At 39.7% G+C, this 144,179-nt stretch overlaps 3 protein-coding genes across 6 annotated transcripts; all 3 read right to left on the bottom strand.

Annotated features, from left to right (window-relative positions):
* Window positions 1-43,163: 43,163 nt before the first annotated feature.
* On the bottom strand, window positions 43,164-56,518 carry LOC117464676 (kinesin-like protein KIF23). 4 transcript variants are annotated; one of them, XM_034107242.1, is made up of 23 exons: window positions 56,442-56,518; window positions 55,120-55,186; window positions 54,679-54,807; window positions 54,143-54,248; window positions 53,759-53,895; window positions 53,535-53,647; window positions 53,246-53,416; window positions 52,439-52,551; window positions 51,937-52,058; window positions 51,657-51,759; window positions 51,451-51,530; window positions 51,199-51,318; window positions 50,042-50,201; window positions 49,732-49,893; window positions 49,392-49,558; window positions 49,085-49,258; window positions 47,933-48,124; window positions 47,364-47,720; window positions 45,809-46,042; window positions 45,545-45,633; window positions 44,088-44,148; window positions 43,825-43,865; window positions 43,164-43,695 (listed from the first exon to the last, which is right to left on the bottom strand). In XM_034107242.1, the coding sequence occupies exons 1-23, from the start codon at window positions 56,453-56,455 to the stop codon at window positions 43,680-43,682; spliced, it is 2,928 nt and encodes a 975-aa protein (XP_033963133.1). In that variant the 5' UTR covers window positions 56,456-56,518; the 3' UTR covers window positions 43,164-43,679. The 4 variants fall into 4 exon arrangements, with proteins under 4 accessions (XP_033963133.1, XP_033963141.1, XP_033963150.1 ...); XM_034107250.1 differs by lacking the exon at window positions 45,809-46,042; XM_034107259.1 differs by lacking the exon at window positions 47,364-47,720.
* Window positions 56,519-56,942: 424 nt separating this feature from the next.
* Window positions 56,943-63,709, bottom strand: paqr5b (progestin and adipoQ receptor family member Vb). The gene is made up of 8 exons (XM_034107516.1): window positions 63,597-63,709; window positions 62,817-62,944; window positions 60,869-61,074; window positions 60,622-60,748; window positions 59,755-59,799; window positions 59,150-59,240; window positions 58,270-58,414; window positions 56,943-57,915 (listed from the first exon to the last, which is right to left on the bottom strand). Exons 1-8 carry the CDS (start codon window positions 63,648-63,650, stop codon window positions 57,635-57,637), a joined length of 1,077 nt encoding a protein of 358 aa, XP_033963407.1. The 5' UTR covers window positions 63,651-63,709; the 3' UTR covers window positions 56,943-57,634.
* Window positions 63,710-83,343: 19,634 nt separating this feature from the next.
* glceb (glucuronic acid epimerase b) lies at window positions 83,344-142,108 on the bottom strand. The gene is made up of 6 exons (XM_034107440.2): window positions 141,945-142,108; window positions 112,119-112,224; window positions 101,157-101,686; window positions 94,236-94,481; window positions 84,752-85,044; window positions 83,344-84,185 (listed from the first exon to the last, which is right to left on the bottom strand). Exons 3-6 carry the CDS (start codon window positions 101,671-101,673, stop codon window positions 83,454-83,456), a joined length of 1,788 nt encoding a protein of 595 aa, XP_033963331.1. The 5' UTR covers window positions 101,674-101,686; window positions 112,119-112,224; window positions 141,945-142,108; the 3' UTR covers window positions 83,344-83,453.
* Between the last annotated feature and the right edge of the window lie 2,071 nt (window positions 142,109-144,179).

Below are 144,179 nucleotides of genomic sequence, written 5' to 3'. Positions count from 1 at the left end.
TTATTTAGGAGCCAAATCATTAATGGTTATGAACAGGACCTGTAAAATCCCATTTGTTGTTATTTCTTGTAATTGTAAAAGTAATTTATTTGATTGTTTTGTAAAAAAACAAAAAGCAAACAAATTGACAAGACAAACATGTCGCTGATGACGATGACCTAATGTTTTATTTATAAGAAAAATATATGCTAGAGGGGGTAGGACCAGAAAAGTTTTTTAAAGCTTCTTCTTGCCACTGTTGAACATGACAGAGACTATCTGAGTATTATTATTGTTTTTTTTTGTTATTATTTTTTTGTTGTACTTTGTTATAATTATTCATTTGAGTGAGAGAAAAAAAAGGAAAAAAAGAGTATGTTTTTGTTTCTGACATGTTCAATAAACTGACTAATAATTTTTTTTTTTTAAAAAGGAGTATGGTACAGCGAGATTTTTAATATATGTGTGAGAGCAGCAGTGGACAGGTACACAAAATCGGCTACTGGGCTGAGCATCTTTCATGGTTAGTACTGCCATCTCCTGGTGATAAATATTTGGTAATCACAATGTCAATAATGGGTTTTACCATCAGATGTACTGAAATGGAAGGTTTAACAAATATATAAAGGATTTGCTTGGGTAAGGTAATGTCATGTTGAATATACAATATTGAATAAAACAATTTAATCAACAAACACTTATGCCTGTGAAAGACTAGCACATGTTTCTTTGAATTTCTGAACGGCTAGAGATTCATTTTTTCTTTTTCTTTTTGTATTGACTTCAGGCAGACTTGTAAGCCCTCATTCAAGCCCCTCATGCACTTGTTCTTGTGACTGTACGGTGTTCTTTGTGGCCATCATTTTGTGTTTGATTTTCCTCAATTGTTTTTGAATAAACAGACTGTGGAAACACATATCCTGAACAGTAAATGATCCATCGCTATCTAAATAGTGGAGGTTGCAGATGAAGTAGCATGAAATTGTTTAGTTTTTGAAAAGTAGGAGATGAAAGCACGTAGGTGAACTGTCAGCTGATGTCAGATCCATCAAAGCTGTTGTAATGGAAGTCGCCAATTAGGCCTCTCAAAATTGCAACTTTTCATGTTCTTCATCAATAAATGCAATTGTTACATTGCAATGATGGTAAAACTACTGGCTGCGTTCTGAAGAGTGTACATGGGCTCTGTCCTTTGATCTAACCTCAGATTTCCCTTTCCAGTCCAAAAGAGATATCGGCTTGTTCAGGTGTTCTCCTGCAAAGTTCAGTCTTGCTTTCTTCTGGCTCATCTCACAGTGAGATCTCCGGGATTTTGTATTATGCAGCCCTCTTTCACCGAGTTGGCAACAGATTGTCTGGGTTTGAACGGACTTACCTTGCGCCTGAAGGTCAGCTTGAATCTGCTTGGCAGGTGACTGGAGGTGCTATCTCTGGTATTTGAGCAACATTTGATCCCTGGCCACATTCTGAGAACTAAACTTCTGTGCCATGGGCCATAAACATCACAAGAACATGTGGTGAGAACAAGAACACAGAGTTCTCTGGAGGTGAAGTCCTGATAATGTCTTCAATTGGTTAACATTATGTATTTTTTCTATTATATTGATGTACAGAGTAAGGCAAGGCAAGGCAAGTGTATTTATATAGCACCTTTCAGCACCAGGCAATTCAAGGTGCTTTACAAAAATGAAAGACATTCAGACAAAGGCATTTAAAAACAGTAAAAGATAATAAAACAAACATTAAAACAAAAACAAAAAATGAAAGACATTAAGAAAATGGCATTTAAAATCAGTCATTAAAAAGAAAAGCTAATCAAATAAACATTAAAAGATAAAAGTTACAGTGCAGTCTAAGATATGAATAGTTCAATTATTTCGGTTCTTGATTTTTTATTTATTCACAGAACCTCCCTTTGGAAGTCCGAACATTTCCGTCCAGATTGTTAATTTAGACTGATTGTTTTCACCATGTTATGCTCGCATGACATCCACAATCGGACCCTCAGGAGGGTGTACTAGCCCCCTACTCTGCTTTGCGTTCCATAACAAAGTCTTTAAGTGTTACCTGAACACCCCGTGTTACCAAAACACTATTTTTCACCCGTCGGTGCTGTGATACTTGTTCCTCAGTACAACTCACCTAAAAACTGATCGTAAACTCTGGCTACGATGGATATCCCAAATATCCTACTTTCGAGCAGTCCCTCTCATAAATGTCATGGAGAAATTAATTAAATTTAAATTTAAAACATTAAAAGAAAAAAATACATGGATAAAAGTTACAGTGCAGTCTAAGATATGAATAGTTCAATTAAAAGCAGCGACAAAAAGAAAAGTCTTCAGCCTGGATTTAAAAGTAGTAAGAGTTGCAGCGGACCTGCAGGTTTCAGGGAGTTTGTTCCAGATATTTGGAGCATAATAACTGAACGCTGCTTTACCATGTTTAGTTCTGACTCTGGGGACAGACAGCTGACCAGTCCCTGAAGACCTGAGAGATCTGGATGGTTCATAATTTAGCAGGAGGTCAGAAATGTATTTTGGGCCTAAACCATTCAGTGCTTTATAAACCAGCAGCAGTAATTTGAAATCTATTCTTTGACACACAGGAAGCCAGTGCAAAGACTTCAGAACTGGAGTGATGTGATCCCAAAAGTAGCACAAAAGTGGTCAAATAAGTGTTTTTGATATTTTGAATTGCAACTGATTATATAATAATACTGAATATATCGTTTTTAAGTGAAATATGATATTGACATGCAAGGATTCACATTGTTATCAGAGTGATTTGAAACGCTGTGTATAATGGTGCAAACTTGTGTCAAATATTTAAAGGAAAAAAAATGCTTTTAAAAGAAAATATTTGCTGAAGCTATCAGAAACCTTTGCATTGACTTCAAGGTGTTTGTGAAGGTGTTCCTCAAATACAAGCTGGTCAATACCAACTGTGTAACTGTCCAATATCAATCCCTCACGGAGGCAATTATCCCTCGATTTTGGTACACGGCTTGACAGTTAATATTTTATTGTTGGCGGAAGCCCTTTTATTTTTTTTTAAGACAAAGCCTCTGCAACACCTAACTGTTTTCATCACACCACTACCAATAAACGTTAGACAAATATTAGCTTTGGCAGGACATGACAGCCTCTCAGAACAGTGAAAGTCATTTGGCCATATTAAATGGTTTATAGATGTAACAACTAAAAGAGAACAAAGGCAATGGAAGAGAAGGGGAGGTGCTAGGGAGGGTGGAGTACACTGTTCATTGTTTAAGTGTGTTTTAGCAAATAAAGGTAATGCAGAGCAAACATGGATATTCAAAGACATAAGTTGGCAAACCTTCGATAAAATAAAATAGTCTGGACAGAAGGTTTTATTAAATAAAACACATCACAAAGTAACCAATACACATAGTATGAACTGCTGAAAATGTATAATAACCGGGTTTTTTTGCTTTCTTTTCTGAAAATATTGTCCTCCCCCAATTAATTGCTGACATTTCAAAAACACTTCACAAAAAAATAGGTCTACTGAGGCGCAGTTAGATGGTCGTACTTTGAAAAAAAACATCAAGGTTAGCTAGGTTCCTAAGGTAGAAAAGTGCTTCATTTATTTTATAGGGACATTTTTGGGTGTACTCAACAAAAAGGTACTCCTATGCAAAAAAAGGGAGTATTGCCCTCCATTATATGTGCACTCACTTTCAGGTTTTACGTTACATGCTACTCTAGCAGAGCTGATGGCTCATCTTAGGTTCCGACCGCTCAGGTTTACGCTCCAATGAACCCCAAGTTTTCAGTAAAATTACTTTTGAAACTCAGCTCTTGCCAAATATCATACATGTGGTGGACTCAGTGGTAAAATCCAAAAAAGGGTTTCCTCCTCAAAGACATTTTTGCATCTGTCTTAAGTGCTCCAGTGTTGGTGTTTTAAACTTGACAATGTGTTTCTAAGTGTCTGAAATACAACGGACGTCATTTCTGAGGCTTTCACTACAGTAATCACTATCATCATCTCTAGCAATGTATATTTTTTATACAACTTTAAATGTTAAGTAGCATCTGACATGAAAGCTATGCCATTGTCAATAGCTAATTACAGGGTTATTGTGTGATCTCTACTTAACACAATCAATGTGACAATGTCGGCTTTGTAAGAAAGAGCTTCTCTAAAATACCCTCCACAAAAAAAACTCAGTATGCTATTTTCATGTAACCAGTGTGAGCTCAGTTGAAAAGGAAAGCAATTATGTCTCTTTTGAAAAGCCACTTGGACAGCTCTTGTGGCAGCCTGTGAGTAGCCCCACTCATACATGACTCATTTCTACTCATTTTCATCCAGCGACTGAAAATGCACCACACTCTACTGCTCCTGCCAGCTTTGGTGCAATTATACTCGGGGCTCCTCCATACAGTTATCTTCTCCATCTGAGGTCAACTCAGGCTCCAATAACCACATTCTTTACAATCTAGCGTATGGAATCGTAGTATATTTCAACAGAAGAAAAAAACATTGTCAGCTGATGTCCATTGTTCAGTTCTTATTAAGGGTCAAGATTTCAACGTATAAAACTAAGATCTAGCCTGTTGAGAGAAAGTCCAACATCAAACATGCCATTACTTCTTTTATCCATGACAGACGTGTGAAAAACTGGCTAAATAAATAAGGTTTTAACATTAGCTTAATTGTGATGTTATACTTTATCTAGCATTCTGTTTATGCACAGATTTAAAGGCTAAAACATTGTATCTGACAAAATGATGGTTGGGCGGAAGCACACATTTGGAAGCACCACAGACACAATCATATGTAACTAAAAACGACAACATTTAAAGACCGTTAGGTTAATGGATAAACAATTCTCAATAGATGTGATTACTTTCATCAGGAAATATTAAAATGATAATACAATCATGTACTTCCTAAAAATAGAAATCATATGAAATGTGTGCAGGTATAGAAGCGTGTGTTTTTCTTCTTGTCTTACAGTAAATGCCACTGACAGTTAAGAGCAAAGGTGCAGAGGGCCTTTAAGTGCAGTTTCCAAGAGTCGAGTTAAACATTAATATCATATAACCATAAACCTAGCTGTCATGTATTTGGTGAGAACAGCTATGCAGTGCTATCTTGGCCAAATGACTTACAATCCTGTCCCACGCTGTAAGATATGCCTTGAAGATTGATAAGGATGAAGGTATTTTATAGGGATGTTAAAACAATGAACTGGAGGAAAAGCAAACAGTACAGGAGTCTGTGGTCGCCCCCAACCGACAGTTTCAGCCATAAAAACAGGTTTCTTGATAAAAAGGGGGATTACCAAGTAAACCTTAATCCTATAAAAGTAGTAACATCATCACAGAAGTAAAGCAAAGAAACACTATTGATACTGTCCCTGCTGTAGTTTTGTTTAAGTCACACCTACACACTTGTCTCAATTCTCCTTAATTTTAACTTGTCAAAGCTTTCCCAGTATCCTGACCTTGTACATATCAGATAGCTTTTATTTGCTAGACAACAACAGGGAACACGATTTGCCATTGTGAAATGATAAATAAGTGACTTATTCTATGATTACACAGATGTCGGCACATTTTATTAGCCATTTTCACAGACGTAAGCCACATCAAACACTCCTAAATGCAAACCCAGAGTACATTAGGTGGAGCTACAGCTATGCTTCTTGAAGATAAGAAAAAATGGTTGAAATGCAAATGTAGTCAAATCAAGTTTTATTTATATAGCACATTTATAAACAATTTTTGGTCGAGCCAAAGTGCTGTACATAAAATAAAAATAGCCTACAGTAGAGACACTTTACAGCAAATACAACAGCACAGATTGTTCAGAATATCAGTATGAGAAAAACGACACCCTCTGTCCTTAGACCCTCACATCGTACAAGGAAAAACTTCCAGAGAAAACCCCACAGTTTAAGGGGAAAAAATGGGAGAAACCTCAGGGAGAGCAACAGAGGAGGGATCCCTCTCCCAGGACGGACAGACGTGCAATAGATGCCGTGCAATAGATGCCGTGCAATAGATGATAGTCTTCTCATATAACTATTTTTTCTTTCTTTTACTCCTAGCTGCCCACAGTGGCCAGGGTCCCTCACATAGAGGGATTACTCTCACAGCCAGGGAGACCAAAGGACTGAACTCAAGCTTTAATATAATTTAAAAAAAATGCATCTCAAGGTCAACACCAACACTCACCTGAAACGAAAAAAAAATCTTTTTTTGCACTTTTTTTGCACATTTTTTACGTGTTGTTACATGTAACATGTGTGTGTGTCCGCATGTGTTTCACCTTTTTTATATACTTCTTCATTAATCAAACACACGATTTATCAAATACATGGTATATAAGAGAGCACAATACCATTGTAATTTAAAATAGATAGATAGAATCGGAGGGATGAAACCCTCTTTAATGGTCACACATGCAGAGCACACACAGTGAAATGTGTTCTCTGCTTTTAACCCATCCTAGTACTAGGAGCAGTGGGCAGCTATTGTACAGCGCCCTGGGAGCAATGGGAGTGAGGGGGGGTGTCCGGTGCCTTGCTCAAGGGCACCACGGCAGGGCCCAGGAGGTGGACTGGGACCTCTCTAAGTAGCAGTCCACACTCCATATTTAGGTCTGGTCGGGGACTTGAACCGGTGACCCTACGGCTCACAGTCCAAGCCCCTACGGACTGAGCCACTGCCGAAAATGATTGAAACACAAAACATCCTGTAAACTTTGTGGCCATAGCTGGTTTCTGGCTGCCAGTCTGGCATCCATTTCTTTTTGGCTCTTAAACATTGAGTTAAGTCACCTTTCTGGAAAAAAACATAACACTTGGTCGCTTCTTTTCCACAGAGCACCTTTTAATGAATATGGGACTCAATCACTGAAGAGTGGTTTTATTTTTGCATAAGCAGAGGGCTGAGAGTGCTGAGTGATATAACGTAGAAAAGGTAGAGGCTAGTGCTGAGTGCAGTGATGCGGATAGCTTATTTGCATTAATAATGTCAGTATATAAATAAAAAAAAAAAAATCAGGACATGATATATTTGAATTATTTTGTAGTGATGTATGGACACCACAACGGCATAGTAAAACGCTCATAGCCTAAAAGGAAAAAAGGAAACCGGGAGTTTTAAACACGGATGATAAATAGAGTGATAGAAAACCACACAAACTAGACTTTAATGAGTGAGGGTCGACAAAGATCAGTCTCAACTCTGTGATCACAGAGATGACACAGCCAGTAAAAGTCAGCCCAGGATTCACAGCGCCTTAGCAAAACCACTGACAGCTGCAGAGACCGAGAGCTCTGCCAGGAACACGAGGAAAACATTCATCCCACTTTGCCTGAGAGTGTTTATCCCTCAACAATGCCTTCCAATATTTCTGTGGATGCAAAAACCCAGAGCTTTCATTGTTCTTGGCAGGGACCCCCGTGTGCTGGTTGGTGTTGACGAGGAACCGGCTTAACGGCAATCACTTGCAAATGTATTTATCTTTTACAGCTCATGAATGCAACCGTGTTCTGCCAAGGCTAAAGCCAAGGAATGTGAGGCCTTTATTTAGAATTCCTTAAGAACAATTCATTTGATTTGCATCATATCTTTTCATGCTTTATTATGGGTACAACCCAGGTGACTCAATGCATTACAATGAGCTATTCTTATAGTTGGTGGGCTTTAAAGCCAAATAATCATTACCCAAATACAGAGCAATGGGATGACAAATGAGGCCTGTGTGAAACAAAGCCAGATTAGCACATTTCTCTCCTCTGACTAAATACAGGGAGCATCTTTCTGTGTGGATAAAGGGTAATGCCCTGTGTAATCTATTTATAGTATTTGTTTCTATTATGTTTCTGCTGTGGCACATGGTGTAGCCCTGCTCATCGCTAGCATTCCTGAATGGGATTTTGTAGTCAAATTCAAAAGTTATGGATATGGTATTAAGACTGTGTCACAAGCGGATGCACTTTTTGAGAGCAGCTTCTATTTCATAATGGGAGCAATACGGTGGCGTATAAACCACGGCACATTCAGTAATGTGGGGATTATGGCTACAGAAGGGTTTTGCATAAAACCAAGGAAGGTTTACTTTACCTTTCCTTGCTCTTAGCTTCAACTGCCTGTCTCACTAAAAAATACTAAAGAAGAATTCAAAAAACAAAAGTAAAAACAAACAAGTTATTTAAAGTCGGCATGCCAACCTGCTGACATGTAACAGTTTTAATGTTTACCATTGCAACCATCATAGATTATCGTCTGAGTATGCTAACATTAGCTAACTAGCACTTAAAGGTCACCTATTATGCAAAATCCACTTTTTCATGTTTTTTTGTACATAAACATGTGTCTCCTCTGTGTAAAGAGATTCTGAAAGTTTCAGGGAAAATCGTTATCTCTCTTTTTGTCCTGAGCAATTTATATAGAAACCTGTCTGAAAATGAGCTGATCAGATTGTGTCCACTTCATGATGTCGTAACGTTTTTTTGGCTTGTGTAACCATTAGCCAATCACCAACCGAGGTAACCCCCCCCCTCGGAGAAAAAACGGGGAAAAAACAAACAAAACGAATATCGAAATTGAAACTCGAATAGTACTCCAACGAACGAATATTCGGATATTCGGGTACAGCCCTACCTCCTAGAGCACCATTGTGTTATTTTTAACCAAATATCTCTCAGAGGGGAGTGGCTCCTTATTTTCACCTAAAGTAACAGACAGAGAATCAGCACTTTTTAAACAGGGCTGAAACAGAGGGGATTATGGGATGCTACAATGGGTGATCTGTTTGGTTATTGGAGCCAAACACTTCAGAGACATGTTTTGTATATATCCGAGACCTATAATATATTGATGAAAAACAGTATAATAGGGGACCTTTAACACAAAGCAGATCTGAGGCCAATGGGAATGTTGTTAGTCTTGCAGGTATATGTATTTGGTACCCGAACTAAAGTGTTGGACACATTTCAATTTGTATTACAATTCACAAGGGAGACATGAATGTCTGTATCCATTACAAATTTCAACCAGCTGTTGGCACAATATCTGGACCAAATTATACGGCAACCCATTTGTGATTGTCAAGATTTGTTGGACCAAAGCAGTGAACGGACCAACAGTTGGACCACCCAGTCACCGTCCCCAGAGGCACACAGCGTGGCTAAAACGTTTTGCTGTGAGGAAGCATTGTGATCCTTTCAACTCATCAGATAGTGTTCATACTAAATAAACCGCTGAGAAATACATTTTATCCACTATTGCTTTAAAAGGAGTGCTTTCTCTTAATTATACAAAACATGTAGCAGCTGAGTTAAAGAATCAAGTCCACAAATACACAAGCAAAACAATGAATATCCAGACCAACAAGCACTTCCTTCTCTGTGTAAATGATAATGCTCCAATTGCTGGAGCCCATCTGCATCCCCAAGTCCCCTCATTCCAACATATTAGCTCTCAGACAGTCGCAGCCGTGACATATTGAGATGTAGTGCAAGAACTGTGCTCTGGGCACCGAGCGATGTGCAGCTAATGCACTTTGCTAATGTATTATTTAGAAAATGGCCTTGCTAATTGAGTTTTAATGTCAGTGGCCGCTCTCCCACATGTGTTTGACCGAGCAAAGGGGAAAGTTTGGATGTTGATAGATTACCGCTGGCCGCTGGTGGCAGCTCCAAAGGTCATGGGCATTGCAGGGGCAACCGCAACAACCTCATCGGATTTAAAGCAACCCTTACTGCTTTATTCACACCTGTGTACAGTTTACTTGTGTTTTGAATGGTAGATATTAATTTTAAAAAGCTTGCAATTTGATATTTGAGTATCACAGTAAACACTAGGTTTCCTCAGAGATAGAATAGGCATAAAGTAAATGACAGTGAAAGCTTAAAATAAGATAATGCAGATATGCAAACCACCCAGAAAATGTTATTTGCTACTGCAACCACTCAAAATATGAAAAGCTCATTAAAAACATATCTAACACCACTGCAGGGATAGAACGGTTAAATGTTTGCGAGTTGTACTGAATCTAAGCTGGGAAACAGTACAAGGTTTGTAAGTTGGATTTTTGAATATGCTCCCTGAATAAACAAGGAGAAATTTGCATTTTAAACAGCAACACTTTCTGCGCCACAACTTTGTGGAAATCATTAGTTACACACTTCCTTGCAATTATTTTGCAAGTTCACCCCACAAGTTGTCTATGATAAGAAGGCACAGAGAATGGTCTAGTATTTATGAGAATCACTCACCCAGAGCACAAGATAAAGCAGAGCAATAACTTATTTCTAAAAATCCCAACCGGCTAATTAACATTGTGAATTCAACCAGAAAGTCAGTATTCCTCTGACTCGAGTAATTGCATTGATGTGTGAGCCACAATTTAACGGCTCAAATAGAGAGCTGCTTTGGCTCCTATAAAAGCGCTATTTCCTCAACTCAAAGACTGTAACAAGGTTTTTTTTCTGTGGCATAATCAAGTTTAGCTTTACCTGAGCTCATTTGATGATTTAATAGACTTAAATGAGTTTTCCTCCCAAGGTTAATTATGAAGCGCTGAATTAAATGTGCCACTATGCAATTGGTTATTTATCAAAATGTCTTCAGTTCTGCTCTGAGCTAATGTGATTAATGGATGGAACTGTATACCAGCCAAAGCGTGTTGTGTGCTCAAGCCTGCTGATGAGTTTGAAGGGTCACTGAAATGAACAGTGCTCGGCTCTAAAAACCAATGGATGCTAAGCATTTTTATCATTGGACAATGTTTTGTCATTGGACCATCAGCAAGATGTTTATTCATTTGTCGCATTTAATATCCTTTAGCTTTTTATTCTGAAAAAGACACTGGCCGAACACGGCTGTAGCATTATGTCCGAGTGCGGCATGTGCACACGAGTTTGTTTAGAAATTTGAATCTTAAATGTGACCTCACACTTATATTGGAAAGATGATTACATTCGTTTTGTAGCTCAAAATGTCATAATCAGTGCTGCTAGAGTCTGCATTTTTAACCAATTCAAAATGGGTCTGCTTTTCTCTTCCTTTGCCTGAACCCAAGGACTGTCTAAATTGAAAATGATTTAAAGAAAAATGCAATCATAGCAAAAGGTAACCAAGGGAATGGACTTCAATGGGAGTCAATGGTCAATAAGATATATTACGAGAAAAAACGTAAAAGCATAACCAAATGTATGAAGCAACAACACCTAAATGAAAAAGCCCCATTGCTTTCACTCTCTTCAATGACTCATCCTGTCCATCTCTTTTACCAACATCTTCCCTTACAGCCCGACGGTTATCTGTCCATCTCTCTGACAGGCTTTTTGACAGGAGTTTTATAACACCGCTAACATTGTGAAGCACTGCTCAAAAAAACCATCGTGGTGCAGAGAACAAGTGATTATATTATGTTGCAGCTCATCAACCACTACATGGTAAAAAAGCAGAGCACTTGATATCTCAGACAAGTGAGTTTAATGGCTGCCAGTGCTTGACCTTCTCCACAGGGCTTCCACGTTAGTTACTCTCCAGCAATTCCAAATTGAAGCAGAGACATAGAAACTAGCAAATATGTGTAGAGAGAAGAGAAAAGCACGTAAAAGAGAGGCAACACGAGAGACCCATCTCCTCCCTTAGGGTCTGTCTTCTGTCTCTCTGTATGCGTTTCTCAAAGTGATTGGAGTGTGACAGTGTGCTACAAAGTTCAGAGTTTGTGGGTACAAGGAGGGACTGCAGACCTCCCCACTCAGCGGGGTTGGTCTGACGGCTCCATCAACCGTAGCGGGCCCCTGCGATGAGGCTCTTTGCTATCAGGGGCTTGGGTGTTGCTGGAGATTGGTCTGTGATGCTCACGGTGACAGCGCATCAGAGCAGAGCAGCAGGTGAAAATAATCTATCTTCCACTATGTGATTTATGGATGTAATTCCTCTGGTTCGACACCAGTTGCAGGAGCATCCTTGGAGCAATCTGTGAGGGGTAATAGACTTTGCAGGAGGACCAGATGGATGAAAATGTAACAGCATATAGCTTCAGAGTCTTTTTTTTTTTGCATGACCCTTTAGCACAGCAAAGAAAAGAAAACGTATAGCTTTAGGCGTATTGAGGTTGGTCGATAATGAACAATGTGCTGTTTAGCCTGACTAAACAACAAATATGTCATCATCTGTTGAGAAGAATTTAAATTGAACCCCCATCTTCTTCTCATCGTCACAGTAACCGCCCCTGAACTACCTGCCATCACCCTCACCCTCCTTATGGCCACCCTGATGTTCATAAGTGAATCAATCGACAATTACAATTATGGAGAGTGACTGAGCTCATCCCTCAGATTCCAGCGGCCGCTCGTGAACATGCGGCAGGTTCTGTAAATGGAACAATTAAGATAATTGACTCTACAGGCCCCATTAACAAAGCCTGCTTTCAGTTCCGAGCTGCCATTAGATTAATTCTCATAATGGGGAATCCCTTGTTCCTCCACCATTGTTCTCCATTTTCCCTCTTCAGTCCAGGCGTCAGTCATCTCCTGTCAGCAAGGTTTCATACTGGACTAAGGTTACGATGATTTATTGAACTTCAAGAGTGAAGGACAGCAGATCAGTGTAAAGGTGACAGGAAGCGGTGCGTTGCTCTAGTCTAAGACATGTGTCTAGACTAAACTAAGATTTATTTTTAAATAACTGTGTGAATCTTAGTTGAATAGTTTTACCCACCATCCAAATACTATGAATGTTAAAGGTCTATGGAGTAGTCAGCCAACATACTAGAAAGATTAGTCAATAGACAGAAAAATAAATCGCCAACTATTTCAATAATAAATTAATTGTTTAAGCAATTTCTCATGCAAAAAGGGCCAAGAATGTAGTTTTCGGCTAGTTTTAATTTCAACCTACATGATAGGACTAGGGTTGCAAAGGGGCGGAAACTGTTCTGTACATTTCTGGAAAGTTTCCATGGGAAGTTAAGCTGGGGAATTTTGGAAATATTCGATACTAAATTATTTATTTTTTTAAGTAGAACAGAACACATTTTAATTATTTTATTGAACAATTATTTGTTTCATTGAAGAACGAAAACAGGAATGTTGAGTTAAATATTACTCATCCCCAACCCCACTCATTAAAAAATTTACAAAAATGCACCCCCCATCCAAAAATCCCCTCAAAGTCCCATTCAAAATGTTAAATTAAAAGATGTGGCTTCATTTTTCTTGTGCTTTGGGCTCAAAAGTGTGATCCAGTCTTCTCGAAATCATCTGTGCATGTGATGGAGGAATGCACAGTGCCTGTAGGGGGTGTGGTCTCAATAGCCATGCAGTAAGCAGTGTGCTATGGCATGGATATTCAAGTGTACTTGAATGGCATCCGTTTGTTTTAGTCAAGATTATGCTAAAATATACTTTCCACAACTATATTTAAGTTCCCTATGAAGAGCCAACCTTCAATTTTGAAAATTCCCATAAATTCCCGTTAATTCCCGTTAATTCCCATGGAAAGTTTCCATCTTTGAAAATTCCAGGAATTTGTCAACCCTAGATAGGACTCTCAACACCTTTCTCCCTTGTGTGTTTAAGTTGTATCCTTTATGAGAGGGAAAACAAACACTAGAACTGGCAGGAAGGAGATCTTGTCTGACCCAAACCCGTTGCCGTTCTGCTGCGACATTTAAAGACATTCCGTCATGCGACTCATTTAACTTATGGTAACCTGCCAAAAAAATTATATTAATAAAAAGTATTATCTGCATACAAGTATAAACAATGCTGACTTAATGCTGCTCTGCTCAATTTCTTAATTAAATGTGTCTTGTGAAATAGTGATAATACTGAAATCAAATTCCGCGATGTTAATTAACTAGCACTGTGGTTGCTTCAATTACTGAAACTATTCAGGTCAAAAACTATTTCCTATGCATCACATAACTTTATCATTATTAACTTAATTCATATTAATTTTAAACACTTGAATCCACATAAAGTGCACCTATAAACTTAAGAAATATTAAAATACTTGCAACTTTAAATTAATAAAAGGTGTTCATAATATTTTGTATGACTGGTGAGGAATGTTTCTAGCCGACCTAACAATTAAAAATTGATATTATTCAGTATGAGTTTAAATAATAATTCAACCGTAATGCAACAAACTGAATTGACCCAGTTCATCTTTAAGCATAAAGGCTATAATGTAATAACAGGGTGCAACGCATTTACAGCACTGCCCAACAAGCAAAACAGTGGCCGTTCTAGAACATTTTACATGAGGTGGCATGGGAGGGCGGACAGTACGTGGTATTTTATACTGTATACAGTATAACCTATTTATTGTTAATTCATGCCCTAACACAAGTGTTCTTAATGCACAAGAGAAACAAGGTGTTCAGACAAACAATCGGGTGCCCTTTGAGTCCCCCAAGCTTACTTCAACAATTTTAATTGAAAGGAAACTACAAAATGTATTTTAAAGCAATGAATTAATGGAACAGGTTGTTTTGCATTACAATGTAAAACTAAATATATATTTTTTTTTTTTTTTTTTTTAAATTGGTTATCTTAGTAGTAGACAACATACATACTTGCATGTCCTCACTAAGCATTATTACATATTAATTTAATATTAAACAAATCAAAATGGCCATTTATCCCAACATGTTGCTGCTAATATAATCATATGCTTGTCATCTTTAACTGATCAAAAAGAAATTCTGAAAAAATACTTGAATTATCTATGAAATTGCAATATTGAGACACGTCCCTCAGTTTGTTTCAACCCCGTCACGCCATACCATTTACCCTCCTATTAAAAATAATGGATCAGTCCATGTGACATCTGCATTGAGGGAATTACATCACAGAAGTCTTTTGAAGGAAAGATGGCAAAGAAAGGCAAATGTCAGTATCTTCTCTTACCTATATTTTAGTTTTTGTATTGTCAGATTAAGATTGACAAGCTCAACATTTCAACTCTGTTATATGAATTAATAATAGTAGATAATTGTTTATTACAAAATAGACAATAGTTTTGCAAAATATTACAATTTTGTAATGTCCTTAACTTCCATGTGGTGTCATATATTAGCTAAACAAGGTCTCATGGCTACTTTTTGTCAAAAACTTCAACCCTGTCACATTTTTTCAAGGAAATTCCTAGTAATTATTTATATGTTGTGCCTGAGGTGGGAAAATGTAAGTAGTCCACTACCAGATGTTATGATCAAACATTTTGGTTTCATTTTTCAACGTAAAGACTCAAAAGGCACCCGATTCAGAGAATACTCTGAATTCTGCTCACTGTAAGTAGGCCTACAGTAAAAGTACTTAGTTATAATTAAGTACACAAATGACATCACCCATCTCTTAAGAGAGCTAAAGGTGACATGTGCAGCAACACATTTCAATCAATATTTGTCAATACTAAGAGCCGCTAGATTGTGCTGCTGTAATGGAATATGTAAGCAAGGAGAATAAAAACATACCAAGTGGTCCAGCTGGAGTCTCATCTGCCTCCTGATCCCTGCCTCTGTCCCTCTTTCTGACACTTCATCTTTATTCCTCATACATTTCTTCTTCTTCACTAATGTCTTCATCTCCTCCTGCTCTGACCCTCATGGTCTCTTCATCTCTCTTTTCCTTTTCCTCTTTCTGTTCGTCCTGATCACTGATATTAATATATCAGTGTCTTTTTGTTGTTGTTGAATCACTCCAGCTACTCTGGCCTGCAAGAGTCTACTTGTGAAAAGCACTGGTACAAATGCTTGTATAACTTTACACGTTAGGGCCATGTAGCTAAGTAGCATATAATAACTATAACATAAGAAAGTATTTATGAAACGCACACAGGCAGCTGTGTTTAGATCCAGTTTGACGGTAAAGGATGTATCCTGGTTTAATTTATCTGGCCTCATTGCTGTGATGTGTAATTTACATTACATTGCATTTAGCTGATGCTTTTATCCAAAGCGACTTACAATAAGTGCGTTCGACCAACAAAATACAAACTTGAAGAAAACAGAATCATATAAGTACATCAGGCTTCATAGAGCAAAAACATTTCAAGTGCTACTCATCTGGCTATAGATAAGCCAGCCCTTTATTAGTATACAAGTGCTTTGTTAATAGTTCCATCGCTCGAAGTGGAGTCGAAAGAGATGAGTTTTCAGTCTGCGCCGGAAGGTGTGTAAGCTATCTGCTGTCCTGATGTCAATGGATGTACGTGGATTTAATAGTACCGCATAGTTAAGCAAATAAAGTGATCGATCTCCCAGCTAGCGCGGCCTGCGTAGTATTTTGTAACGTAACGTCCCAAACAGCGACCGTCTGTTAAACGCTATCGATTCAAACGGCAGCGTTTTATTAATATTTTGTTTCAAGTTCTCGTTTTTAGTAAAAACAAAACTAGTGGAAGGGGAAATGCTCCCAGGGGAAGCTGATCCACCTTCAGGTGCTGGGACAGCTCGTTCCCTCTCTGCAGCTGTGTGAGCCGCGGTCTGTGTGAACGCCGCTCCGCAGTTTAATGCAGGGCCGTAGCTACGTTTTTAACAGGCCTAAAATTATATTTAAAATGATTCACTTTTAATTAATGTACTGCTTGTTTCGTTGCTTGAGAAGCTTGTGGAAATAGTGTAGGTTTGTTTCTACAAGTACAGTTTTAGGGAAACAAAAGTTAGGGGGGCAGCTGCCCCCCCTTACCCCCCCCGTAAATCCACCCCTGAAGCAAAATAATGCAAGGATGTATCTATGTGGTGAGCCTGACCCACATCGTGTGTTGAATGTTGTGTTTTCAGTGCTCATGTTACAGAGAGTCAATCAAGGCCTGTGTGTGAAAGAGAGGTTATTATCTTAGTAATATGAACTGTGTGCATATTTGTGTGTATTTTACTGGGAGGGGAACTCATTATGTCATGCTAGTTCCTATACCTTTCTTTTGGTTCAGTGTGAGGCTGAGGGAAAGTGTTACGTTACAAACACTACACACTCTCAGACTGTATGAGTTTCTGTGTGAGGCCACCCACCATATCTGCGTGTTAGTCCTCCACCTTCCTATACCACCGCCTCTCAAGGTCTGGCACACATCCCTCTTATGTGGATGGAGCGTGGAAGTTAGGACTGAAGCCTCTGCTATTACATTTTCCTTTTCTTCTGATGTTATTCTACAGAACACCAGGCTCTCTTTTCTGCGGTCTGTGCCTGTCCAATTCATTCAAATATGTTATGCATTCCTCACCCGCACTGCAGGGCCAGCGGGACAGGTTGCACTGCCAAAGGCAAGGCGGCCCGGAAAGTGGTTGCACTTATTGGACACTGGTTTAGTGAAAATAAGGATGAAAAAAGCCATATAAGACCAATACCACAGTAGCAAATTGTGAAACATATTACTTGGCTGAAGGACAAATATCATTTTTTTCCTTCAGAGGAAACAAGAGTACACAGCTGCTTCACGTTTGTCCTATTTCTGACCATCTGCAGCAAGAGCCCCTTCATGATGTCTGTAACAGAAGACAAACCAAATACCTTCTGAGTCCACACAACCCTGATCCCTCCTGCAGTTGGAAAACAAATAAACATGGGCTCACGCAAGGCAGCCCTGGCAAATCCACTCAGGAATTTCAAATACTCCTGAATTTGTTTTCCATGAGATCTTTGGGGCAATCTTTGCTATCAAAGAGGTCAATTTTGCTTGGAAAGAGAAAAATATTAGGTAAATATTTTCAGGGAAACTGGTCATATTTGAAATGGAATTGCTTCCCTCACCCGCTGCCCTTCGTTGTACAAACACCTGCAGTGTACAAACGCAAACACACATCTTCGTTCTGAACACACACACACAGTTGCGCTTGAGATACAGATGCATAAACAAATGGCTTTAGTTCAGACACAGTCTAGTTTTGTTTGTCCCCTCTCGCCAGATGAACTGACACGCTTGTTTATTTTTCCCATGCCCACTTTTTCCAACAGCCCTCCCAACTGAGAAGGCCTGTGTGTGTCTGGCCAGGAAGACAAAAAAGGTAGGAAAATATCAACAAATGGTCATTAACATCAGAACAAAAACAAACAAACGCAGGAGAAAGGAGCTGCTAAGCAGGTCCAAGGCTTTCTTGCAGCAGAAATCCTTCTCATGTGGCTTCAGGCAGCCTGCCAGCCAAATCTAATATGGATTTATATACAAAGAAAGTGCTTAGTTTAACATAATGAATATTTAATCATGCATGGACCCTGTAAAGCAATTTTGCAGAAATAATTGAAAGCAGACTTTGTCTCCAGGCTCGGGGAAAAAAAAGCAACAGCTAAACTGTTGACCCAAAGGAGCCCAAAAATCTCACGCTGGATTAAATGTTTACACTGCTGGCATACACTCTGATAAATGAGGTTAGGAATATGGGGTGGAATCAGGGAGTGTTAAATCTGCTGATTCTGTCAGAGCGAGAGAACACAGGGACCTGGCTGTGCACGAAACACAAGCACTTGTTTGGCCGCGCCATCTTTCACCCCCAGCTGTCTTTATATCACCTTTATACACGGGAAGAACACTGAAATGATCTCATCTTGTCTCTCAAAAGCTTTGGACAAGGTTCAACACAGTTAAACGTAAAAAAAACAGTATGCATGATGTTCAGTAAACGACCAGTCAAAATCGAAGGATCCAATGTGTTTTTAAACGGAGCAGAATTAGAAATAGACAGTCTCCCACTTCAAGTATCTTGGAGTCATACTGGACTCAAACTTGATATTAAGAAAGTATCCAATACCATTAAATTCAACTTGCAACATTTTAAACAAAGTAGACCTTTCTTAACTGTCAATGCTGCAAAGTCATACCTCCACTGTATGATGCTATCCCACATTGAATAGCCTACTGTTTTACAAACTGGTGGTTTGCTTGTGCCACAAACCTGAAACCCATAGAACAGCTGTACAAGAGAGCTATCAAGGTGTTTGACAGAAAGCCTTATTCATACCACCACTGTACCATCCTGGGAAAACATACTTTCTTGAGTTTTGACAATTTTAGGTCTTTTAAAAGTATGTGCTTTATTTATAAATGTTTACATGGACTGGCCCCCCTCCCTAGGGGAATTTATCGACAGAAAACACACTGGACGCTGCACTAGGTCAGAAATCAGAGGTTCATTATTAGATGACTTAAAGGTAGGGTAGGTCATTTTGGAGAAACCAGCTCGAGTGCGCTAGAATTTGAAAAAAGAATCTGCCCCTTCCTTCAGAGTTCCTTACAGAGCCCCTCCTCCAACACACACGAACGCACACATGACCAATGAGGGCACGAGATAAGTTTGTGCACAAGATGGAAAGCTGACAGGCAGGTAGGCCATCCAATCATCTGACCCGGGCCGGGGCAGATAATTGGATTTGCTTTTTACAGCGCCACGGCTTCCACAGATGACATTTTTTTTATGCATTTATTGTCAAAGCATTTCATGTATTCATTGCTATCGGGATGTTAAGAGCATTCCATGGAATATAACAACAAGTGTTTCTGAAGTGAATTACCTACCCCACCATTAACAGCATTCTGTCTGTTATTTTAGACTTTTTGTATAGCTAGCACATACTTCCCATCATCTGTGCTGCCGTACAGTGAGACGAGAGAATTACGGTGACACGGTTACCGCTTTAAATCATTTATAAGCCAATCACTCCACCAGACAAGACAAATTAAACAAATGCAAATTGGAGAGCAAAGTGAAGACAAGATGAAATACAACTCCATCATATGAGCAGTATTACATCTTATGAAATAGTCTTCACCAGCATGACTTGTGCCATTCACTCCTGTTTAAATTATTAGCTCTCATAATAGTATTAACAAAGTGACTGTGACGATAACGCTCGCTGCACGGCCACAGGTCACAGAAAAACACAAGAAATAGCTTAACTCGGATTTAATAAAAATGGGGGGGGGCATAAGCGGATTTGAGGGAGTGTTCACTTATGCAAAATAAAACAGGTTATCAGGTCTATTTGGTGATTCCCTGGCACCTCTTAATAAATCAGCTTAAGGTGCGGTCTAACGGCTTCATGCGCCCTACAAATCTCTGCACTGCAATAACATGCGCCAGCGAGCACAGATTAATTTAATAACTCTTTAATATTCTCCATGAAAAAGAACAGGAGACCAGCGGGGCCGGAGCATATGGGGTGGGTGGTGCTGGGCTATCTATGGAATAGGATATTGCAGCAGCAACAGATTGAATATTACATAATGATGTCATTTATATTCCATTCGAAGTGCTAGCTTCCAGACTGGGGACTCCAACAGAGCAGGGGATCTGTGTGTGATAGAGAGGAGTATGAAGAGAAGCAGAAGTTTGTGGGGAGAGTCGGTGCAAATAAGGACGAAGGTGAACGTGTTGCACTGAAAAGACGGTGTGGTTGTATCTGAAGGTGCCTGACTGGAATGATTGAATCCTGAAAAATATATATTGTATGAGCAGCCATTTACAATTATAAAATGATACATCAATACAGGATGCCAATATACAACATTCCCCCAGATAAAATGATGTTCTGTCAGTCCCACTCTATGGCTCACATGTGAGGCCTAGTGAAAACTGAAATGTGCTTATTTAATTATTTACTATTTACTATGGTCTGGTATAAAAATAAGGCAACATCTCCTCTTGCATCCGTTAGTTGTATGTTTATGTGAGCAGTCTTCTCTCAGATTGTCTTATTTCAGTGTTCATTACCTGACAAGGCATCGAAAGTATTTCATATTTTTCTTGGCTCATTAAGATCTGTTGTTTTGGAGATACATGTTTTTTACAGCACACTAACAATATAGTTAGCATGGCATGATAACAACTCCCCGTAAGAAGACCCTACAGGAAAGTAATGGGTGATGTCTGCTTCCCATTTGGTGCTAAAGATGATAAATGTCTTCTAATCAGCAAAAGAAGGCAAATCAAAATGACACGTCTGGATCGGAAACAAGGGGTGAACTCATCAGATGGCAAATTGGTGCGAGGGGTGGAGGTGAAGCTTGGAGAGAATAAACAGAGCTTGCAGACATTGTAATGACAATTTGCTCCATTTGGCAGTAGCCCGCAGCAAAGATCTCCCATCTGTTTCCCATTGGAAGGGGGGGGCAACGGTTTGGAGGGGGGGGGGTGAAAAGGGAAGCGCAAGAATAAGCGGGCCACAGTGACATCTTACGGCAGCAGCTGATAACACAGGGGACAGTGTGTGCAGTTCAAGTTAAGAATAATTAACTGATTAACAAATTCCTTTGTGATATAGGAGAGCATTATTCATTAAGTTGCATTTTGTTTCATCTTTGTGTGTTTAAAAGGGCAATTACAGGAAATCGTGAATGCTAAGAGATCTATCTACAGGTATTTTAAGAGGAATTGGAAGTCAAATATATCTTTGTGAGAAAGATAGGCGTCAATCCCCTAATTTTTTGGGAAAACACACCACAAAGAGATTAGAAATGATCCAGATGTTTGTCTTTGCCTCACAACCTCTCCTTCGTTGGTCGCTCCTTTTCTGCAGACAGAAAGCAGGACACATCCTTCAACTTCACCTTCGGGCCGACATTAACCTCAAAACTCATTTTAAAAGACTAGAGAACAACACAAATCTGAATGACAGAGGTAGATTGAGTTTAAATGTGTACACATTTTGATGAAAAATATGTCGATGACTATGAATTTCATAAGGATTCAGACCTGTGCAGGTTTCACTTGACATATCACAATGCCAAAAAATCACTGACAATATGTGATAATAGCTTATATTATTAATAGTTCAATATTTCAATCATCTCAGGACACAGAATACTCTGAGCTGTCTCCTTGTTTTCGCCTTGAAAGAACATAGGAGTTGGCGGACAGTGACAAAAGATTTGTTTGCATATCAAATGACGGTCGTTTGTGCTGGAAGATTAAACACTAAGGTCAATGTTGAACCTGTAAAAGCACTCGACAGAGAATGGCATTACAGTTGTTATTAATGTGTGTGTTTAAACTGGGTACACACACTCATGTTCTGTGTGTGTATGTGAGAGTGTGTGTGAAAGAGTGTGTGCGTATTAAGGGGGTGTGAGAGGCTTTTAGCAAGATCAACAGGCAAAGCAGGTAAACAGGCTCAACAGTGTTTGGAGGATGTTATAGCTTTACCTCACACACAGACCCTGCATTTATCTTTCAAACTGTGAAATCCAGATATTAGGGGAGTTTCCCAGGGAACATAAAAAAATAGGCAAGAATATGAATGCGTCTGACATTAACTGCCTGCAGCCTCACTGTGTATAATATATAACGTTTTATTGTGATAAACAAGACTTATTTCGCTGCTGCGTCAGATTGTTTAAACATTGCCAGTTAGACAATGTTTGGGAAGCTAGACGTAATGAAGAACTACCAGACATTAAACTTGATTTGAACCTAATTCAGTGAATACTCAGCTTTTGAAAAAAAACACTTAAGGTCAGCTAAGTATTTAGGTAAGTAAGAAAAAGACGACAACAACAAGTATTACAGACTGTGACTTCTCATCCTGGAACAGTGTTTGAAAATGACATTGAATCATTAGCAACAGCAAGAAGTGCTCATATTCCCTACAATTTATGCTGATAGCGACTTAAGCATGATTATGTTAATGGTTATTTAGGCATCTCAAAGTGCAAGATTAAACTTGGGGTAACAGCATCTCAATAACTTGACTGAAACATTTTTACCCCACAGAGCATCGACAAGAACTTGAGCTCTCGTTTTTATTTTGGCCAGGGCTTTCGTTTTTTGACAGCTTATTCAACTCCAACAGTTACAGTTTCAGTTTGAAGAACGTTGAAGGAATGATTATCATCTTAGTTAAATATACAACAAATGTAAACAGCAGATGGTCTCTTTTTTTTTACAAAAAGCATCGTCTTCACCTAAACCTGATAGCGAGCTCTGGTCCGTAGATTAGATAGACACAAGCGGCAACTTCCATAAGATCTTTTCAGCAGTTTATAGTCTTAGACACTACACCCAGGTATTGTTTTTTAAAAACAGTCTATGGTTGTTTGTCCATTTCTTTACTACCTGCCTATTACCTCTGTGTGGTTAAAAAACATAGCACCTCCAGCCAGTTGATGTAATACACATAGAAATTATGTTGTTTTAGTAGTTTATGAATAAATATCATAAGGTTGAAGTTGCATTTGCTCTGGTTTATCACCTTTCTTTAAAAAAGTGTCCCATTGGTTAAATCCCATATCTGCAAAGTAGGGCTGCTCGATTATGGCAAAAATCATAACCTCGATTATTTGGGTCAATAATTGATATCACGATTATTAAAAACGATTATCCATTTGATTTGAAAACATCCATTTATTCAAAAAATATGTGAACAGTATGTTTTTAACAGTTGATTACCCTGAACTTTAAAAACTGAAAAACCAATAAAAAAATGTTTTAAAATAATAAATAATTGTTTTATTTCGATGATGTTGTTTTCATAATCGTTGCAAGCCAAAATCGTAATTGCGATTAAAATACGATTAATTGAGCAGCCCTAGCTCAAAGTGCAACATTATTTACAATTGCTACGCATTTTTTTTACGATCACACAAGTGATACAACTGTGTTGATTTTCACTTAAAGGCCCTGACACACCAAGCAGTCACCAGAGGACTAGCCGACGCTGAAGTCGGCTGTTGCCTGGCCGTGTTCTCCTGCGTTTTGGCCATGTGTCGCACGGGAACACACCGCACCGACTTCAGTGCGTGAGTGGCAATAACTCTCCTTACCAGCAGGCGGCGGTAGTGTGTATTCGTCATTCAAAAGAGGCAACAACCGGAAGACAGAGAAGAAGAAGAGTATCTTTTCTCCGTAATATCATACAGAGCTGGCCTCTCCTGGATCAAGGTGATGAGCAGGTCTTCGTTTGCATCATTCCAGATCGCCATGATGAGATGAAAATGAATAGCAGTCTGTGTGTGCCTTCTTAAATCGTTTGTTTACGTCCCTCACTTCCGCTTCGCTTCTCATGCACTGATTTGCTAGCTGAACAGCCAATCAGAGTGATTATTTGGTCCGACTGCCAGACCCGATGCATGGCCGATTCAACATGTTGAATCGGCCATGCATCGGGTCTGGCAGTCCAAATAAGGCGTGTCACGGTCGACGGTGCGGGACACACCAACCTGACTACGGCGCCGCGAATGCCCGACAGCCTCTGACGGCCTCTGACTCCCAAAATCGGGTTGGTGTGTCAGGGCCTTAACAACGTAAGGTAAGGCAATATATGGATAACTGAGGTGAGACCTGAACATTAAATGGGAAACAAGGGAACCCAGTATAGCTTATAACCACCAATGTTTACTCTGCACGCTCATGTTCACACATGTACACACACACAAACGGCTGCACAAACACGGTTTGTTGACTCGGCAGGAGACACAGGAGGTAGGTGGAAAGAAGGGGGGTGGATTTGGAAGGGGCCTAACATATATTTTCTAAGACAATGGTGGCACAGAGTGTAATTTGAAACAACTAGAGGGTTAAACCAAAACACTGGCATTAACTATATTTCTTCATATTTACAGACACTACTGTAAAAAGTCAAAGATGAAACATAACACCCTGGTCTAAATTACCCTTATCAATACAAAAGACACAATAGAGTACCAATCAGCAACAGCTACCTTGTTTAACCTCACCATTCTGTGCATGTGAGACAAAGCTAAAGCACAATACAGAATGATTAAGAAATGTTCAGGTCATAACTAACCTTGCATTAAACAATACAAGGGGTGCATTGGTGTGGGCATAATGATACAGGTACCAATGGGAAGAATACAAGTCCAGAAATGTGTTGCTTGGTTGCAAAGTAAACAGCAAATCAGGGCCTCAAAGTGAACCAGATGATGAGTTTACTTTAAAATGTTCTTGATGTAATTCAGTCATTGGGTAAAATAGTTGTGATCTCAATATTGAGCACAATAATCATTATTATGATTGTTGCCATACATAAGTAGCCCTAACAACTTGGTTCATGGACTGTCCCTAAAAGGTGGTAACATTGTTGTCCCTGCTTTTTTTATCACAGTTCTAATTCAGTGCATTTAAAAAGGCACATAGGACACTGGTGAATCTTCCTACCTTGTCTGCTGTCTTCAGTAGCCTCCTCAGATGGTCGGGAACAGGTGCCTCGGTCTCGGCCATGCTTTTTCAGAACATTGCTCACTTTGCCTGTGAGTAACAGATAAGAATGGCATTTAAATGTATAAAACAATACTGTGGCCTCAGCACTTCACGTCACAAAGTTGTCTATCATTACTATCCTAAAAGCTAGTAACCTGTTTCTTTCGTACATGTCATTCATATCTGTACATGTACTTAACTCGTACTATAAAACATAAGCTAACTAGCTAATTAGCCGTCAAAGACCAAGACAAATAATCAGGCCTATTTTTAATTATCTGACATAACCTAGAATGATTAACTTCACATTTAGGGCTCACCTTTTTTCTGACTTGAATGTGTCATCTGTTGCTTTTCTGTACTTATTAAATTCCTTCCTAATGTATATATTGTAGTGCCAGGAAAAGGGAGTCGGAGGCGGTGTATTAAGAACAGAGTTCTAATCTTTATTAGCCATTAATAACAGAGAGGTTATCACATCAACTGCTCTGCTTGACGAGCTAGCAGGAATGGAAGCTAACGCTACAGGTGTTCCAAGGGTCCGTTTGGCAACACAATACGAGAGGTGAATTATGTCCAATAACGTGTCACCACACAAGCCCCCCCAGAATTCACCTGTAAACAAAATCCGTATGGCGGGGAGGAACAATCTGCCTGCCCCCACGAGACCTGCGCACCGGAGTCGGTACAGCGACCTCCGCCCGTGCGGCCCCTGACAGAGGAGGGACCGGAACAACAGGTCCACACTCCCTGACAGGAATCAAAGCCGGGGGTCGGCCCCGTCTCGGCGGCCGAGCCAGCACCACCGGCCGGTCCACGTCTAAGTGAGCAGCCTTCACCCGGTCAACAGAGACGTGCTCAGCCTTACCGCCCATGTCGACCACCAGGTGTTTTTCACCGTGTTCCAAAACCCGGAAAGGTCCGTCGTAAGGGGGCTGCAGGGGGCCTCTGTGTGCGTCGTGACGAATGAAGACGTGCCCAACCGAGCGTAGCTCCGCGGGAACTCGAGACCCTGGCGCACCGTGCTGTGAAGTCGGGACTGGAGCGAAAGCCTCCGCCGCGTCACGCAGAAAAACTCGCTGGGCCGTGGCAGACCAGGGAGCTGATGCATTTGGGAGGAAATCCCCCGGAACTCTCAGCGGCTGACCGTAGACCATCTCCGCTGTAGAACACTGCAGATCTTCCTTAGGTGCAGTACTCAGGCCCAGCATCACCCAGGGCAGCTTGTCGACCCAGTTACCGTCCGTAAAGGCCGGCCTTGAGGGCCGCCTTCATGGAGCGGTGGAAGCGCTCGCATAGGCCGTTAGCCTGAGGGTGGTAAGCGGCAGAGGTGGGGACTCGAGTCACATGACTTGACTCGAGTCGCATATTTTTTGACTTGAGACTTGCTTGACTAACATTGATAAAAGACTTGACTTGACTTTGACTTGGTATTCATGACTTGAGACTTGACTTAAGCTTGAGACAGATGACTTGAAAGGACTTGAATTTTTAAAATTACATATTTGCGTTTGTTTTTGTATTGAGATATTACGTTTATTTTTTCCGAAACGTGATTGGGTGATTATAGCCCCGTGTGCGCAAACCTGGCAACCCACTAGACGGCAGTTAACATGGTGGCGGCTAGCGTTACTCCGAAAATTGTGAAGTTTGGATTCAAAGATTATGTTGTAGATGACGCCAAAAAGAAGAGGACAGCGGTATGCAGGGTCTGCAGCACAAAGTGCAGTGACACCACCACCACATCGAACTTAATTCGTCACTATAAAAAGACCCACAGAGAAAGGTACGTGCCTGTGTTGTGTTAGCTTAGCTAGGAAGCTAACGTTAAGTTTAAGCTACGTTAGCCTTGAGACTTGGTTTCAAATCGATTAAGCATTGCATAGAGAAGACAAAACGCCAACGGTAAATTAACATTAGAACCCTGATAGGGTGATACTGACAGGCTGTCAGGAGAGGGAGAGAGAGAGCGGAAAAGAGATGCCTCGTTTATTTCCCCTGTGTTATTATCAGAAGTGAATAATGTAGTTCATCTACTTTTAGTAGTTTGTTTAAATGTTTTAATTATGTTGTTTTTGTTTGTATAAGCACATCATTCTTGATTTATTGTAAAATGAATCTGAACTTTTTGATCTGTTATGATGATAAACGGAAGCAATTTCTAAATTAACCCAATTAAGTGAGTTTTAAATCGTCCTACTTAGTTTTTAAGGACATTATGAAGAGGAACAAATTAAATGATTTGAAAATGATATCTATGTAGGTGCTGACGCTGTTGGCGGTTCTAGTGTTAACAGAAATTTTAATTAAATATGTGTAATGGCAAATGCCATATATGATTTTCTTACCTGGAATTCTGCCTTTTTGAACAGACTTTTTTATTGAGTCCTAACTATATTGTCTGCAGTTCTAGGGTTAATATTAATCTAATATGATTGTCATCGGTCTAAATTAGATTTCAAATGAACGTATGTAATGAAGATCATAGTGTGTGTTAAATCAATTTTCTGTCTTTTCTGTTTACTGTCTACAGATATGAAGAGTACATTCAAACCAAAATGCCTGGTGATCCTAGCCAGCCTCCGATCTCCCAATTCATCGAATCAAGGACTGTGCCGCTATACAACTGCAACCACCCCCAGCAGAAAGCCATAACAAACTCAATATTGTCAGACCTCATTATGAATTGCAACATGCCATTGTCCATCATTGAACATCAAAGCTTTCATCACTTTTTGTCACTAGTGGACAACAGGTACTCTCCAGTGAGTCGAAGAACAATTACATCAAAGCTTGACGGTCTGGTGGCAGATAGGGAAATTAAGCTAAAAAATGAATTTAGAAAAGGCAGATAATGTGTCAGTGACTGTAGACATATGGTCAGACCGTAGGATGAGAGGCTTTCTTGGAGTCACAGCACACTGGATCGACCTCAACAATGACAATCTTCAGATGAGATCCCAGTTGCTTGCGTGCAACCGCTTCAAAGGTTCCCATAAAGGGGAAAGAATTTGTGAAGAGTTTGAGCAAATATGTGAACAGTACCAGATCAAGAAAAAAGTTGACCACATCATCTGTGACAACGCTGCTAATATGAAAAAAGCTTTCACTACATGTTTTCCAGAACAGGAAGATGAAGAAGATGACCTTGATGATTCTGACATATGGAATGACCTGACAGTGGAAGAGCAAGAGAGGGTTGAACATTCTTTGAGCACAAAAAGTGTGTTTTGCACACACTCTTCAACTGGTTATAGGAGATGGCCTTAAAGAGACAAAATTAATCAATGTAGCTCTCGCCAAAGCTTCCAGGTTGAGCTCTTTGCTGCATACAAGCACCACCTTCAAGGAGAAATTTGAGAAGGAGTTTGGGCAGCGTGGAATCCCTGCCTCTGTTACCACACGCTGGAATTCTACACTGAGGCAACTGAAATCAGTGCTCAACTGTGACCACCTGAGACTGTCTACAGCTCTTGAAGATGGGGGACACAAAGAGACAGTATTCACAGCTAGAGAGTGGAATCAGATTGGGGAACTAGTGGATGTTCTTCAGCCTTTTGGGGAAGCCACAGACCTCACACAAGGAGAAAAAATGGTGACCATAAGTGCTGTGGTACCCTCTATACTTTCTCATTAGAGAAGTGCGCTACTTGGGTGGCTTGATCCGTGGGCTGCAAGGATCACTCCAAAGAAGATTCAGAGGGATCTTTGTCAATGTGAGGATGGCAGATGAAGAGAGTGATGGTGCAACCTTACCCTTCTCTGACTGTATATTCCTAAAAGCTGCTCTGCTGGATCCCTCATGTGGCACCATGTGGTTGACCCATGATGTTTTGGTCACTGAAAACATCAAGGAGGCTGTGTCTATGATGATAAAAAGTACATTATATTTTTGGTGGTAATCTAACTTAATATCAAACCATAGATGAGATGAGTTATAAAATAAATTGACAGATTGCCAGGACATAGTTTCTTATGATAACCCACTTATGTGTTATGACTGTTGGTATGCAGTATTCAACCCCTGAATCCATTTTGTGACTACCTTTTTTTGCTTGTGTTTATCAGACTGGATTCTCAAAGAGGTGACCAAGACCACCCCGACCACACCAACCACCGATGAGCAGGACCAAATGACAATGGCAGAGCCAGACAGCCAGCCTGGGCTGTTCTCAGCATACCGCAAAAAACAGAAGAAAGACTCAAGTTCCAGTCCCCAAATTCAGCTGAACCACTATTTGGACATTTGTGATGGACAAAGTGGCCTTCAGTTTTGGGCCATGAACAGGCACACCCTCCCCTCTTTGTTCAAGGTGGCGGTTAAAGTTCTGGCAGTCCCTGCATCAACTGCACCTGTTGAACGTGTGTTCAGCCATGGCGGGGTGATAATGCGACCCCATCGCTCACAATTGAGTGACAAAGTGCTAACCAATTAAATTTTTTGCAAATGCAATGCAGCATTGTAAGTGGCTACTCACCTTGTGTTTCTAGGCAGCAAAATCGTTACCAGCTTGCTGCTTGTGAAATTCCACCTGATTTGGTTCAGGAATATTCACACTAGCTAGTATTTTTGCCACAAAGTCAAAGAGACATCCATGTTCCATAAACGTCAGGCATGCTTGAAAACTGTTATACTTGAATAGTTTGAATACGTTTCCATGGCTTGATGTAATGTTTAGTTATGTAAGTATTTAGTGGCATACTACAATAACAATACTTGAATAACCTTTCATGGTTTGATGTAGCTGTTTAGTATGACAGTAATGTTTACATTTTTGGATGTATATTTTAATTTATTTTTATACATTAGTTTTTATTTCATACACTATTCCGTTGTGAAAATAAGCTTTAACTTTAATGTTGGAAATAAAACTCAACTTTTCATAACCACTGATTTAAATACGGAAACTGGGCTTATTCATCAGAATTTCGTATGACTTGCTTGACCTGAGCAATGACTTGACTTGACTGACTCTCACCACAGTGACTTGGGACTTGCTTGATACTTGAAGGTCAAGACTTGAGACTTGCTCATGACTTGCACATGTAGGACTTACTCCCACCTCTGGTAAGCGGTAGTCCTGTGCAGCTTAACCCCCAAACCGCCTGCCACAGCGTTCCAGAGCTCGGACGTGAACTGAGAGCCCCTGTCTGAGGAAATGTCTGACGGGGTGCCAAAACGACACACCCACGTTGCAATGAAGGCCCGGGCAACATCTGCGGCTGATGTCGAAACGAGCAGAACCGCCCTCCGGCCAACTGGTCGTTCTGTCCACCATGGTGAGGAGGTAGGAAAACCCCTGAGAGGAAGGCAATGGACCAACCAGGTCAATGTTGACGTGATCAAACCTCCTCTCAGGCACCAGGAAACGCTCCAACGGGGCCTTCGTGTGGCGGTGCACCTTAGCGCGTTGACAAGCTACGCACTCCCTGGCCCAAGTCCTCACGTCCCTTTTCAGTCCATGCCAAACGAACTTCGCCGCTACCAAACGTACTAAAGGTTTAACGCCGGGGTGTGACAGGCCGTGCACTAGGGCTGTGGCGATACACTAATCTCACGATACGATACACGATATTCAGCCAACGATACGATATATATCACGATATTCAGCCAACGGTACGATTCGATATAATTCGATACACTTATATCATTTTCTGAAAGATTTTAAAAGGGACAGTGGGATTTTGGTGACATCTTGTGAGTGTTCCATTGACTTGGATTGAATTAATTCAACTGAAAACTGAAAGCATCAATTATACAATATATGGCTCTGACAGAGAGTCTCCAGCTTGCAAATGCTGGACAAAATGAATCAAAAGATGTGGTGAGAAAATTAGTTTCATTTATTGAAACAGTGCAAACTGTAGCTTACAAGCCTTTGAAACGTAAGTACATAAAGTGCAGTATCACAATGGACAATGGAGAATTAAAAGGTGCAGCAGGTGGCGGAACACGGGGGATTTGAATGGGACTTGTTAGAAATTAAAATCAATGTTTTGATGGCATAAAGTACCATAAACATACCGTCAGTTTAAATGCTGTTTTATACTGAAAAACCAGAAGTTGTTGTGCACAACCAGTTGTTGAGCTTTTATTCTGAAAATCCTTCATTTCCGGTTAGCATTTAGCATGTGGCTAATATACAATTTCCTATAGAGGTGAATTTAGTAGCGATATGACACGGAGTGTTGCACACCGAAACCTACTGATTTAAACACTACAACTATAGACGTCGAGATATTATTATTGCTGAATATTAGATGAAGGTACAGTTTATTTGAATACGTATGTTTACAGACGTGGGTAGCATGAGACAACATTCGGGACTACCGGAAATGATACCAGCCGTGAGTTATTTTTGGAGTATTGATTACAGCGTTTAAAATGTATTAAATGAAAAGTCATGAAAGAGATAAGGAGGAGAAAAGGCGTGTTTAGTTATATATTTAATGTGCAATGTCTGAATCCTCTGTAATGCGCAACAACGAACATTGGAGACGTGGAGGGCCGATCCCCAGCAGCGCCAACCGGCCCACAGGGAGGATTCAGCAGAGGATATTTAACAGCTGGAAAGGTGGAGCTCGCTCTCTTCCCTTCCCTCACGAGAGCCAGAACACAGCTGTTTTTCTGACTGAACCATCTTCTGCTTGTAACATTACCGCGCTTTTTATTAATTAAAGTATACATTTGAACATTCTCAGAGACTCAATTAGTCTCCTTTTTAAAGCTTCTCTCCTGGACGCGAGTATAACGAACACAGTTATCAGACTTAATGTATCGATACCCGCGGCTGAAATATCGATACTTTCTCGGAAAACTAAATATCGATATATATCGCAAGATCGATTAAATTGCACAGCCCTACCGTGCACAGCATCGAACACAGGACGCCTCCAGCTGGCAGGGACGATAGGCCGCGCCAGGCCCGTAGAGACGTCACACAGGAGAGTAATGCCCGCGTCGCCGAACACCACGTCCTCCAAGCGCAGCCCCGCGCTCTCCACCTTCAGAGCCTGGACGCCGGGATCTGTGACCTGGTCCGCCACCATGGGAGTATAGTCCAGGCCCAACTGGACGGCACCGATGACGACCCTGGAGAGGCAATCAGCAACCAGGTTCGACTTGCCAGCCACGTGCTTAATGTCCGTAGTGAACTCTGATATGTAGGACAGCTGCCGCTGCTGACTGCCGACCAAGGCTCCGCCACTTTTGACATGGCGAAGGTGAGCGGCTTGTGGTCGACAAACGCCGTAAATTCACGGCCTTCCAGCATGAATGGGAAGTGCCGCACGGCCAAATAAAGTCCGATGAGCTCACGGTCAAAGGCGCTGTATTTGCGTTCTCTAGGCGTCAGCTGGCAGCTGAAAAAGGCGAGCGGCTGCCAAGCGCCCTCCACCCACTGCTCGTGCACTGCGCCGACCGCGTAGTCCGACGCGTCCGTGGTGATGGAGATGGGAGCCGTAGATGATGGGTGTGCCAGCAAAGCCGCCTGAGGCGGTTGGCCGCCTGAGCCAACCGCCTGCTGTCCAGTCGATCTCCTGGACGGGGGTCTTGCCTTTCAACGCTTCAAACAGCGGCCGCATGATGTGTCAGATCCACTCGTGTCTTAGACGTGAACGCGCTCTCAGCTGGAGAGAGAAACCCTGGCTTGATTTACCGAGTTGATAACCAGCGTCGTAGGACCGCTTCGCGAGATCTCGTGTGTTAGTTTGTTGTTGTTAGTTTGTTACTCAAACATATCCAGGGTCTGTTGAACCGGCTTCGTAGTACAGGGCACAGGTGGCTAGCAGCGCTAAGGTCAAAGACACAGATATTATACATTATATTTGTATTTTACCAGGATGCAGTGACACAAATATTTACATTTACTATCTACAGCACCCGCCGCCCCTGACATCCCCCACTCCCCCCGTTGACAATTTACTAGCGGTACCGAAGTGGGCCGGTCGAGAGTCCCGGGATGATTTTTAGTCCCATTCCACCACTGGCTACATGACCGTGTGATCGCCCATATAGTAACTCGCGGGAGGCTTCTTTTATTTTATTTGTATTCATAATAATTTTTATTTTTCGTCAGAATGTATTATGGTGCATTATTTACGATTTTTTGTTCTCAAAAAACAGTGCATTGTGTGTAATACAACTGGGATTTTTATTAAATTAGTTAGTTTTTAAGGAAGGCCAGAGCTTCAGCTGTGTCAAATAGATTGTTCCCTTTAGTTAACGTTTTTTAAAAGAACATTATATTCCTATTTGATCATGTCCCCTTTATTGTATTACGGAGAGCAATGTGAGCGTCCATTCCCATTGGATAATGGAGGATTTTACACCCGGAAGTAAGTATACTCTTTACTGTCGATTGATGTTACAGTGATATCTGCACTACTCATCAACTCAAAAACACCAGATTATCCTTGTTGATTACACAACATTGATTGGTTTAAATTGTGTACAATGCTTTTGTATTTTTCCCCTTCGATTCGGAGAAACAAATATGTGTTCAGTTTAGGATGGCCGAAGACACTACACTACCCAGAATCCTCAGCTATCGTTTGGGACTCCACCATGTGCTTTGCTTGACAAACCCCGATTTGTCCTCAACCTCTGTGATTGGATGTTAGAGTGGCAGTGCGCGAAGTGTACGCTGAGCGACAAACAGCATTTTGAAATGGAATGAAACTCATCGACGCCACACTATTCAAAACAGGAATCGAACGTCTCCTACCCCCCCACCCCCCCCCCCTTAGGTCACAGGCTCCTCCAACAGTGCAACACAATAAAACAGATACACAGAAGAGTCTAAGAGTCTATACAAGGGATTGGAATATGATATATTAAACAAATCATTTCTAAGTAGCAGCCAGATTAATGCTATGGATGTTATTTCAAAGTTCAGATGTTTAATAGTTTTATGGCCTGTGGGATGAAACTGTCCCTGAGTCTGGTGGTTTTAGTCCGGATGTAAGATAAAATAAGATAAGATAAGATGGTACTTTATTGATCCCAATTTGGGACATTGTTTTTGTTGCAGCAGCATAAAAGACAAGGCATTTTACAATAAAAGAAAACCACAAATAAACAAGAATAGAAAAAAAAGAAAATAGAAAATATAGGCTACGTGTTGAAATAAAAAATATACATGTAGATATTATATATGCAAATATACATATTCAAAAATATATGACAATGGAATATGGAATATCAAATATTGAACAGATTATATATGTGTACAATGTACAGCGATGTTGTATTAGAGAAACTATGGAGCAGAGAGTTCTCTTCCAGCCAGAGGTGATTTATTGTACAGAGTTATGGCAGTGGGCAGGAATGTGTTCCTGTATCGGTCCTTGTGACAGCGGAGCTGCAGCAGTCTGTTGGAGAAGGAGCTCCGTTGACTGTCCAGCTGCAGGTGGAGAGGATGGGTGGGGTTATCCATCATGGACAACCAACACACTCTCACTCCCTAAGCGTCCAATAGCGACGTTTGGTCAGTGTCCGTGGCGTCCAATTGTGACGCTCCTAGGCTCCTTCAGCGTCATAAAGGGACGCAAATAGCTTTCAACTGATTGCAATGTATTCCCATCTGCATCGGGATTTGACGCTCATGGAAGCACGGCATTCGTTTATGTCGGCTGCCCTTAAAGGTAATGTGAGCGTCCATTCCCAGGAGTAAAGGATGGCAGAAGACACTACACTACCCAGAATCCCCAGCTATCGTTTGGACTACACCATGTGCTCTTGACAAACCCCGTGATAGTCCTCAAGCTCTGTGATTGGAGAGTGTGCTCCGAGGGTTAAGCCGATTCTCGAACAGCACTTGAAATGGGATGGAACCACGGCAGACTGTCCAAAACTGGATTTGAACGGGTCCACCGCGTCCCCCCTCCCCCACCCCGTCCCCAGAAATACACATGCTGGCTATACTGTTTCGCAACATGTTCTCTACTGGGAGTTGTAGTTTTAAAAGACGTTTTCGTATTTCCCATAATAAGAAGTTGCCAGTATTAAACTGTGTACATCCCTGGAGGTTTAGGGGACAGGAAACACTCACATTTAAAACATATAATTAATAAATGGGTGAAAATTGCTTGTGCCCATTATGGGCAGTATTACTATATATACCCACATGCCAGCTAAGGTCAGAAGAGCTTTATTTAACAGCTGGTCTTATGTTTGTGACCCCTCCTGTTAATTGATAACATTACATTACATTAATTGATAAGCCTGAAACATGCACTTGTCAAGGTTCAGAGGCACATTTTGCAAATATGGCAGTAGCCATCGATCAGCTTAAGATAAGATATACTTTATTGATCCCAAGTTGGAACATTTGCGTTACATCAGCATGTGTAACAGTTAAATATGCAGTTGTGTTTATTTGAAAATCATTTAGTATAATCACATAAATTCTGTGTTTTATATTCAACAATTCTGTGTTCTTTATTTATTGATTGTTCAATACCTGACAAGGCGGAGATGAAATATCTACATACATCTATAAGAGTATAATACATTATGTATAATATCAGTTACAATAAGTGCTTCAACATAGTTAACATTGCTGGAGGTATGCACAAATATTGATAGATGTCTTGTAATGCACTATTGAGGAACCTGCAACCCAAGTTTTTCATTCAGTGCAGAACTACACCACAGTTGTGTAGGCCTATATGATATGTCAATAAACCTTAGAAAATCTTGAAATCTTGAAAGGGATGTGCAAAGTAGTCATTACATACAGTCTTTAATTAACAATTAATAGAGAATAACGAGTAATGAATACTTTATAGGGATCGTATTAATATCTAATAATAAAAATATTGAAATTCAATAACATGCTTTAACCACCAGGTGTCCCTTTATATCAACTGTGCACCTTTATGGTGTAAATACAGCCTATCTACCAATTGGATCAAATATAAAAGTGAGCCGAATTAGTGTTGATACTGCAAGGAGACGCATTGTGTGAAAAGAAATGTAAGATGTTGTTTAATGGCTGATATATTTATGATCCACGTCACGTTTTCAGTTCCTCATGTTTGTTTTCTCATCAGGGCTCTATAAATACAGAACTACGGCAGATATGTAATATGTAATGCAGCCGAACCGTGTATTACAATGCCGTTATGTGATGACTTTCAAAGAGAAACGCAAGCACACTCGGAATAAGGTATTATTATTATTTCGGTCTGTTTCCGGTATTTGTTAATGACGATGTGCTGTGAGATGTGAGACTGGAATTGCACAGGGGGAAAATAACGTAGGCTATCTTTAGATGCGGATTTTGTTAAACTAATATGTTTAGGCTGTGGACCAACACTATACATTGACGGGGAAGGGGGTAGCAATAAAGATAACACCATTAAACAGTTACACAACATAACAGAAATAATATCGATAGCAGCGTCCCTAGCAACCACCTTGGTAACAATGAAAACGTCGCGATTTCCTGAAGTAATCTTCGTAATAACTAGCAAACTAAAGATCATGTACATCCACTGCACACATAATCTGAAATAACAACTCATATTTCTCGCATCAAATGACATCAAAACGCATTTTAATGGCCAAACTAACTTTAAAATAGGCATTTTACACCTAGAATAAAACGAAGTTCGGCCATGTTTTCTTTTTCTGCAGGGAGACATTTGAAGATCACGTGACATAGACGCCAGCCATAAACGGGGTTTGTCAAACAGAGCACATGGTGTAGGCCAAACGATAGCTGGGGATTCTGGGTAGTGTAGTGTCTTCTGCCATCCTTTACTCAGAAAACATATTTGTTTCTCCGAATCGAAGGGGAAAAATACAAAAGCATTGTACACAATTTAAACCAATCAATGTTGTGTAATTAACAAGGATAATCTGGTGTTTTTTAGTCGATGAGTAGTGCAGATATCACTGTAAAATCAATCGACAGTAAGAGGAGTACTTACTTCCGGGTGTAAAATTCTCCGTTATCCAATGGGAATGGATGCTCACATTGCCTTTAAGGGCAGCCGGCATAAACGAATGCCGTGCTTCCATGAGCGTCAAATCCCGACGCAGATGGGAATACATTGCAATCAGTTGAAAGCTATTTGCGTCCCTTTATGACGCTGAAGGAGCCTAGGAGCGTCACAATTGGACGCCACGGACACTGACCAAACGTCGCTATTGGACGCTTAGGGAGTGAGAGTGTGTTGGGACAACAGCCTGTTCAGTGTCCTCCTCTCCACCACAGCTTCAAAGGGGTCCAGCTTGATGCCGATGACAGACCCAGCTTTCCTGATCAGTTTATTGATCCTGCTGGTGTCACCGGCTCTGATGCTGCCCCCCCCCAGCAGACCGCAGCAAAGAAGAGTGCACTGGCCACAACAGACTAGAAGATCTCCAGCATCTTGCTGCACACGTGGAAGGATCTCAGCTTCCTCAGAACATAGAGTCTGCTCATCCCCTTCTTGTACACAGCGTCAGTATGAGGGCTTTCTTTAAGGTTAACCTGGTATTTTTACTCCACTACATTTATTTTAGTTACTTTACAGATTCTGATTAATGATGTGGAATATAAACAACCCTTAAAGCAGACTTTAGTTACACCTGAGTAAAATTCAGGGAAGGTGATTGTCAAGTGCCAACAATCAGGAGAGATATTTGATTGGAGGACTGGCTTATCTTAAGCCAGTTGAGTAGCACTTGAAATGTTTGGCTCTATGAAACCTGATGTACTTATATGATTCTGTTTTCTTCAAGCTTGTATTTTGTTGGTCGAACGCACTTATTGTAAGTCGCTTTGGATAAAAGCGTCAGCTAAATACAATGTAATGTAATGTAATGATTGTTGGTGCTTGAGAAGACTAAATATGTATCTGCAGATCCCTATAAAGTATATACATTACTCGTTATTCTCTACAAATTAATTAGTTAATTAAAAACTGTATATAATTGCTATTTTGGACATCCCTTTTCAAGATTTCAATATTACTCTAAACGTGTAATAACGTGCTTTAACCAGTAGGTGGTTTGGGTTAAAAAGCTGTCAAGTTAATATAAAATAATATCAAACAAATTATTACTACTAACATTATTGTGAAATTAAAACAGAACGGTAAAAGAATAGTTTCCGGTCTATTTTGAGGCCAGATCTCTGTAGATAAAGAAAGAACTACGACAGATGTGTACTATTTACAATGCATTCATGTGATGACTTTCAAAGAGTAAAGCAAGCACTGCTGAATAAAGTATGATTTATCTTTTACGAAACGTTTTTTTTCATATGGAATGCAGTTGGAGGTCAACCAATCACAGAGCTTGAGGCAACGCGGAACAATAGCTGAGGATTCTGGGTAGTGTAGTGTCTTCGGCCATCCTAAACTGAACAAATCTTTGTTTCTCCGAATCGAAGGGGAAAAATACAAAAGCATTGTACACAACTTAAACCAATCAATGTTGTGTAATCAACAAGGATAATCTGGTGTTTTTTAGTCGATGAGTAGTGCAGATATCACTGTAAAATCAATCGACAGTAAGGATAATACTTACTTCCGGGGTAAAATCCTCCGTTATCCAATGGGAATGGACGCTCGTAATACAATACAGGGGACGTGATCATTATCTTTTAAAAAATGTTAACTAAAGGGAACAATCTATTGGACACAGCTGAAGCTCTGGCCTTCCTTAAAAACTAACTAATTTAATACAAATCACAGTTGTATTACACACAATGCACTGTTTTTTTAGAACAAAAAATCGTAACTAATGCACCATAATACATTCTGACGAAAAATAAAAATTATTATGAATACAAATAAAATAAAAGAAGCCTCCCGTGAGTTACTACAAGCTATAAAGTAGATTTTAAAAACGTTTTATAGAATAAAAGCTCCCTGAAGGACGTTGTAGAAATGCGTGTGTGCACCACGACAAAGGAGCCTCATTCACTTTACATTGGGCTTGTTTGCGTGGTGCCGACACGCAAATGTAACAAAGTTCGTGACTCCACCACGCATTGTGGTGTTAAGGAGTCGTGGTGGAGTCACGCATTCTGGTGAGATCAGGTTGGTCCTGAACGGTGCAGCTGGAGCGCTGTGCCCGCAATGACGTTACACATAATTTGGCGGGACTTGAAGAATCCCCGAGAAGATCCAGAAAATTGTCAACATTGAAGGGAAGATTAATGGTTATCAAAGTACGGTTATCAAAGTAACGGTTTTCAAGGGGATAATATTTACTCAAATTGATGGGTTTGGATGATGGGGGAAACTCGTGTCACAGGCTCTTTAAGGAGAAGGGCCTTAATCGCCTCATATTTGGCATGATGTGGGGGGGCTGCGATGAATCCCACCAACCTGGACGACGCAGAGCTGCCCAGCGCTGCTACAACATGGTAGTATTTCAGGTCCCCGTCACGGACCTGTCGGCAGGCGAAGTGCGCCTCCACATGTGCGAACCATGCCTCCGCGGCGTGCTCCCAGAATTCCGGCAGCTTTACGGCCCGTCCACACAGCGGCGTGCGTTGACGCTTGCCGGCGGGCGTGTCTGACACTCGACCAACAACCAATCACATGATTCTCCCGCCCCTGACACACACGCAGCGGTTTGATTGGCTAGAGCTTGTACTGGCATATGATTCGATTGGCTGACGCCTCGCCGAGGCGTCAAAAGTTGAACATTGCTCAACTTTTGCAGCGAGACACGCCAGCTACGCTCCACGTCGCTTCCCACGATGCATTTCGGCTAAAAGTGACGTCACCCCATTCAAAGTGAATGGGGAAGCGTCAACGCACGCCGCTGTGTGGACGGGCCATAACGAACACATCGCGTTCAGCCATGCTCGTTAATTCCCGGAAACTTTCTCGGAAAAGTCGGGGTCACCAGTGTAGTGCCAGGAAAAGGGAGTCGGAGGTGGTGTGTTAAGAACAGAGTTCCAATCTTTATTAGCCATTAATAACAGAGAGGTTATCACATGAACTGCTCTGCTTGATGAGCTAGCAGGAATGGAAGCTAACGCTACAGGTGTTCCCACTAAAGGGTCCGTGTGGCAACACAATACGAGAGGTGAATTATGTCCAATAACGTGTCACCACAATATTTTTGTATTATTTAACTTCACTTCAAATAGAAATATTGTGATCTTATTCAAACGTCAAACTGCAAGGGGGGGGGGGGTTATATGGATCAGGGACTTCCACATTTAAAGGCCCCAATGTTTGATGATGTATTTAAATAAAACCTTCTCTTGCTAAACTAAACTTATGTTTAACTGTGGGGCTCACAAGTAAGTGAGTGGATCTCGAGCGTTCACCAAAATTAAAAAATTAAAACAAACAAACATGGCAAACAAAACAAACCTGTCAAAACATCATCTTAATACTGTATGTTATTTTCCAAATAAAATTAACCTTTTACACCACATCCTTTACTAAACAACATGCTTGTTTTTCCACTTTATTTTTTTACTTCAACACGTCTGTGTGTGTACACAATCTTACAAAACACACCACACACTGTGTATACACATCACACTTGTGTCACACCGTAAAAGCCTCAAACATCAAATGCAGTGTTTTGTAATCTCACACTTTCACACTCAGCAGTACACAAAAAGGTGACCGGTCTAATACAATGTACCAAAGCAAACACACAGCCATGGATAAGGAGGCCTGTTTAAGCAGCCATTAGCGGGTGTTTGAGTTAAAGAAGCCATTTAGTAAAGAAGTGCTGTCATGTGGTATTTGCTCCGACACTGCTTAAAGGCTGGCTACTTAAACAGAGGGGGAAGGAAGGGTCAATATTTTCACAGGCAAGCCTAGAGACACAAGGATTGATGAGTGGCTGATAGCTGTTTCCCACATTTGTACCACTTCCAACTGGTGCTCACACTGATACGGCCACGAGACAGGATGGACATCATGTGGTCAGCAAACATCAACATAGAGTGAAATTACCAAGTAATATTTGGCAATTTAAGATGACAGCTAATGCGTTAGCCTTTAGAAGTTTTTACACTGTTGTTTTAAATGCTCTGTAAACATACTGGGAAACAAGGGTCAATAGGTCTATTCATTAATTACTTGTCTATAGCTTTATTATGTATAAAAAGTACATAGCCGTCATCAGATGTAAGATATTGGAATACAACATATCTTTCTTTTAACAAACATGATAAAAAAAAGTATTTAATTTTACCAAATACTATGTTATCCATTCAGTATTTATCTTTGCACTAAAAGATTCCCCATTTTTGCACTATTGGTAAACAATTACAGACTCAGTTTTGAAATGTATATAGATATTGTAATTTGCCACATTTATATAAATATCCTTTTTACAAATTAATGTAAATGTGTAAAACATACTTGGCCAGTAGTGCACATTCTGATTATGAACACATTCGGTTACTTGACATAAAATATACAACATCCTCACCAATATGTAAGCAATAGAACATCTCAGTATTGCTGTAAAATAGTGTAAAAGCCATTTAATAACTGAATAAGACCCTAGTATTACAACATGTTCATGTGTTAAAAAATAATAACCAAACTATCAATAAGAACAGATGAGGTTATTATAGAAAATCTGAGGTGAGCAAACAATCTCCATGGTTTCATGCTGCGCAGGCTCTAAATGGAAAAAGAAAATGATCACATTTGATCAACCAGTTGCAGTAACCCATTGACTTCCATAGTCAAATTGCCAAGTGCACATTACCCATTAGCACGTACACTTTTCAGCTTCATTTGCTGTGAAGTGTAAATGCTGGAAATGTCAATCTTTGAGATACATTAAATACAGCCCATCACCCAGGCAGAAGAGCAGTTCAGTGACCCCGTCATCCTGGCTGTCCACGCATTCACTGTGAAATGATGCCAATGAGGCAGCAGAGCATTCTGGGTAGCACCAAGCTGTCTACTTATAATACATCCATGGTCTACAGTCAGTGGCAGCATTACACCTCCACACAGTCAAACTCATTTCATTAATGGGTCATTTCAGGTCTGGAAAGTAAGTTGTTGAAAGAGCTTCTTTTTCTTAAGGACTTTCAACAATTATGTTCTTCCTGAAGGTATTTAGTTCCACCTGCTGTTCACATTGTAAATTACATATTTCCTGTCCCCTCTACTGAACGAACAGTGAATTTAATATGCTTTACAAGTGAGAAATACAGCAGTGTTACTCTGGGTAAAGGCATCATCTAAATGACTTTACTTATGTGACGCGTCTGTGCCAAGTTATATTCAGATTACTTTTATTTCAAACAAATGTCAGACTGAAGTGTCCTTCTCTTACGAGTATTAATGAAGTAAAGCACATAAAACTCGCACAATTGAACCTCTGTGCCATTAAAACATAACCAAAGCAAAACAGAAATGTACAACAAAAAAAAAAAGGATAAAATAATTGGATTTGTTCTATAAGGTAGTTTTTTTTCAGAATTAGCACTTGTCATACAGAAGATGATAAACTGCTCCCAGAAGCTTATATCAATTTGTCTTTCATACATTTATACCCAACACTGACAACCTCAAAGCATTAGAAACATCTTAGTAGAATTGTACACAAGCGGAGAGTTCAGGTTCACAGGTTTTTAGCAGAGGCGAGAGAAAATAAACAGAGCTCCTGGTGTGTTTCTATCCGGTTGTGTAGTGAGAAGACATTTCTCACCTGTTGACGGGCCAAGACGCTGCGCAAACAGGAATAACATGTCAACCTGTCAGCAATGCCAACTGTGTGCTTAGCCAAAAGTGAGCCTTTGACTTCAGGCTGAGAGGGTCACTGTGGCTTTGACAGAAAGTCATGTGTTTGACCTGTAGCTCGTGGAGTTCACTCTCTCTAAATACAAGTTGTTGACAGTGACTCCCCTTTCCCCTTAAGATATATTAATTGGCATACTTTTAGGCACAACATGGACATAATTCATTACTTTATGCTATTAAATATCCTTATAATTTAAAACAGACAATAACAACAAACTAAATAAATAGCATTCATTTGCCTATTTTTTTCTCTTTTGTCATTTTGGATAAAGAAACCTTTCTGACAACACTTAGTGTTTCAATGCATTTTATTCCAGCAAACATGTTGCTGTGATGCACTGTTTCACAGAAGTAAAATATGTCAATACTTATTTACAGTTATTCAGAGATTGATTTCAGCCAAAGTTACTTAACATCTAATCTAAACAAAAAAAACTCTGTTCTATACTTGTTTTGTAATCGGCGATATGATCAGTGCAATATCCTATAAATGAAGAACCCTTGCAGTACATTTTAAAAAAATCGTTTTCTAAAGCTCAAATAATCTAGTCTTTGGGTAGAGGTACAAAAGCAGTGAAGGATTACAAAATTAACTCTTTAATGTATCCATATCTTTAAGAAGTAATAATTCTACATTCAAAACGAATCCAGCACATTACGATTGAATAAATAAATAGCACTAAAAAAATGTGTACTAAAAGAAGTCATAATAGAAAAATGTGGTGACTCAAAAAATGCATAGTTTCCACATGCAGGTCTATTCACTGTTCCCACCGTCAGGCAAAATCCTTCATATTTACAGCAGCTCAAGGCTTTCTGCGTCTGGACAAAAGGAAACAATAAGAGCACAAACCTCAATAACCTTCATTTAAAACCCAATGCAACAGCTGCACTCTTATATACCACTACATGATTAACAGTCCTTTGGCACAAACACACTTATTTGCTTACTTTTGATACCCAAGGTTTGAACTTGTGCTGGGCACTGGAGCCTAATGGGAGGGGAAAAGATGAAGAGTTGAAAAATAAAGATAACTGCACGGACATCAAATGATCCAATTTATATGAAATCAGGAATTCTCTTTGAAAAATAGTTAGCTACAGACCCTAATCATTGATACCCGAGTAGAATCATGTTGTAAATTGCACACATACAGTATAAAGTTTAACAGCAATATCATATTGATGTCTTGTGTGTTCAATTAAGATCTTACCCTGTTTTCTATGTCCTCCATATGAGCTGCTACATCTCCAGACCCCGAGTGCCTCTTGCGACTGAAACAAATCATTTGAGAATGATTGGCCAAACTTGAACTTTCTTTTACAAATGACTCACAATAGATGCAGGGTTTCCCACAGATCTGAAATATACTTTGGGGGGGGGGGGGGGGGGGGGAAATGGTTACTATTTTAAAAAATAAATGTATTTAGGAACCTATCCATGTGATTTTTAGTGGGGGTTGACCTCAAATCCTCTAGGGGGATCCAGGGGCATGCCCCCCCCCCCCCCGGTAATATATTTTATTTTGGAGTTAAATGCAACAATCTGGTGCATTTTGAGGGGAAAATAAAGAGACTAGATCTATGGAAACACCTATATTAAACAGAACTGTATACATTTCAATAATCATAAAATCATGGCCATAACCAATAACATACAATTTCCAATATGAAAAAAACACTGAAACTTGTTTATTCATTTATTTTTGGTTCATTTATAGTTGTGAGTGTGTCTGTGCTCCTGAATCAGCCTCTCCTGTCTCCCTCCTCTCCCCCCTGCTCCTCTTTGAGGCAGCAGCAAAGACTAGTTTTCTCTCACAAGTTTCAAAAGTGTATCTTACCTTTTTATTTATTTATTTATTCATGCATATTTTACTAATCACATTACATTTAGCTGACGCTTTTATCCAAAGCGACTTATAATGACCGATTACAGGGACATTCTCTCTGGAGTAACTAAGGGCTAAGTGCCTTACTCAAGGGTGGTGTTCCTGGCGGGATTTGAACTCACAGCCTTCCGATCTTCAGCCCACCTCACTATCCATTAGACCAATCACTACCCTCTGAAATGGAAATATGTGTTTCCATAAATGGTGACCACACCGTATGAGACCCACTGAGAACTTAGACTAAGTTAACTATCTAAACACTCGGAGAGTCCTTTACCCCACCTGAGCTGAGGTTATCCCGAGCTTGAATGACACAGAGACCAATCAAGGGCTTTGATTTATGATTTGTATGACAGTGGCCATGTCGGCAGGCCACATCATGTGGACAGCCAGTCACCCTGTGTGAGGCAGGCCACTTAACAAGCCAGAAGGAGGCGAGATCAGAGCAAGGGAGCGAGGGATCATTGTCCACAAGTTAATCGATCGCAGATGGCGTCGTGGTCAAAACATTATTACAAAAAAACAAAAACTAAATGGGTCGCGAAATATAGTTGGGCGGCCGTTAATATACCTGGGCGGCCCGCCCAAGTATAGTCTATGTGTGGGAAACCCTGAGATGTAGTCTTGGGAGGAGGAGCTTAAGCCAAAAAAGAATTTGTGTCCATGTCTTTTTTCAGTATGTTTAAGAGTAAAACTACACATAAATGGCCAGAATGTTTATCCTATAAATTTGTTTTTTACAGAAATATCTCAACCTGTAGTACTTTGGGCAAATACTGTACCTTGATGCCATTGCGCACTCTTGTCTTAGTGTCTCAATGTCAGTGAACTGCACAGCCTGTCCGCCTCCTCTGGTCTTAAAAACATTGCCCTGAGGAAGTTCAAAGTAACAAAAAAACTCACACAAAGGAGAATACACAACAAAACCCTTACTCACAATTAAGAGAAAACAGACCTGAATTTGAAATCTAAAACAATGTGATTAAGTCATGCAAGATATAAAATAATCTGTCAAAGTCTCAAATGAAGTACTTATGTAATTTTACCTTGATCAATTTGGTCTCGATCTCCCCGTCTGAGGCAAGCTCTTGATGTCTAAGCACATACTTTTGGCATTTAGACAGAGCTTTCTCGTTGGGGGTCGACACCTTGATTGAATTGGGTATGATTGGCTGCATGACAGTATCTAGGTCCAAATTAGAAGCAGGTTTGTGGTCTACCCATTTCTCCCCACCCGCAGAGTGTGAGCGCCTGTGTGTGGGACGAACTGGAGGGGCCGTCTGGTGATCCCAGAGTGAGAAAGACAAACCAGGAAGTTATTCACATGTGACACCAGGGACCATTACGGGGGTTAGTGGTGATTGTTGATCACGAGAAGGTGTTAGTGTTGAAAATAAATGTACTACTGAAAGGCCGAAAGGGACAGGTGCATGTACTAGAATTCTCCATAATATTTTTATTTTAGGGGGATACATATTTTCATATGATAATGTAGCACTTCTCGAATGACATCCCAAACAATGTTCTGGCCTTCCAGTAATACCAATTTTCATAAAGTAACTAAAACACACTGCAACCAAAGCAGCCCTGTAGAGTGGATAGGAATAAACATGCAAAGCGGCGCAAGAAAAAGTGTGATTTGCAGGTTGCGGATGTATCAAAAGCCCAAGTGATGTCTCGTTGTTGATAAATGGCATCTGGCATACTATAACATGAGCAGGTCAATAAGGAGCTCCGCTGTTATTTTGTAAGGCCCCCTTGTTGATGGAACTTTTTATTTCTATATGGTAATGGTGAAAGCTAGCCTGGCCCTGCTAATCAGATTAATCGAGTAAGACAAAATAAAAAAAATGTGCAGCAATTAAATAGACTGGAAACTAGGCCTAGATATGACAATAATTTAACAAATCAAAAGGAAATGTAAGGCTGTTTTTGTGCTTATTTTAGTGGAGAATGTCACTTTTTGTCCTTTTAATTAAGTGGTGCTACTGAAATACGTTAAAAAGAAAAACTGTGCGAGGGAAAAGCTTCTCTAGAGCGCAACAGAAAGAACTAGAAAAAAAATACTGCTGCTGCTACCACTGGGACTCCCAATGAAGGCAAGACGATTCACAAGCACGATGGCTAGGTCTGTCTTAACGTCGGGAGGAACACCAGCCGACACTGATGCAGCGCTCCCACTTTATGCATTTCTAAACAAGCAGACAACTACTGATAACACTACAACAAAGCAAGCCTTTAACTACATGCTGAACATCCTTACGGCCCGTCCACACAGCGGCGTGCGTTGACGCTTCCCCATTCACTTTGAATGGGGTGACGTCACTTTTAGCCGAAATGCATCGTGGGAAGCGACGTGGAGCGTAGCTGGCGTGGCTCGCTGCAAAAGTTGAGCAATGTTCAACTTTTGACGCCTCGGCGAGGCATAAATCATATGCCAGTACAAGCTCTAGCCAATCAAACCGCTGCTTGTGTGTCAGGGGCGGGAGATTCATGTGATTGGTTGTTGGTCGAGTTTCAGACACGCCCGCCGGCAAGCGTTAGCGCACGCCGCTGTGTGGACGGGCCGTCCGGTACATCTAGGCTCTAACACACACTAACCCTGGTGCCTGCCTCTAGGTCGAGCCCATACACGGTCGGGGCGGGGGCCTCAGTGTCTGCGGCCCAGCGCTGGCCCCTCCTGCGACCCACGCTGCTGGCGCCTTGGTATGGGCCGGGGGTCCGGCTGCTGCACTGGGGAGTCCCAAGCTGCCTAGCTTTGCAGCTTGAGTCTACGGGGAACTTGTGCTCCCAATCTGTGATGCAGGAGGCTACTGAGGGATAGACTGAGGAGGAGGAGGAGCAGGTGGAGGAGGAGAAGGTGGTGGTGGTGGTGGAGGAAAAGGAGGAGGTAGAGTGAGGGTCCTGAGCTGCCCTAACATTGGCTCTATTTTGGTGGGACGGAGTTTGGTTGAAGTCCTGAAAAGTGATGAGGGAATGGGGCCAAGCATTGTGGATGTTAGGAGCTCGAGAGGAACACAAATACAACAACAGAGTGACAAAGAAGAAGCTGCGGTGGACAGTAGAAATCTTGTTTAGATGATCACATGAATAATTAGTGGCATGCACATTTTCCACATTAAATCAAGTTTCATAAGAGACGTGGAGATGACCTGGAGTAAGTGACTCACTTGAAGGGGGGATGGCGAGGCGGACCTCATGTGATCTCTCTCCCTCGATGGCCGCTCAGGCTTCTCTGGGCGCTCAGATGGAAACCCACTGCCGCTGCTCTCCGTCACGATCGCCTTCAGCTGCTTCAACTTCTCATCCTTCACCCACAACTTGTTCTGCATCTCCAGCTGCTTGGCGTTCACTCGTCTCTCCTAAATTAGAAGAAGACGCCAGCAAACATAAAGAACAACGTGGAGGCAGCAGAGAGAGCATCGAGATGGCTCTGGCTTAAAAGGGGTGACGAGTGGGGCCAGTAGGAAATGCAACTTGAAGACAGGATGAGGTCTGATCAACCTCGGTCGGGTCGGCTGGAAGAGGGTGTCTGTTGCAAGACCCGAAACACCCAATGACTCCAGGAAGCAACCCTGATGATGTGTTCAAGTTTGAGCATCAGAAGATGTGTTTACTAACTGAAGAGTCATCAAATCATCTAATAATCTAGAGGAATTATGGCTCACATTTCTTGTTTCTTAAATGAAAGGATTGCATTTTTACCAAATTATTAGATTGTGTACTCGACTTTTTTACCTGATAAAAAAGTTTAGGGTGCAAACATACAATAAAGTGAGTATAAGTAATCCACTGTTTTGGGGATTTATTATTTTTCAAGCTTACTTTTATAAATACCTGTCAGTTTATATGTTTTACGTTCAGTTGTAAAAACATGCTTCTTGTATCAGTTCGTGGAGGGATATCAGGATCAGTGAATGAATGTTTTCCATTCATATTTGCATACCCAATATGGCAAAAAGTACTATAATCGCCCATTGGTTGTGTGTACATTGTAACTTTTAAGACCAGCTTAGGTGAATAATGTAAAGTGGTATGCCACAGTACCCGTTAGGTTTGTCCTTTGCTGTAAACTGTGCCGGCTAAGCTGTGGTTTGACTCGTGTATCGTACATCCCTCTACATTCAGTTTAACCATCAATCAATGTTTTGGTGTGGCCTCTATAACTTATTTGAGCAGTGACTGCCATTCTAGGCTGCCAATACACAGAAGGTGGACATCCTGGCATAAACATACATATAAATCCCATTTAAATACAAGTACTGTATGTGCAATGCTCCAACCTTAAAAATAGTAGGCTTGCTTTGAATAAATCCACTTACACACTCCTTCTCCCACTTGTGCTTGGTGTCTGTCACCATGCCCTGCATGCGCTGCTCCATGCGCTTCTTCTCCGTCAGCTCTCTGTGCAGCCGCTGCTCCCGTGTCTCCAGCTCCTGCTGAAGGGAGCGCTTGTCCTGCTCATACATGTTGGTTGTCTTCTGCAGGATATCGATCTGAAGAGGAGAAGAAGTGGGAGTAACAAATAAGTTCTACAAATCTTTCATTTTATAAGCATGTTAAAATGATGCAAAGCACATGTAGAACTAGGTAGAGAAGGTAAGAGAGGTTTTTAAGTTAAGAACACACCTTGTATTCCAGTGTTTTGGATTTTTTCTCTAATCGTTCCAGCTCAGACTTTTGACTGTTGATGACTTTTTCTTTCTCGCTCAGTTTGCTTCGTTGGTCGTGAACGATCGTCTCCTTTGAATTGATCTGACTGTCAAACTGCTGAAACATGGACTTCAGTGTAGTGGCTGTGGGAGAAAAATGATTGATGCAAACGGTTAATGTTTGATTTTCTTCAAGTTACAAATTGATCTTTAAATATCCACTCAATGACACAAAGACCCTGTGCCTAAAATCTGAAATAAAGTTGTTTCTGTAAAAACCAGACCAATTATTTGTAGTTTGGAGAATGGGCCTGTACCAGATTTGTTGAACTGCTCCATCATCATCTGACGGACACGATGTCTCCTCGCCAGGACTTCCATCAGGCGGGGCAGCGTCTGATCATCGGCCGGGTCCAGCAGCTCACAGCTAGGCAAGGCTGGGAGGCTTTCCATCATCTGATCCAGCAGAGCCGTGTCATCTACCGTGTGAATAACAACAAGCCATGGAAGACTTTGTGTTAGATTAGTTATCTGAAGTTAAAACAGATACATTTCTGAAATGCAAATCTATCATGTAAGTGTCCAGAGTTAAATGAGGACAGTATAAGAGATTTGAGGGGGGTTTACCTGAACTACCTGAACCTCCTCTCTCATCCATGCGACGTGTCATCTCATCTCTGAAGACCCGGTTTCTGTGTCTGCGCCCTGCAGTAAGGCCGCAGATTGGCCGGTCAACGGGCCGCGCCACCTCCACCTCCTGGGTCATCTCGGCAAAGCGCATCACCAGCTGCAGCACATACAATATACATCTATTAGAAAAACACTTCAAAAAGTCCTTAAAGCTCCTAGCCGTTTTTGGAGGTTTCAAAGTGCCAAAAGTAGTTTTTGAGCTAGCCTGTATTTTGTCAGGACACCATTGGTCAAAATAAAACCATTAAGTATATATTAACCTGTTAAGCCCGAAGGTCCCCGCCGACGGGGACCCTGATTTTTTTTATACACACTCACACAAATATTTTTAATATTTTTTTAAGAATATTTTTTTTTATTTACATTTTTTTAATTTTTAATGGAATGAATACCTATAGTGATTATTCAATGTAATACAATGATTTTTATAGTCTGGTATCTGAAAAAGGTCAAATGGCACTGATGGGCCCAAATGGGCCCAAATGTGCCCAAAGCTTATTCCGCCTGGACTTTATTTTCATAAACCTCTCTAAAAAGGTCAAATGTCACTTGTTTTGCCTCAATCTTGATACAGGGTACTTATTATATGTTATAATTTGGATTCCTAAAGCTTTTAGGCTACTAACCCATCATTCAAGGTTGGTCTTCACTATAAGTAATGGGTTTTCTTTAGGCGGAGACAGGAATTTACATTTTTTTGCTATGTTCCATCTGAATTTACTCTGACACAGAAACATCTATATTGATTCTGACACTTCTACATCCAACTCACAGATGTAACCTTGCTTTGATAACAAAAATTATTCATATAAACCTTTTAGAAGTGAAGTTACAGTCATTTGTTCTGGGAATGTCATTTTCGAGCCTGAAACCTGAAAAACAGGCTCGGGGTTTAACAGGTTAATAACCTTTAAATGAATTTGTAAAATGTTCCCCCGTGGTTTGACAGAAGTCAAGCAAGACACTGCGATTAGAAGCCAGCCTTTCAAAGGATAAGACATATTTGTTTTGAGAAAGCAAGTGAGATTAAAGAGAATCTGAAATTTGACAAATATTTACATTGAAGCCATTCTGCAACACAAATGGTTTCTCACCATAGTTTCGTCGTAGTCATCAGCCTTTGGGTTTACACACACAATCATCCTCACTTTTCCTTCGCCATCAAAGTAGTTTTTAAACAGATGTGTAACTTTAGAGTCCCTGTATGGCACCATCTGGAAGAAAATAAAGGCTCTGTGAAACTGCATTGACTGTAAAGTGACCAATATGAAACATTTAGAAGAATATCACACTAAAAAGAGATAAAACAGTTAAATCAAATTATACAATAATTAACAAACACCAACCTTGTTAGTTCCACACATCTGATTTTCACGCAGAACTTCCATACACGTGCGCAGGGTCATCAGAGACTGGTTGATATTACCTGAAAATGGGACATTACTAGAGATGATTCTGGCCAAACATTAACATACGATTTAATGGTGAAGATACACAGAAAGTGCCTCTGGTTGACTTCAGACAGAAGCCAATAGTTAAGAAATAAACCGACCTGCTTCTCGCAGGCGGCTTCCCTCTGCTCTGGTTCTGCTGTTCCGCTCACTGCCTGCCAGGTCCACCAGGCACAGCTGGCTCACATTCACCTGGTTTTTGTCCTGCAATGTAACAAAATGCGGTTTGCATCACCAAATAGCACCTGGATAGTGTGTATCACATGACTCTACTAATTTGGTCTGCTTTTTGTCACAGCCTGATTTGCTTAAATTAAAACCAGAAAGGCTCATTTGGCTTTAAATAAATAATAACCATGTAATATTGGAGCTGCAACACACCTGTAGTATGTGATCTCCATCAGCATCGAGTGGAGCCTGGGCCAGCTTCACTGTGAATACACTGTGGGAGCGACTGGATTCACGGTTGAGTTCAGTGTTGGCTATCCTCCTCTTCTTTTGTCCTGGAGACACAAAAGAGCATTATTAACAGTGACCGGAACAACAACACAGAAACAAGAGAAAAACAATAATTCCGTGATAAATCATCAGATTGAATCCTGTGTAAATCTATCATGACTTTCTGATTATGCGCATTGAACTGTCAAAACTGGCCTGCCTCATTGTATGCAATACAGACATTTAGTATAACTCTTTCATAATCAGTGTGTGAACAAATATTTATAGTTTCCATTATGAGAAGATACAAAAGTTAAGAATAAAAAACAGTTTGAAATAAGTTTGCGATCAGAATGTTCCTGCGCGTCGGGGGAAACCTCATGCAATAAAATACATCAAATAAAGTATATAAAGAACAAGTAATTATGACCACGCACGCACTCACCCGTCCAAAAGACTTCAAAAGCCTCTTCTGTGGATTTGACCTCGACCTCTGTGCAGCCAGCCACATACATGTTGTGATTCTGGTCCTCGCGGAGAATCTTGGATTGAGGTGCTCTGAAACAAGTTAATACAAATAGTCAACATACTGTAACTGTATGATGTGTCCTTTTAGTTGGACCGGCATCAAAAGCTCAAATGAAAAAACATGATGTTAGTGCTAATAACATAAAAACAAAATACAATCTCCGGGGGTCACATTCAGGGGTACACAGAGATTCATGCACATAAGCTTGGAGCCATTCAGGGATGTGTTCAGTTGTTACACTAAGAGCAACAGCAGGGAGTCCTTGAAGACACAAAAAGCTAGACAGCTACATTTATGCTATTTACAGGGATTTGGATTAATGGGGTGGAAATGCACTGACGACATATGGGACAGCAGCTACAGCCAAGTTAAAGTAATGGACTTTCACTGGCCACATACATGAACTCATTGTTCTGTACAGGAGTGCCTCCAGCGAACCACCTGACAAAAACAGGATTTTTTAAAGTGCATCGTGTCAACAGAAAAGTGTTTCAAATATTGGCTTATTCAGCAGATACATGGAGCACAGTCAAAGTGTCTATGATACACACACTCACAAATATTGGTGCACTACAACTAGAAAAACATCTTTAGATCACGTTAGCAGTGTTTCTTTGTGTGGGTTAAGTTGATGACAGTGCCAGATCATACATAATAACAAATAACTGTTGTTCAGACAGTCCTTTAAAAAAGCTCCCACCAATATGAAATGCTGCCTCTTACTTTGGTCTGATTGGGTCAAACGGAGCATCTTCGAGGAGATCATAGATATAGTTGTTGTAGATCTCGATGTAGGACACAAAAACGCTGTAACAGCAGTCTTCATCCACATTCTCAGATTTACACGCCTCTTCGGAGTTGATCATATCAGCCAACTCTGGGTCAGCCTTCTGCCTAAAATAAACCAAAAGAACAGCATTACATTTAAAATGTCATTTCCCTCTAATATAGTTTTTTTTTTAAAAACCATAAATAGTACAAAGAAGTAAAAATAAAAGACACTAATAGCTACCTGGAGGATGGCGTTTTGGGCACAGTGGGCTGACTTTCTCGTTTCTGTCTCTCCAGGAGAGCATCTACTTGACCCTGGATCTCCATCCCATTTTTGTCATCTGGTTTAAAAACCTGTGGGATTTATAAAAAACATCCATATAAATGTCCCAACATTCTCCGAAAATGAAAACCTATTTTTTTAGAGATCAACTACAAAAAAAACATGAATGGATAAAGTCTTACAAATCTTTTGGCCTGAAAGGGGCCGATGCTGTTGAAGAGCATGTCTAGAGAGCGGGGGAGCAGCCCACCTTCCCCAGGTGATCCGGTCATGGTGAAGGTCTTACCACTTCCAGTAACACCATACGTAAACAGCAGACCTATGCACATGGAATATTACAATCACATAACCACCGTTCACACAGACAATTAGGACAGATTTTTCAGATATACTAGTAAAAGAATATGTAATGTCGGTCAATTAAAACGTGTGTGTGATGAGTATGTTATCCCAATCGTACTTGAATAATCAACTTATTTCCCTTTTTCGCACCAGAGTGGATAAATAGTAAATTAATGAGATTCTGTACAGTGCACATTTTATACATCATACTTTAATGAACTTACCATTTTTACAATGAATAAGGTCCTCTATCAGAGGCTTGGCAACATCCTCAAACAACTCCAGTTGATTGGTATTAATACCAAATGCTTTTTTAAATGAGTACTGTGTCTGAAGGATGAAAAAAAAAAAAGAGTACATGTGAATGGCATTCAACAGAAAATGTAGTACATTGCATTACAATAATAATATGTTAAACCTGTTACAGAAAGGCTCGGGTGTCGGTTTGAAAAAGCGTTACTAAAATATAATTGTGGATTTGTTCAGTACGGCTGTATGATTTTTTACTTGCTGAAAAATAACCATATAACTGACTTGTAAAACCATGTGGGTCATTTCACAAAATGACTCGTCTTAGTAGAAAGCTGGTATTTCTAAGGTCAACAGAAATGCATCAGGTGCATTTCCTTATTCTTTGCTAGCTCTTTTAAATGCTATCTTCTGATTGAGATGTGAGGAGGCAGCACAAGGGAGTAAATATGGTCCATTTGCTTTAAAAGCTCAGGTGACTCGCCAAGCAGACAGGGACAAGCACACTCACCTCTTTGTATTCCCCGTTGCGGTTGGCTTTAAGGCCGTCAGGAGCATGCAGCTGAATAGTGGAGCTGCTGATCATCTCAAGACAGCATTCCTCATCTTCTACTCCGAGTGGCCGAATACGGCAGTATACCTACAAAGATGAAAGAACAGATTTAGTTTAGTGTGATGAAGCCACCACAACTGCCAAACCTTAAGACTAAATTAGCCTATGATGTTGCCACAAACTCCATGGTTGTAGATAAAGTCCATACATACATGTGATTTTATGTTGTGACTGTAAGAATCATTAGATTAAAATAACATCAATTCAGTTTTAGTTTAGTGTTGTGGTCAATTGTCTATGTGGTTGTCTCATGAGGGCTTGACACAAGCAGCCCTCTTACTGTAACTTTAGGGTGACATTGTTTAAGTTTCAGGAAAGTCAAAGTAAGTGCTCACTTACTCCAACAGGATCTTTATCTATGTTGGCTGCCTTTTTAGGGCCAGGCCTCCGAGGAGTCTTCCCTTTGCTGCAAGTGATACAGAAATATAGAATCAAGGTCAAACACAAAAACATATTACATAATAATACTAATATACATTACAATTACTAGACACTTACAACTTTCCACAGAGCCAGGAACACACTATGGTCTCAGATAGACTTTTTTCATATTAACAGAGGGACGAAGGCCAAACCAGGCTGAAACAGTACATATGTGATCACAGTGAGGTGGATGGCAAAAGGGTCACCATACTTAAGGCCATATGGCGTCCGTGTAATATTCAGAGGTAGGAGAAGTACTCAGATCTTGTACTTAAGTAAAAGTAGAAGTACCCGAGTATAGGAATACTCTGTTACAAGTACAATTCCTGCATTCCAATTGTTTCTCAAGTAAAAGTAGAAAAGTATTAGCAAATATACTTAAAGTATCAAAAGTTTAAGTACTCATTATGCAGATTGGCCCATCTCAGAATAATATATATTATATGTTTTGATTATTATTAATATAGATGCATTAATGTGTTATCAAAGCTGGTAAAGGTGCAGCTAGTTTTAATGACATTGTATACTGAATGTTACTCCAGGTGTAACTAAAGTCTTATTTAAGTGTTGATAATACTTCACATTATTGATCCAAATTAGTGGATTAGTAGTGGAGTACACCTCTGATTTGTAGTGGGATAAAAGTACAAAGTAGCAAAACAATGAAATACTCAAGTACCCTCAAGTCCAAATCCCACACAATGGTACTTAATTACCAACACCACTGATAGTATTCTATGATATCATATCATAGAATACTATCAGTGGTGTTTTAATATATACATATTATGTATATATTAAAACCGTCCTATCGTATAACCTACGCTGCCTAGCTATGTTAGTTCAGGTGTCACCAGCTAACGACAACTCACAGGTAAGTAACGGAAGAAAAAATATGAACCTACATTGACATTTGCCACTTTACATTTAACATAACCAAAGCTCGACTACGTGTTTTTGTCTTTCACAGAGTTACAACACAAACTGGTGTAATATTCTCTTTAATGTTAGTGTTCTCACATCCCGATATTGACCAGTTGGCAACAGTGACTAACGCCAGCAGGCTAGAACGAGGGCTAACGTTATGCTAACATGAGAAGCTAACACTATTTTACTACAGAACAAGCGCTAGCAGAATACCTTATATACCTCGCTCATGTTGCTAACACAATGCTAAGTTGTACATTGTTTGCCCGTTAGGTAGCTCAATATAAATATAAAAACACGGTGATACTCACTTTGGTCTCTGCATTGTTTGTGTTGTTAAACTCCTCTCCACTGAACACAGACCGCCTCTTCTCGATTTGAAATTCCCTCTGTGACACGTTTTCCTGAGTGTCATATATTTTAACCAATCACACAGCAGACATCGCGGTCAGTAGCGAAAGTCCCGCCCCTTAACATCTAGCCCGATATGGCGCTGGCCCGATGTTACTTGGCTGAATCATATATTTTGTATCATGTTTCAAAGATTAAAATAAAGTGTAGAAAGAATTTTATATTTCAGTTGAACATATTGAACAAATATAATTTTAACGCCTAATATGTATATATGCAACAGCAATTTCAATCTAAAAAACAAAGAACATCACAGAAGATTAAATGCATGAGGGATATGTAAAGATAGTTTAAAGATTGTTTTTCATGAAAGTGTTGACTGTTTCTTTAAAAAAGAAAAAAGAAAGGCATTTTTGGTAAAATGTTTATTTGAAAAACAATAATAAATAATATTGCACATAAATACTTTTCAGTTTTGCATCATTAAGGCACAATGTGGCACGTTTCAAAATTCTACAGGGACAGAAACAGCCATCGAGGGATATAAACTACTCTGTATTTACTCTGTGTTACATATAATACATTAACAGTAATTTAAATATAACTTCATTAAGCTGCTTCTTTGAAGGCATCTAATAAATTCTCTTCCCTTGTCAATACGTTTCATGTGTTATGCAAATGATGTGCATACTATCAAATACATGCACTCACAAGCACTTTAAATGCAGCACTACAATTTAAAATTGACAGTGATGTTAGCATTTTTAATGTTACATAGATGTTGTTCCTTGATGCTGGCCATCACTTCATACTCCACGTGAGTGGAAATCAGAGTATTGAGCAACAAATAGCTTATAAACATATACAGCAGTGCCTCATAGTGTAGTTTACATCCTACATTTGTATTTTTTTTAACAGATAATTTACAGTTTGTGCAAGTTATCATTTTAAGTTTACTGACTCATGTAACAGCAATCATCCCAGTGATGTCTGTAGACCAAACACCACCAGAACTTTAATGCAGATCAGCTACTCTTTGCTCAGGAGTCTTCTTTAAAATGTTTTTATGTCCCCCTATTGCACTCTTTTTGACATGTCTGCATGTGTTGTGAAGTGCTGGGAATCCTTAGCCGTTGCTTATGGAGCCAGAGGTTCAGCAGCAGGGGCAACTCTTAGCTGATACTTTCTTTAGACCACTATAATGTTGCCTTTCTTTAAAGACTGGAGCAGAGAGGAGAGGTAGACTGAAGAGGAGGATGATAGTCAGATTCACCACCACACAGAGCAGCCCTGCACCCACTGAGTTGGAAAAGGTGATGGGTATGGAGTTTTGAAGGAGCCAGGGGCGCCGTGTCATCATGTCCTGTTCAATGGCCTTCATCTGGAAGTGTGTGCCGAGGATACCGCACACATGGAAGAGTTGATGGCTGTGACCTGCAGAGGGAGCAGTCGAGTTGTTTTTAAAGTTGCACACTGACATGTCAAAGTGAAAAACAGTAGCAGTACATTCAAGCCCTCAAGTTTAGGAAATTAACCTTCCGTATCATTTTCTATTTTGTTTAATAATGCTGCAGGTTTAGAACATAATAATTTATATAAACGTATTGATATAATCAATTTACTGTTCAAGGTTTCTTCACATTTTTCCTAATTTTGTTTTGAGAACTTATTGCAAATAATGAGGATCTAATTTTAGTGCTGAGGGGAATAGCAATGTGGTAATTCTTTGTAGGTGTTTGTCACACTGGGAAAAGAAACCAAAGCGACATCAATAGCTGCTCCTTGTACCTATGTAGTCGAAGCTGCCAGGTGCCAGGCGCTCAGGTAAATGTGTGGCAAACAGAAAGCCTGTGAGGAAAGCCAAGGTGATGTGTTTGCAGTGGAGGATGTTTGTGTCATTGTCTGCACAGCCCTCTCCTACACACAGAAAAACCTGTAAATAAAAAACACACAGAACAAATTAAAGTGTTACATCCATTATTACTATTTTCTTCACCATGAGGCATAAACTCCTTTAAAAGTAGCTGCACTGAAATGTAGCACTTGAGTACCACACTTCCTCACAAGTAAACCTCAGGCTGATCAGAATAAATAGGAAATGTATAAAGGTATGTAGACACTTAAGAAGGCAAAACTCTCTATCTAAGTTCGTGTTAGCCTTTTCCAAGGAGCAATAGCAAGCATCCTGAGTCCTTACTGGAAACGTTAAACAACTCTAAACCCTGTGTTGTATTACGACAATAAATGAATCTTTAACAATAAAACTGTGCCTCCTGTCTCAATGCTGAAAAACAGAATGTTAACTTGTTCACTTTAAGACTGGATTAATATCATATCATAACATGTTAATTTCCAATGTGCATTTAAAAAATGCAAACCTGCTGCTCATACAGTGATTAAATTATATCAGATTATATGAATGTATCATAAATAACCATTGCCATGGGCATTAACACACTATCATGTATATGAAAGTGTGCATTGAGTCAATGATCTACCCTGAATGAAAAAGATGTAGCTCCTTAATGTTTAGCAAAAATGTCATTCCAGTTAAAGATTAACCACTTTGTTAAATATGAGTTTTATCTCTGACACTTTAGAGACATAAATCCTTTCAGGTTTGACTTTTGTAAAGACACATGTGTGAGGTAAAGAGATGTGCACGTACTCTATAGAACAGAGGAATGTTGTCAAACAGGTAGGGGTAGGCAAAGGCAACAACACGGAGGTATTTGCTGAGCTTTGGACTCACAGGAAATCTGAAAAAAATTGAATAATTTGTTCTTAATTACACAGTCAGAGCAACCCGCTAAACATGTTCTGCCACGCTAATCGGCCCAGCTGGAACTAAAATATAATTGGGGAATCAGTTTAGGGTTTATCTCTATAGGCACGATAGGGTTACACCCTTTGTAACAGAGAGTAACTCATGAAACTCAACAATGTCTCTGTGATGAAGTTCATCTGAAGACATGTCAATACTCACACGTGTTAAATCAACATGCTCTATTATATACTAATAAAGGACTGGCTTATCTAAAGCCAGTTGAGTAGCACTTGAATGATTGGCTCTATGAAACCTGATGTACTTATATGATTCTGTTTTCCTCAAGGTTGTGTCTTCCTGGTCGAATGTACTTATTGTAAGTCGCTTTGGATAAAAGCGTCAGCTAAATGCAATGTAATGTAATGTAATGCTCAATCAACATACATTAAGATGGAATAGTGAAACGATAGGATGAGCAGAATTCTTGCCAAATGCATTGTCTTTACCTCTTTACGATGTCAGGATTATATTGCAGAAATGGTAAGCCAAGCCTTAGCAGTGGGGAGAGATGAGTGAAAGAACAATAAATTAGCTATACTGAGAAAACAATAATTCAGAGAAGAGATAACAGAGCTGAGAATGTGACAATGGTTGTTGAGTATAACAGTGTTGTATTGATACTGAATGGGTGAGAAAGGTCCCACAAAGTTTTGATTTCCCAGTTTCATTGTATAATAAAATAATTCTTGATCTTGATGAAAACCATTCACCCAGTCTTGCTATTTTTGCCAACCGAGGTATGGTGGGATTTATCTCACACAGAAATTCACAAACATCTGAAACCAGTTACAAAATATGCCATACAATAGGACAGTGGTGAAGAGCAAAATACTTAAGTAACAAAATTGGTACAATATCCAACTTTAGATTTTCTGATTACTTATATATCTTCTCCATTCATTGTAAAAGTGTTTTATTTTTACTCCACTGCATTTATTTGATACTTTTAGGTATACATTACTTTGCATATTCAGATTATTAATGCAAGATCAAAAGTAAGTATTTCTACACTGTACTATTGCTACTTTTAATTAAAGGGACAGTGTACAGGATTTGGCAGGATTTGGCAGGATGTAGCGTTGCATTTACAGATTGTAAACAATTGAATACCCCCACTCACCCCTTCCTTTACAAGCCTTCAGTAACTTACCATTCAGACAAACAAACGCTAAGCTCTGTGACTTAAAATTGGGAATAACTGATGTTAGCTTTTTGTCAGGAAAATGCAGGCTCATTATCATGTTAAACTTTTGTTCTGATAGAAAACATTTAGATTGATTATTCTCTGTGTAAAGTTACTGATCTCAACATACCTGGAGTAGCAGGCCAGGCCGGTGCACACCACAGTGTTGAGCACAGCCATGGGGACGTAGCATTGGTGGAAGAGGCTGTTCACCCACTCGTCCGGGAAAACATAAGCTGAGTAGCTGATTGCAGACCCTGCAGCAGGACACACGACAGTAAGCAATTGTAAACTTGCATTGTGCTGTTAAGCAAAACTGAATGCAATTATTCCCACCAGTTTGAATCAAGGTAACAACATTGTGTGTGTGGACCTACCCAGGCTGTAGAAACTAAGGGCGCCATAATCGAAGAAGAAGCAGATGTGGCGTGCCCGCTCCGACATGCTGCTGAAGGTGTGAGCACAGCTGGACGCCAGCGGGTAAATGCAGCAGGAGAGCAGGAAGATGACCAGAGGCCAGGTGAAGAAGTCCTGCCACGCTGTCAGCATCAGCACCACAGTCCCTGTCTTCCATAGGAAATACCTGCGGGGAGAAACAAATAACACCGAGAGGATTATATTGGATGGTGCATTTCTGAGTTTTTGTGTGTGTGTCTTTATCGCAATTCTGTCATTTAAAATCACTTTTGGAAACCTTATCATCATATCCAATGTCAAGCATTTGGCAGCAATACAAAAAGGACAAGCGAATGAATATCTAAACATGACTGATATAAAAAAGAAAACACACAAACCACACCAAGTGAATGTTATCAGGGTCTATAGTTTGCCTTGTGTGTCTATTTCCACACGTCTCATTAACAAATCAACATTATTTGTGCGTTTCCCCGTCACTGAGCAGTTAACTAATTGAGACAACTCATATGAAAGCCTCGAGCTCAGATCTGCTCATTAGTGGCTTGCCTGTAGGTACACCGAGCCCCAAGACACAAACAAACACCCATGTGACCTCAGCATATGCTCAACAACCCTACACACCATAGACACACACACACACACACACACACACACACACACACACACACACACACACACACACACACACACACACACACACACACACACACACACACACACACACACACACACACACACACACACACACACACACACACACACACACACACACACACACACACACACACACACACACACACACACACACACACACACACCCACATGTAACCTTGCATAAACGCTAACTGTTTTGTATGGGTAACATGAAAGTTGATCATACAAGGGTTACAAAGATTGTGATACCTTTACATAGCACATAACTAAAGCTGTGAACTAAAGGAAGTGTGCAATAACTGTGTGTGTGTGTGACTGTATGGAATATTGAATGTTCCTTTTCCAGGAGCTGCACAGAAAATGTCTTTGTTCGATGGGTGCACTTACAATAAAGTCAGTCCTTTCTTTTCCAAACAGACATCCACTGTAACTTTCCTTAAACTAGTAAAAACAACGCTTCCTGGAGATGTCTAATTTGATGAGGGGGATGAGTAGAATTATGAATTGATTAAAGAATAAATAAACTGTATGAATGCAGCTGTACTATGAGAGTACATTTGCACAACACTAAAGCACTGCAGGAGGTCTGTTGCACCCACATGTTGCTGGGATGGATGACCTTAAACACTGTCTTCATGTATAATACTTCTCATATTACTTGAAGCTCTTGCTACCATATCCAACGGCTTTATTACTGACGTATGTAAAGTCTGCTGCTCTCCCGGCATCCATTTCACTACTTGAAGAGTTCATTTATGTAATAAATATTCGGCGGAATGTATTCACTGACATACACTATGAATGCCGAGCAGACAGATACCGTAACTGGTACATTAATGGTAGTCTTCAGATGGTAATGTGCCAGAACTGAACTATAAAACCACACAATGAGATTCTGCAATACTCTCTGACCTACAAGCTGAACAAGAGTCCTTTCCACACGAAGCAGGACAAAGAAAACTCTCCCAGCTGAAATTCAAAATCACTAAGGATTTTTAAAGGATACTTTAACTTACTAACTCTTCTGTAGGGAGTTGACTTTTTGCGATAACACTTCTCTCTGGGATTAAGATTGTTCTTGGTTGATGAGTGGTAACCTCTTACATAAATGAAGCCACTTCACAACAGCTAAAAAGGAAAAAAAACTGTACATGCCCTCAGGTGATGTGTCACATGTGTGTCTCGCAAACACATGTTTATGAGATGTATAATTGCAATGCATAGCAGCAAGGAAAGAACAATTGTCATCTGTACCAGGTGGGTAGGAAGTGGGTCCAGATGTTGAGCGTCTCATTGGTCAGCTGGAAGAGGCTCAGGATGCAGTCAGTGGCTGAGCTGTGGGGGTGTCGGTATCCAGAGACGATGCCATGCTCGTGGAAAACCTTTAGAGAGAAAACCTTTAGTTTAGTCTGCAGCCAGTTTGACGAGTTTGTTACAACATACATTTCTCCTGCTCTGGACAAAGAAGAAATCTCCAAATACATTGCAAATACACAAGATCAGGTAATGCTCAGTGGACCAAGTGTTGCAAGTTTGGGAGCGGGTATGGGATCCTCCCAAAGATAAAAATGACGGGTCATAAGGTGACTAAAGGTATAGAAGAAATATATATAAATACATTTTCTTTTAAGGAAATGTATTTATATATATTTCTTCTATAACCAATTAACTTTAACTTTAAATATATTGCAAATCAAACAACCTGTGAAGGAGAAATCACTCTCTAAACTTTGGTGAGAAGACATTGATTTGTTTCACCGGGGGTCATGAGCTTAAAAAGCTAGAAAAGCTGATTTAAGAATACTTATTTACCTTATTTTGGCCGATGTTAAACTTTAACCTGCATTCACAGGTAAAACTAATCAATAAGATTTTAGAAATAAAAACAAGTTGTAAATAAAGGTATGACAGTTTTCTTTCTGTGACTTAAGGTTATTTAAGTCTACCTACCAACCTTAACCTGAACTGAGTCACAGTGTGTGTAAGCCAAAGTGTCATAAATGTTCAGTAAAGATAAAATGAAGATGAACTTACTTTGGGCACTTGATTGATGGTGAAGACTCGCGGTAATTTGATGAGCCTGAACATGATTATTCCTGTTGCTGCTGTCAGAGTGAGAGCAGTAGTGAGGCCAGTGGAGGTGTGTGTCTCTGTCTTTAAAGGTGTGTGTTGCCATGCTGCCCTGCCTTTTCAAACCCAGCGAGAATATCCAGTATACCTGTGCCACTCCTCCCTCTCCTGCTGCCTCTCTGGAGGTAAAGGGTATGTGCACACAGGTGTAGGCTCACATACAGAAAGGCATGTATACACACACACACGCGCACACACACACACACACACACACACACACACACACACACACACACACACACACACACACACACACACACACACACACACACACACACACACACACACACACACACACACACACACACACACACACACACACACACATACAAGACCATTCTATAAGTAGAAGTCAAGTTCTTCTAGATCACATCTTGAGATTACCATTTACAGTAGGAATGTTTTTCTCAAACAAAGCTCTCCATAATGTTATTGCATGATCCTCACACAAAGAGATGACAGGCAATCCAGTTAGGCGGGATAGATAAAAAGGATTTCAGAGCTGTGATTTTGCATTAACGTTTGGCAACTGGCGCTGATATTTTCAACCATTTTCCTGCCAGAAACTCAGCCGAGGAGCTGAACCTAACAAGTGCTGTCTGAGTTTCAGCCAGTCCAGATAAAGCCTTACAATGTGACTGAAGGGTGTGAATTGGTCTGGATGATACAGTAAGTCAACAGCTTTCCTTTCAGGCACTTTCTTGCACCTCTCCTGGTTAAACTGCTGTGTCACGTCTGCCCACACATGCCAACAGCAGCCGTCACGCCCTGCAGATCTCCCCGGCAGGTTATCTTGTTCAAAGTCTGAGGCAATGAACACGAATTTGCCTCTCTGCCACTGAAGAATTAGGAAGTCAAAAAAAGGAAATGCTGTTTGTGATTTGTTTGAGATCTCATGTCATAAAAAAAGGAAAAGGAAATGTTTAAGTTTCGTCTTACTTTGGTGACATCACTTGATACAAACGCCCTTTTGTTTTGATTTCTCTATATAACTGAACGTCATGCTGAAGTTTAAAGATAAAAGAGAAGTTAATGCTTTATCTCGTTCGATAGAAAACCTAAATTATAATGAAATGCTTAGCCCTCATCAGTTCATTCAAACTCTTCTAAAAGCATGTTGCTAATCCTTAGTTCAAACTCTGATTTTGTAACACCAAAGACATCTCAAAACCTTTAGCTGTGCTTCAATCCAAAACTATTCCAGTAATCCAACTTGTTTTGTTGTTAGAAACTAACAACAAAACAAGTTGGAACAATCACAACAGCTCAGTGCCATGACCTATTACTGTAGTGCAGCAGAGCACCATGGGATCTCATTCAGATCTCTCAGAGGAGCAGAGCTGCACTCAGAGCAGCATCACAGGCTCACAGCTGAAAGAAAAAAGCCTGTTTGGCTTGGTTTGGAGTCGGTTAGTTAATATGTAAGTCAGTAAGACATTATGTGGCCACAGGGTAAACACAGTCAAGTGCAGAGCGCTGTGAACTGGGGGAGCCAAGAGGATAGAAAACAAGGTCAAGTGACAAGAATTTCTAGGAATATCGTTTCATAGTTATCTCAAAGTGTTGCTTTTTTTAAATTGGTGTGACCATTTATGGCCTACTCACAACACTACATTTAACAAATCTGTTAACACGGGGTTGAAAGACGAAGCTTCACTGCCCTCTCAGGTTGTTTCAGGACTGTTACACTACTGACCCCACCTGACCACACACTGCAGCATTACTGATGGGTGTGGTCGGGAGGGGTTAGAAATATGCTCTGAGGAACAGTATCATTGTTCAAGAGACTGCAGGTCGGGCGTGATTTACACCCAATAACATAGAACATTTTGCTACTCACACACAACTGATTCAAACAGCTCTGGTTTGCAATGGCTGGTTTAGCTAACTTTGAACAGCTAGTTCACAGGTATAGCAGATTTTGTATCCCCTTCTGGGCTTTAGAAATGATGCAGGTTTAAGCCACTTGTGCATGTGCTTCACGTTTCTCACCCAGAGGTTAGAGATCGATTTCACCGAAAGCAACAGTAATGTAACCTTTGGAGGTCAACAGCACTAATATTTAAAGAACATACATTCACTTCTTTAACTCCAAGCTATTTGTGTGTATTATTTGGAGGTAATAATATTTAGTAGGTCTATAGTTTCCCTCCTATTTTGTAAAACTGTTGTATAAAAAAAATCTACAATGAAACAACATATCTTATTTTTAAGCTGAATTGAAGTTTATGTGTTTATGTAAAATTATAAAATACTTTAAAAATAAAGCTTTAAAGTACATTTTGTAAAATTAATATAATTCCCCTTGAAATATAATCATGTATAAAATCGAAATACTCAGACATAACATACCTAATTTAACCTAATTACTGTCCATGAATACATCTGTTGAGTAATAATTCACAGCTGTGTGTTTTATATCAGTGTCTTATCAACTTGGTCTTCTGAAATCCAAAATGACCAATTTAATGGTTACAGGGTTATGGCCTGATTAAACACACTATACTCAACAGTAAAGGAAATATGTTTGAAACAAGTACAAAAATAAATGTATCAGCAAAATATTCATATTGACCAAACATTATCTAAAAAAAGCTAATACATTATTTCATCTTGACTTATCAGTTTAAAGTCTATAATAGACATACATATAAACAAAAATTCAAGGAAATTACGTTATTTATGAACACAAATGAAGATACTCCAACAAAGGCATGAGGAAATATCATTACGAAGAATCCAATACATTTAGGGGACACATTTTTTTTCCTTTACTTTGCCATCCATCTATGAAACATAATAATGAGAATACAATCTGAGTCACAAATCCTTGTTGCTCCTGTGCCTGCTGACACAGGGGGGCAGTGTTCTCACAGAGAAGCCGCACAGGTGTGGCCCTGCACAGGCAGGCACTCACTTTAATCATAAAGATGTACACGGAGAAGGAAATGTCTGTTAGTGGTTTATTTTTAGACTTAAAGGTGAGGTATGCAATTTTGGAGAAACCAGCTCGAGTGCGCTAGAATTTAAAAGTACACAACCGGAAAAAATCTGCCTCTTCCTTCAGACTTCCTTACAGAGCCTCTCCTCCAACACACACGAACGCGCACATGACATGATCAATGAGGGCACGAGATAAGTTTGTGCACAGATGGAAGGTTGACAGGCAGGTAGGCCATCCAGTTATTTTAGCCGGGCCGGCTAAAATGATTGGTCGTGCTTTTTAAAGCGCTACGGCTTCCACAGATTACATTTTTTTAATGTATTTATTGTCAAAGCATTTCATATATTCATTGCTATCGGGATGTTAAGAGCATTCCATGGAATATAACAAAAAGTGTTTCTGAAATGAATTACATACCCCACTTTTAATTGAATGTCTTTAGCAGATCTAAGTGTCCTCAAAAATGTAGATACTCACCATACTTAGATTCTTAAGACTTGCTTTTTTTGATTTTCTTTTTCTATAAATTAATGTATCATGCTGTGACCTTGGGCTGCACAGATAGTGAATTAAAGAGCACAATGCAGGGACAGAAAGGTCCTGTCGCTCTGCGTGCTTCCTTTATCGACTGTTAATGAGAAAAGTAACACATTTCGCTTCAGGCCAAAGCACTCTATTATTGGAGCCAAACTGAGCCTCCTGAGTCCTGAATGTTTGTGTAACATCAGCACAAGTACTGAGGAGCTTCTCACATTAAACATTCATTGAGTGGCTGCTGACGATGCAAACACCGCTTTCTTCAATATAGGGAGCACATTGTTTACCTCAGATGACTTTAAGATTGTCCAAAAGATTATAGCACAAATATTACATTTGAGAACGAACAGCAATTATTAATGTACATATAAAGAGTGATGGAAAGTAACCTGTACTTTAAATGAGTATATCCAATTTACACTCCACTACATTTGACAGCTGTTACTCTGTAGATTCAGCTGTTTTAATTGGTTCCACCTTTAACCATCTACAACTTTGACAATGCTTCTTGCATGCATGTAACCGTCTCAATTATTATAATATAAATAATTCAGACTGCTTTTTTCAGCCTGTCCTCTTCCAAAAAACGACCAAATAGGTCGATTGTTCAGCAGCTTATTAAGACCTATAGTCACGTTTTAAAGTTTAGCACCTCTTGTGGTCGTGTAAGAAACAACAATTTGCGGCATATGCTCCCGTTGACTGCAAACGCTACGGTGGGTTGTATATTCACAAATAACCCTCTCTGGAAAATCCTAAATTGTAGAATAGTAAGGTCATTAAAATTCTTTTTGAGTAAATGGGTAAAGGTAAAACTCATGTAGTACGGAACTCGTCACATGAACGTGCCAGGCGGCGCGGTCCCGTGGGTTGGATCCACGTTCATAATGCCGATGGAAAATAACTCTCAGAATAACGTTATTAGCACATTTTACAACTTGAGGACCGAATGTTTTTAATGAGGGCTATACAAATGTTCATACTGGGTAGTTTATTTAGTTTAAAAAAAATTATCGAACGATTTACAGGCGTCTCTTTCCCAAAAGTCTTTCCGGGCCCAGCGACTGATACGGAAGTGTAGTACCGCCGTTTGGCCATAATGAATATTTTCCTCAGAGTCCGGCGCACTTCCTGGGGGCTTGGTCAACCCTCATCGATCATCTTAAGATAAAATATACTTTATTGATCCCAAGTTGGGAAATATTTTTGTTACAGCAGCATGTACAACATACAATTTATTGTTACTTCGTAATTCTACTACAATTCAGAGGTTAACCTGGTATTTTTACTCCACAACATTTATTTTAGTTACTTTGCAGATTCTGATTAAAGGTGGTGGGGTATGTAATTTATTTCAGAAACACTTTTTGTTATATTCCATGGAATGCTCTTAACATCCCGAGAGCAATGAATATATTAAATGCTTTGATAATAAATACATTAAAAAATGTAATCTGTGGAAGCCGTAGTAATGTAAAAAGCACGACCAATCATTTTAGGCTGCCCGGCTAAAGTAACTGGATGGCCTACCTGCCTGTCAATCAATCAATCAATCAATCAATCAATCAATCAATCAATCAATCAATCAATCAATCAATCAATCAATGTTTATTTATATAGCCCAATATCACAAATGTTACATTTGTCTCAGTGGTCTTCACAGTTTGTACAGAATATCAGTATGACAATACAACACCCTCTGTCCTTAGACCCTCACATCGTACAAGGAAAAACTTCCGGAGAAAACCCACAGTTTAAAGGGAAAAATGGGAGAAACCTCAGGGAGAGCAACAGAGGAGGGATCCCTCTCCCAGGACGGACAGGCGTGCAATAGATGCCCTGTGTATATTGAAAAGATAATACATTTGCAACATAGGTAGTCCAAATATTTGGAAATGCATGTGTGTATAATAGGAAGATGAATCCACGAGGATATCCATCCAGGACCGATGATCCAGGACCACAGCCACGACTCGCGATCCAGGGCTCGCGATCCAGGACACAGGACCGCAGGATCATCCATGACTCCGGATCCCGGCGTATATAGACACCAAAAAGAAAGAAATTTGGGGAAGCTGGGTTAATCGGAACATGAGAGTACACAGGTATAGACAGAGAGAAGGAAGAAGTAAGATGTCCCCCGACAAACTAAGCCTATATCAGCAAAACTAGGGGCTGAATCTAATCAGCTCTAACTATAAGCTTTATCAAAAAGGAAGGTCTTAAGCGCACTCTTAAAAACGGATAGGGTGTCTGCCGCCCGAACACAAACTGGAAGCTGATTCCACAAATGTGGAGCTTGATAAGAAAAGGCTCTGGCTCCCATTGTACTTTTAGAGACTCTAGGAACAACCAACAACCCTGCATTCTTGGAATGCAATGCCCTAGTAGGACAGTAGGGTATAATGAGTTCTTTAAGGTAAGATGGCGCCTGCCCATTAAGGGCTTTGTAGGCGAGAAGAAGAATTTTAAATTCTATCCTGTGTTCTATAGGGAGCCAGTGTAAGGCAGCCAGAACAGGAGTAATGTGGTCCATTTTCCTAACTATGGTTAGTACACGAGCTGCAGCATTTTGAATCAGCTGAAGCGACTTGACTGACTTCTTGGTACAGCCTGATAATAAAGAGTTACAATAATCCAGCCTAGAAGTAACAAATGCATGGACTAGTTTCTCTGCATCGTTTTGAGGCAAGATATGCCTGATTTTTGCAATGTTACGTAGATGGAAGTAGGCGGTCCTTAAAATTGATTTTATGTGGGCGTTAAAGGATAAATCCTGATCAAATATAACACCAAGATTCCTTACAGTCTCACTGGAGGCCAAATTAATGCCATCCATAGTTAGTATATCTTTAGATAATTTGTTTCGTAGATTCTTCGGGCCAAGTACAATAACTTCAGTTTTGGTCGTGTTTAACATAAAAAAGTTTAAGGTCATCCACGTTTTTAAGTCCTTAAGGCAGTCTTGAATTTTATTTAGATGATTAATTTCATCAGGCTTGATTGATAAATATAGTTGAGTATCATCCGCATAACAATTAAAGTTTACAGAATGATTCCTTATAATATTGCCTAACGGAAGCATATATAATGTGAACAAAATAGGTCCGAGCACTGAACCCTGTGGCACTCCATGGCTAACTTTGGTTTGCGTGGAAGATTCATCGTTAACACGTACAAACTGAGAGCGTTCAGATAGATAGGACCTAAACCAGCCTAAAGCAGTTCCCTGTATGCCAACTAAGTGCTCTAGTCTTTGCAATAGGATATCATGGTCGATAGTATCAAATGCAGCACTGAGATCGAGCAAAACAAGAATAGAGACAAGTCCCTTGTCTGAGGCTATTAGAATGTCATTTGTGACTTTAACCAGAGCTGTCTCTGTGCTCTGATGTGTTCTAAAGCCAGACTGAAAATCTTCAAATAAATCATTGTTTTTTAAGTAATCACACAGCTGTTTTGTGACCGCTTTCTCAAGAATCTTTGAGAGGAACGGAAGATTAGAAATAGGTCTATAGTTGGCTAAAACCTCTGGATCGAGGTTGTGGTTTTTAAGAAGCGGTTTTATCACTGCTACTTTGAATGATTGTGGAACATAGCCTGATAATAAAGACATATTCATAATATTTAATAAAGAAGTGCTAATTAATGGAAAAACTTCCTTCAACAGCTTAGTTGGAATTGGGTCTAACATACACGTTGATGGTTTAGAAGAGAGAATCATTGAATTTAATTATTCAAGGTTAATGGCTGAAAAGCATTCTAGTTTACTATCTAGTGTAATATTAGAACTTACGTTTCCGGGAGCTGTTGATAACACTATACTAGTCAAAGGCAAGAGGTCATTAATTTTGTTTCTAAGAGTAACAATTTTATCGTTAAAAAAGCACATAAAATCATTACTACTGAGTGCTATGGGAATAGAAGGCTCAATCGAGCTGTGGCTCTCTGTCAGCCTGGCTACAGTGCTGAAAAGAAATCTTGCATTATTCTTATTCTCATCTATTAATGAAGAGTTATAGGCTGCTCTCGCTTTACGCAGTGCTTTCTTATATTCATTGAGAGTAATATGCCAAATTAAACGAGATTCTTCAAGTTTAGTGGAACGCCATATCCTTTGAAGTTGTCTAGACTTTTGCTTTATTTTGCGGGTTTCGGCATTATGCCATGGAGCTAATCTATGCTGTTTTATTTTCTTCTTTTTCAAAGGAGCAACAGAGTCTAATTTTATTCGCAGCGCATCTATAGCACTATCAACAACATGATCAATTTGGGGTGGTGTACATTTTGTATAAGTTTCCTCCCTTACATGCAGAGATGCTATCGAGTTAAGTATTGGTGGAATCTCTTCCTTAAATTTGGCTATAGCACTAACAGATGTGTGTGTGTGTGTGTGTGTGTGTGTGTGTGTGTGTGAGCTACAGGTGGTGCCCGTTAAGCTGATTAGCTACCTTCAACCTGCTGATTGGTCCACCTGAAGAAGAGAGGATATTTAACTGCAGCCGTGCAGTTCCCCGGCCTCTCTCCGACTTGACTTCTCCTACTCCCAACACACATCTGCGCTGCGATGTCTGTCCTGTTACACTGATTGCTTATTTATACCGTATGCCGGTCCTTTCTCTCGTGTTGTGAGACGGTGTAGAAAAGCTACTAAACCTGTCTTTGTTAGACACGCTTTATTTATTTTGTTTAGGAGTGCAAAACCCTTTCTTTTTTTCCCCTTCTGGATAATTCGTTTTCTCCTGTTTTTTGCATTAGAGTGTAAGATTTTTGTACGTTTATTTTTCTCATTTGATAGGTAAGATTTTGTGTTAAAAGGTTCATTCCAGAATTGGAGGACATTTCATGTCCCCCATATAAAAAATTTAATAATCCATGCCCAAAATGCTAAAACATGCACTTGTTGTGTTCTACATACTTGTCTTGAGACAAAATGTATATAAAGTTGTAGAAAAAGTGGTTTCAAAATATTATTTAAATGATCTTGCATGTCAAATATAGCATTTAAAATAGGGATTTTATATACTTTTTTTTGGTATTATTCTATTGATATATGTCTCTTGTAATGGTAAAATCAATTTGTTAAATCATAAACATATTTTAAATAACAGTAATTTTGCACAGAAGGTGTGTCCCTCAACATGCGTTCAACCCTGTTACCCAAACCTTTTTAGATTGGCAGAGGAAGTGAAACAACTGTAAGTCAGATGACACAGTGGAAGTGACATCAGCAAGCCATGTGCTAGTGCCATGGGTAGACCAAAACGAAGTCCTCTCTTTTATTTTTCATATTTTTACAATCTTTTGAGTCTTAAATGAGTGTGGCACTCTAACCCACTCAACCCTGTTACTCTTAGAATAAAGCATATTCATTTCAAAGTTATCTTTCTTGCATTAGATATCCAAGTTTGTCCTTGCCTTGAAAGTAGCATTACATGCTACATCTAGCAATCATTCCTGAGGTTAAAGCTCAAATTAGCATTGATTTTCAACCCTGTTACTTTCAACCCTGTTACTATAACTAGAGTAACAGGGGTAATTCTTCATTGGAAAATATACATTTGATGCCTAGCTGGGCAAATCACATTTTTGATGGTTTATTATCTGTTTTTCCTAAATAGGCTACATACATTTCTTTTATAAAATAAAAGGTTCATTTTTCAAAAATGTTGGTGTCTGAGTTGTCCTCCAATTCTGGAATGACCCAAAAGCTTTCTTTATTTTGTAGTTTTGCTACTGCGGTGTGTAATAATTTTGGGTAAATTAATTTACGAAACGCTTTCTCTGTTTTGGCGTCCGTGTTCTTGGGAGTGGGAAAAGTGGGGAGAGTGCATTTTATGCTGCGCCTAGGTTCTCCTAGGTCTGAGCGTAACATGAGTCATGACCTAATATCGGAAATGTGGGCTGGCTTTACACCCACCGCCCTATCAGAAACGTTGCTATCAGAAACGATGCAGGATGTGTTTTGGAAGTAATATGGTCTTTGTTTACATTAGCAAGCATCGCTAGCACTCAGAGCTAACGCTGTAGGCCTACTACTAGAGAGAGTGTAAAAAAGCAGGGTAAAAAAGGTACTCACCTTGTGGTAAATCTGTGAGAGAAAAAGCATTTGAGCTCCATACTGTTTCAGAAATAATCCTTGATGTGTTTGGAACGTGATGGCGTTTAATCACTGCAGCACTTGAGTATCTGGGTAGAATTCTCCTGCATGAGCTCTCCTCTTTCTTTTTTTAAAGCTGCGGTCCCAGAATCAGCACTTCTCTAACAGGACTAAAATAGAGGGATATGAGGCATGGCTAGAATTAGGTATCTGTTTGGTATTTTGAGCAAAACACTTAGCCCTTTTTTTTTAAGATATCTGAGACCTATAATATATGCCTAAAAAAAGTACAATAGGAGACCTTTAAGTATTTTCTTAAATAGCTAGGTTACAACATGTTTACATTTTGGGTTCTTGTTGAACCTCCATCTTCTTTTCGTTCCCCAGTGTTTAGAGACAACCAACCCCAGGATGGGAATGGTTGTCTCAAGTGCAGAAGATGTATTTTACATTTATTATCTTCTGAACAGAATTACTTTAGGGAGAGTAATGTCCCTCCAGTCCCATCTCTGTGGCTGCCATCACTCATTGAAAGGGAATCTTAGGGAAATCTTTTTGCGGCATTTAAATGGAAGTAAGAAAGACAAACCTGGTCCGGCTATGTCAAATTTGTATTGAAGTTCAGTAGTTATGTAATTGTACATTGTTGCAATCCATCACTACAAATATGTCATCATAAAAATAAAAAAGCAGTAAATATACAATTTCAGGTATAATCATAAAAATGGACAATCATCTTTTTTTTCTCTTCTTGGTTCCCTTCATTAAACAATCACTTTCATACCTTTCTGATAATGATAATAATGAACGTGTGAGTTTGTGGTGTCTGTGTGTTAACAGGTGGACAGGTGTGCAGTAGACATCCCTGAACTACGATGCCTCCTTGCAGCTGTTCCAATAGTTAGTGCCTCCCTTGTGTTTTGGTTGATGAGGTGTCATTTGTGTCTCCCCCCAATACATTATTTAGTGAGAATGCTGTTAACAGCATTCTCACTATCTGTTCTTCTACGCACAAAATTCTTTATTATTCCACCTGTTATTTTGGCCCTCTTCTTCTCCCACATTCCACATCGCAGAAACTCCGTTCAAACATCAAAACGTTCAGATCGGTCGGGAATCGATGGCTATTACTTTTTTCATTCATAACTTTCATAATTCCAGAGATATATTCCATAATTCATCACATTTTTAACATTTTAACTTTAACATTGCGCAGCTCGTTAAGGCAGAGTGCGTGATGTCAGAGTTAGAGTGGAGGACAGTTTGAAATTTGCCTTCATATATTTTTTTTAAACTGCCATAATTCCCAAACCCTACATTCCTGAGACATAATTTTTCATGACAAACGTAGGAAAACATCTCGTAGCTTGAAACATGACAAATAATTAGGCAAAAAATAATTAAACAAAACGCCTCTTGTCTTGAGGGCATGAAGTGAGACAAACTTTCAACATGCCTCCATTAAAGCCCATTGTAATTTCAGGCTGATATTTCCTCACGGTAGCAGCCGCACACCTTTAGTTAAACTGCCAAAAAGGCCACATTATTAACCCGAAAGTACACAAAAATTACACTTCAGATACTCAACTTCCTTGACATGCTTCACGTTTTGAAATTTCACAGATATCTGTTACGGTTCTTCGACAAAACGTTCACATGTAAGAGGTTTATCTCTCATTCAGAACAATGGAAACCTTTGATCTCTGCACACCTCGTTAGTTCAAATATAAACACCATGGAACACGATGATGTCATAACACACAGGTGTTCGTGTTTGAGCTAACAACGTGGTCACTGGAGTTTAAAGACTGACTGAGCCTATTCTTTTCTGTCTGATGTAGACTTCATACCAGGGGCGGACTGGGACTAAAATTCAACCCTGGAAACTGATCCAGTCCTGCCACATGAAATGTCAAATGTTAGAAATCCGCTGTTTATTATTTAAAGTTGTACGTCCGATTCGCTCCTTTTTCCTCTCTGTACACAGTTCCAGTTTGGGCATTGACCTGTCATCAGATTTCATTTTTAGTTGCTGCTGTAGCGGAAGTTTAGTAAAATTATTTTTGATGAAATACTCCAAATCTCCACCCTCCATAATTGCACTTGCTTCAGTTGCTTGCTACTTTTTAAGGGCGGTGATGACAGTTACAGTACGAACTGAAGTTGATGCGATTTGATTGTGAGGCATGACGTGAGCCTCATCTGATTGGTCAATCCCTCAATTTTTTTTCACCAAGGGAAGCCAATTTCGGCTAGCCTCCTCTCGCAATAGAGAGTGGCTAATGGCGTCACGCATTGGCTGTACGGCAACCCATGAGGACATTTTACACGGCCAAATTCCGCAAAGAATATTAAAAAATAACAATCGACAGTGAATGTATGTTAGTGGAACTGTGTCAGGAAAGTGAAGTGTTAATTAAGTAATGTTATTGAAGAACTGAAATGCATCAAATTGAAAGTTAATATGTATCATATCCCTCCGAAATGGTATCTGGTGTTTCCATAGCAACAACAACTTCCTGTCCAACTTCCACCGCATCCATGCCAACCAGGAGGGAAAGAGATTACCCTAGCAGAAGAAAAAGAGCTCAAGAAGATCAAGGAGGGCCTCACTTATGCGACAGAAGACGAGCACAGCACATCCCCTCACTGGGATGCAGCATACCCGTGGAGGGTGGATCCTGTGTTGCTTCCAAACAACAAGCGAGGAGTGGAGGCAACCTTCCGAAGAACCGAAAAGCGCCTTGAGAAAGACCCAGAGTGGAAGACGGCTTATGCAGAGCAAGTCAACGAGATGGTCACAAGGGGAGCTACTCCAGAGGAGCTCAATGAGGAGTCAGTGGCAAAGAGGCCCAGAGTTTCTGAGAAGGCAGGAGGCTGAGTGGTAAAGCAGCCAGCATTGTAGCAAGTGGCATCAGCGATGATGTTACAAGACTTCAAAGGAAAGCATTATCAGCGGTGGTCACCAGAACTCAGTCGAAGAAGACCTCTGACCCAAGCAGGAATGACATTGGCACTGATACACGAGCCTCAGGGAATGGTAGTTCTATAGAGCCACAGTCACCGGTGGAAATCCAAGGGCTGGTTCAAGTGGTGGAGAAACCGAAGAGGATGCCCTGGGGTGCAGTGCTTGTCAGCCTTGTGGAACCTGAACGGTTCAGTACCCTGTCGAGGCTATGTGGAGTCACAGCCTGGGTTCGACGGATTGCAGAGACGTGGATGAGCAAAAAGAATCAGGCCTCGGGTCAAGCAAAGTGGGAGGCGAAGGTCTCGGAAGTGAGACAGAAAAGGCCTGTGCTGGCCATGGAGGAACGAAAGTCCGCCTTCCAGGACGTCCCTCCTTGGCTTGAAAAAAACAAGAAGTCCCAGACACCCCACTAAAAGAGACTCTGGTTTTGGGTGTCCAGGGTGAATTTTGTGTGGTCTCCCTGGATCTAGTGATCAGGAGCCCAAGTGGGAGGTGTGGAGTTAATTTTGGTTGTTTATTCATTTATTTTCTATTGATTTATTTCAATCATGAAGCATTAAGATACTTGTTTATTTGTGCAGGTTGTAATAAAAAATAGGTCTCAGATGGGAGGGAACTTTGTTTCCCTTGGGAGTCATTTGATGAGGGACCATCAGCCATCTTAAAAAGGGCCAGTGAAATGTTTGTCAGTCATGTTTTGATCAGCACACGGGCAGCCAGTGAGTCGGTTTACATATGTGTTTATGTTGACAGACTTTTGTGGTGTATGCTTTATGTAATTTGTGTAATGTGTTTTCTCTTAGGTTGATAACCTAACTTAGAATGGATTTGTGAGAAGAAAAGCTAACTTGTGCTAACTTTGAATGGAGAAGAGCACATGAAATAAACATAAATCCTAAACTAAAGCTGAGTGGTCACGCCCCGTGTTGTCCAACCCTTTCGGTGGGAGTAAAACCGAACACTCACCATGAAACACGGTTTTCTCATAACTTCAGTGAAACTGCTCCAAACGGCCCAAAACTTCACAGGTTTGATAACGATGCAGCCACCAACGCATCTAAGCATATTATGGGGTGTCATCAAATGTCGTTGCCATGGCGACAGACCACTCGCCATGAAACACGATGTCGCTGTAACTCCAATGGACACGGTCCAATCGTCCCCGAATCTTCACTTGTATATCACCGGTCCATGCCTCAACAGCTCTACATCAATTATGGGGTTTCATCATATGCTGTTTCCATGGAAACGCATCCCTTGCCATAAAACATGATGTCGCTATAACTCCTATGAAAATTTTCAAAAAGTGCTCAAACTTCACGTGTGCTAACAGTCCAGCCGTGAAGATATCTACGGGACATGGCAACACAATGCTCACCATAAAACACGGTTTTCTCATAACTTCTCTCAAGTTAGTTCAAAAGTTTGCAGTTCAAATATTCTGCTGCTTTTCCAAGCCTTTTTACTTTGTTTTCTTCTCTCGTCATCACACATTCAAGCCCCCAGTGTTCATGTATCATTTCAATCTAAATTCTTCACTTTCTTCTTACACATTACATTTCAGCATAGCAATTCATAAGCATAAAGCATTCCTACTAGCAATTTCTTCAGGAATTGCATTCTCTAGTTAATAGTTGTTACACTCTGGCACTGTTTTTTCTCTAAGGAATTTCAGATTTCAAAGCGGTTTCTCCTTGCTGATCTCCCACCACAGACTTGCTTTTCCTCCTTACATCCCTATATAATTTCCCTATTTACCTCCCGCCCCCCCTGCTGCTCTGTCTCCTCGTTGTTCTCCAGTAACAACGTGTCTGACTCTGGTTACTGATTTCTCTTTCCAAGACTTTTATTCTCTCTACTGCAAAAAAACCTTAGTGTGCAAGCTGCTCACAAAGGAGCAAAACACAGCAATTACCAGGTTTGGAAACTGAAGCAGGATATTTATATTTTATTTGGGTGTAATGACAGTTCCTCTGTGTCTTGTGTTAATTTAAGAGAGGATGTGACTGAGCTGAATGTGATTACACTGTCTGCTCCATAGCGCAGGTAGCGGATAATGAGGCAGAGTTTTAAAGATGTTCTTCCACATTTATGATAATATCCAGGGCTGCACATAACTGGTGCGCAGGTGCGGTGCACGCATGTGTGGCTGTGAGGGAGAAATTATGACTGGATAGTAAACAGCAGAAGGTAATGAAAAATGCAAGCGGGTGGCAGGAGATTCAGTCCTTCTCAGGTGTCTGGGCTCCTCTCCGGATCAGAATAGCCTAATTAGGATACATTATTTATCAGGATTGTTTTTCTACTGAGCAGTTTCCCAGAGAGGACGTTCAGTACGAACAAACTGTTTCTACTGCAGAGAGAGCGGCTCAACAATGGACAGGAGCAGCTGAACCTATAGACGTGGAATTTTAGGCAAAACATCACCTGAAATAACGTAATGTATATTTAAGCAATAGCTCACGACAGGCCGTGGTATATGCTTATTATATCACAGCTAATGGGCGTGGTTTGGCCCGACGCGAAGGCAGTTTGCTTTTCAGCCCAACGGTATACTGTTTTTCTCAGACGCGGAGGGATATTGACTTGTTGTGAAAAGTAACTTACAATTCTACCCGTGGTATACGCTCAGTACATCACGGCTAAGAACCAATCAGATTGCTTGATTTGACTTGTCCGTTTTATACATATATATATATATATATATATATATACACTCATATCTGGGAAGGACCACGCGGATAACAGCAATGGAAATAATTAACCAGGAAATGGTGAAAATCAACCTCCCCTTTAAAATGTAAAATTAACAATGACTTGTAGTATTGAGGCCCCTTATTAGGAGCGTGGAGAGAGGGTTTAATAATTAAATAATACAGGGGGGGGGGGATTCGATTTTGAAGGATATCGTTTAAGGATATGTACCCAAACACATCCGTGACAGCCCCAATCTCCCAATATTCAAATCACAAATCAAAACTCACCTTTTCAGAACTTTTAAATCTGAAAATAATGTTGTGTTTGATATATTTTAAGTGTGTTGTTTTAACTATGTTTTTATGAATTTGTAATCTGTAAAGTGTCTTTGAGTTTCAAGAAAAGCGCTAAAATGCATTATTATATTTGCATACAAGACTTAACAGAAGTTTGATGTCGCCTTCAAAGTATTTGCTTTCTCTGATCAACAAAACACAAACATATTTTTGATCACATAAGACAAAGACAATCTGTTCATATTTACTATTGGGGAGGTGGACAACATATATTTTTTGCATATTTTCTCAAAATTCAAAGATCAATGATTAAAATAAAAAGAAGATTCATTCAGATTTTGAGGAAGAGATCCGTCCAGCAGTTTATAAGAAAAATGCATTTATTTTGTACACCTTTAAAAAGCACATTTTTAAAGCACAAAGATTTACTCTGTATATAAACAACTCTCTTGCTTGGACTAAAAAATGGTAGCATTTGCACATTGTGCTTGAATTGTAAAGTCTTTACATCCGATCTGGGTCTCCTGTGGTGTTCACGACCCCAGTAAACATTTTATTGCATAAATCACATTTGACCTCACCGGTCATTTGTTGAACAGATTGTGGAAACACAGAGAAAATAAAGAGTGAAATGAGGAAAAAGAAGCCGTCATACCTTTAACACAGAGAACAACATCAGCAGCTTTCTTAATGAAGGCCTTGCTAATTGTCCTAAGCGTAGAAAAAACCCCAAAGCAATCCAGAAGATATGCAACCAAAAAAAAGAATAAACGTCAGTTGTGCTTTTGACTATATAGCAAACGCCTCACTCCTCTGCAAATTATACCAATAAATGATGAAACATTTATAGATATTTGCAGCTACTGGTTCTTTTCCCTTTAAAACAGTAGCCGACTAAATGCTATTTCTATTTGCACACATCCCCTTTACGATAAGCACGTCTTATATGACTATCATCTACTCAACCTACATTTCTCAAAAGGCAGTGTCTCTCTGTGACGTCTCCGAAGATACTTACATCAGTAAATGCCAAATTGAAACCGGTTTGCACAAAAATAGAAACATTCAAATAAACTTGAATCCATGACTTTGGTATAAACAAAATAAAGACAGTTATTCATTCACAAAACTCCCATTCCTGTTGAAGTGTTCATGGGAAGAAAATCCCCCCAGGAAATGAGGAAGAAAAAAGGTTTTAAATGTGCACTCATACCTCTTCTCTGGGATGTTTGTCTTTTTAATAAAAACAACTGAATATTACAATAATTCCTTCCATCCAGTGTAAACCTATGCAAGATTGGAAAAATCAAGATAATCTGACACAAATGTAAACTGGAGAAAAAAGGCATAATGTTATGAGAGAAAGACACGATTGAAGACACAAAGTAAATACAGGAATAAAGTCATAGCATGCTTTGCTCTGATAACAAAATGTAGTATATGATGATTATTAAACTGGGTACTAACCCTAACCCTAATCTAACCCTAACGATACAGCATATATGAACTATACTGAATTGTACAATTATTATTTTCTTGCCAAAGTCAATAGTTTTCCTCACAATATTGTTACTATTTTCCAGATAATTTTAGGACTTTACCTTTGAAATATTACAACTTCTTCATTTCATTCTTGTTGTGTGGCCCTAAATACTGACACTATTTCACGATTTCTGAATCCAGGAATTGAAGCTAGAGATGAAGCTGTGAGACGAAGAAAAGGAGATGAGATCTAAAGTATGAGTCATGACTTAGTGTTTATCCAACGTAACATTGAAATGATTGAAAGCTTCTTTGATTGCGTCTTATAAACTCATACAAGAACAACAACCTGAAAGCAGAGGAACTGTTTTCATCTCCAAGTTTACATGAAAATGACCAGAGAAAATGTCCCATCCCCACATGTTGAAGAACAAAGCGGTCTGATTCTGCTCCATTAATAATCTTTCAGGTAGATGGATGAAAGCCTTATTGATGCTGAGGCTCTACTTTGTTTTGTTTGTGAGTGCTGACTCATCCCTGACTAGCGCCTGTGTGTTCAGGCTCTCCAGCTCTCTCCGATTAGCCGGGTGAATTGTTAGTGTATTGGCGAGCTTTCTTTCTCCTCGCACAGCGGTCAACAGGTCAGCGCTCAGATTAACAGCGCTGAGTTCATGCCGCCCTTCGAAAGCAGAGATTAAATGAGAGCCTGCTGGGACTGACAGCCTCCGACCTTCACTTCTCCTGGCATTGTCTATTTAAATGTTATAATAAAGTGAGATGTTAGCGAGACAGCTCTTTTCTACCTGAATACAACACATGCATCTGCCACCTCCTACATTTGATTCCTGCAGTCATCATCTGAAAGTGTGCGCTATAGAACAATAGCTTTCCAGTAAAGGTCAAAAGTGGGGAATTGAAATGAATAGAAGTTAAGATAATGGTGCTGATGTTCAAACCAAGCGAAATAAAAGGGATATGAAGATTCTCATGTCTCACAACGACAGGTCAAGCGATTCATCAGAGGCTAAAATGTGACCGATAAATCAAGTTTAAAAGAAGTATATAATAGTTGTTTTAAAGTCTATATTTCTTATAAGGTGAAGGCAGCTTCAAAATGACTGGGCCTTTTCTTAAACTGATTTCCAGGATGCTTTAGTAGACTTTATTTGTATTTTTCTTTACCAGGTAAATTGTTCAACATTTGAATGTGCCCAAGTACATCTGTTGTCAGAATAGTAAGAACATATCTGTAAAGGTCAAACATTACTGAGAGAAGGCTCATCTTACTAGTATGTAAGAAATTACCCTCGTCCACTTCAAGTCAAGTTAAATATATCTGGTTAACTGACTAAATCAAAATCCAGACTTATTTCTATCTTTTCCTCAAAACTGTGCAAATGAGACAGTGAACCTCTACAATTCAAACTTAACTATTTGTAGCTGTTGTCTGCAGTAGAACATGAATTATTTACTGTTTTGTGACCAACTGAGAGACTTTAGCGAGGCTTGCACTCAGCCGAGAAAGGTAGCACACAGTTTGTCGTATTAAAACATTAAAACGTGAAGGTAACGGCATTACAGCGGCTAATTAGGATACATTATTAATTATCTGAGGGAGTGTAACAGGAACATGATATGGCAGCGCGTCCCTGAAACACAACATCACATAACTGAAGATGCAGTCGACTCTGATCGGATGTGGCCACAGCTCTGCCTAACACAGGGGAATTGTGGGTAGGAAGCAAGGTGCTTGTGGAGCAGGTCTAACCATCTGAAATCAGAAATGTTGGTTTGTTGTGTTTATTTTTTTCATAGCCGCCTGGCAGGCACCTAATGACTTGAGATGTATTTTAAAGACATTACATCTTAATCCTTCCCCGAATATTTGTAATTAGTTTCAGGGGAAAAAGAGTCAGAAAAAGACTTGGGAGACGACCGGTGGTAAACATGAAGCTTTTCTGTAAAAACATGAAAGCCAAACTAATTTATCTTACCTAAAAGTGTAAACTTGGTGTAAAAAGAAAACGTCTTGATGTAAAACGTTAAATTATGAATTTCATTTTGAGGATTATGGAATAAAAAAGTTTGCAGTGGAGGAATTAAATCCAAAATGTCATCCAAAACATAACATATATTACTAATATATACGCTGTAGGTTTTTGTTTCTATAACCTTTGTAAATCTGGGATAAAATGGTCCAAAAATACAATTGGAGAGGAGTGGTGGATGCATCAAAGAATGTCGGAAATATGACTCAAACACAAAGAGTTTCATCTTTCTCTAACATCATATATTGTTACTTTACACACCCGCAAACACACACTCACACAAACGCACATACACTCTGAAAATAGGTCTGTGCATAATTTGGAGGAGAGCTACAGTCAGTGTTGCAGGAAATATTAAACCTGCAGCAGAGCATACAATGAACTTTTAGTGTCGAGCTGCGGCTGAATGAACTTGTCCTTTAGATTATGAACACACACACACACACACACACACACACACACACACACACACACACACACACACACACACACACACACACACACACACACACACACACACACACACACACACACACACACACACACACACACACACACACACACACACACACACACACACACACACACACACACACACACACACACACACACACACACACACACACACACACACTTCATTGTTTTCAGTCATTCTATCAGCTGTATGCTATATGTGTGTTACAGTTTGTCTAGTTGTGCTTTGCACGACTCCCTTTTAAGTAATTTTTCCAGCGCTTCACTACGTCCTTAAAGACGGGCGCGTTGTCTATGGACGCCAGCAGCTGCAGCTGGTTGATGTGCGTGGTGTGATAGTCCCAGCGTGCCAGGTTGGGCGCTGTGGCCAACATGAAGTGGCGCAGGTCGTAGATGCTCCCAGATCCCGTGTCAAAGAGCGGCAGCATGGCCTTCAGAGAGTCCATGCCGCGGCTGAACAGCTGCCCGGCCTCCCGGCCCAGCTTCTCCCCCGCGGTCTCCGTCAGGTCGTGGAGGCCCAGCAGCGAGTAGATGAAGCCGTTGAGGACAAAGGAGCTGGGGGTGGTGGGGTACTCTTCATACCAGTCGTATTTGTTCATGAACACAGCTTTGACCCCGTGCTGCGCTGAAGGCACCTTGTAGGGTCCCACCGCCCTGAGGGCAGCGCTGAGGTAGCCCTGCTCCCTGGTGAGGAGGAAGGCCCTCACCAGGGTGGACATGGCCTGGCCCTGAGCCATGGCCGAGTACCAGCCGGGCTCCAGGGGCCGGAAGCCCTCCCCCAGTTTACGGGTGACCATGATGGGCCAGCCCCCCCGCTCGTCCTGGTTGCGCACCAGCCAGTCGCTGGCGGCGAAGAAGGCGGCCATGTGGGCGGTGGTGGAGATGGTGACGTTGTCAACAAAGCCACGCCCGTGGAGGACTAACCGCACCACCCGTCTGGGCATGATCTGAGAACAGAAAGAAGTAATATTATAACTGGAATAAATATTTGGCAAGAATTAAATCTCTATGATCATGTTTTGTGTCAAAATTAACAAAATAAGGAATAACCTAATAATACAAAAATCTACATTTTATCTATATTTACACATTTTTAAATATCTGTTAAAATCATAATGGTTGTTGATACCACCAACTGTTATGTAGATTTAAGATGTGAAACTAATTATTATTAAATATCTAGGATCACGTTAAGGGCTCAAGAGGTTAAATAACTGGGTTCATTTGCCGTTTGTTTTCTTGATTAATATATGAATATATTTGTCTATAAAATGTCAGAAAACATTGTTCTGTCCAAAACCCAAAAACGTCAGAATAGAAAAAAAACAAAAAAACAGCATTTCCTCACATTTGAGGATCTGAAACACAACACATTTACTACTTGTAACTAACATCACTGAATTATCAACATACAGCAGTTAGTTTGTTATTAAACTAATCATTCACTCTGGGGCAGCTACATGTTTATTAGATCTCATCAGCTGTCCACCCTGAATGTCTGGCAGTCACTCACCTTGGTGGCCTTCACAGCCTTGGTGTTGGACAGCCCGACGCCCTTCCTGAGGTCGGTGAGCAGGTCCCGGGTCAGGGTGCTCCAGGCGGTGCGCGGCCCGACGCCGTACGTGATCTCCCGGTCTTTGAATGCGATGAGCTGTGTGTTGGTCACGTAGTGGATGGTGAACGGCGCGCCCTTCTCCGTGGTCTCCAGGATCACAGACACGCTGCCGTTGGAGACGAACTTGATGTCCAAGCTGAGGATGAAGTCTTTGGGGTTACCCAGCTGGAGGGACACGCCTTCTGAGGACTCTGTGGTGGGGGGAGGGAACATGTTAAGTGCTTAAATTGAAGGTGAAGATGGAACATTTCTTCCAGTGGAATTTGTCTGGAAAAACCTGACTAACCTCATTTGACTGATTTTATAAACTTGAGACGATTACCGGATGACAGTGGACTATTTTTATCAGACTGACTGAAAGCTTTTTACTTTGTATCCATTGATGTTGTGTTTCAATGAAAGCTTGTCTTATCTCCCACGTTCCCCAAACTCAGACTGTAGTCACATTCTCAAATGATCAATTACAGTCAGAAACATTCTGCGGTCAAAACCTTCTCTTTTCTTCTGTCGTTATGTGTGTGTGTGTGTGTGAGTGAGTGTGTGGGTGTCAGAGCATTGAACACTAGCAGAGACAAGCTTCTCATGGGGAGTATGGTACGGATGAGTCACTGCACACAGAGCTTAATTAGGCAGAGGACAGAAAGGAATACAAAAAAAAACAGACAGAAAAAAAAAAGAGTGAAAGAAGAAGTTGATGGACTGTAGAAACTTTCCATTTGCATCTCCACATCTCTTCCATACAAAGCTTGAAGTCAGAAACTCAGGAGAGAATCAGTTTTCACACTGCCACTGCTCCCATACCCATCAACTCAAGTGCCAGCCACTTCAGCTGCTGCTCTGAATGCATGTCAACTCTCTAAAACATAAACCGCTTCTGGAACCATCTCTCCTTTGCCCTTGTTACGTGGTGTGCACAGCACAAAAAAAAACGCTTATAATGAAGGTTCCCAAAGGAGTAAAGAGAAAAATGCAGTAGTCAAGAAAAAAGGAGGATAATGGCAGGATGGGTGGCCTCAAGTGCCCTTAACGCCTGCCAAGGAGCGGCGAGAGTGAAAATGAGCCAATACTGAGAAGACAATTGAGAATCAGATCCCACATGACACTGAGCTGAGGAAGCAGAAGCAGACACAAAGACAGTCGATCACGAGGAGAATGGAGGAGAGAGCCAGTCTGGCAGGGGCCTCTGCAAGGCTACAGCTCTTTAATGCACTCATAAATCCATTACTTAAGGCAATGCAGAGAGTAAGTGGATTTGTACTGTGGCCCTGTGATTACTCTGGCATCAATAAAGGATGGGCAGGGAATATAGACGAGATTCCACCTCCTCTGCTCTGCTGTTAACAATCAGGCAGCAGGCACAGATGACATGTAGCTGCACATACGTCAGCGTCAAAACAATGCTTGTATACACGAGTGAGCATGTCGCAAACACATGTTCAGTGCGTGTTGTGCATGTGCGGAGACCAAAAGAATCCAAGCAACAGTCTTTTATTAATCATTAACATCTACTAGTAACTACATCACGGCATATAGTGCCTACGAACATTATTAAACCGCTTGGGAAGTTTCCATGTTCCGCTGCAAACAAAAAGTATTTTTTTGTATCAATTAATCAGCAAATAATATTGTGAATGTGTTTTCTTTGTCAATGACAGAGAAAATGCCCGTTGTAATTTCCCAGAGCCCAGGGTGAATTGCTTGTTTTGTAGCGGCAGCAGTGTGAGAAAAAGTTTTTAGAGAGTACTTGTCCATGGACAAGTGAGTTTGGTAATTTACTTGTCTGAATACATATATATATATATATATTTTTTTTTTTTTTTTTTTTTTTTTTTTTAAATTGGGGCCACTGGAATCTTCTTCTTTGTCATCGTATTTTACATTTTCCCACGGTTTTTATGACACCGCTAACGTAAGTGAGCGGTAAGATTTTACTGCATCACACATAGGGTTGGGTATCGTTTGGATTTTAACGATTCCGGTTCTGCTTTTCGATTCCGGTTATTTTTGGTTCTCGATTCCGGTTATTTGAGAGGGTAAAAATAAGTCCCATGACAAACTGGGAGAAAAATATATTTCAAATCTGTATTCCTATTTACAAATCACTTCATACTGTTTAATTTCTTTCGGTTATTGAATACAATTATATAAAAATAATCTCTGCATTGTTTAGTTAGTTCTAAGTGGTGCAGTTTGAGAATGTACAATTGGCCCAGTGTCCTCTGATGTTACACTGCAACCTGCCTGTGAGACAGAGTCCAACCACACATGTCCAACACATAGGACATAACCTAATAATAATAATAATATAATGACACATTAGATATATAGCCTATAGCCCTAGCGCTTTTCTACAACTCAAAGACGCTTGCACGCTTACACATGTCCTGCAATACACATGCTGCAGCTGCTCACTGTTTGTAAAAGTAAATAAATAGTATTTTCATTTAAATAATGTACTTTCTATACACTGCTTCATAAATAATACTGACATCCCTGTGCTCCTCCGAGTCTGGGGGTCCGGGGATGTGAGGACAGCGCGAGGACACAGACAGGGAGGCTGCTTCACTTCATAAAGGAAATGACGGTCAATATTAACAACACAGGAGCTAAAACGCTTAATAACCTTCATTACGTGTTCGAGAAAGAACATAGAAAGTTTGACAAAGATGAGGCTGTTAAACGGGCAGCGGATCTGCTGTGTGTAGCAAGAGAGAGAGACGCTGAGCTGCACCGTGCAGCGATCAGCTGATCCGGAGCATAGAGAGAGCTGCAGTCCGCGGGGCTCGGCCTCGCCTCCTGTCCTCACAACTCTTATTAATCCCGGTACCGGACAATTGTTATTTGTTCCTACTCGGAACCGAGTTTTGCTTCCCAACCCCGCAACAACTGTGCTACACTTCCCACTCCGTTCCGCTCCGCCCCGTCTAACTGTACAGAAAGCGGCGAGATGCATTTCCTTAGGAATCTACAAGCAGAACCGAAACTAACACTTCTAGATGAACAATGGCGGACACGTACAATTTGCGAATGAGTTCTGCCTTTTGTAAACTGAATGTATCAATAATTTGTCAATAAATCAGCCCGAAAAACGTCACTTGTCCGCCGGACAAGTCAATTGAAAGATCTGCTTGTCCGATATTGTAAATAACACGTCCCGGACGGTGGGACGTGTACTTTTTCCAACCCTGTCTCCTAAAAATTACGTTCCCACAGAACTAAACTGCATTCTCAATTACGTTTAGCAAGAAACGTATTTTCTCCTACGTTACGTTTGTTATGAACGTATCTCAAATACGTTTATTTTCTACATATCTTTGCCATTTATTGTCTTGCTTATAATAATAATAATAGTCATTTATAAATATCATTTTAGAGCACACATTTGAAATCAGTAGGCGAGGCTGTAATTTCGCCAGCTGTTACTCTATGAGCGAGGCAGAAAATAATAGTTTTAACATGCCAAAAAGCTGCTGTGTCGTTTATTGCACCTCAAACATTAAAACAAATCCAGAGTTACGTGTTTCTGTACTTCCTCTAAGAAGAAAGGACAGTAACAGAAGATCTCTGTGGCTTCAGGCTTGATCGCCGTTCAAATGACAGTGTTGGTTTCCCCAAAAGTGGACGGGGCTGTAAAGTGACGTAGATTTTACTCTCATCTATTATGAAAAACCATTCTATTTATTCATATGTAACGTAAATTACATGCCAGTGTTTTATGTTTTTATTTTAAATCGTATAATGTCGGACTTTTTTTCCCGTCTGTGAGGAAAAGAAATGGGGCTTAGAGCCTCAAAATACTGAAATCTGTATTTTTGAAAATCTTTTTTTCCTTATTTACTCAACAATAACACACAATTATCATTGTTTTTATTTATTCGTTTAATTCTATAATCTTGGGCTTTTTAGCCGTAAATAAAGTCACCGGAAACAGACGTAGGCCTATAAGGGACATTTTGAGGATACACACAAACCCACTGAAGAGATTACACAAGATCCTCAGCTTGAAGCTCGTTGATTGGATGTTTAGCCGCAATGCATGTTGGGATATGATGTTAATGCGATATGATATCCGAAAAAATAAAATAAAAAATAATAATAATACTTTATTCCGAGTGTTCTTGCTTTTCTCTTTGGAAGTCATCACATAACGGCATTGTAATACACAGTTCGGCTGCATTAAATATTACACATCTGCTGTAGTTCTTTATTTATAGAGCCCTGATGAGAAGACTTCTGGACAAACAGGAGAACTGCCGCCAAAACTGAATATGTGACGTGGATCATAAATATATCAACAATTAAACAACACCTTGCATTTCTTTTCACAAAATACATCTCCTTGCAGTATCAATACTAATTCGGCTGACTTTTATATTTGATCCAATTGGTAGATAGGTTACATTTATACCATAACGGTGCACAACTGATAGAGAAGGACTGATTTTCTTTGAATATAAGAATGTAAATACTGAGTTGAGAGAATAGTCAGGGAATTTGGGTGATGGGAGACACATCTATGGAATCACAATTTCAATAGCTTACCATTAAATGACGGATATGACTTTCTGTTTGTGATGTTTTACAAATCAGATATTAATGTGTAGAAGTAAAGCATGAGAAATAGTATAGCAATATCCTTTAAAATTATGTAAAAACATGAATAAAACTTCACATCTTCAGATGTTATACATACATAAGTGTCTACACTAATAATACAAAGTTATTATTAATATGCTGTGTGTACCTTGTGTGCACCGCCTAGTGGTTAAAGCACGTTATTGAATTATTTTTGTTGAATAATGTTATTTTTGTTGAATAATGTTATTTGATGAAAAAAATATTAAGAGTACATACTTTCATAGGGGGAAAGTAGAAGGTCTGTGATAGAAATATAGAATATAAAAAATCAAGAAGATACTGTAAGTGATCTCTACAATAAAACAGTTTAGTGCACGATGTACAAAGATATTAATAGGAAGATGTGCAAAACAGACAAACTAATTAACCTCCATTTAAACATTAAATAATACTTTAGGTTAAGGTCTTCTTTCAAATAAGAAAAAAGCTTTGGGGGTATCTATCTACAGATGAATATTAAGCCTGACAAAGTACTTAACGTCTAATGTATTGCTTTCCTGCAATGTTAACTATGTTGAAGCACTTATTTTAACTGATATTATACACATTAATTATACTCTTATGTATGTAGATAGTATAAGAAATGTGCAGAATTTGACAGTTTAATGGTGGAGGTACACACATATTGATAGATGTCTTGTAATTAACTATTAGTAGAGAATAACGAGTAATGAATATACTTTATAAAGATCTGCAGATAAATGTTTAGTCTTCTCAAGCACCAACTATCAAATATCTCTCCTGATTGTTGGCACTTGACAATCACCTTCCCTGAATTTTACTCAGGTGTAACTAAAGTCTGCTTTAAGGGTTGTTTATATTCCACATCATTAATCAGAATGTGCAAAGTAACTAAACTAAATGTAGTGGAGTAAAAATACCAACTTAACCTCTGAATTGTAGTGGAGTAGAATATATATCAATGCTGCCCATTATGGATACAAGCGATTTTCACCAATGTAGTAATTACATGTTTTAAATGTGTACACACCAATGTGTTTCCTATAGCCTAAACCTCCAGGGCTGTACACAGTTTAATACTGTCAACTTCTAATTTTTGGAAAAACGAAAACGTCTTTTAAAACTACAATTCCCAGTAGAGACGTGCCATAGAGAACATGTTGCGAAACACAATAGCCAGCATGTGTAGTTCTGGTGGGGCGTTCGAGTCCAGTTTTGAATAGTCTGCCGTGGTTTCGTTCCATTTCAAAGAGCTTGACGCTCGGCGTAACCTTGGCGCACTGCCACTCCAACATCCAATCACAGAGCTTGAAGATTAATCACGGGGTTTGTCAACGGGACTGTAGTCCCAAACGATAGCTGGGGATTATGGGTAGTGTAGTGTCTTCGGTCATCCTAAACTGAAATGTTTTTCGGATATCATATCGCATTAACAACACCACATCTGGCGTCACAGAGATCTTCTGTTACTGTCCTTTCTTCTTAGAGGAAGTACAGAAACACATAACTGGATTTGTTTTTAATGTTTGAGGTGCAATAAACGACACAGCAGCTTTTTGGCATGTTAAAAACTATTATGTTCTGCCTAGCTCATGAGAGTAACAGCTGGCAAAATTACAGCCTCGCCTACTGATTTCAAATGTGTGATCTAAAATGATATTTATAAATGACTATTATCATTATTATAAGCAAGACAATAAATGGCAAAGATATGTAGAAAATAAACGTATTTAAGATACGTTCATAACAAACGTAACGTGGAAGAAAATATGCTTCTAGAAGATATGTAGAAAATAAACGTATTTGAGATACGTTCAAAACGAACGTAACGTGGGAGAAAATACGTTTCTTGCTTAACGTAATTGAGAATGCAGTTTAGTTATGTGGGAACGTAATATTTAGGAGACAGGGTTGACTTTTTCGCACACTGGGCAGTAGTGCAAAACTTAAATATGTTCAATGTACCATCCTTTACAAGGAGATATATAAAATCCACAAGTTTGACAAGCAGAAATCCTCAAATCATTGGCATATCGGCCTGGAAATAGACAGCAATTTAAAATATAACATATTTAGCAGGAAATTCAAGTTAATGTCCATCAACTAAATTGATATTTGTTCCTGATTTATCACAGAATGTTTGATTGTCTTACAACGTTGTATGAAAGTAGAGTTACTAGTCTTTTTGACACTGATGAGAATCAAAAGACAACTAACTAATTGTATTAGTAGTCCGCGATTCACAGGATCTTTTATTATTGCAAGGGAGTAATGGAAACAGTTTAAATGATTGGCAACATCGTTATTAAAGCGACTCCAGTTGGTTTTTATAAAAGTGTCAAAAAAGTCTACTTTGTTTCAATGTTATGAGACAATAAAATGAAAACTTCCAGTTGTGGTGAACACTTTTTTAAAAAGGCACTGCCTGTGTTGACAGCTGTCACTAAACTGTTTCTCCATACACAGATCACCTCGCTTATTCTGAGAGGTTTGAACAAAATGCATTTCTAAACTATCAAAAGAACCAGGAGGGGATTGAGGAAATGAAGGTGCTCAGAGGAGGACACTGTGCGAGAATGTGCAGATGGTAGATGGTAGGTTATTATCAGGAGACACACGATTGATCCACTTGATTTGAGAGGCTGTTCACCACCAGTGCCCTAGATAAAGTAAGGAGGAAAAAGACCCTAACAGAGAGAAAGAGGAGGAGGGGGAGGAGTGGAGGGAGGAAGATACGGAAAGATAAACTGACTGAAAATGAAGAAAACAGGAAAAGTTTGTAACACAGAGCAGAATAAGGCGTTTAAATGGATAGAGCGTAATATGATTGCAATGTTTAGCAAGCTCAAGAGGGCTGAGGGGGGATAAGGGGGTGGAGATGAGTAAAGAGAGGTGGAACAGTGACTGAAATCCGGAGATGGATGACCAAGATTAATGGAGAATGAAGCCTGCAGAGGGAAGGCTGAGGAGTGATGAGGAAAACATGATGATGTCGAGGAAAGAGATGATGGCAAGTCGAGGCTGTGAGGCACGGTGAGCGAGGAGCAGAGACAGAAAGAAAAGTGAGCGGCAGCGGAATGAAAACAAATTGTCGATGATGATCGGTTGAAAGCGGAGGAATTAGGAGGAGGGGGAAATTACAGGAGAGGCAGCAGCTCAACAAAAGGACCCACACAAAGAGAGAAAGAATGTCCTGGAAATATCAGCAGGAGATCAAAGGAGAATAAAGACCTCTCACAGTCAGCACAAGATTCTGACTTCTCCAAATCCAAAAATAACTCCTCGCCTTGGTCATTTCGCAGCTGTAAAACTAGGTTTATGATGATAAACAGTTAGATTTGATTAAGAGTTATACTTAGATCACTAAGACATGTTCAACATAGAAGAACAACATCTGTAAATTGCCTATTGGCCAAGGACAGTGCTATCCTTCAGACCGTTTTTATTACACAGGGCCTATTCGCAAAAGGTCTTATCTTGTAAGTATTTATATTAAAATACTGTTTTTATGTTGCTCTTGTTATATATTTGCAACTGAAAATGGGTCGATGAAACATGTTCACTGTTTGTTTATGATCAAACTTCAAGTTATACTATTTAAATGCAGGTAAATCACATTTGCATTTGATAATGTTAAAGCTGCCTGCTTCGGGTGACGTGTATCTTTATAACATGTTGTTATTTTCACAGTCAATCTAACATACACTGCTGCCATAAATGCTCACTAGAACACCAACTGTGTCCGAAACAAATGGATTATTTCATCTGTTAGCTAGAAACTGCATCTGTTTGAGGAAATATTTAGCCTTTTTAGATGGTGAAAGTAAATATTGAAACACAGTTTTCAAAGATTGACATCTTATGTCCTGTCTGAAACGATCAACTAATTGTTCCCCTGAAGAGACTCGGCACACTGTACGTGTTCCTGAACCACAAAAAGGCACAGGTTAAATATCTGTCATTAAAGCCCATATGGCACAATGGCTTTCAAAGGTAGGTGTTTGTGCCTGGAGGACCAGCGTGAACGCATTTAGACAGCATTGACATGAGACAATGTCTGAACAAAACAGGATGAAATGAGTGATGTTGGTTCTTCAATCATCACATTCTCAGAGTTTCTCCTTGTGTGGTGGGTCCACTGTCAACCAGCAGTCTGTGTGTGTGTGTGGTGGCGTTTTAATCCTTGTCTACATTTAATAGCCACCTCTGTCGGGGTTGTGGATTTTGACGCGCCTCTCTTTGTTTTCAAACCAATTTAGCGGAGGTCGTTGTTGAATCAGATGAGCTTTATTCATTGGTCCAGACGGCATAGAAATAGGAGGACACATTTCTTTGCTTCATAGTAAATAAAACTTATCGGTATCCAAAAAGAACATGGTCAAAATACTTTACCGCTTCCCCATCTCATCAAAATCAGCTGTGTCCTATTAACCTGCCATATATAGGCATTTACCCATGCACGTGATACCTGACGCACATTTCATAACAAATGAGTGAGCCTTAAATGAATATATTTTAAACCATAGTGTGACTCACAAAAATACATGATTAATTAAGAGTTTAATCTAAATCCTTATATTATTATTAAGCCTAACATTCAGACCATAATAACAAAATGAAAATGGCTCTAACAGTGTGTATGGTCGCGCTGTAGCTGTGACTCACTGCAGACGATCACCCCCCCTGAGGGTGTAGCTGAATCTCAGGCCTCCTGCAGTCACCGTTACCAGGAGATAAGCTCCGCGCCCCGAGGATGTGCACGCTCATGGAAAGTTTCACGTACCTGGAGCACTGAACTGACGCACGGAAGAGGCTCGGGTCTTGTCGTGGACACGGCTGAGGACGCACCCTTTGGGCACGCTCCAGGGGGCGGAGCTGGCCCGGCTGTCTCTTTCCTCGGCCGTATCGTAGACCTCCACGTGGGGGGGGCGCTCCGTCAGGTTCTTGCTGTAGTGGCTCAAGCCATACTGAGCGATCTGGATGGCGTAGAAGTATCCCTGAGGACCCCACTGTGTGGACAGAGGCACGCCTGTTGGAAAAGACGGAGGTAGAGAAGGATGATGTTGAATAAATATAGACGATTACCTTCCTGTATGCAAGATAATATAGATATTTTCTAATTATTACTTTTCAAAAGTGCAATGCTTTAAATAATGTGATCATCTTGTTAAAAGTAGATATTCATTTTAGGCTCTTTGCAGTCTATTTCAAGCAAATGATCCTTTTGAGATAGCAGTTGTCATAACAGCTTATTGCGGTGCAGTGGGTGCAGTGGGTGTCACATAGAGGTTATAAGCACGGTCATATCAATAAAACTGGGCTAACAATAAATATTAATATCAAACACACACATTTAAAAATGTTCCAGTTAACGGAACGAGCATTGAAAATGTTGAAATCTTTATAAATGCAGACACAGAAGACAAAAGAGAAGCTTTTTTAAACCGAGAGCGCCAGCTAAGGTAAATGATTGGATTGTGTGGTAATATTCAAGCTAATCTACTGCATTTGACCAGAGGCGAGCTTCCCTGTTCACGCAGCCAGAAATAGCTCAGGCAGGAGGATGAGTCGGATTAACAGGTTGTTCACTTAAAGACCTTTGACATGTGCAACCTACATCCTCTCCCTCGGAGAATAACATCATAACACACTCATACTCTGGAGGTAATAATGTTCCTGCTCCTCTAAAACTAATAACAACTGCATTCGAGGTGATCACTTATGTTCTCTTTTCCTAATATGACACATTTCACACAAAGATTCAGGCTGTGACAGTGACTGACATAACTTTGTTTTTATGACTAAAGGAGGGTTTTCAATCTACCTTATGGAAAATATAAGAATATTGAGAGAGTTTTAGCTAGTAATGGCTTGTCTAGGGCTTCATATTATATTACATCATTCATTCTTTAAAGAACACAATTAGAAAAAAACAATAAAAACAATGATTAATAAATAATGTAAGAAATGTTTGACAGTTGTGAATATGTACACACATAGAGTTCGTTTTTACATCTGTCTACCAATCTGGGACATCTACCGCTGTTCGTGCCGTTGTTAAAACACTAAGTCCCTTTTCACCCTTTCTGCGAGAGCTTAACCAACACTCCTGATCCCCTCATTCTTATGGACTGCATGTGCATTACTGTGAAGAATTATTTCAGACAGACCAAATTCATTACACAAAACAATCATGGCCTCTAAACTGTAGAGTCACACTGATGAGCAGAAGTCATTCTGAATTTAAACATGTTCCTTTGCAAAGAGCTTAAATGGAAAGACCAATCACATAGAATGCCATGTGTTGGTATAGATGTGTTTTGCATTCGATAACATGCTTTGAATGAAGGGTCCAGAATCAGAGGATTTTAAAACAACACAAACTACACAAACATTGACTTATTACTAGCTATTGTTTCTCTTCGTCAGATCTGCCATTTCATTTCCCCTGATGATGTCAATGCAACTCCCCTCGAGGTGAAAGTGCCAGACTTGTCTCCCTGCCTGCCTCGTTACTGCCGTCTCCCTTGACAACTTAAGTCAAATGACTGTCAAAATGTCAACACTGTAACGCCGTGCTACTGAATAACACCCAGTAATCCATGTGGAATTGACTGTTAAGCCTCAACATATTTCATGACTCCAGAGAGCTGACTTTTCTAACAATCTGAAAAACTAGGTCTTCTACCAATTACAGGAGGCTCTAAGCCTACTGAAGTTTATACAGCAGGAAACTGTTCCACCATCTTATTATTATGCAGGCTTTGTTTTTGTAGGTCAGCAGACTGTAACATCTGCATGAAGGTGAGTAAACATTAAAGGGCATTAAGCAACATGTTTAATATTAAACCAAAATGAATGAAGTGACATGAAAGGTTCCATATTTGTGCTGAGAATTAGGAACCAACCTGTTCTTTGCCACTTCCAGTTTCTCTGAAGTATTTTTAAACAAAACAACTCACACCATATTTTTGAAAAGCGAAAGTTATGCACGAAGCCTAATGGATAGATATGAAGCATAATGCCTGAAAACTGACTTCAAACCACAGTTTTATTTATTTATTGGTTTGAGATGTTGTCTATTTAAATATATTTGTGATTTAGAGTCATTGTGACCAAGCTGCAACTCGAAGAGTATGCCACAGTGTCTTGGTTTTACAGACTATTCATCCAAATCCACCTCTTAGTGTATAGGTGTGTGATGGATCACGCCTCATATATACATTTGCACCAAGAGTGTTAGGGACAGTATGTGTTTTATCAACCAATTAAGTTGAACAAATGTGTTTTAGGGCTCCGAGTGTATGTGTGAAGATAAAGATGGTTCAAGGAGAAGCGAGAGAAACATAAAACGAGACAGAGTTTGATTTAAGAGGGTGTTGTTACAGAGGATTAACTACGTCCACCAATGATAGCGCTCCGGCTGCTGGAGCTTCATTATTTTCAACTTTTGTTCTTTGTCTCATGGAAGCACTGCTGCAAGAGGAGAACGTAAGATCTCCATTCCTTACCCTCGACTATTAAACTACAAGCTCTACAAGATTTGTGACAAGGAATGACACAGAGTCCTGCTTTTTTATGACTATCTAGGAAAAAACCCTGAGAGCATACTTCTGTATTCTGACTGGTTGTGATTTTAAGAAGAAATTATGTGAAACGCTCTCAATTTAAAGATTGTTTTGGATCCCAAAAGTATCACAGTTTAAGAGGCACAATGTGTAAGATTTTCTTTAGAATCAATGTATAGTTTAATAGAAAAATAATACCTCTCATTCTTCACTTATGACGCACTAAGAGTGTGTGATGGTGTCTGTATTTGCAGCAACTCTGCTCTGCCTTGATTTATCTTTTCCTTTCATTTTGTGTGTCTGAGATGTTTTTAGGCGTCAAGCCTTGTAATAAGACCAGGTGTTAGATCTTAAAGGGGACCTATCATGCAAAATGCACCTTTGTATGTCTTTTATACATGAATATGTGTCCCCGATGTGTCAGGGAATTCACCAAGTGTCAGAAAACACAACCCTCTCTCTTTTCCTCCATACCCAAATCTCTAAAAACGGGGCTTTAACGGATCTGATACAGACTGATACAGATTTGAAAATAGTGTGACGTCAGTGACGAGGAGCTCCGCCTATATGGTAGGGCTGTGCAATTTAATCGATCTTGCGATATATATCGATATTTAGTTTTCCGAGAAAGTATCGATATTTCAGCCGCGGGTATCGATACATTAAGTCTGATAACTGTGTTCGTTATACTCGCGTCCAGGAGAGAAGCTTTAAAAAGGAGACTGATTGAGTCTCTGAGAATGTTCAAATGTATACTTTAATTAATAAAAAGCGCGGTAATGTTACAAGCAGAAGATGGTTCTGTCAGAAAAACAGCTGTGTTCTGGCTCTCGTGAGCGAAGGGAAGAGAGCGAGCTCCACCTTTCCAGCTGTTAAATATCCTCTGCTGAATCCTCCCTGTGGGCGGGTTGGCGCTGCTGGGGATCGGCCCTCCACGTCTCCAATGTTCGCATTACAGAGGATTCAGACATTGCACATTAAATATATAACTAAACATGCCTTTTCTCCTCCTTATCTCTTTCATGACTTTTCATTTAATACATTTTAAACGCTGTAATCAATACTCCAAAAAGACCTCACGGCTGGTATCATTTCCGGTAGTTCCGAATGTTGTCTCATGCTACCCACGTCTGTAAACAAACGTATTCAAATAAACTGTACCTTCATTTAATATTCAGCAATAATAATATCTCGACGTCTATAGTTGTAGTGTTGAAATCAGTAGGTTTCGACGTGCAGCACTCCGTGTCATATCGCTACTAAATTCACCTCAAAAGGAAATTGTATATTAGCCACATGCTAAATGCTAACCGGAGATGAAGGATTTTCAGAATAAAAGCTCAACCACTGGTTGTGCACAACAACTTCTGGTTTTTCAGTATAAAACAGCATTTAAACTGACTGTATGTTTATGGTACTTTATGCCATCAAAACATTGATTTTAATTTCTAACAAGTCCCATTCAAATCCCCCGTGTTCGGCCACCTGCTGCACCTTTTCATTCTCCATTGTCCATTGTGATACTGCACTTTACAGCTACAGTTCGCACTGTTTCAATAAATGAAACTAATTTTCTCACCACATCTTTTGATTCATTTTGTCCAGCATTTGCAAGTTGTAGACGCTCTGTCAAAGCCATATATTGTATACTTGATGCTTTCAGTTTTCAGTTGAATTAATTCAATCCAAGTCAATGGAACACTCACAAGATGTCACCAAAATCCCACTGTCCCTTTAAAATCTTTCAGAAAATGATATAAGTGTACCGAATTATATCGAATCGTATCGAATCGTATCGTTGGCTGAATATCGTGATATATATCGTATCGTTGGCTGAATATCGTGTATCGTATCGTATCGTGAGATTAGTGTATCGCCACAGCCCTACTATATGGCCAACTCTCCACCTATCAGGGGAATGACAGGTTGCCGTGGCATGGTAACAGCATGGTAACATGACGCTCGTAACTCGGCCCCTTCCTTTGCATGGGGGGGGTGGTCAGCTGCAGCGCATGCAAAGACAGGGTGGAGGAGAGCAAAATAGAGCAAAATGAGGCATGGCTAAAATGCATGATCCGTTTGGTATTTTGAAAAAAAACATGTATAAATATACCTTATATAGGTATGGCCCTGCAATATATTATTCAAATATAGCATGATAGGTCTCCTTTAAGTATGCATTGACTGCTTAATTTAAGTGCGTGTCAAATGCTTTGACTCCTGACACAAGTTACATCATGTTCCGACAGAATATGGCAGAGGCTAGAGTGATGTAAACCATATTTAATGAATAATCCTGAGGGTTAAATAACTGTTCCATGGGTAACATGGTGTTTTGGGAGTGGAATCCTCCCATGACCTTGTGTAAGCCCTTTGGTAACTTGGGTTGTGACAGGCTAATTAATAAAGTGCTATTTTCACCTATAAAAATATGCAAGTTGTAGAGAGGCGTGTAAGCTTGGGCGTGAGAAGAGCTAAATAGGAAAGAGCCTTGGGCTTAATTAATGAACCTTGTTAAAGTGTGTGAGTGGGTATGCAAGCGTCTAGCCATGGAAGTGTTTCCTCTATATTGTACTAAAAGAAACCGTGTGCACTGCTCACATTTGGCTGGATTACCGTCTGACCCATTTCCTGCTATATTTACTCCCTACATGCGTTACAGATGGTCTTTTAGTAGGACTGCAGTTCAGGAAAAAAATGATTAATTAATTGAAAATCAGCCAAACTCATTGGAAGTATAACTATGTGTTTTATGACCTGCCTTGTAATTTGGTATTCTCTGCATCCATATGAATATCAAAGCCTCTGAAAGCGTGACACATATACTTCTTGCAAGTTTTTACTATAAAAGGAAACTACTGTGTGTTGTTCTATTGGTGGGAAAAGCAGATTTGTATCACTAAAAAAAGCCAATGCGGGGAAATTGTGCAATCCATCTCTGCAAAAATACCTATTTACTGCTGGCAAATTGCTCTCAGAGACACTGCCTGTCGTTACTCATCAGGCTAACCTCAGCAACTGACACTTTGCCAGTGACTATATCACCTTTTATTACATCTCCCGGATCAAACAAAAGCTTGCTTCTTGAGAGGCTAGGGCAAAATAACTAAGATTGTTCTACTTGTGTCCTTTTCACTGATAACATGTTTGAATCTGTAGGAAACGTTTTGGAGAATTAAAAAGAACCTCTGTTTTTTAAGTTGCTGTTGTTATAGTGTTTCTTTTTATGGTTTGCCATATTTTGTGACAATAAAACACAAATGATGAATATTTATTTTGCAATTGAAGTAAAGTATACAGGGTCATTTGTCCAAGCGAGCTGGGAACACAGTCATATTGATGACAATGTGGTTGAACTAATAGCCTTTATAATGAGATATTGATCCTTCCTGATCATTATTTTAAAAGGAACCTTGACGAGAAAATAACTCAAAGTGTGAAGGAACAGGGTGAACAAAAACGTCCAGCAAGATATCTATACTATATCTATTCAAAGAAATGAGTGTCTGAGCAAAGGAAAGACACCTTTTTGAACGCACACACATCTTGTTTGGTAGCGGTAAGACTGATAGCATTTGGGTGGCAGAGATTGAGTATGTGCTTTTGATCTAGCTTGCTTATCAAGCATTAGATTAGCTAGAAACTACCTTTTCAAGTAAATCATATATTCCACATCGACATATTCAAAGTTTAAAAACCAATAGTTTGGTAGCTTCGGCACCCTAAAAAGGAAAATACTATTTATAAATAGAACCCATTTTTATCTGCAACAAATTAAGTTGTTCTATGATCACGTTCACTATTTGTCACATTTTGTCCCTTTCTGCACATTAAAGAAATATTTTTTTAGATCCTCTTCTTATTTGTCAAAGTGATCGCAATGTCGTCCAATGAGATGGACTGTTGATCTTTGCTACACACACCTGACACTGTTTCTCAAGAAGCATGGATTCAAGAGCAAGTACTCTTTCAGACCTTTAGCGTTTAGACAGATCGTAGAAGTTTCTTAAAGAATGTGAATATTCAGATGTACAGTGACTCAAACTGTAAGTATGTAAGTGTTAACATGTCATATCTAAGAAGGGTGTATCACCAAATATCTACATAAAGAAGATAATTATATATAAAAGTCTCACCTTCCACTCCACTTATACATTTGACACGGTCGCGGACCTCCACATTGTATCCCTCAAATGACATGAAGACTCCATCGGGGTGGTACGGCTCGCGCTGTGCGTAAACCTTTGAGTAGCTGTGCTGGAACTCAAAGCGATCGTAGCCGTCGTACTGTGCCACCTTGCCGTACACCTCAAAGTACTTCTCCATCCAGCTGAAGGGCAGGTAAACGTCTCCGCCCTCTCGTCGGCCTTTGATTGTAGACTCATCATTGATCAGGCAGTCGATCTCTTCATACTTGATCCCCGCGGCAACACCGACAACAGGCGGGGGCTCCGGGGGTTGTGGGGGGTGTTGCTGGCTGCTGATGCTAGCATCCCCCACATTGGGACTTGGAGCCACCACGGCAGCACGGGGCAGGAAGTGAAGCGAGGCGTCACTGGTGCAGCGGTTCCATAGCAACACAGTGATGAGTGTGAAGAGGGCGCAGATAACGATGAGGGTTTTGTAGTTCACCCGAGCAGCCAGGCAGCGCATGGTGACAGCTCGCCTGCATGACACAAACACATAGGATACGTTAGAAGCATGTAGCATTGATTATATGTCGGGCCCATTACCATGCAATCTACAACCCTCAGCACCGTGAGCTTGAAGACATTACAGTATTGACTCATCATATCCTACTTAATCATTATTATGTGATGGGAAAAAGGTGCAAATGTAAATACAGTGACGTAAAATCCATGAAGAACAGCTTATCTGTTGAATCTGCCTTCACTTCACAGATCATATTACTCCTCTACCCCTGACCTGGAGCCATGACTTTACAAGATACTTTTTTATTGTGGGAGGATTTGGACTAACGCTACAGTGACGCAGCGTCCACACGGCGGCGTGCGTTGATGCTTGATGTCTGAAACTCGACCAACAACCAATCACATGAATCTCCCGCTCCGGACCCACAAGCACACGGTTTGATTGGCTAGAGCTTGTACTGGCATATGATTTGATTGGCTGACGCTTCCGCCGAAGCTTCAAAAGCTGAACATTGCTCAACTTTTGAAGCGAGCAACGCAAAGCAACGCTCCCACAATGCAGTTCGACAAAGCGTGACGTCACCCCATTCAAAGTGAATGGGCAGAAGCGTTGAAGCTTCAGCGCACGCTGCCGTGTGGACGGGCCGTGAGTGGTGTGTTCACAGTTCATAGCTTGTTCTTTCAGCTACAATGGGTCTGAATCTCACAAAGAGTCAAATGTTTAGCAGTGGAAACGGACTCATTAAGACTTCAATACGCCACTTAGGCTGCGGCCACACGAGGACGAATTCGGTCGTTTGCGTTACTGTTTAGTGTCATATAGACCGTTCGGCCACACGAGGACGACCGAATATGGCACTAAACGACTGAGGAAACGACAACGGGTCCCAAGGTGGATAGAAAGGCATACGCCACTCTCTGGGGGGTCAAACGGCTCCGTGTGTACGCCCTATACGAACATTTTCAGATCACTGATAGTGATTGCGCAATAGCCTCGCCTCTCCCCACCTCTTCTGCTCACCTCCGCTTACCCCGCGCCAGTGCTGAAGTGTTTCGCCACCAACAACAACAACAACAATGGCGGATCGCAGAGTTGCTATCATGCTCCGGACGCTATTGACCATGCTACAGTTGTTTGTGCAACATCTACAGCAATAATGATGAGGCAATAGCCCCGCCTCTCCCCACCTCTGCTGCTCACCCCCGCGTCAAAGTAAACTGCATCCTGAATTCAGATTATTTATCTTTCTCTCGCGAGTGAAGTCTAATCTGACAGGACGGAGACACGCAGCTCTGCTCACCTGCAGCTCCTCCCGCTGCAGCAAAACACACACTTCAAGTCAGATCATCACCCTTAGCTATTTTAATTACCTCTCAAACTCCCTAAACTAGTTATACATATGTTTATTTTTACTGTCGGCCGGGTCACTGATTACTGGACCAGCTGCTGCATGAGACAGACACTGACGCTGTCCGAAGAGAGGGAGGAAAAAGAGAGGCTCTGTGTATTTTATTATTATATTATATAGAGTCGTTAGTCATTTGTTTGAAAGCTCAATAAATAACAAAGAAGACCTTTGACCGGCACTTTTATAATTTTGTCCGGAAGATTTAAACTTTAATACACGTTGACTGGCGAAAAACGCTGCCCGGTTCCCTCGGCCCCCACCGCGGAGAATAAACAGAAGGGCAACCATGACAACCATGCTTCTTTGCTGCTTTTGTGGAGGAAGTTACAGCGCCACGTACAGGCTCCTGCATATGTACTGCAGCTTCTCCAGCGGTTGGAGCTAAACGGAGCGGTCTCGTGTGGACAGACACTATCCGGATAACTATTGCGTGTGGACCAGTCTATGGTGTGGACGGAAGGTTTTTTGTGATTGCGTTTGCGTTAATCCTATGCGTTTAGCCGTTTTCGTCCTCGTGTGGCCGCAGCCTTAGTGTCAGTTTTAGTCAGGCTTTGAATAAAATAGTTTTTTTAAGAATATGTCCTTTCATCCTGTTATAGCCGGGCCATGTTTGAAGTCTTTGTTATGCACATGCATCCATATACAAATAAATCAGGAGAGATCTAGCTGGGCAATCGTTAATCCCATAGAATAGACTAGACCGATAAGTGTATGAGTGACACAACCACACTGTTCTTTGACAATCCATTTTATTTTCTATATCAGTGAGAGTTGATTCATAATAATAGTGATTACACTAAACAAGGACAGTAGGAATCAATTATAATTCAGAACAACCAAAATAAACATCTAAATTAGCTACATGGAAATTACACTGAGCAACAGCATACAGTGCAAGTGTTATCTAGTGATTATTCCGTAGAAAATTACATAAACCCAAGAGAATGCTGCTCGGAGAACATTTCTCAAAATAGATGAAAAGTTGTAATTTGTGTCAAACACACATTTTTGCTCACTGTTTGGTGAGACGTCTGTCGAGATGAAAATGAGTCAGAAGCACATGAAGACAGGAAACCAACGCCACTCAGTGTGGTCCGTCCCACTAAATGGCACGGTTTTAACCAATTAGAGGCTTAGGACTATGCATTAGTTGCCAGCATGTGCACATGTCTTTTATTTGTAAACCAACAAACAACCCTTGTCTGCAATAAGTCTAATCTACTCGTCCTTCATTTTTTACTTCTTGTTTGAAGGCGCTCAGAATTCACTTTTGATCAGAAACTCTTCTATCTGGCAAAAGTAATTAGAGACAGCTGGCCCTGCTATGTCCAACGGTAATACAAAAACGACCAACAGGCACCACTAAAGCTTACTTATGACACATTATATATTGTTTGTTTAACTATTACATTGTTTTTAAGTGCTGAGCCCAGATCCCTTACATCGTCCCAATTACCCTTTCAAAAAGGTCTACACTCCAACTTGCAATTAAAATGTATATTGACATTTCCAAACCCAAACATTTTCTTTTACATAAAGGTTACGGTCACAACATGATCGTTTTATATTCCGTCTATATCAGAGGATATGTTTTGTGCATTTTCAATTTATACCCCTATTAATTTTCACGGAAATGTTCTGGACTCTTTTTAAACTTTAGGTAGAGCATTCAACATTTAATATTGGAGTGATATGACTTGCTCAGATTGCACAAACTCCGATTTTATTTATAGGTTGTCGATGGCTTAATTGTATATAAATGAAGACTTCTAACAATGCAAAGAGACACGTAACTGGATGACTCAGTCCTGATCCATGTTTTCATGTCCTCTGTGTTTTTGGCATTTTCACCAAGCCAGTTGGAAATCAATACACACACCGAGGTCGCCTCCTCCACACTAATTACAGCTCACTGCTCAAAGAATTCACTATTACACTGACGACACCCCGGTCCTCTGATGAAAGAGGGAGGGGGAGGAAAATCATTATTCCCCAAGTTCGTTTCAATATCCCACCTTAAACTAGACACTAGCAAAGGTCAGCTCAATTCATGTGCATTAATTGGAAGATAGAAATGTCCTACAGCTTTGCAGAGTCAAATTATAGTGCTAGCAGCCTCTTGAACGAAGTGAATGTCTCTTACTACATAGGAAAGTTAACTTCAAAACTGCTTCAACAATTATATGTTGAGGAAGTGCAAGTTGTAGATTAAAAATACCCTCCTGCTATATTAAGTTCTAGGATGTCAACTGGTAAAGCTAAACACTGACTTTTGGGTTTGATTTTGTAGGAATGGGGCTTCGCGTGTCCACCCATATATGCAAAAAGGAAAATTCCCATATGAAAACTAAACACTTTTCAAAAGACCACAAATCTAGATCTATCTACTGTTCCAGTAAGTGGTGAAAAATAACCTGCATCTCTGATTAATGATTGTCTTACATCGCGGATATTTAGAGAAATGTTGCTGCTGCTTAGTGCAGTGATGAAGGACCGGGCGTACAGGAGCTCTGACAATGCTGGAAACGTGTGGCAGAGGGCCTGGGGACTGCACCCTGAAAGATAAGTAGGACCGTCCCCTGTCAACGAAGCGACTATAAATAATTGGTTATTTTTATAGTGATTTGTTGCTGCTGTTGAGCTCAGGCTCAGGGTGGATAGACATGGGCTTAAGCACTGCAGCACGGAGAGTATCGTAAAGCCACGCACTGAATACAAGACGAGTTTAAAGCCATGTCCCTTCCTGAATGTATTTACACACAACATTAAGCACATGGGAAGAGGAATGTCATGTCTCCATTGACAAGGGTTACTCACCTTTTTTTTTGGTTCAAAATCATATCTTTCTATGCTGGCACAGTCAAAGCTTTTCCCCATTAACCACCTGATTGAAACTAGCTCTAGAGGTTGAAACTCCCACTAAAACTAGAATGTCATTTAAAGAAGAGCAAGAGAAGAGAGACCGTGCAGTAGAGAGAGACTGTTACATTGAAGTACATTGTATTTTTTGGGAAGAATGGAGAAATTAAAATGAATCTATTAATTATTTATGTATTTGGAAGACACTTACAAATTGGTTATTACGACAAAAACTGAAAAGATAGGGACTAATCATCTCGTAGCCATGTAGCAACGGGACAGTGAACTCGGACCTGAGACCATCTTAAACCTGATCTGAAATAAGCCTGTCTGTAAACCGGTGCGGGCTCTAAACCAGGGAGTTGAAAGCAGTCTGAACTTGGCTGATTTATACTTTGTGCTGATCATATTATTTGAATCCCTTTTATATTTAATAGAGTTTATGGGGAAAACATGATATACAGATTAAAGGACAGCAATGAAACCAGACGCTTGTAAAAAAAGTGGTATTAACAATACGGAGTCCGAACAATTATAATATTTACTAGAAAGCTTGGTCAAATATGCAACTGCCCACATACCTGGTGGATTTGTAACCTGAACGTTTTTGGTACCTTGCCAAGGAAGTTGTTTTTGTTTGGGTTTGTCAGCATGATTACAGACAAACTGAAGGCCTTATTTTAATGAAACTTAGTGGAATTGTGAAGCATAGGTCAAGAAATAAACCATTACATTTTGGAGCATATCCAAATCAATGGGTGGATACACACATTATTATTCACTTATGGAAATGGACTTGGCGGAGGTTTACATTCTTCGAGTGCCCTTCAAGTTTAGCTTGTGATAAAAGCGACGAAAGATATAATAGTTGCTGCCATCAAGACTTAACAGAGTTGTAAAATCCTTAACTGCATAGGAAAGGTTTTGGCATCTGATAAACCTTTGAAAGCATTAATCGTTTCATCCAACTGGATTCCTGATCCTTGGAAAGCCAAACCCCCACTAACACAGCCCCCTGTGTTTTAATGCAGCGCTGTTATTGGTCTGAATCCCTTGTTCGGCAGAAGAGCCAACAACCTCCTATTTTATCCAACATATAACATTGTAAAATGTTATTGTATGTGCTGTTAAATTGGTTGACAAAAACAATTACATTTAACACTATTATTAATGTCCTCTATAATGTGTTTCCACAAATGAGGAAGTTTGGAAATCACATCTGCGAATGCATGAGTTAATTGCGAGACAAACAAGTAGCATTTAGCTAGTTGCTCATACAGTGGCTGCCTTGTCTCCGATGCATTTCGACCCAAATTCCTTTACATCTATTGGAGTCTGTTCTCCCCAGAAAAACAACAGCACCGGTTGTTTGTTGAAACTTTATGATTACTTGTGTTTGGTTTTCCTGACAAGCAACCTTTTCAGTTGTTGAATGAGCTGTAGCACACAGAGGGTGTGTGTGGTGTGTTACACAAACACAGACAATGTTGGGAAGAGGTCAGTGGATAGTGGAGAACACAACGTGTGGAAATGTAATCATACAGTTACCTACCATCCCCTACTTTATTTATATTATTTCATAAAGTAAATCCTTTCCTACCTTAACCACAACCTTTAAGTATGTTTTTTTTAGATTATCTATACAGAGATGAAAGATCAGAAAAAGGCTTTGAACCAGACTCATGCATAATCTTTTTTTATCTTTAAGGTATGAGGACTTGTTTATGAGATATGGATTTATGTAATCCACTTGTTATCAGCTCGACTCAGCAGGTGTTGCAGATATAATCCCTCTGGTAAAAATGTTGTTTTGATCTGGAAAGAAAACTGCACTGACATATAAAATATAAAAGACACAGAAGCAACTGGACAGAAGGTGAAAGACAATCGTGTTGGGGAATAAAAGTCTTCCATGGTTGACAGATTAAGGAAAAAGGCACTGAAAACAAAAGCAGCTTTTCAGTTTATGTGCTCCCAGTGTCCCGGCTCAGGAAATTGAAAAGTGTCTGAAATAACAGGCAGGGTCTTGTTGAGGATTTAGATTGTTCCATGCTGGCATATTCTTTGATCTAACCCTACACGGCAGAAAAACACATTTAAAAAAAGCTTTGGCGTGAGATTGTTTAATTACATATATCAAGTACTTTTTTTGCAACCAGATACTTGTATTCAACTTTTGTGACATAACCTCACTCTTGACATAAAATGTGGAGATGTGACTACATCAAGTGATTTTCTCCTCCCTCATTATGAGCAGAAATAATGTTAGGGAAGCTCGGGCTAGATGATTTCTTCCAATTCCAGAATAAGCATAAGATGAACGACCTGGCTTTCACTGAGCTACTATTTAAAAAAGGGAAGTTATATAAATATTTATTTTTGACATTTTAAAACAATCCTGGAATGTGTTTTTTAAACTGTTCTTCAATTGACTTATTTACAGGCATGCCACACTTTCACAGAGTATGTGTTGCTATGTTTTTGTTAACATAAAGATAGGAGGGAAGGGCAGAAACCCTAACCCATGTGTTTTGGCTCTATGAAACCTGATGTACTTACAGTATATGATTCTTGGTCGAATGCACTTATTGTAAGTCACTTTGGATAAAAGCGTCAGCTAAATGCAATGTAATTGTTGTAAATTCCCCTTGTTTTCTTTAGTCTGGGTTGTATCGTTTGTGTTTTTGGTCGGGCACATTTGGGGACAGCTAGAGTGGGTGGCTGCGGGTCCTCGAGGGGTTTGTTTACTATGTGCGTCAGTGAAGAAGAAATGATGCAATCATTCTACATGCATTCATGATTCAATACTGCTATAGCTGTTGAAAGAAGCATTCAAGCTAATTAAAGTCCAAAGACTGTATTCCTTGTCTCCGTGTGAACTCTCTAAACGGAGTGCTGTTTCTGGATGAAGCGGCTCCGGCGCAAACATCGCACAACATAAGATTCCCCAATAGTAATATAATGTAATGCCCCTTTTATCATTATACTGTTGATAAGACCTGTGATCATTAATATATTTGATGGACTAAACAATTAAGCATTTGAGAAATTAAGCACCAGATGAATCAATGATGACAATACTTATAACTTACTTATAACTAACAGTTCTCGTGATGTAACGAATAATATTCATTCATGTACAAAATAATGTTTAGGGCACTGTCTTTGTGTTTCATACTACTAAAAGCTACACACAGATTGTGTAGAAAGCTGACAATTACAGGCGGCTTGCAAATTCAATGAAATTCTGTAAAAGCGTAATGGTCTCTAGCTGACAAGTTCTACATAATACTGCTGACAGTTATACGCTATGCAGCAGCTCCGCGAAAGAACGTCAGCTTTACTGAAAGACAGAATTCCCGAGGTCTTTTGTGCTGCTTCTGCAGATCAGCAAAGGATTTGGACTTTGATTGTGAGCAGTTGCCTTTGATCTGCGATGGACTATAACATATGAGAAACCTCTGGGTGCCCTGAATGTAGCTTTTTAAAATGCAGTAAGTGATCCACTGGCTTTATATATGCGTATTAATTCTCCCTGACACAGACAACACTTGCAAATATTTGTATGTTTTTATCCCCCAAAGCCCCAGGTACAAGGCTGGGAAAAAAACTCTAGCAGGCACTAAATACTACGATTGTTTTGCAGTGACGGGAAAGATGTTTTGAAGAGAGACTTGTGATTTGAAATGTCTACAACAGCATTGTGATCTTGTTAAACGCACTTCAAGTCAAACCAGCTGCTAATCTCTATCCTGGTCTCCAGTGCCGAATGTTCGTCTTTACAGCATGTGGAAGCTGCAGCTGCAGCGAGCGGCGGGACGGGTGAATGGAGTTGTTTTTTTATATCCTGCTGTCCTCTGGCGTGAAAATCATGAGCAGTCATCACAGCAATAAAAGCTGAGTGCTCGTGAGCCACCCTTGGGGAGCTATTGGAGCAGAAGCCCGGTGTATGAGAGAGATGCAGGTGTTGTAGCCCTAACTAAACTCCTGACATTTTCACTGCTCCTCTCCACGGGTGAACTAAGGTAGAGGTTTGAGACTGCCTGTAAATTATCCGCTTATGCTGAAGCTGTGAGCCATGTTAGCTCCTGTGGAGATGGGATTCTGTTTGTGTGTGTGTGGGTGTGTGTGTGTGTGTGTGTGTGTGTGTGTGTGTGTGTGTGTGTTTCTGTTGTGGTTGTGAGCCTGAGTATGATACCGTTCAGCTCTTCAGGGTGAATTCAAAGCAACAACTGACAGGAGGAAAAACAGCTTTCATCTTTATGCCACAGCCATTTATTCACGTAGAGTTGCTATAATTTTTTCGAACGTTCATAATTAGGACTGAATTATTTATTGTCCTTTAAAATAATCAGATTGTGATGAAGTATATCGTGATACACAATTGTGTCGTGTTTTGCATCGTCTAAAGATTGCAATTTTGCTTTAATCTACCAGTCACTTCAATGCAAATCACAAACTTGAATATAGTATTATCAACAGTGAGATCAATTGATTAATATATTTGTGTGCAGGCATGTGAACACATCTTGTATGGTTGGTTGGAAATACTATTTTTCTATATGAATTAACTTAAGACTGTTTTTATTTCGATGTATTTATTTGGGACTCGTTTTTAAAATAGAGTTGCTAAAATGATCCTAAAAGTCTCCAAAACGAATGACACCAATACTGCAACTATCACTTGTTCTCATAACAAAGTCATTTGGAAAGTATCTTCTCAATTATTCGATGACTTATTTTGGCAGAACAATTGCTTTTCCTTAAAGATCAATGTGACGCCTTCACATGACTTGTTGCAGACCAGCCCCAAACCTAAACATTTTCAGTTTACAATAACATTGAGGAATAAGAGTAGTCATTATTTTTTTTAAAAAGGACTTTATAGGACTAACCAACATTTTAGTTTTGAGTGACAAAGGCAAATGTTCACAATGCAGTGATTTTGAGCTTGGTCTATCTTTAACATGAATCGGTTATGTCCACCTGCCTTCCTCCGTCACCTTAAGGGCAGGCAGATGCTCAGATTACGAAACCAACACAACAGAACAGGAAGTACAGTTGCATCATTGCTCGATAATAGGGCTTTGTTTAGAGGCAGACGAGAAGTGAGTAAACTGCTTTGAAGTTAATGCGCCTGTGCGTTTTATCTCTAGTAGGAGGATTAAACAGGTCATTACCAAAGAGCTTATAACTGAGGCCTACTGAGGGATTAAGCAAACTCCTAATCAAATGGAGAGGAGACAAGAGAGAAATATATAAACAAGACCTTTCTGAATCGTTTTAGAGGCAGCCGTGCCAGCTGCTTGTCCTACAAAAACCAGGAAACTAATGTGGATCTAAGAAATAGGGATTGGCAAAGGATGGTAAAAAGCTTAGAAGAAATCCTGCTTTAGTAGAAGTTAGTGGCACATGGTATAAAAGTGCTGCAACTAGAATACAGACAGAATAATCTCCAGCAGGGAGGAAATGACACCGTACAACAGTTCATTTGAGGTTTAATTATCCCTCCATTCTAATTACTGTGTTTATGCACTAAATATTTTTTTCTTTAGTGAGAATCAGATCACTCAATATTATGTGAAATTGATTTAATGAGCTGATGTAAGCAAATAACTGACCCAATCATTTTAAAGAGGGATGTTCGTTATCCATGTTGCATTTATGTAAATTTTTAAAGCATGACTATTAAACAGATTGTAAAATAAATTGTGCCATATGTAAGTAATGAGTATATGATACCAAGAAAGTTGAACACTATCTCACACTCTGGCTGTTGATGATTTCAGATGATTAAAAACACGCTGACCCCGTGACACAGCTGTTTAAAATATCAGCCACGATATAGTGGTGTGTTATTATCCAGATAATATAACAGTGCTGTATGGGGGTGTGTGCCTCTTCATGCACACACACATTTACCCGTGTTGTACAAGATAATGAACCCCGTTAGTTCAAAGAGGTCCATCTCTCCTCGTTCTACCAAAGATGATTCAGTGATGACGAGAGGAGGAATGCAGGGCTTTGGGGGACTTCTAACATCAATGCTTATCATTTTTCACGGTAGACATTAGAGCATGCAGAAAATGTAAGATTTAACAGAGACAAATTGGCATGCAGAAGAGGTTGTGCTGTTGATACACCTTGTTATTTATTCTGTAATGAGATTTACACTGACCTCTAATCCATTCACAAAGAAACGGTCAACTGGCTTGACATTCTGTCGTCATTCACCTCCGAGTCTTTCCACAGCTCGTACTTTCTGCTAGCCGTTTGCTCAGCACCTAAACGGGACAGAGGAGAAAGAGTAATTCAATTATCGTGGCTTAAAGGTTTATAAAAAAGGTACATGCACATCAATACAAATCTGTTGTTTGCATGGACAACAGACAATCTTAGTGTAGGCATGTGATTTAAAAGATACTGCATATTTGCCTTAATATAAACCTACACATTTATAGATATTGTCTTTAACATTTTAGCATCTTTTCCCTTCGTATTCATCTATAAATTATCTCTTAAACTTGTATTGAAGTTGATGAGATTACTCAAGTATTATCATTTGTCATTAAACAAGACTGAAGTTCTGGCTTGCGCCCCCGGACCATTGATTCCCTTTTTAGTGTTTTTTCCTAAATTAAAATGTCTTCTTGTTCCCCCTCGTGTCAAGTTGTTTGTCTATGAGTTAGGAGCAGTTCACTACATTCGTATTTTTTCCTTCTCAGATTGTTTTGTTTGAACCTTTTAAGTGGCAGAAAATTAGAAACAGTGTTGCTGGTCTTTTGCATGTTTATGAGACTCATTCAATTTAAAGAATTAGACAATAATACAGGATAATCAAATCAACAGTAATCGGATCATCTTCTTATAAGGCTGAATATCCGTCACATGGAAACCTTTACCACACTCAATGTTTCCGGAGTTTAATTATGATTGATTTCTCCTGCACACACAGATTTTCAACACAGAAGGAAAAAAAAATTGCAATGATTTCCCACTGTAGCTGATTATAACCTTAAACAGCAATCCATAGACTCCGTCATTGATGCTCTGTAAATGAGATGAGGAAACAAATTCATAATTGTAATTGCAGCCGCGATAAATGTATAGGATTTCTGACAGCAGGATCATTAATGTACAACCGATCAATCAGTGCAAATGCGCTGAGGGTGACACGGATACTTTACTCTGCAATTAATCTCACCAATGTATTACCCCCTGTTGAAACAGGCTATTAAAGTAAAGAAGGTGCTAAATCGCCACATCAAATAGAGAATATAGATTTTTTTATGAAATGTGCGTATTGACAAAGCACTACAATTAGATATTGTAGAAATAAAACCAGCTGGGCCCCTTCTGTGAGTGCATGGACCCCTTCAGTTGTTTTATGCTTTAAGAGGAAGTACTGTAGATAGAGAGAATGTGAAGAAAAGGGCAGGAAGGAATGGACAAAACATGTTATAAATAAATAATGCATACTGGTGCTTAAGAGTGTGACAGTAAAATAAAACTGAGTACTGGTGCCTAGTTGGACAAAAACTCCATCTACACGCCATCAACACGCAACAGCTTGTGTGCCACATATAAGTATCTACAGAATGAGCAAAAAGCTGTCCAGTCTTTTGGTCTCTAATCAGATTTTCTGTGCTCCACCTGTTGCAAAATAAGCAAATGATTTAAGATAATATATATTAACCCTGTAGATACATTACGCATATACGATTTGTACTGTAGAAGCTCTGAAAAACGAGATAAATTAAATGTTTTACTGATGTAATTATGCTCTGTGTTCGTGTAACCTGCCCTCATCTGTAAAACGGCACATGTTGTACCCAGGCGGAGTGAGAAGAAGTCGAAATGTCAGCAGTCTTAATCAATATTCCCCGGCTCCTGTATGGGCGTACTGATGCTGCTCTCAGGCAGGTGTGCTGCAGGCAGATGGGGAGAAGTAGAAAATGAGAGTAAACATCAGCCCAGAGCAGCTCATTATTCCTGGGGCTTATCCTGCACCGCTCTTGCTATCTTTGCATTTTCTAGGCGACATTTCATTCTAGATATCTCCTCTGTCCAAACGTGTGGGCTTAAGAAACATCGAAGTTGAGCACTTGAAAAGGCATGCATTTATACCGAGACCAGAATCAAGAAGTCAAGATTAACATTAGTTTATGCATACTGTTATCTTGGGCCATTCAAAATAATGATCATCTGTGTAAAACCAAAGGACCCTCACACAGGCAGGGCTATCTGCGGTCTACTAAACACTTCATAGTCCCTGTAGCCGAGTCTTTGAATGTACCATTATGGTTCTTAATTAAGAATATCTCTTCACTTCTCTTCGAATGCAACAGAGATACACTTATTTATCTGAGAGTATGTATATATAATTTTTTATGTTGTAATTTCCAAAAAGACAATTGTATCCTTCATATTTTTGTATGCATGCTTCTTGGTTAATATTACGCTTTGGCTCTTTTCTTGCTGTAACAAATGCAAATTTCCCCTCTGTTGGACGAATAAAGGGATTCTGATTCTGACATATGTTTGAAGCAACAACATAAAAAAAGCATACCGTTTTCAATCAGGTACAATGCATTGAAGAGACCTGCAAAACATCTTACCTTTGTAAAGTTTTGACTGAAAAGGTTTAAAAGAAGTGCTGATTTAACTATATGATCATTTTGGGATATGTAGTTTGTGGCGCTGTTAATATTAGAGAGCATTATAAGTATAATGAAATACAACATCACAAACAGCCTCCTAAATGATGATTCAGGTAAAAGAGCAGCTTCAGAGCAGAATATTATATTGTTCATCGAGGTAAGACTTATTGCAGAATTGATGCATTAGACTTCATTAGTTTTAGCCAAATTAAACCTAATACACTGACAGCTCTGTGTGATGCAGTGGTGATACATCACACCGCAAAGTCCATGTATTTAATGAGTGAGGTGACTGTTTAGACATCTTGTAACTACATTCATAATGAGACGCAATGCATCAGCATCTGTCTGCAGCAGGTGATTGATTAGCAACTCTGCTCACCAATAACCTGGAACAAAAACCTGCATACAACAAGATATTCTTTAGTAAAAAATTACTCTTGAATTTGACTTTTAATTTGCCGGTTTATTGTATTTTTGTTATGACATATGTATAATATTGACAATATGTAAAAAAAAAATGTTGGTTAGGACTTCATGTTCCTTATCATGAATGATGGTGTTTTAATTTAATGTCTGAACACACTGATGCTTCTTCTGTAACACAATCATTTCCCAAATTGGGATCAATAAAGTATGTATATATCTATCTATCTATCTAAAATAGAAAGGTCCAACATTACTTACATATTCTACAAGGAATAAGCTCCTTCTGTTGCCGAGGCAGGGCTCAACGCTAACTTTTAAAAGTGGTTGCCAGGCTGGCAACCAGGCATCAGCTTTTGGTTGCCAAAACTGAAAATACGGTTGCCATTTTTAGTCAATCAATCAATCTTTATTTTACAGCCCAATATCACAAATGTTACATTTGTCTCCGTGGACTTCACAGTTTGTACAGAATATCAGTATGACAATACAACCATTAGTCACCTTATATTTTAAATAATTAAGATACTATACAGTTATACATCAACTTAATAATGAACATGTGACACAAAATAATGTTCAAATGCTTTACAATAAGTAATTAACACAATTATTTGAAACTTAAGTGGTAGGAAACTTGTCCACCCTCAATTGCTGGTATACAAAACACCAGTAATGCAGCTGTTGTTCTGTTCTTCACAGATCACTAGTTTCTTGGTCATCCGTTGTCTCCCTTTCAAATGTGAGTTTCCTTGACCTCTGTGCTGACCCCCACCATAGATCCATTGGCCCTTCAGCATTGAAGTCTTGGATTAGCCAGACTAATACATTTCTAATGTTAAATAAATTAAAACCATTCACAGTTAAGAATTTGATATTAATTATTAATGCTGTAAATGACCTTTAATATGTCTAACTATATTTAAAATGTGTTTCCTTTTTATAGAAGTGATTATATTTGTATGCCAATATTCTCCTGTGGTAAAGTTCCGTTGTGCACTTTTATTTTGGTAGTAATAGGATCGGGACTCTTATTTTGAAGGAACGTTTACCGGAAGTGAATGGACAACGGAGCAGAACGTACATATATATATTTCGCCTCCCAAGACTTTACACATGTCCTTTTTGCTTTTGTTCGGGTTCACCTTGCGCTTTATCAGTTGAATCACTTTGAACATTCGTTTGAGATGTTGATGGTTTGGCCGAACTTTTTACCCCACAGTCAAAGAACTTAATTTGTTTCGCCATTTGTTGTAAAACAAACACACGGCGCACGCGAGTAAACGTGCATCGCTTTCTGGCTCCGTAATCACACCAATGCACGTGCAACTGATGGCAACCAAAGGCCAAGAAGTGGTTGACATTTTTTCTGAATGGTTGCCAATGGCAACCTGGCAACCGTTACTGTCGAGCCCTGCGAGGTGTAAACTACTGTTAAGAATAACTACGGCAAAAAAAAAAACATTCGCAAACATTATGAAAGGCATCTAATTTACAAAGTTGAAGTTGAACCAGGGCAAAGTATGAATTATAGACTTAATCTCTTAAGGGTGTGTTATCAAGGGTGTTGAAAGAAACACTCCAGCTCCTCTTCAAGGTGGCTTAGCATGTGGCTCTCCGAGGTTAGCACTGCGCTGACACCATTTTCATAGCCTTTACATACTCTCCCATTCAATCGACCTTTCTTAAGCAAAGGGCTGACAACTCGCATATGAATCATGAACATCAATTTTATGGCTCTCTCCTGTGAATACATTTTGAGCATTAGGCTGAGGATATCTCTTTTATGGCAGCTTGACTGAGAATGATATTAGGTCATTAATTATTCTAGTTGCTCCTCATTTGCTGCCATCCTGACACAAGCAGCCATCTATCAATACTTGTAGTTGGGGTAAAAAGAGAGATGGAGACCCATCTGTTGGGCATTCATTATATGTACATTTTCTCAAGGGACTCAATGGCTGGCCAAACACTGAACGATCGCACCACTGATGCCACCATGGTGCCAGCAATCGTTGACCATCTGATGCCCAAAGCCATTTACAAGAAGTCTACGTCTGCAAAGTGGAGAGCTCAATCAATCGAGATTTCTGCTTGCAGAGCCGGAGCGAACTGATTAAATGTGATCACTTCTTATCTCACATTTCATCAACTCTGCCTGTTCACATGCACACACAAACCAGTGGCACCGTTTAGAGTTTAGGGCTGCAACAAACAACTTTTTTATAAATTAATCTGCAGGTTTTTTTTCTTAATTAATTAATCAACCCATTTCTGCAAGTTTTATTACAAGTCAGTGCTAAGGCAGCTGCTGGAGAAATGATGCCTGCTCTTTTGTCAAGTGATGTTCTTTCATACATTAAGAATTGTCAAAAAGATTGTGTGCGGTGTACTCTGTTGTGTATGTTTAGGTTAAAATAAAGAAACAAAAAGATGCATTTAAAAGATATAATCTGTGATAAAAGGAGACAAAGGAGCAAGTGTCTCTTTTCAGGCCAATTCATGTTATGCATTTTTGACCTGAGGTAACATAAAACAAACCCCTTTGGAAAAGGACATTTAAATTACTAGTCAACAGGTTCATGAAGATCAGTCAAAAGCAATAAAAAGGGGACAATCTGGGGTAATTTTACCAAAGAAGTTTGCAAGAACAAAAATCAATACAAAGCCAAAATCTTCACTTCATCCCCTTAAAAAAAAGTTACAAACCTGGGGGCCCAAAGATAGTCCCCAATGCTAGGCATATTCTCCGAAAGCACCAGGCCTACTGCCAACCTCTCCCAACTCTGAACACATTAGGGTAATTTTCACACTGGATTTAGAGAACAAAGAGGGTTTCAGTGGGTCTGCATCACATGCTGGGAGATGCGTTGTGGTTGTCACAAGTGTTCAGGGATGTAGACAGTGGATTCTGAAGTTATTTGGTGGTGCTTTGCATATATTTAAGGGGCTGTATCGCTGCCTTTTTGTGCCTGTGAAATTTTTTGCAGCAACTCACGCCCAGATTGGGTGCAGCTGTTCACTCACTGTTTGCTCTCTTCTTTCATGCAGAAACAATTTTTCCATTTGTGAAATCACTATAAAAAACTTCCACACAACACCCGTAGCTTCATAAGTTTGTTACTCTTAAGGTAAACATACACTTAAAGCTGCGTTTTGCACTCAGGCGATAGATCATGGTAATATCAGTTCAGAGTGACAGACTTAAAGGGTGAGGCAACAAGCACTAACAGGCTCTGGGGAGGCAGGCGGAGGCATGGAGCTAACGCAGTACCAAACACAGGGACTTGAAAAATGAAGTGTCTCCAAGAGCCACTCCTGCTTAGCAATACGACTCTTCACGGGAAAAAAACAGATGAAAAAAATATGACTTGAAGTGGGAGGCAAGATGAAAGAAAAGCAGAGTTTAAAAGTTTTTGGAAGCTGAGTAAATACCCTTGGTGTCTGTCAAGACTCGGTGCTCTCTGTAGTGAACTCTGCTTTCATGCTTGGAGGCAGGGGCTGGCAATGGAAAGACTTTACCATCGAATTCCAGCAATAAGTCACAGAAGCAGAAAATAAACATACACACACAACAACCCTTAGCATCAGCACTAAACCGGTTAAGGCGCAGGAATTATTTATTATCTTATTAACTATGCAAAAGAAAAGTTGTAAACTTATATCCACCAACCTTCTGTCCACATGAGACTTAATTTACCACAGATGTTTCATGTTGCTGCAAGCCTAGAGTTAAAAATCATAATTTGTTTAAATGGTGTATGGATGGAACTTATTTTTGTTTATCACAAATCAATTTGTTTTGTCTAATGAGTTCAAGAAAATAGGGTAAACCAAGCAGTATTTTACAAGGATGAGTTTGCATGTTTTGTACTACAGGGACTGCAAAAACCAAAAGCATTCAGTTAAGCATTCACTTGAACACAGAAAAAAGCAGCAAATCTTTAATTTGGGAAACGAGAAGCAGTGAATGTGAAAAAAATCTAAAATAATTAATGAAATATCAAAATAGCTGCCAATTAATTTCCAGTTCATCATGTAATTGATGACATCTTTAATCTCTTAAAATGAATCCGGTCTGTTTGAACCAAAGTAAAGCAAAACAAACACTTTCCAACTCCCCCAACCAAAACATTTCCAAGAAAATATGTTTTGTCTTTGAGACTCCAGAAGATGGCCGCTCGTGTAGAACAAGTACAGAAATATATGGGCTCAGAACAGTCTCATAATACACACATGCACACAGAAGGATCACACTTGTATTTCATGATCCGCAAAAGGATTCAAACTTGTATTTCCGGATCCACACTTGTGTATTTCAATGCACACACAAATGTGTTCCGTTTCATATACATGTAAATAAAATCCAAATACAGAAAAAAGTTTTACATGTGTATTTTTGATCCTCACATATTTGTCTTCCGTTTAAAACCACTGAACCTGCAAACACAAACCGCTTTCTGTGCACGGATCGCTGTGCATTCGTGTGTGGGTTTTTTGAGACTCCCCTGACGGTCAGCCGAATCGTACTTGTAATTTTTTCTATCTATAGCCAATCAAATGTCTCCTTCATTCTAAGCCAATCACATGAGCGCGCCCCCACCAGGGTATGATTTCTTGCGTTCATGACACTTCATATACGCATTTTGCGCAGTCCGGTCAGCTCGCTAAACAGAGGGCGGAGCTTCAGGTGATCATGCAGAGCAGCGTGTCTCCATCAGACTCAGCAGCTGATCTGATCTCTCTCACGTCCGGTTATACTTCACTCGCGTTTATGTCCATATCGATCAGATCCAGCTCCCCTGATCGGCCTTTATAGAGAGCACCGATCAAACTATTAAGAGTGAATATCGGCCGATAATGACCGGTGGGGCTCTCCCCCCCGTTGACAGTTCAATGTCTAGCACTGGCTTCGTAGTGCACTGATCGATTAGGCTAAGCTAACCTGTAGCTGCTCCCTCCACACTCACAACTACTTCATACAGACATAAATAAATAAAGCAGCTGTATTCGCCACACAGGAAACACACATTTAAAACGGTTTTGCCTGCCGTTTTTGTGTACACAAGCATTCATCAATGGTTCGGAAAGTGGCGCTGTACCTTAATAATATAAAGGCTTGTATTTGCGTGCATTTCCTGTTCGGAAAGTGGCAATGTACTGAGAGTGGAGGTGTCTTGAGATTAGCGCCTGCAGGCAGGCTCCATGGACCTGTCAGCTCCGGACTGCGCGAAATGCGTACATGAAGCGCTACGTCATGAACGCAAGAAATCTACCCTCGTGGGGGCGCGCTCATGTGATTGGCTTAGAATTGAGGAGACATCTGATTGGCTATAGATAGTAAAAATTACAAGTACGAATCGGCTGACCGTCAGGGGAGTCTCAAAAAACCCACACACGAATGCACAGCGATCCGTGCACAGAAAGCGGTTTGTGTTTGTAGGTGCAGAGGTTTTAAACGGAAAACAAATATGTGAGGATCAAAAATACACATGTAAAACTTTTTTCTGTATTTGGATTTTATTTACATGTATATGAAACGGAACACATTTGTGTGTGCATTGAAAAACACAAGTGTGGATCCGGAAATACAAGTTTGAATCCTTTTGCGGATCATGAAATACAAGTGTGAATCCTTCTGAGTGCATGTGTGTATTATGAGACTGTTCTGAGCCCATAGACATGAGAACATCTCCAGCCGGCCTCTGTGTATCCGAGAACAACTGTGAACTTGTCGGCAGCACAGACACCTCGGTGTGTGAGCTCCGAAAAAAGCAGAGGGCTGTGCCCCAGCTGCCTTTCACATGAAGACAAGACTTGCATCTTCAGAACCTTGTTAGTTCTCTGAAAAGGCCACTGACTAGTTTGGAATATTAAGCAGCTCATGGTGTCGGAAATCAAAAGGATTTTGCAAGAGAGTGGGAAGCTTCAAAAAAGGCTTTGATGGTATGTATCTCTCAATCTCTAGCAGATATGACAGAATGAAGAAATAAAGACAGGGGAACAAAGTGCTTCTGAGAGAGGGGGGAGGATCAGGTTCCTCTCACAATTCCGCATATGGATATATCATTATGCCTCAATGAGAGCGACTCACTCTTAAAATGTCAAGACCATCTGGCTGAGAAGACTGCACGGGAGAGACATAAATAGAAACATGAGGAAAGTGGGACACCATAATGTTTCAGGTAATTTTTCATAACAGACACTCAAGTAATGCGGTTGTCTCACTTCCAGAAATGTCCAAATGCAGAGCACATTTAGAGCATTAATAAGTAAGTTACATGCCTGGCGCCACAGCTTCTTTACTAGAAAAAAAAAAGGAGTCTGTACTAGATATGAAACCCAAATGTACTGAAATGTTCTGGGTCTATCCTCTGCTGGGAGTGAGGGGGCAGAAATGAGAGGTGTGGGAATGTCTAGATACTGTTTCCTTAGGCTGGCGTCACACTGTCCCGAAATTGACACACAAATATGGAATTGTGAATTTAGCACGAAAATGGCCCTGAAATTGGTCAACAGCCAAGTAACAGCCGACGCAAGTACGATGCCTACAGAAGGCCACACAAAGGCAACACGAAGATGTGATTTTGTATAGTAGTTTATACCCGCAGGACACACGAAGGCCACACGATGGCTACACCACATCGTATCGAGAGTACGATGCATTCGAACTAGGTCACGAAGGCGGCACGTGACTTCCCGATGGTATAAAATCTATGTTTACATGATTTTGTTGTGCAATAAAACAACCAGAGAAACGATCTGCAAGGAAACATAGCACACTGCGTCATCATGTTCCTGTTTCACCTGCTTAATACAGGTATCATCACTGCTACTGATTTCGATAAAGCAGGTCACAAATAGCAAGAAATGGCAAATTGAAATAAGACAATTTTTACCTGTAAGAGGAGGTGCTGGGCCTGTAACAATTGCTCATCATGTTCTCTGAGGTGCATCAAAAGAAGCAATGCTGCCGCCTTCTTTTTCCTGGTTGTCTCATCATCAAAGTATGCCATTCTGCAGGAACTGAATTGTGATTAATTGTGATTGAAGCTTTGGGAGTTACACACGCCTAGTCTGCACTGTAGAGTTGCTCAGGACTGACTGACGAAGATGCTGAGGCTGGCCTTTTATATGTCCATGTTACTATGACACATGGGAAATGCTTGAGCTACTCAAATTCGGCTGTCTTCGCCGACACCGTGGTGGTCCCATCTCGATGTCATCGTACTATAATACGATGGCTACACAACGGCATTGCGAGGGCTTCACGTAGTCGTGTTGCCTTCCTAAGACAATCGGGCAGCTTCTTGTTTCCTTCGTATTGTCTTTGTGAGGCGAAAAATGCCCGATGGCACCGATGATCACACAAAGTAAAGATGAAGATGACACAATTTCACAAGATGCCCTCACGATGGCCTTACGAAGGGCAAAATGGACACACGAATTCAACACGAAAATGAACCTTCGCAAGGTCTTTCGTAAATTTTTTGGCATGCCAAAGATTGTGCCACCGCTCACGAAGTTGCTGCCGGAGCCTGAGAAACTCCACCGGCGGTCATACGATGGCTTAAGATGCCCTCACGAATGGACCGATGTTGTTATGATCACAGCCGAATTTGAACATTTCCTTTACCGTGTGTCCATCTGGTGTCAATTTCGGGACAGTGTGACGCGGGCTTTATGAAGAAGAAGAAGAGGGGGCAGAGGCAGGAAGCAGAGCAGAAATCTTTGTTGTGATTTCAGTGCGGGAGAGGAAGCGTCTCATCTGATTCCCTCCAGAGGAATCTAAGGTCAGGTTCCTAATGAAATTATGGGATCACCAGCGGTCTTTGCAGGAATAATTACAGGAACAGCAAGTTCCTGATGAAAGATTCAAGGAACACACACTGTGCTTTTAGCTTGGTGTGACTCTAAGCCAAACATGTTGATTAAATAATGGCACAGTGGGAAAATTAACCATCAATTTGCAAAGAGATAACATTTAGCCTCCCTTCATTATCACGGAAATAGGGTGTTGCCCTTGAGGTTTTAATAGAATAGAAAAACATAGACTTGCATATTTAATTTGGGAAAGAAAACCCAAAGCTTTGTGATGCAGAGTAGTGATAGTCAAGACAAACAAGGTCTGTTTTGAGAAATAATATGTAAAGCACCTTTGTTCAACAAAGTGAAGATTTTACCAGAAATCCAGGTTGTCTGGCATTGAGAGCGGTAAAAGGCTTTTCTAGCTGACCTTGTGTTTGCTGTAATCCACAGGGTTACCTTTAAGTGGCCTTTCTAAGCTAATTATTACTCCCGTCAGGGCGGCAGTGTTCTGTCCATCTTATATTTTCTCTCTATCCTGTAATTGCTCTTGTATACATTTCCTACAGCTCTCTCTGTAGCTCTTAGACCATTTCCTCTCCTTTCAGTATATCCTTCAGTCAAATGTCTTTATGATCACAGGAATATGGTAAGGGTATTAAAGCTATTATACTTGGTGATTCGGAAATGTCTTTCTAGTTTTACAGATTATCAAACAAGGCCATGTCAAGTCTTTGACACTTTTCACAAGTCTATCAGCATGTTACTCAGTTTGTAACCAAGAATGTCCATGTGGCTTGGCTTTAACACTTCTGCCACGGTCCAAATGTCCAATGGAAACATTTCGGAAGAGTCTGAAGTAATTTCTTTCTCTCTCTGTGTGTGATTAGTTAGCTGTGATGTAATCATACACATTCATTTCATGGCCATTATAGATCAAGGGCCACGTAAACCTGTTTAAGTTAGGTTCATGACTAAAACTCAACAAAAATAAGAACATATATTACCTTTTGTCAGATTTCTTTAGCCATATGACACAACCGTAATCACGTGGTGGCACATCAATACTTTTGCCAATACACTGATTTGTTAACAACTTACAAAATACATAAAAATCAGTGAAGTTCCACTAATGTTATTGCATCGGCAAGATTGTTGAACAAAGTCAAAGCAGAGTCATAGCACATGAATATGGCTTTTTATAGCACCCAAATTATTATTTAACATTATTAATAAGACATCAAATGTTCCCTTATTCTATTATGAACACTGATATCTCATTCAAAGATACACACCAGCACATGCTGTTTTTTTTTTATAGAAAACTAGTTAATGTGTTAAAAATGGGAATGTATGTTTTCTGTGCATAGATTTCGGCACAGGCGTGGCACATCCCTGTTTTCCTGCCTGGTGGCCATTAATACATCCGGAAGACTTGTTTACAACATAATTTCAGGTTAAGAAGGACAGCACTTTTTATTGTGTACTGTTATTTTACATTCGTGAAGGCAACATGGAAAACACATTTTAGGCTGTGACTGAAATGCGTCCCTCTTATCTTATACTCCTCCTGTGCAAACGAATGAAATATAATTAATACATTTTGCCGCAGTCTGTTAAGTTATACGTTTTAGCATTGATGCCATTAGTGGTGTTGTAATGGATTGCATTAAATTGTGAGATGTTTTATCATATTCTGCCAACCTCAATTAAGTAAATAGGGGGGATAAATAATTAGACAAACACCTCTTATAATGACGTACAGTATAACACCACTTTTAGTGTAGCGAATAAAGTAAGTGAAAGTGCACTACATTTTCACTACGCTATTTGATTGGCTTAATTGTGAAGTGTTATTTTAATGCTCAATATGTTGTGCCCTCTAAATTCCTGAAATGGATTGAAAAGATTGTGCACATTGCATAAGCATCTAATACTTACGCCACAATGCAATGCATTGTATTTTATAGATGCAAAATGTACAGTGTTGCAACACCACAACTGTCAGTTATTATGAAAATGAAGTGAGTTCATGAGTGTCAACAAATCTCTACTCCTCCAGAGTAAAATATTGAATGTGTATTACATATGGAGAAGCTAGAGACCTACAAAGTTGTGCAGCATGCTCGTCTTTACTGCAGTTGTGAACATTAATGATCTCATTCACTACCTGACGACACAAACCTTCCTCTGTAGAAGGTAATGATGCTAAACCAAAGGAAACGAGTCCAAAGGTCCATTAAACAAAACCCTAAACAACAAACCACAGCTTGAAATCTATTAAGTGACCATTGTGCCTGATTACTTTTTTTCTTTATCTATAGAAATCGTTATCTATAAAACCCTATCTATATGCATCATATCTTTCCATTATATCATCCGAGAAAAACAAGGCTCTTCCCTTGGTTGAATTATCAGTGTCCTTTTTACATTAGATGGATAAAGCAGGTTGAAGATATGACATTGGTAGCCATGGTCCATCAAATTCGTCATTTCCTACACAGGCTGTCAGAGCTGAGCTGAATGGAAAATGTGCTGCTCAGGCATGGGATGGGGTATACAGGGGGTGCGGGCGGTGGGGAAGCAGAGCAGAGGAGACATGTGCTTTGATGGTACAGCAAAGACTATTTATTCAGATGCACTTCTTCATATGTGGAGCTCTACAGAGACAGCAACACTCCCTTTACTGCAGTCCACATTCCCAAGGGTTAAAGACTTCAGTGGGATTCATGAGAAGGCTGATAGAAAATAAGTGAAAGAGGAATAATTAAATTAACATGTAAATACAAATGATCGTAAACAGCTTTAGTCTCCTGCTTCAACACTCCAGTATATGTACACTTGTGGCTTCTACTTGTGGATTGGCCAATACTTAAAAAGTGACTGAATCTTGGGTTTAATATTTCCATCAATCACTCATTTGAGGGAGAAGGGCTTTAAAATGTGCTTTGACCCATCAAAAGACACATTCTAAAATCATTCCCAGCCTTCCAATATGATGTAAAAGACGTGTTATACCTTCAACTCTTTTGAAGGCAATCTCTTTTGGTTTGACTGATCAACTAAAGCCTACTCAAAAATGTGATAACAAAAAGGACATTTTACATCTCCTCTACCACGCACATCCAGCACTGATTTACGTCATTCATCTGGGACTTTGATGAGCCTTCCAAGTAGAATAACGCTTTAATCTCTTATTGAATGTTTGATGCTTGCGAGGGGCATCTATAGACAATAGAGTTTCCATTTCACCCTACCTACATGTCTTCTACTGTGGGAGGAAACAGAAGCAACCACTGCAAACCCGGGGGGAAAGGTTACCTCTATGCACAAAGACCAGCAGGTTCTAGCTGTCTGGCTGTGAGGAAACAGAGCTAACCACTGAGCCATTGTGCTGTAAATGTCATTGTAAAGCTTAAATAAAGTTGTCTGAATTCAACCAGTTATTTCCAACTGAAATCCCTGTTGTCCTGCCAGTTTGAGCAGTATAGCTCATTAGCAAAGAGGCTTCTGTTCGGAAATTACAAAATAAGTCCTGTGCTTTTGTAGGAGAGAATACAGAAACGGAAGATAAGTTAGCTGATCTATGATCGGAAAAATTCAATAAATTCTCTTAAGAAACTTTCCAGAAATCAGATAATTAACCAGATAAGATTCGATCAAACCCTGACTGCTTTGGTGTTTTAGGACATTGTCAAAAACTGCAATTAGTATTAGTGCTTTGCTTTTATATATACACAATTCTAACAGATTCAGGATATTTTTCTATTCAGTTCAAAGGGAAGTCAAATACTGGGTTGGCTTAATTTCAGGGCAAAAAGATATCCAGGCAGTGATTTTAGCTCAACGTCATAATTTATCTGACAAGATGATAGACCCTAAAATATGAAACTGATGACAGGTCCAAATGTCTGTTGGTAAATCATGTAATGGCTTACTCCTTGATCACATTAATAAGACTCTGTATAACTCAAAATGTTGGATAACCATGAAAAACAATCAATATCAATGTTTTTGGAGCCTTAAGTTAAAATATAACATTTCTCAGTCTATGAATGACATACTACTGCAAGCTCAGGTGTAAAGAATAACTTAAAAGGTTAGCTTTGTTACATTGACATTAGTCAGTAAGCTGTATTGCGTGAAGTGGCTAACAGATTGGGTAGTTTTGATCAACTAACAAATAAGGGATTTTTTGACCGTAAGGAGTTAAATTATTAGAGGCTACCAAGTGTCCAGACATGAGGCTACAAAAAAAGCTATGAAGAACAGCTGAAACAAGTACTGATGACGCAGGTTTGTTGGCTGCAGCCAAACTCTGCTGGGAAATCCTAGCTTAATATGTCCAGCCAATCCAATAAAGACATAACCGGTCTCTAGGGCCAAGGTTGCGCCTCCTACCTTAAAAGAAGGAAAACTTCATGTGCAAGCCTAATCAAGTCTGAATGTCACTGAGGCAAAGCGAAGGAGGGTGGTGGAAGGCTAATTTTGTTCAGGAAAGATAAGTGGTCTTTCAGAGTGGCTCAGTTTTGCAGTATTTGAGTATGTTGAGTTGTAGAGATGGCTATTAAAACAATTAACCAAGACATCTTTCTATATTGGGTAGTAAGAGCGGATGGCTCTTATGAGAGTGAAGTGAAATGGCAGCCCAGGGACATTTCACTACACAAGTTTCATGCACTGATCGCTTCAATCGTCAAACTGGATGGAAAAGAACTCCTTCATAAATATAACATCATTTGTAGGCTTCAATTCTTTTTCTTGCCAACTACCTTCCTGCTTTTACGAAAAAACTAAAAATATAAATAAATAAAACATATCACAGCATAGTGCAGCACATACTTTTTTTTAGCATGGGAGCATCACTGTGACTGTCCTCAACGAAGCTGCGACAACATCACAGTCAACTGCTCAGATGTGCATGTGTTCAAAAATGTTGTAGCTCCTACATTATGCAGAAGTCAGTGTCGTTTGGAGCTTTTACTCTTCTGTTTCCATCTTTAATGTGCGTGTGACAGATGGGGGTTATTGAGCTGTGATGAAGTAGGGTTGGAACTAACAATTATTTTCTCGATTAATCATTGTGTTTATCAAATGACAAAGAGATGTGAAAGAAAGCATCCTAATACTTGCTTTTTTGAGAAACAGTCAAAAGAGTTAATATATTCTGTTAACTATCATACAAGACAAAGCACAGCTGCAAATCTTCAGATAGGAGAAGCCGGTTTGGCACTTGTTCTTGAGAAATGCGTCAAACCATTGACTGAGTGTCACAACTGCTGCAGTTTAATCTCCTGCCGATCGATTATCTCAGTCGTTCCAGCTCTATGATAAATTGTCTCAATATTAATGAAATATTTGTATGTATTATCTTCTTGCTTTACGTCTTTGTGCTTTTCCATATTTTTTCTAGTTTTTGTTCCTGGTTATATATATTGTTGTGCCGATTTTAATATGGCTTCGAAATGGCATGCAATAAATTCATACAGAACGAAGGTTAAGGAAAGTAGACTTAAAAAACTATAATGTATTTATTCAGAGCCAAAAATGGATGTGGGTCTATTTTGAAGTGGTGAACTTTCTAAACGAGCTATCGGAAGATTTTTAAAGAAACATATTGTAGTGCCAGTACAATTTTATCTTTAGAACTGACTGCATTTTACTCAGGTATTTTCGGTTTGGCTCGTCCTTGAAGTGAATCTCTGTATAGTTAACTAAACCGGGGGGTTCTTTTTGTGTTTACTTTTGGTCTGACCAAAAGATGAGTTTCAGCGTTATATATGTAAAACTGAAGCAACCTTTCTAGAGACGCTGTTTTTGCCGGAGTCCATGTTTCGCACATCTCTACAACAGAGGTGGTGAGTCCACTGTCAGTATGACTCATAGTCCCAATGGCCATGAATTAAAATACAGACATGTTTCTTTTAAATGCATAAAGAAAAGCAGAAAAACAAAACCCAACAAAAAGGTCTATTGTCAGAAACGCCAACAACCAAGGACAGAGTAGACGGCAAAGTTAAAGGTCCCATGTCATGGCCATTTCTACTGATCATATTTTCATTGTTGAGGTCTACTAGAATAGATATAAATTGTACAATTTTCCAAAATCACATTGGTTTCTCATACAGCGTCTCTGTATAGCATGTGAGTGTATTCACCAGGTATAGAGAACCGCAGTGACGCATCCTAAAACCCGGATGTAAACTCCTTCCGGTTCCTTCGTCAAAAACGCAATGCAATTTCTCCATAGGATTTTGGAAAATAGCTCGAAATAAGGTCTGTGGTTGACACACATTTAAGAGACGGATCACGTTTTGTTCAGCCGGATAATATCCACATGTCTACCCTACTTTTATAATTTTCGAAGCATAAATCTAGTCGCAAGAAGCAAAATGCTAACGTTATGCTATAAAGGAACTACAGCAGGGTCGCTGCTTCAACGTCACGCCAACATAAGATCCATATTCAAACATACAGATTGTAAATGGTACAAGTTGAAGTGTTTGTTTGAACAGTTTGCAGGAGGCAGGTACTTGCTTTCAAGCAGAACAGGGCAAACAAACTTAACGGGAGTGTTTTACGTGTTCGGTGTAATGACGTAAAACGGCCTGGACAACTTCTGTAGTCCTATTCAGCCACTTGTTAACAACCATCGTTTTTCAGACACGTAAACTCTTCAAAAATCACCAGCGGGGTCACTGCTGATGTATTTAATGTCATAGAACAAAACGTGATCTGTCTCTTCAATTTGTGTCAAACACAGACCTTATTTGGAGCTATATTCCAAAATCCTATGGAGACATTGCATTGCTTTTTATCGAAGGAACCGGACGTGGTAAAAATGCTAACTTACTTCCGGGTTTTAGGACGCGTCACTGTGGTTCTCTATTCACTCTCTGTCCTAAACGGCTTGTTGGAGCTCCTACCCCCCCTCCCTCCCTGTGAGCCCAGTGTGCTCTGATTGGTCGGGACGTTGCGAGGCTCGTTGCGAGGCTCATTGCTGCTCGCCGCTGTTGTAGAGTAGACGGCAAAGTTAAGTGTTTTTAACACTCAATTCCATTATGGAGGGGAATTGACAAACAAGCAAAAACACAGGAAGTCTATCGTGAGTGAGAGGCTTGTCAGTACAGGGCTCGACAGTAACGGTTGCCAGGTTGTCATTGGCAACCAGTTTTTAACAAAGAAATAAGGACAGCAAACAACTAAATGTGCACCCCAAAATAGATAAATGTTAATTATTTGTTGTATTAAGAGTGATATTTAATTATTGTTATGACCAGTCGGAACCTGATACTTAAGTTGCACGTGCATTGGTGTGATTACGGAGCCAGAAAGCAATGCATGTTTACTCGCGTGCGCGGTGTATTTGTTTTACAAAAAATGGCGAAGCAAATTAAGTTTGTTTGACTGTGGGGTAAGAAGTTTGGCCGACCCGTCAACATCTCAAACGAATGTTCAAAGTGATTCAACTGATAAAGCGCAAGGTGAACCCGAAAGAAAAGCAAAGAGGAAATGTGTAAAGTCTTGGGAGGCCAAATATATACATTCTGCTACGTTGTCCATTCACTTCCTGTAAAAGTTCCTTCAAAATAAGAGTCCCGATCCTATTACTACCAAAATAAAAGTGCAAAACGAAACTTTACCATAGGAGAATATTGGCATACAAATATAATCACTTCTATAAAAAGGTAACCCAGTTATTACAGCATTAATAATTAATATCTAATTCTGAACTGTGAATGGTTTTCATGTATTTAACATTAGAAAAGTATTAGTCTGGCCAATCCAAGACTTCAATGCTGAAGGGCCAGTGGATCTATGTTGGGGGTCAGCAAAAAGGTCAAGAAAACCCACATTTGAAAGGGAGACAACGGATGACCAAGAAACTAGTGACTTGCTCAATTCATTTGTGAGGGATCTGTGAAGAACATGACAACAGCTGCACTACTGGTATTTTGTATACCAGCAATTGAGGGTGGACAAGTTTACTACCACTTAAGTTTCAAATAATTGTGTTATTTACTTATTGTAAAGCATTTGAACATTCTTTTGTGTCACATGTTCATTATTAAGTTGATGTATAACTGTATAGTATCTTAATTATTTAAAATATAAGGTGACTATAAATGGCAACCGTATTTTCAGTTTTGGCAACCAAAAGCTGATGCCTGGTTGCCAGCCTGGCAACCACTTTTAAAAGTTAGTAGTGGTGCACGATAATTATCGGTCCGATATTAGGAATTATGACGTCATCCCGATAAAAGTATTATTTAGCCCCGATAATATAAAATATATTCTTTGGGTGAAAAAAAAGAAAAAAATACTGCGGTGTGGGTGGATTGGGATGAGGGGCGCTTGTTTTTCACTCGGCTCCTCCCGTTTTGCCAGTACTGTGGTATTAGTGGTTTAGGAAGAGGGGAGTTTTTCACAAATCCAGCGCTCCCTAACTCATGCCTGGCTGTGACAGGTTTCAAAGTTAGATAGTTCACTTGCTATTTGTATTAACAAATGCAATGCAGAAGTTCCACGAGGAGGGAAAAAGGCAATAAGTTATAATACTTCCAACCTGATTAGTCGCCTGAAACATCGCCATCGCTACGATGGTGTGTTAAAAGCGTACGAAGACGCCTGCGCTGCTAAACTAGCGGCGAATCCAAAGCCAGCTGCAAAGGCACCGGGGCTTTTACCTGTCGACGAGGCTTTTGAAAAAGGAAAATAAATATGGTCATTTTGAAGAGTCAAAACTGTTCTTGGCTTTGTTTTGTTCATAGTAGTAATTCTCATGTCATTTGCTCACTACTAATCTTTTTTTTACCACCAGGTGTGCAAAAACTACAGGTACATTTAATATATATATATATTATATTATTACCGGTTATCGGTATCGGTCTTGAGAAGCAGGAAGTTATCGGTATCGGTTTCAAAAAACCAATATCGTGCATCCCTAAATGTTAGCGTTGAGCCCTGCAGTATAACAAATAAGTCTTATGAACTTTGGTAGCAAAGAACATAAGCTAAGATTAAACACAGAGGCATCTATATTCCCTACCATTGAACAGACTCTTGTAAATCAGACTGCCGCTATATATGGTTGTTGCTAAGAACAGCACTACATTATTAGCTTAAATGTGTGATGTGTACGAATGGGGCATGACACTTTTCGTGAAACGTTATCTCATCTTTTAAATAACTGTAACCACATTATTCAAAAAAATAAAATGTATGTTGTTTAGGACATTTTACTTTGTTCTCCTCTCCGGGTAACATGCGTTTAGTTTTCGGCCTTTTTTTTCTTTGTGTCTTTATTGTAAAGCACTTTTGAACTGGGTTTTGAAAGGTTATATGATTAAAATGAGTTTAAATTGTATTATTAATAGGTTCTGGTAGTGACACTGACAGAAAGGACAGGAGGCAAAGGAACAAGCCCTTCACACATGATCATGAGCCAGCCAACCAGAGAGTCGTGTTCCCCGTAGAGTGTTACAACTCCTTGGGAAGCCTGTTTGGACCCATCAGATCTTAATCCTGGCTACTGTACATCCACGATACAAAATCAGTGTTAGACACAATTTTTCTGTAAGACTTGATCACTGAAAGCCAAAAAGTATGGAGAACAATGAGACAGCAGCATATGTCCATGGCTGTTGTCTGTGTGCCTGAGGGGCAACCAAGGCCATTCTTTTGTTGTAGGGGGCTGGTTGGTATTTAGTACAGAGGAGGGGTATAGAGGAACGTGCCTGGGGGAGGGTTATTGCTCCAAAGTATGCAGACATAAGCTGTCTGCGTGTTGCCTTTGAAGCAGGCCATGGTTGGCTGTACTTTGTGGGTCACAGTGCAAGGGTTTACAACAGCAGTGTCCCACAGAGAGCCTGGACTCATCCAACCCCTCAACGCACTGCCAAACTATAACACAGAATGAAAGCTGGAGAAACTAACAAAGCAGCCACTATGAAGTGCTTGTTGGGCTGTGAACTTTTGAGTCCTCAGAAAGAGGTAACTTCAAAACAATGAAGGTCTATTGATTGACTGAAGCCAAGCAGTTTATAAAGCATAACAATACCCGTCGACAATAGAAGAAGGTAAATTCATTGTGACGGATGCAGTGTTTGCAATCGTAAAGACACAGTGCCCTAAAAATAGGGAGAATCTGGGAGTGAACATTGCAGATACTGCAAGAGGCTGTCGACATAGTAGATACTGCAAGAGGCTGCCAACACTCGGCGAATCGCAGAAGAGAGAAAAAATGAGAGGAGAGAAACTAGAGAGACATTAAATGACAGCAAAGAAATAAACACACTGAGCTGAAATAAAACGAGTGCATATTAAAGTAAATAAAATATTTAGTTTAGTCCTTTCAGGAGGCGCAGGGGGGGCTGTCGGGGGGGCTAGGCGATGGCAGGTGAAAAACTGCAAACCCTGTGACATACCAACATAGGGGTAGACACTTTAACACGGACAGCTGCAATCCAATGTCAAGACCAGACTATGAGATATCAGCCGGAGAATCACCTGACCCAACAGATGAAAAGGCCACTTTTTGAGTTGCTCACAATTATCTCGGAAGGAAAAAATATTGTTAAATCTTGTCCTGGCATAAAACAATACAAATATGAACGTGAAACATCCTAGTTGAATGTTGAGTTTGTGTGAGATTATCCTCACCTGCTCAGTAACATCAATGTGTCCTACAGCATATTATCAAGCATAGGGAATACCTGGCTTCACTGCCTTAAACACAAAGCTCAGCCTGAGCAGCTTCAAGCAGCTACAGCAGTGGTGCACACAGAAAATGACTGCTTTCTGTAGGAGAGACATCAATGACATTTAGGCAAGCTTAAGGAGCAGTCTTCTATTCGTTTCCTTTGTTCATTAAAGGAAAGTTGACACAGAGCAGGTCCAAGCTAGGAGTGGTTTGGTGTCCACATTTTTAGCAGTAGAGCTACTCTTTAGAAAGTAAATGTTTTAACTATTTAACTTCAATCTATAAGACTGTTATATTTTACAGGTGTCATATTTTTGAAAAACACATGGTAGAAATGTGTTTCTTGCGGCTGAAGACATCCTATAGTTGACAATTGTCCTATCTGACTGGCTCTTTATAAAAATAGGAAACTCCCTGCACAGGTTATCAGATCTCAGGGGGAATGAAGAGGCCCAGATGGGTAAATCCACAGCTGGGAATAACATCCTATCTAACTAAAGGATCTCAGTGTAAAGTGGATATAAAACTAGCCTGTTCTATCAAAACCCAACAGCAACTCAGCAAGTGATTCAAGTAAATGACAGCAATAAAAGACCAACATACACAAGATGGCAGCTTTTACCTCTAAAATGCTAGATTGTGGGGTTTGATAGACAAAAAGAAGAAAATGGTTCATTTAAAGGGGATTTTCTGGTCAACTTCAGCAAGTAACAGAGCAACAGCAGAGCTGCCATCTGCAGGATCAGTCACAACTCACATCGGATAATCTCTCTTTGGCTACCAAGTATAGGCAAAATGGATAGTATATACAACATAATAGTAATATAATGTCTCTAAGGCATTTTCAGGAAATTTGATTGAGAAACAATAAAATAGTCTTTTTTTGGCTATAGTCATGTAAAAGAAGTACTTGACAAATCAAGCTACTTCATCACACTGATGCAAAAATCACCTGAAGCCATATGGCAATGAAGCAGTCCTGATCAGTAATTTGCAAGATTGCCAACAATGGTCTAATACAAAATACATTTAAGGGATAGCTAGATTAGTAAGAAAATAAAAAATAAAATCTGTACCGGCTTAAATTCCCAATCGTCTCATGGTATTGTATTTTTGCCAAATCCTATTCTATCCTGCCTCCCAAACATTTCAGTAAACCTACAATGATAATAATTTGGCATCTTTACCCCTTTTTCTGCTGCTGGTAGGAAACAGATGGGAAAGCCTCGAGTGTGAGAAAAGACTGAGCTTTATGCAGACCTTTAGAGCTAAATTATAATGATAAACACACTCCAAAAATAGGTCTTGTAAACATGGATTAAAATAAATGTTACATTTGCTTTGCATAAATACATGAGGAGCATAATTGTTGCATCATCCAAAATGTATAATATTCACCAATAAAGAGTTTAAGGCAGAATTTAAAATATTCTGAGTCTTACTAAATAAATAAGTAAGTAATAGCTACCTGATTACCAAGGACGACCACATTATCTGTTGGCTTAAGCAGGGATGGATTCATACTGAAGCTGTGTTGACTAGGGCTGCAACAAACGACTAATTTGATAGTCGATTCATCTATCGATTAATGAAACGACTAATCGACTATTCGGACTATTACGCCTTGCACAATTTCTCAAGCGCTCTTATTTAGCCATCAACTTTTAGATTTAGCTTGAGGTTGTTTTAGGCATGTGGAAACTAACAATGAAGACAATAAAGATGAATACTTGATTAAAAAATACATATTATTAAATTAACTAAACAAATTGTTTACAAAATGAACATTGCTTTTCATTTAAATTAAATAAATAATATTTCACATCAAAAGAAACAAGTGTTTTAGCAAATAATAAATAATGTGATAACAGAACTGTAAACAGAATAGCTGAAACTTTAACAAACTAAATAACTCGGTTACCTCTAATCATTAACCCATGTTTGTATAATGGAGTTAACTCTGTGTGTTGCTGCTAGCATACATAACACCTGACGAGGAAACGTTACTCGTGGACGGGGCTACAGAGCTGCTAGAAAGACAGTCGAACCCGGTGCATTTCTCCGTCTGGATGTGGAGCACTTTGCTAAATGTTTAGATAAATTGCTCGTGTTACCGCCCTTACATGCTAAACTCTTATTGCACTTTTGGCAACGAGCATCGAGACGGGTAAAGTTTAACAACACCTCCGAGCGGCGTTCTCTCCGCCATCTCCGCAGTGTGCTGCTGCATGTAGCAGCCGCGTGTGTGTAAACTGCCCCGCCCCCTCCCACACAGACCAGGGAGAGAGATCTCGTCTGATCGAAAATACATCATAGACGCATTTGTTTGTCTTTTTGCATATTAGAAACGAGCTGGCCACACTAAGACTGTGATATAATGTTTTTGTATCAATAATACACGACATATATTTTTTAAATGTCCCCAGTACCAATAACGTTGTAGCTTAACGGCGCGTAAAACGCACGTGATGACGTCACCAACGAATCGACGACTGAATTAGTTGGCAACTAATTTGGTAATCGATTTTAATCGATTAAGTCGATTAGTTGTTGCACCCCTAGTGTTGACCCCCTCTCATCAGATGCTGCTCAGAAGACCATGCAGGGACAAGTACCACAAAGTGACCAATGCTTTGGGAATTCAAGCTGGTAGGTAGAAGACGTCATGCTCATATTCAAATATGTATTCAAGCCTGTACTTAGATCTTTATGCGTTTGGTTCTTGTTGCATAAGACATGTTTAGACTTGGTAAAATGCTTAGGCATTACAGTATAATAATAGGGACTGCTGTATTTGTAGACATTCAGAGAGCATATGAAGTAGCAATGGTCTCAAGTGTTTAAACTAGTAACAGTGCACACGGCAAAGGATTGGGCATGCTACAAGTTGCATGTCTGGTTTATATTTTACAATACAAGTAGCACAGAAAGGGGATACAAAATAAGTTCAATATAAAACCCTGCTACCATTTGTCTACTCCTCTCTGTCCTGTACTCCTCGACTTTTTTTTTTTTTTTTTATAAATGGACCACACATTTGAAACAAGAAGAGAGAACTTCAGCCACAAGGCCACTTGACCGTTTCATGCAGTGTGGTGAAATGTGCTGATTAAGGGCACTCACCAGAGAACAGACGGAAATGGCTTTGGAAGGACATATATCAACGATAAATCAAAGCACAGAGACATAAAGCAGCACTCTGGCAAGTTCAGCAGATAACACTACATAGGGCCCTATGTTTATTATTTTCTGGAGGTGATAAACTGAATGGGGAATCACAGGTTCAAGACGAGAACTGTGATATGTAATACCACAGAATCATGAGGATTCGGTTTACATGTTGTAAGTCGAATTTGCCATTAAAAGACACCCAACAAACAGCAAGCTCAGGAATCAGAGCTGCACACAGGGCTGTTTCTATATGACCACACACATGATTATATGTGAAAGCATGCACATAAAAGGTGTGATGGTGTGATGAAGCCATTGTCAGAGGAGCCATCTTCAGCTGTTATATGGGGGACTAGGTGTGACAAAACTGAAGTACAAGTGTCTTCCAACACCAACACACAGCTCATCACAATAGGCAGTGACATTCTAATATAATAAAGTATTCCAGAGCAGAACTTTAAAGTGAAACTAGATAAAACAACCGACACGCTGCTTTCTGCCGGAGTTCTGAAAAGATACATTTTGCACCACAGTAGGAAATGGCCTTAATAGATCTTAAAGGGGCGGGCAGAGCTGTTGATCAATACCAGTGACTAAAGGATCACTTTGCAGGTGCCAAGATGTATGGATTCAAAGCTCTTTGTTTGGGTCCAAAATAAATAGGTTGCTGGTATTCCAAGTTTAATTCAGAATCTTCTTCTAATAGAGTATTGTACTAACTATGCAATAGTGTTCAAATGTATTCTGCATTTGAACACTATTCTGCTTTTCTCCGTGTTCCTATCAACTCTGTGCTCAGATTAGCTGACAGCCTAATTAGCAAGCTGTCAACTTCTGCCAGTGTTATTGCAATCTGCCACCACTCAGAAAGAGTACAAATACACACTCTATGGAACAGGGTTTTATAGCTAATTTGTTGGAAGCCTGATAGATCGGAAGGCCGAGCAATGAAACCATCCTCAAAGTTCGTATTCTTCTTTCTGTTAATTGAGATTTATTTTGAATTCAGTATTATATAAACCTGGTCTACAGATATTTCGCCTTGTACAATCTAGTGCATCAGTTCATTTTAAGCAGCTTTAGTCAGTAAGTAGTTTAAAGCAGTAATTTGCCAAAACCAACCTCCAAAAAACAAACCAGGGGAAAGCAAAGGGTTAAATTAGTTAAAACATGTATTTTGAAACTGCTATAGCACCATACTCGTATTAAATGAACCTCAGAAAATGAATGTCAAATGATTTACTGTATTAAACAAATGACATAACTAAACTAAAAGAAACAAATTATCTATGGTGATGTAAAACAGTTTGACGGTACGATGAACACACTTCATGGTTAAAGTAAAATGTTACATTAATTGTATCTTTATCATGTAATTACCCGCCTGGATAAAAAAAAAAACACTCATCATAAACACAGTGTAACTAGCATGTAAATATGAAAACTAAATCCAGACAGAAGCTGCTCATTAAGATGATTGTACCCTTCCCAGTCACTGACACAATTCATCAATTCATCAATGCTAAATGTCTCGATGGAAAACATATTAATATCCCCAAGGAATTTGAAGAGTTCAACCTAAATATATGAAAACGAATTTCTTATTCATACAATTAAAACAACCGCTCTTCGCTTCCGTCTCTAAAATATGTCTTCACTTCACTTTCCACCAGGGGAAAAAACCTTGCATCCGCTTCACTCCATTGCTTTTCTGGTTCATGCAGATCATGTTCAGAGCATCAAATGAAATCAGACGGCACCCAGCAGCGTATTTTAGAAATGGTAACCAGGCCGGCTGCCACCGATCGCTGTTGGTTGCCAAAGTTCAGTTGACAAAATGGCTGCCATTAAGTCATTGATTATGACTGGAGAAAAAATAGGTCTGGATAATCACACCACATATAACCAGTTAACTGAAGCCCCTAAAACCAAGTAGAAATACAAAAATCATCAGACGGTATTGCTCAATATTTACAAGAAGGAACTTTTGTACTGCAGTTATTAACCCTAGAGTTAAATGGTGCATTTCAGTATGAGGAATAATTTCCTACTGCACGGCTTGATGTGGTACGCAAAGTGAAACTTTAACTAAATATATTGTTTCTGAATTAGCAAAAGCCTAATTTTCAGTATTCTAATTGCAATGTTGTTAAGTGTGTTGACAACTGTCCTCTCAGCTTCTGATTTATTTAAGTATTGTTACTTTTCAAGCTTTAGGTTCATTTGGGTGGAGCAGCCTCTGCGCTGATACTATGATTACTGCTGACCCCAAACATACTATTTTGAAAGTTTTTTTTTTTTTAACCAACAGAAGGTGTATAAACCAGAATATATGTAATGCTTGATGTTCTCCAAATGCGGACAAAGTTAGTCTTGACCCCTGCCAGACACTTACATGCTAAACAAACTCAGCGACTAAGCAAACACACAGCTGGGTAATGGGGTTAAGCAAAAACTGATTAGTGTTAGGGAAATAATTGTCCTAGACTCCTAGATATGACGTCTGTTATCTCCTTTAAGGAGATAGGCTGCTTCAGCCATAATGTTGTTGTTCCCATTCTATGACCGGGCAACCCTAGGTCACAGATGGTTGTGGGTACACTGGGACACTTCCTTCTCTGTGTTTGTCAACTCCAAGGTGTGAAATCTTCGAGGCCATAAGTGTCAGACGCAAGTAACTCAGTGTTCCCAACTGTTTAGGCTATCTTCTCAAATATGTTGATTACTCTCTGTGAAACCAGTTAAATGGGCTAACGAGAGAGAGGCGCTCCAGAATTGACGTGGCAACTCTACCGTGAAGTCAGAACCTCTGGCTCTTGGACTTGTGATGTGAATTCTCCGGCCGAAGCTCCAAATAAACCATTTGACATCAAAGCTCCTGCTCTTCCCATGTCTCTTTCCTGAGTCGGTGACTCCCACTGCATTGCTACACAGAGGTTTCCCTTACAATTAGAAGTCCAACACAGTTCAGATATGTAATCAGACTATGGCATACATTACAATTTCAAAAGTCAGAGTATAAAGTGAACTGATTAATATCAAGTAAATAGTGTGCATATGGGCTACACATACGAATGGATGTAGGAGAAAAGACGTAGGCATTTCAATTAGTGTAACCTTCAAACAAGTTTCAGCTGGCTCTTGAGCGAAATATGAACTATTTAAGGTATTTGACAGTCAGCCACAGTAATACAAAACGACTTGGTATAAGCCTGTGGTGCAGTTTGACATATAAAATCATAGCAGTTTGCACAAAGACCTAATGTGCAACATATATCATTACAATTTGAAATCTCGGCCTAAACCAGCCATAAAAAAGTACCTCTTTAGACATTTACCTTTTTGATAGAAGAGATATATGGGACAATACAATACGGAGAAGTTCACAGATTCAGAGATCACACTGAGCAAGTGCAGCAGACGTAAAAAGCACTGCAACTAAAACAAATGAAATAACTCTCCTCTAGTATACCATGATTATTGCAATCATATTATTTTAGAATATATATATATATAACATGAGAAATGTTTTATCAGATCTCTTCAATACACAGTCGAGCTTATTTACAATGACGAATATTTGTTCTATTGTAAACTGTCCCCCTCACAAACCAATCATAACAACAACAACATCAAAAGGGATCATTATCAAAACTGTTCGTGTTTAATGTGCTAATGTTTGAAAAACTCCAATCAGCCGATATTTGATGTATAATATAATAGAGTCTGTTTAAGTTTATAATGATCTCACTTCTGTCACAAGTTAGAAGCAAACCGTTTTTTTTGCAGCTATAGCTTTTTCCTCTTTTCCTACCCCAGCATTAGACTGACATAACGAAGGTGCACCATTAGTGCCAGAAGAGCTCCTTCCTCCCACTGGCTTTTAGTGTTCAATGCTTTTCTCGCCGCTCACACTGACAAGGGATTATTACCATATACCTCAAACTCAGTGCACTCTTTATATTCCTATTAAAGCTATTTTTAAAAAAAAACAGCTGTGTTTTCCTTTCATTTCAAATAAATACTATATACCATTACATCTTCCATTAGGTTAATTAATTGCTTGTTATTCGGAACATTGTAATCCTAATCCACAGTCATTAACACATTACACCTGTATTTGAACAATCTACATAAATATAGTACTTTTAAGCAAACAGTATTGTTATTAAACCACGTATATCAAGCACAAAAACAACACTACCAATAGGAATATAGCTCTCATGTTATGTTCTTTGGTATGCATTGCAAAATGGTAACGAAACTCAACGTCAATATGTTTTAAATAGCCTAATGTCAACTAAATGGGATACTAAACGATGCACTTTGTTAACAGCTGTGTCGTTAATACCTAAACATAAAGGGATTAGTCTGCAAAGGTCTAGTGTGGATAGACAATGCAAAGTGTATGCAGTCGTTGTTCTTAAAAAGTAAATGGAGGGTCATTGCATCTATGATTGCTGCAATTCCAAAAACACAATTGCACAAAAGTGGTCTTCAACCTAATAACAGGACAGCTACAGTAGTGCGTGGCACAACGATCTTACAATGGTGGAGAAGTTACTGCACATTAGAAAGAGATACATCTTTCTTTTTTCCACCGATGAGTATCTGAGTAAACCAGCAATGGAAAGTAGCTATTCTGTTGAAACGGCTCACGTCATGAGTTGAAAATAAATCTTTACTGAAAATCAACAGCATTTAAAACCCAAAGATATCTGGACGTTAGCTAACCGGTGACAGAAGTTAAGTTTTTCAGTTTCTGTTCTGGTCCATTCATTAAAGAAAAGGCTTGTCATGACTTCTTCGCGTAGCCACATCCTCACAACCTGTCCAGCATGACAGTAATGCAGTAAAAGGTGATACTTTTGGTGATGAGCTGGAAGGAAAACCTAGCCAGCTAGCTAGTGAGCCAGCCAACAGCATACTTTATACTAAGCAGATGTATCGTTAGCATACAAGCTAACAGAGGTATTGCATTCCAGAGACAAGTCAACACAGAGCTTTGAAGTTCCTGCATTCCCTCTCCGGTTCCGTTATGAAGCCGACAAGCTTGAGGTTGTATTAGACGTTTATCGGTTAAGTGCTTCACAAAAATAACATGTGACAGAATAGGAAACACACGACTGGTGCGGTTTAAATGTTCGCTGATGTTAAACTGTGAACATATCAGCTAGCAGCACTGCATACAAGTGTCTGGACAGAGGGAGCCAACAAGACTTAACATTAGCAACCTTACCTGCAGAATAAAAGCTGTTTTACAGAGCGGGAGATTGTTCAGGGGACACCAGAGGTAGTTGTTTTCGGTTGGTCGGTGAGTTTAAAAGAGTCCTGTGTTACCTCAGGCTGAATCAACTAAAGAGACTGGCTGAGTGTGCTGCCTCCCAGCCACAACAGCGACTGAATACAGCTCAGGGTCTGCTTCTCAGTGGAAGCATATGCAGTATCGCGATATAGGACGAGAGCTTGGAGATATGTACGAACCAATCAAATGTGTCGAATGGAGCCAAGTATTTGTTTTATTTGTGCCATGGTTGTTGCTCTGTGGAAAAGGCTGAATATACAATTCAAGTAAATAAAACAAATTCAAACTTTGATTACAGATCTTCAGTTGAGAAATGATATGTTTTTGTTTGCTTGGCTTTGCTGCTCTTGATTTGAGTGTCATTCTGTTGTTGGTTCTGTTTTTGTAAGAACAATGAGGGCCAATGATAAAAATCCTTGGCCAATAGGGCGGATTTTCCTTCTTATTGTGATTATAAAGAAATGCATGGATAATAATTAACCCATATGATTTGAACCAGCTGGTAACCAGCCCATATTCTCCTTTGCTTTTATTCTATCTAACCGATTCCTCTGTGTAACCCTGACAAATAATGCAAAAAATAAAAGCTCTTGTCTGATGTTATTGTTAAAAATGCAGGCAGTGTGCTGCAGTGTTTTTTGAGTGGAATGAGGAAACACTGCTGAAATGTGTTACATAAAGTGCAATTTCAAGCTTTCTTTGAGCTGTAATGTATTTTTCATGAGTAGATTTTAAAGATATTGCCCTCCTAATGCTGATGTGAAATCTTATGAAATACACCGTGAAAAATAATAAAAGTAGAGGATATTATCACAGGCAAACTGAACTTAGGGTGGGGCATTTGCCTGATGCAAGACAGCAACATCTCTCTTTGAAAAGTGGTGCACTTTCACTGTCATGTAGGCCTATAGAGGACTGGTTGTCGTGGAAGCTGTAGATATTGTCGAGGATTCTCATTTAAAAAGTAGAGATTCACCACATTGGTGTTCTGTTACAGTAGCAATAGTTAAAAGTAAATGTTGCATGTATTTTTGAGAACTTTTTTTCTGTTAAATATGTGCTACAAAAGAAATGTCTGACATTCCTTTATTCACAACTTTCTTAACCCTTAGATGCATAAGTGGGTCTTTTTTGACCCGGTGAGGTGGTTTTCTTAGAGTATCTTTGGAATTATCATTTTATTTTCCAGCTATTCCGCAAAAAACATGTTTTGGATGTCATGCCATTCAAATTTTAAATTTAATACATTTTTAGAAATTGTAGTTTTTGTATTACTAAAAGCTTCCATTAGTGGGCCTTTTTTGACCCGGTGAAGTGGTATTCTTGAAGTATCTTTGTAACTAAAAATGTTTATCATTTCATATTCCAGCTATTCCTCAAAAAACATGTTTTGGATATCATGCCATTCAAATTTGTAATTTAAATTGTATACATTTTAAGAAATTGTAGTTTTTGTATTATTACCCCCAAGCCATAAGTCGGTCAAAAATGACCCACATGCATTTTCTATGGAATTTCGTTTTTTTTTCAAAATGTAATTTTTTTTTCTAAAATTAGAATGTAATATAAAATATTTCTAGTGTGAACCAAAATATAATACTAAATATTATACAAGTGATTTTTCTTAACCAAAATGACAAAAATGGCATAAAACACATTATTCGAATACGGGTCCTTTTTGACCCACTTATGGAAGAGTAGGGTCCAGTCACTCGTGCATCTCAGGGTTAAAACTTAATAAACTTCTTCAAAGCTAGGAGAACTTGTGTTACATTAAGGTTAAAGTCAGATCTAAGATATTGTCTAGATTAACCATATTGTAGTGTGGCTCTATTGATGCCCGACCACATTGTTAGCATTTAGATATGACATGTAAAACCTTAGAGAGCAGAAAGGTTGTTTTGTTCTTTAAAGTCAGGTACATGTATGAACTCCGATATCATTAAAGTTTATATTATGTTGACTGGGTTGTTTGTGCGGAAATTGTCTTTAATATTTTCCTCAAGCATTGTGTGAAAATAACTGTGGAATTAAATGTTATGTAGAGCTTTATTTTCAGTGTCAAGGATTGTGCACTTAAAATGAACAACTTACATTGGGACTGTGTATGTTTAATGAGAGCTTTTTTTTTTTAATGTTTACAAGGAACCAAAGCCACTGGAAAGTTAT

Source organism: Pseudochaenichthys georgianus, chromosome 3 (genome assembly GCF_902827115.2).
Source record: "Pseudochaenichthys georgianus chromosome 3, fPseGeo1.2, whole genome shotgun sequence".
NCBI lineage: Eukaryota > Metazoa > Chordata > Actinopteri > Perciformes > Channichthyidae > Pseudochaenichthys > Pseudochaenichthys georgianus.
The sequence above is the reverse complement of the archived record's forward strand: the minus strand, read 5'-3'. Positions and strand labels throughout refer to the sequence as shown.

Excerpts from the sequence above, each read along its gene's own strand:
- LOC117464676 (XM_034107242.1), bottom strand. Across the intron at positions 49,259-49,391 it reads CCAAAACACTGGAATACAAG|ATCGATATCCTGCAGAAGAC; the intron begins GTGTGTTCTTAA and ends TCTCCTCTTCAG. Across the intron at positions 45,634-45,808 it reads TCGAGACCAAATTGATCAAG|GGCAATGTTTTTAAGACCAG; the intron begins GTAAAATTACAT and ends GAACTTCCTCAG.
- paqr5b (XM_034107516.1), bottom strand. The coding sequence starts at position 63,650 with ATGTTCAGGCTCATCAAATTACCGCGAGTCTTCACCATCAATCAAGTG. Across the intron at positions 59,800-60,621 it reads GGCCTGGCCTGCTACTCCAG|GCTTGGCTTACCATTTCTGC; the intron begins GTATGTTGAGAT and ends CCCACTGCTAAG. Across the intron at positions 58,415-59,149 it reads ACATTCCTCTGTTCTATAGA|GTTTTTCTGTGTGTAGGAGA; the intron begins GTACGTGCACAT and ends TTTTATTTACAG.
- glceb (XM_034107440.2), bottom strand. The coding sequence starts at position 101,673 with ATGCGCTGCCTGGCTGCTCGGGTGAACTACAAAACCCTCATCGTTATC. Across the intron at positions 94,482-101,156 it reads ATGTATAAGTGGAGTGGAAG|GCGTGCCTCTGTCCACACAG; the intron begins GTGAGACTTTTA and ends CTTTTCCAACAG. Across the intron at positions 85,045-94,235 it reads GCGTCAGTTCAGTGCTCCAG|AGTCCTCAGAAGGCGTGTCC; the intron begins GTACGTGAAACT and ends CCCCCACCACAG.